The sequence below is a fragment of the Falco cherrug genome, chromosome Z (assembly GCF_023634085.1).
Source record: "Falco cherrug isolate bFalChe1 chromosome Z, bFalChe1.pri, whole genome shotgun sequence".
Lineage (NCBI taxonomy): Eukaryota > Metazoa > Chordata > Aves > Falconiformes > Falconidae > Falco > Falco cherrug.
The window spans coordinates 48,763,336-48,907,514 of record NC_073720.1 but is presented as its reverse complement, the minus strand read 5'-3'; the positions used below and the strand labels follow the sequence as shown (position 1 = coordinate 48,907,514).

General features: G+C 40.9%; 2 protein-coding genes and 1 long non-coding RNA gene across 6 annotated transcripts; 1 reads left to right on the top strand and 2 right to left on the bottom strand.

The window, feature by feature from the left end:
• Positions 1-55,369: 55,369 nt before the first annotated feature.
• Positions 55,370-66,804, bottom strand: LOC129734776 (uncharacterized). Its single transcript, XR_008730379.1, has 3 exons — positions 65,282-66,804; positions 61,678-61,877; positions 55,370-61,261 (listed from the first exon to the last, which is right to left on the bottom strand). It is a non-coding gene; the product is annotated as an uncharacterized LOC129734776 (long non-coding RNA).
• A 10,623-nt stretch (positions 66,805-77,427) lies between these two features.
• On the top strand, positions 77,428-80,077 carry LOC102058078 (tubulin polymerization-promoting protein family member 2-like). Its single transcript, XM_055699421.1, is given in 3 exon segments — positions 77,428-77,693; positions 77,695-77,811; positions 77,967-80,077. Coding segments are annotated over 3 exon segments (843 nt in total). The 5' UTR covers positions 77,428-77,472; the 3' UTR covers positions 78,472-80,077.
• A 2,874-nt stretch (positions 80,078-82,951) lies between these two features.
• On the bottom strand, positions 82,952-137,658 carry SYK (spleen associated tyrosine kinase). Of its 4 annotated transcripts, XM_055699043.1 has the most exons (15): positions 137,340-137,658; positions 130,511-130,717; positions 119,496-119,942; positions 116,521-116,681; positions 106,516-106,654; positions 105,003-105,084; positions 103,953-104,002; positions 99,232-99,300; positions 92,773-92,863; positions 91,910-92,087; positions 90,437-90,646; positions 89,769-89,958; positions 88,260-88,400; positions 87,907-88,019; positions 82,952-86,310 (listed from the first exon to the last, which is right to left on the bottom strand). In XM_055699043.1, exons 3-15 carry the CDS (start codon positions 119,907-119,909, stop codon positions 86,238-86,240), a joined length of 1,911 nt encoding a protein of 636 aa, XP_055555018.1. In that variant the 5' UTR covers positions 119,910-119,942; positions 130,511-130,717; positions 137,340-137,658; the 3' UTR covers positions 82,952-86,237. The 4 variants fall into 4 exon arrangements, with proteins under 4 accessions (XP_055555018.1, XP_055555017.1, XP_055555016.1 ...); XM_055699042.1 differs by lacking the exon at positions 130,511-130,717 and having other exon boundaries at positions 119,496-119,947; XM_055699041.1 differs by lacking the exon at positions 130,511-130,717 and having other exon boundaries at positions 137,340-137,656.
• Between the last annotated feature and the right edge of the window lie 6,521 nt (positions 137,659-144,179).

Below are 144,179 nucleotides of genomic sequence, written 5' to 3'. Positions count from 1 at the left end.
TTGTGCTGAGGCCACCAGCAGTCTGATGTTTAACTCCACTGATGGTTAACTTCTCTAGGCACAACCACATGTCCACAGTGATTTTGAGATAAACTTTTGGTTACGCAAAGTCAGCCACTGTCTTTGTTGGAATTAAAGAAAGAGGAAGATGAAGTGAGAAACTGTTTTTCATGCGAATGTTATGTCATTCTCATCACCTTAACCCAATGATGACCTTACAGGAGAAGGAATAAAGTCACTAAGCAAATAAATTCTTATGTTCTTGGCAGTAGGATTTGCTTTGCAAACACAAATATTTGGCAAGTTTCTACATTTTCCTGATCAAAACTAAATTGAAAGCTGAGGAAAAAATAAAAATCAAAGTTGAGGATATTGAGTTGCAGTGACCCAAACACACACTAGCTGAAGTCAACAGGGTTTACATGGCTTAGCAGAAGCAAAGGCAGGAGATCAGATCTGCCTCTCTAAAAAGAGGCACAGTTTTCTTTTTTAAGGTTTACAAAGGGATCTTCATTTGAAGAGAACAGGAAATGAGCAGAAATTAAACTACAGAGACCTTATTGTACCTAGTATTTTCTTGTAAAAGGGTGTAGGTAGATGACAGGCACATTGTTTTATTTGTGTATTTATGCACATGTGTATATACATGCATACAGACATGCAAGTGCTTTTCCGCAGTAACAAGTTTCCAGCCTGTGTCAGTATCTCCAGGTGCACGTAAGCCGTCAGAACCCTAAAGCCTTAATTGCATAACACAGCCATATTACAAAATATTACCACACCAAGATCGTTTATATTATTTCATAACAAAAAGAAATACTCTTACAGAACATTTTTACCCTTAAGGGAAAATTACTAATTATTTAAAACATTGTCTCTGTGTGTGTTTGTATATGGTGTATAAGGGTATATGAACCTCATTACGGAAAAATGTAGGGGTGGATTAAAGCAGGATCTGTGGGATACAGCCCCAAGGTCAGAGGAGTTTCAACAGACAAGAATGTCAGAAGCTAAGCAGAAAATACCAGCATGGTTGATTATAATGAGCTTATTGGGGTGATGTGGTCCACTTAACTAGAGGGGAAAGTGGCTTTTTTGAAGGGGAAGCAGCTGTGTGGAAGACTGTCATAGGCCTGGTATAGGAGAGGTCACATCCAGAAGATGGCTTTGGGAGGCAATAGATGTTTGGGTCTCTGAGTGACACCCAGACACTGGTGTTAAAGTTCTGCATTCTTTAGACAGCAAGTGGATTGCTGACTTCTGAGACAAATTAATTCAGTTATCTGTCTCCTCTGTTCAAATCCACATTTGTTTCTTGCTGCAAGGAAATAGTCCTATTACTGAGCTACTACCTATGCCCTTCTGCGGTAAGAATCTTTTTCAGTGTGTGAAGCTTTCTTTTGTTTTTTTGTGTTTTGTTTTTTGGGGTTTTTTTTCATGACTGGTAAGAAAAAAGACCTAGGTTTCACAGTCCTGCTCATACAGTTGCTTCCGTACTTCATCTAGTGACCAAAATGGAGATCTCCCCACCCTCGGGTGGGTGCCTCAGTTTCCTGCCCACGGAGACTCACTGTTTTCTACATGTTTTTATGCATGCCCCATGTCCCTCTCAGTAATTTGCTGGTCAGTAGTTGAATTCCAGCAGTTTTGAAGATTTACCCCTCTAGGCTGAAGCACCCAGGATGCTTTCCTGTGACATGAAGAGTTACATCTCTTCAGGAAAAGAGGTGGTGACTTCTGATTGTCCCACATCCAGGGTAAAACTCGTATCAGCTCCAGCTATGCTGAAAAAGAAAGTGGTAGCTATTACTTTTTATATCAGCCAGACTCGGTGAGTGGAGTAGATGTATGCTGATGTACATGCATTACACATAGCTCCTCCAGGGGTAGGTGAGAGGAACACCTGGTTTCTATGTTTGAAGACTGGGGCCTGGGCCTGAATGAGGTGTCTAACCAGCTAGACCAAGAAAGTTTTATGTCATTCTGGAGTGCAACATTCAACACAATCCTGTAAGGGTTCAGGTGCCTTCACGGAAAGGCAAGGGCTGAGTGGGTTTTTGTTCTGAGGACTGTAATGTGGGTGCATATTTCTTCTTCTGTCTCCGAGAGTCAGAACTCGCTTGTGTTTAGGATTTGCAAAATGCTGGTTTTGATATATACTTAGTCCTAATTCTTTTCTAGAATAGGCCTTATTTCTCAGTATCCTAAAGGGTGGTGAAATGTGACACACAAAAGGCTGTCTGCAAAGTGCATGGAACACCGCTATGACAATGAAATCTGGTGTGACAGTGGGAGATGTAGCACCTTGTGGCAATGGCACCTCAAGACTTTTAAGTTAAAACATGCATCTGGTGTGAAATACAATTTCATGAAGTGCATTTTAGGGCTTTTTATTCATCTCCAGAATTCTAGATTAATACGGTGAAACTAAAAAAAAAAAAAAAAAAAAAAAATATCTCTACAGGCAGTGCCTGGGACCACAACACCTTCTCTCCCTCCCATGGAGCACTACCAGGAGGGAGTTCTCAGATGGCAAAGCAGGTTCTGGATGATGGACAAGCAGAAACTGTCCATAGCTCTTTCTCATGGTTCCACTGTCCTAAATTCTTGCCTGCTGACCTGGAACGAGGGTATTAGCTTGGTGGAGTGGAAACTTCAGTATTAGTTGGAGGAATTCCCCTCACACGTCAGGAAATCCCTTCTTGGGCAGGTGTAGTAAGGGGGCTTGGGAGCAAATGTGTGCTCTGCTGCCATCTTTCTCCTCCAGCTGAACCATGTCTGTTGAGAAAGGGGTCTTTGTGATACGTCAGTGTGGCCTAGAGCTTAGCAAGTGACACTAGCAATCAGGGTACACAAGATGCTTCTGAGCTTGCTGTTGTATTGCATATGCAAAGAGGGCTAATACTTCACCCCAGAGGGATGACAGGACTTAATTTTTGTGTGTCATCTTGAGGCTTTCAAGCGCAAAGAAAAGCAGCAAATGCTGCTTTTGCAGGGCAGTGCTGGGAAATAGTCTGCGCTTGTGCTCATTCACCTGTTTCCTCATAACACAGGCTTCTTGTGAAATACATCAGAAGATACAAAGCGCACAACTGAAATTTGTCTGTGTTTTTGACAGATGCAACTTGTGTGGCAGCTAACACCATCCAAATATTTCCCATGTCTCTGATCCATATCCTGCAACCATTGCTAGCTAGTGAGTCCCCACGCTCCCTTTTTCTTCCTGCAGTCCCTTCCATGTGCCTCTCTGTCTCAGCTATCTGTAAGACAGTATATGACTGAACACTCAGAAGACAGGAGCTTACAGCGGTCTGACCATGCAGGACATATTTTCACTGGGCAGTGGTGGATCAAAACAGTAACTTGGTATATCATGCCTGGCCTGTTTGTTTTTCAGGCTTGGTGTACCACATCTTTCTTCTCTTCCCCTAAACACAAGCATACCTCTGCACATAGGAAAGAAGGCAGAGCTCCAAGGCTGGTCAGGCTACCCATAACTACTAGTAGAGAGTTTTTAATAAAGAACTTGCTTGCAATTGCAGCTGACAATCAGCTGAACTTAATTTGTGAGCGACTGAAGGGAGTTAAAGATGCAGCAGCTGAGAGAGGTCTTGCTTTTACAGCACATATGATGTGCTAGCATATCCCCCATTCATTACCATTTCCCTGAGTAGGCTTCTCTTACAGTGTTCTTTGAACTGACTTGTGGGGCTGCACTTGCCAATTATTTCAATAGTCAAATAGATGACACCTTCTGCTAACAACTATTTATATTATTAGGGTTTTCATCCTTGGAAATGAGAATAAAAGAGGTGTATATACTGAAAATTGTTACATAATTGCATATACCAGCTATCTGCAGAGGCAATGCACGCATGCTTATGTCTATTTAATAAGTATGTAAAATCAAAAATTGCGCTGACTGTTGATGTCCTCTTGTTCTCCAAGTCATTTTCTATTGGTAATATAATGAACTCACAGCTAAAGTTGCATCCAAAGATTACCAAATGGGTCAACATGTGCCAGGTTGTAGCTGTACGCTGCTAGATCGCTATTACCGGTTTAGGCTAGCACAGCAAAAAGTAGACCCATCTGTGCTCATGTTGTATGCTAAAATTAACAAATGCTCATTTTTGGGAGTCCAAGCAAAGCAAACACTGTTTCTTGGAAAAATTTTATTAAACTACAGATCGGTTCTCTGTTGTCATTGGTGCTCCGGTCAGCATGCAACCTCTCCCCACCAGAAGCAACTCCAGGTGGCATAGCATTGCTCAAGCTGATAGCAATACTCTGAAGAAGAGTATCCTGTGCAAAGCACTCATTTATACCTCTTCCCCATCAGACAAAAGGTCTGTTTGTACAGTAAATATTGTGTGTGACATAGTGTTTGGTAGTTTTAGCAGATGTTGCTGGCTTTAATGTCTGGAATGGCATAATTAACATTAAAAATGCAGTATACCTTAAATTTAGCACTAGTGTTTTCGAAGTAAATTTAGAAGAATTGGCAGAAGTACTTTTCAGGTGAGCAATAACTGTGTGTGTAGCTGAAGGGATGACTCCGGGGAGGAATGATGTGTAATTCTGAGAAGTATACATGAAAGTACTATATATATTTGTGTATCTTTAATATGTCTCTTATTAAATATAGACACAAATATATTCATAAATATTTAATTAATATATTCACATATATAGCAGTATGCCTATCATACCCTCATACATGAAGCATATTTTAAACACTCTTTATGAAAAGAAAACAGGCTTTGTATCTGGCTTTTCAGCAATCTCCTTGGGACCAGGAAGTGAATTTGGGCATCATGTGTGACTTGTCTGGTGCAGTCACTAAGCCTAGCATCTTCCATCAACACCAAGGCTGGCAGCACAGCAGTCATTCCAGCTTTCCTGAGCAGCTCTGCCAGTGTGGCACAGCCCTACCTCTGGGGCTGAAAGAATGGTTTAATGGCTGTTACTACTCTCTCAGGTTTGTCTGCTGGAGAAGGACACCCAGCAGTGATGGGTTTTGGTCAGGAACTGATTTGCCCTATCTGGCTGGACTAGAGCAGCACTGTGTCACGTATGGTCGGCACACATGTTCTTGGTCAAAAATCTTTATGTGCGTTACCGAGTTGCAGCTGTCTGGCTTCACTCAGTCCAACTGTCATTTTGCAGGGCTAGGGTATCTGTCTCCTGACTTTGGCCAACCAGTTAACATTTAGCACTTGTAACTACAATGTCAATCTATAAGTTACAGCCTCAGCAAAACCACAGCTCATAGTCTGGCAGCTGAACTATCATTTTCAGAGAAAGCACGCTTTTGTCCACTGTAAATACGTAAGACAAAATTTTGGGAGTCATTTCCAGTTTCCTTTTCAGTCAAAATTTCTTCTTTGCACTCACATAGTCTTGCAGTGTATAAAGTGATACTCTTGTTCTTTATCCTCCTGCTCAGAAGGAAGGAGGATCTGGAAGTTGTGGACAATTGGTGAAGAACACAGAGAAGAAACCCCTGCCTTCACCTTGAGTCAGTGGTGTAACTAGTCCATCTTGAATTAATAGATTCTTGCCTGCCCCTTAAAACAGAAACTGGGTGTGGTGGTGGTACTTTCTGAAAGTAGAGTCTGTACTTCCTAAAAATGAAGTTAATTTATCAGTGTAAGCACTATAGAGTACCAGCATGTAATCTTCTGCATCTCCAGTGGAATTCAGAGCTCCTTGTTGTTAGTCAGGATGAGGCCATGAAATCTGAGTAGGTATTTTTGACAGCTTTCAGTAAAACGGATTCTTGTAAAACTGTATTTTGCCCTGCCTGAGAGGGCATATTGTCTTTGTCCCCTGTCATGTTGTTTGAAGGACAGAATGCAGGAAATAAACTGGTTTGTTAGCTTGGAGCTCTATTGAATAACAAAAGTTGAATGGAAATCCAGACTTAGTATAATAGTATTAATGGTATACGCAGAATATACTGGTTTGTATTAGTCATTCAAAACCATTCCTCCTCTGAAAAGGCAGACAAGGAAAAGTTTGCATTACATGCAGACTTACACATTATTGGACTTTAAGTAACTTGACTAACTGTGGAAATAACTACCCATATAAAACTTGGTAGGACTGGGACGTTTTTCTGCTTTATTTTATTCTTCAGGATAAAAAAGCATCTTCAGATCTTGAAGTTCGTTTATATGACTTCTAATGGGACAGAGTTTAAAGGTTAGATCTTAGATTTGTGTCTCATGGTTTCTTTCAGCTGCTCCTATGCCTTTCTCAACCACAGTATTGTTCATACTAGTCAAACTGAATTTATCTGCAATCAGGCACTTAAGTTTCATTAATGCACAGATGTTTTTCTGTGTTTTAGCTGACAAGGTTATATAATTTCCGGATGCTGTTTATGTGGCACAGTGCAGCACAAATAACCCACACAAAGCTCTGAGCTGTGGTGCTGGATGTTTCTGGTACCTGCAGCAATTTGCTTCTAAAGCGTGGTAAAGCAGTCAGCAGTGCGAACTGACCTTCACTGCGTTTCCTAGAATGGAACATTTTGCAGTGGTTTTTTGTTACGTGAAATTTCTGTTTCATCAGTATTTTACTGATAGAACCTTAGCAAAGACACTGTCTTTGTGTTGCTGCTGTCTAGCATGGTGACAGCTCAACCCTGTCTCCTGTACTGACTCAAAGTGTCCTGAAGTGGAGAGGAGATCCACGCAGCAGCTTGCTGTGTGTCACACCTGCAGGTCTTTTCTGAAACCAAACCTAGGCTAGTTTTCACTTTTGAAGGACTTTTTACCCTAATACCAGAAGCATTTTAGGAAAAGTGGAGGCTGTTGCTTGGAGTCTGTGAATGTAGCTTTGCTTAGGGTCATGAGTGCTAACTGAGATTAACTTGAAGGTGGTGGGACAGCTGCCTTGGGCTGTCTGCCAGAGCAGAACTGGTTCCTGAATGCTGTCCCCCTTGGTGTCTGAGGCAGGACTGTAGGCAGATTGCTGGGTTACCGGTGTGCACTAAACCTATATTTCAAAGCTGACATACTGTTGCGACGGAGGGAAGACACAGTCACTCAATAGGAGTGATCAGCAGACTTCGTTTATTGTCCCTTACAGTCACCTTTTATGCCTTCTTATAATTAGCTCATACATATTACAAAAGTTAAGCTCATTATTGGTTAGTTGCCTAAATACCAAGCCCGCCCCTTGTTTCTCTTCTGTAGTTTTCTGTTCCCACCTGCAACATTCTTTTCCCACCGCGATCTTCCTGTTACTGTGTAACAAGGACAGCCAAAGACAGTGTATTTTGCTTTACTTCACATAAGCTGAGAGTGATGTGCATTTTTGTCCGGCCAGCTAGACTATGTTTATGTAAACTTTTTCAGCTAGCCACAACATACTAACAACAGTTTAAAACTGAAGTCTTGGTTATCCATGAGCTTCCTGAAAATGAGTGCCACTTTGATTGGTCTTGTGACAGAGAGCAAGAATTTGTTTTCTATCACCTGCAGCACCAATTCTGTAGCTCAAAAACAATATTTTTATTTAAATAGAAAATGGTAATCTACGGCAACATAGAAAATTATATTTTTGTAAAGATAGCTTAGAGAACCATTGAGCTGCAGCTTGTGGCCTTACAGTCTAGGCTTTTATTTCCTCTAAATATACTCTATTCTGTTTTCTGTGTGTCTGTCATGTTGAATAAGCAACAGGCAGCGGGCACAGGACCAGGACCCTGTATCACATGAAACAAAACAGGCAGCTCTGAATTATGAAGCTAGAATGCCATCAGGGGCTGCTTTTGCAGTCACAAAGTCTTGGAATCCTGAGACAGAGGTGCAGCCTCTAACTCAAAATACGCTCAGGGTTTTCTTCTTGCATATAGTATGTGGCTTTCTAGTGCCTACTTGGTGACTTCTGTAAAACAGTCTCACCTTTCAAATTTCTTTTTGCCCTGCCTCAGGTTCCTTCTGAGCGATCCCCCAGAATCCTTCTGTTCACCTCTTTGCTGTCCTTTACCAGTGCAGCTTTCTCTGCTGTTCTGATGGCCATTCATCACAGCCAGAGTCCTCCTGGCTGCCTTGGCATTACTGCTCTGCTTGGCATCAGAGACACAGGCACTGGCAGCGATATACTCAGGTCTGCCACCTTTGCTCTCACTTCAGCATCAGAGCAGTCCCCAGCACTTGACATTCAGGCTCTCGCAGGATCCAATTGCTAATCAATCACATGCCATTTGTGTGCTGTGTGCTGTGAATGAGAGAGGGAGAATAGGATCCTGTGAGAGTAAGCAAGCTGACTCATATAATTTTCTGGCCTGATATTATCTCGTCAGCAGTAGATTTGAATAATTCACCGAAGTGATGCTACTACTGCAATTAAAAAAAGGATTATTTGCAAACGCTCCCTTAAATTACTGTGTATCACACTTCTGAGAATACATTAGAAGGTTCATTTCGTGTTACACCTTCCTTAACTCAGGGCTTAATTTATCTAAATTCTGTGGCCTATCTGTTCAAAGGCATGGTTTGGCAGCTGTCAAGGTTGGTGTGCCAAATTGTTGATGTCTTTTCCAAATCCGAAGTCAAACAGATATTGCTGATGGGCTGATTGGTGATGGCTTGCGCCTGGGACAGATAACAGTTCGTGAGCCCACCAAACAGTGATGTATGGAGTTCCCCATCTGCTCGTGTCCCACCCATAGCATGCATGCTGTCAACTGCTGGCTCTGGCAGATACAAAAATACCCCTGCCCTTTAGCCAGAAAGATGGATTTTGTGTATGTCTAAAAAAACCAGCTGTATGATGTCATCTGCCAACAATTAATATGTCATGAATATAATTGCTAAGAAGAAATTCCACAAGATTTTTTAAAAAGGTTGAATTCTTTTCAGGTTGCATTGTCGTAGTTACCTGCCAGTTGAACTGAAGATGTACAGGTGATTATTTTCTTCCTAGCCTGCCCTTGCTAAGTACTTAGAGGGTACTGTTTCAGTGAGAATTAACCAAATTCTCTTTAAAACGTAGCTGTTGATCTCTCTGTTTTCAGTGTTATTTTGTCTGAAGTGAATTCCACTTCTCTGATGTTTTCTGTTTTGATTCTTAAATACTGTGATAAATGTTAGGGTCTATTAAGTTTCAACTTTCTATTTTTGTCCGTTAGTAAACACTACACCAGATGTGGGCATGAAGGTCCCTGAGAAGCTGAGGGAGTTCTGCTTTTATTCAACAATTTTAACTTTCATAACTGAGAATTTCAGCTCATTTTTTAGGGTAGTGTATGTGCTGTTTTGTTTTTTTTTTTAAGAGCTGAGCAGGCTTACGCAACTTAGTTTGCATAAGTGCAGTGAGTCATTCACATTTCTTTTTTGTGTGTGTCTCTGTATGTTGTATCACTTTATATAACCTTTTTTTTTTTTTTTGAAAAAAGACTACTGTGAATGCTAAGAATATATTTTCCCTGTAAAACAAGAAAGAAGTGTGCCTATTAGGCAGATGGCTGCTTCTCCTGTGATGTCTCCTCATAGATGCTGTTTTCCAGGAAGGCATTTTGGTAATTCTTGTTAAGGCTCTGGTTCTTCAGTGGCAAAATTTATGCTGGTATGTGAAGGTGTAAGGGGAAGGCCAGGTAGCTCTGTCCTTTCCCCTTTGTGGGCAAAGCTGTGGATAACTCCACATGATAATACTGATTATGTATATGTACATATTTATATAGGGGTTTCAAATATGTAGTCCTTTCAGCATATTGTAGCTTCTGCTTTATCGCATTGCTTTCTACCGTCTAGGGAATCATGGTGCTTTTAGAACAGAGTACTTCTGGGCATTGTTGGAAGAAATTTGGGGCTTAAATCCTTCACATAGCTATCAGACACAGGTGGCAAGCATCCCCCTTAGGCACACTTTCAAAGAAGTCCTCTGGACTTTTTTGACACACTTCATAACTTTGTGATCAAATGTGCCATGAATGTCTGGCTGCTTGGAATTTATTGTTTTGAATACAATTACACGTATTAATTGCCAGTACAGTTAAAGTGCTAAAATTGCTGTGATGTTTTATATTTACATGTTTTGGATGTGTTTTCCTTGACATGGTGCTATACAACTGTGGCAAGGAACTCACTGTTGATCTTCCCAGAAGGAGGGACTGTGGTTCCTGGTGCAGAGGTGTGTGCACAGGTCTCCTTGCCCCTGTGGCTGTTCTAGGGCTTACCACTTCATTTCTCTCCAGCTTTCTGCTGTACCATAATATTTTCTTATCTGATGTACATCCTCTCTGGCCATGCTACAAATCCTTCCCAGCATGTTCCCCACAACCGTTTCATACCAATTACTTCTGTTCACACTCAGAAATCCCTCCACTCTGCTCTACAGTTCTGTGTTTTACCAAATCAGATTCAGGGCCTCTTCCTTTCTATAACCCAATTTTTATTTCCTCTAAAATTCATTTTAGTTTTCATTTGATTTCAGTGGCATCCTACGTTTTATGCAAGAAACCATCCTCTTCCTTGTTCATTCTTGTGACAACATTTTGACAACTGTGGTAGTCACTAAAATAGAGATACTGTGTTTTCTATCTGATGCAGAGCAGATGTTTGCAGTTGCAAGATAAGGCAGTGTTCATCTATTGCCTAATTAGCAGATTAGCAGTATCTGGGGTCAGCAGAACTTCCATGAAATATTCAGGTACTGGATTTAATTATCTATGGTAGTGTCCTCAAATGGACATTAGACAGGAGTATAGGACTTTAATTCATCATTAAGAAATTGGATTCACATAGGGAATTGTAGTACCTGTCTAGCCTCAAAAACACGAGCAACTTTCGTGAATGTACTTACATGTGTAAAATGAGGCATAGACTTAAATTCCTTGCTGGATTGATGTTTGGAAGAGCAGCTTTACTGGTTTGGGCTCTAAATGCAATTAACATAGCCAGAGAAAAAAAATACTGAGTAGGAGTCACCTAGATGTAACTGTTTCTTCCAGCAGCTGTTGACCATAAGGCACCTCCTTGACTTAGCAGATAATAGTTGACATGACACCTGGAGATAAGAAAGATCCTGAACTTGTGGAACTCTGTACAAATAGGAAAATTTTCCTGCTCTCACACACAAAAACTACAATTGAGAATAACTCTTTATATCTAATTCCCTTAAAGAGACATTTTCCCATTGCACACAGTTGTGGTCAAGATCTGTATGGGCATAGTAGTTATTCTCACCAGCGTTTGATTGTGTCAAAGGACCCCTTTTGTGAGTGGGCAAATAACTAGGTTGCCTACTCTTTTATATTAATCATGACCCAAAATGTGGGATACGAGAAATGGGGGTCTCTTAACAATAAAATCATACAGCAAATTCTTTAACATTCACTCTCATGCTTTAAATACAATGAATAAATTTGCTGATTCTCAAAACAGCCCTTGAAACCCTCTGTTTCGAATCAGTCCTCTGTCCCTAAAGGGCATTCTCCTTGTGCTCATTTTTATGCCCATGCTGCATAAGGCTATTACATTACAGATGCCAATGATACAAGCCAGCCACTCAATGTACCACATATTGTAAGTGTATCAGGAATTAAAAAAGTCTCACTAGAAGGTGAATGTCCACTTGCATGAAAGGATGGCCCTTTAATGGTGCACTTCTGTGCACTCCAGACACAAAAATGGGTCTGAAGAAATGGGATGGACTGAGCACATAAGTGATTATATGGTTTATTCAGGGAAATACACCCTCTGTTCTTAAAAGTCATTGAAGCTTGAGTTGAAATGAAAGTTTCTCTTCCTGCTATTGCCATTTTGCAGATTTTTCACATAATTTAGTGCAGAATCAAAGCTTTTATTACTTACAGAAAGAAAGAAATAAGTAATTAACAGGCAGAGCATTAAAGGAAAGAACAAAAGCTTCACAAGTCTCAAATTAATCTTTCTCTGTTTTTCTGTTGCATTCTCATCTGACTGCTTGAGCACCACTCACTAGAGCTTTTCAATTTTTAACAACTGAGTTTTAGAAATTTCACAGGAGTTCAGCACAAAGCAAGTAACTTTCTATAACATGATAAAGTAGGAATAATTACACTTTAAGTGGCCCTTATGTTTCCAGCTGCCTGGAGTAGAAATCTGGGTCACTACTCCACTGAGCAATAATGTAAGACATCAGGGCACTGCTGTATTCCAGATAAATTGCCCTCTTCCTACTGAAGTCAAAGGAGTGATCCTTCTTATAGCCACAAGTTTGTTCTGAGCTTGTCTGAACTCTTATCAGTGGTATGTTTTTTATGCATAAACTAGAAGACTTGTTAAGATTTGCATTTTAATATGTTCTTTACTTACTGACTGGCCTTTGCCTCCTGTTCATTTTAATGGAACTTTTTTAAAGATTGCCTTCTATAAGGCAGGAAAACTGACTCAATCTATTTTGGGTATCAGTGACGTGAAATTTATATGAAAAACAGTATATCCTTCATCTTAACCTAGTAGCCTCACTGCTACTATTACTAAAAGCATATGGCCAACAAGTTAACTCAGTAGCAGAATAGGTAACATGGTGGGTATCAGCTCCTTTCTAAAGTTTACTTATAAAGCTTCTGAAAAACTCCAGACTGCCATGGAGAATTTCCTCTCAGAAGGAACTGAGGAGTAGAGCATTGTTTTAGATATTCTTTGGGTTGATTCTTGGCACCAATTTAGCCTGGCATGTAGAAGTCACCCCATGCTAAGCTCCTGCAAGGGTATCATTTTACATTAACAACATATTGGGAAGCAAGTATTCAACATTACCAGCCCTGGTCTGGGTCACAGGCTTGAGATAATGCGTATGAAAACCCCTTTTTAGAGGTACATGGGAGGGGAAAAATAAACTTCAGCAACCTATTATTGGAGACTTTTTCTTGAACCATTTTTTATTTGTGAGCCAAATACTGCAGTAATTAAGCTGCAAAATTAAGGGAATGTGCTTTGCTTTTAGTGGAAATTAACATTGGTTTTCTCCAGGCATTCAATCACTTAACTCAGTTGTCTTTTTATATTATTCAAATGTGATACACATTAGTCAAACATAAGTGGTTGAAGAATCATGTTGCAGAATGCCTCTTGAGAGAGAAGTATGTTATAAACATTTCTACTAATGGAATATTTATGTTAATGTAAATTAACTCCATAAGGGTGGCAAATCCTTTGAAAGGTGATTGCAAAGTTCCTGCTGCCAAGTGGATGCTTTTATTATTTCGTTACTTGTACAGCACAAGGAATGGTGTACAGACTTCTTCTGTAGCCACCAAGGACTTTGCAAATGCAGTTTGGTGACCCTCAAGAATCAAGGCCTGTCACACATTGAAAATACAATGCAGATTTATGTGACGCAGAAGACACAAAGGACATTTTGTGGAAAATATTGCAAGAACTGTGATCTAAGAAAAAATGCAAGATGAACTAAATCTGTAGGAGAGTAGAACAAAACAAAGTGCCATAGCTAGCAGGCAGCAGATACAATTATATTGCTAAGAGATAGTCATCATTTTGGGGTGGGTGATCAGTTGCCAAGAATATTGGGGATAAGGACCTAAAAATCAAAGGAAAGTCTACAGCTATTGTTGTTTCTGTTTCCTGTAATCCAGGCTGTGGACATTTGCTTAGAGGCATGAAATCTGACTAATGCTGGAGTGATGCAGGGGACTGGTGACAGACCTCGCCTGGAAAGCATTTTCATAGTTACAGTTGAATTCAAGGCCCAAGTGCTTTTCAGAGAGTGGTCTAATGCAAGCTTCACCACTGGAAGCAACTGCTTTGTAATCCCCTGCAGATAACCTGTCTGCAAACTCTGAACTTTTGTGTATGCACATGTACATATACATGTATGCGCATATATATATATATATGAAATATATATATAGTACACACTTGCATCCTGCCATGAGGAAGACGATCGGCACGACAGCTTCAGGGATGGCAAAATGAAAGACAGTTGCACCATCCTTGGGAAGACTGCAGCAGCTGACAGAGCCATTTCTGTTGTAATTGCTTCCAGCTCGCTCTCTGTGCTCTTGTGCATAAGGGGAAACAGAAGCCCTAGAGGTTAGGGACGGGCAAACACCAGTGAAGTTGTGTCCAGGGTTTCTAGGCAGGTGGGGATTTACCCAGCTGCCTGTTTTGAAGTCAGGGGTTTTGTTTGCTTGTTTGTTTTTGCAGCATGTAAATTTGTTATCAAAATTATTTATACTGCACAAAGCACTCTTTCAACTATGTTTTATTATTTCAGGAACAGCAATGATAAGATCTAGTTCTTTCCAAAGAATTTGGTATGCCACATCTCCCAGATGGGATCAGATTACAAAGACAATTCAACTCCCAGTTAGGCTTCTCAGTGAAGTGGTTAGGTTTTTGACAACACTCAGCATCCAGTGGGTCTGGTGTTCATTTTCAGGAATGGGAGCTGGTGAGCAATTCTGAAAATGTAACCTTTTGTTCTTAAATATTTGTGTGTCTTCTCCCAATCTCATTTTCCATGAAGTTATGTGATGTTTTTTTGGTTGTTATTTTCAGTTTGTTTCCTTCTTGATAAAAGAAAACTAAGAGTTCTGCAAGACTTCCACTGCATTTCTGTGCAGTGGGATTTTCATATTTTTGTGATTATTTTTTTCAGATTTTTTGTGATTTTCATTTTAAATGCAAGTGTTCATAAATACATGTGTACAAATCAAACTACAGATACCATGATGAGTTACACAGTAAAAAATACAAATACTAAATTTAAAATGTAAGTTTTTATTTGTATAGCCAATTAACATGAGTGTCTGATGAATCACAGTAAATCCACAAACACATGCTGAGCTGGGATTTTTGCACATGTAAATCCATTTGCCTTAGTGCCTTGTTTCTTGGATATATATGACAGCTTTTATGTGGCTTATATCTTTCCAAGAACTACAGGTGACTTTCTTCAAATGGAAATCAGTATCGTGGCCTAATGTGCCTTAAATATCCCTCTCTTACAGATTTTTCTTTAATTATAATTTTATCTCTTGGAAGATACTCCCATTTTCAAATGTTGTGGAAGTTGTTACGTTCTAATCTCCAATGGATATCTGTGAATACTTAAAAAAATACTCATCATCGAGACAGACTGGTATGCTGATGATGCCACATGATGAGTCCAAGACACCTCTAAATCATTGTGACCAATGTTAAATACAAACTTTTTTCCTTGCTAGCAACACCTTACTTATCAAATTATTTCTGTCACTGTCTTTCCCCAGAACTTATCTTCACCTGTCAGCTCTGCTTCCAATCTTCATGGTACACACCATGCCTTTGGCATTGACCCTGAGCATCTCTCCCAGCTTCTCTCTACATGGTGATGCCACTTGTGAGCTTCTCGTTCCAGTGCTTTGCAAAAACCTCCTTTCTTTACTGTGCCAAAAAGGCACTCATCTCTGCACGAAATGTCCTCAGCAAGAAAAGTCAGCTTTGGTCATGTTTTCTTTTGTCCCATTCTCCTTCCTCTCATCAGCTGTCTGATTCTTACCACATTACCTTTGTCCTCCCTCTCTTTGTCAAGTCGACCTCTGTAGTTTGGATGTGTTCCTGGACAGGCAGCAACTCCTTTTCATGCCACTGTAGCATGTCTGGCACATATCGGAGTATTAGCTCAGTGTATTAAGAAGTTTATTTTGATGCAGGCAGTGATTAATAGTCACAACAATTCATGAACTGTTACTGGTCTGTGTCAAATGTCTTGGTGTGGCCTCTTTCACCAAGAAGGCAGTAAGCATGGCTAACCTGCAAGTCAAAGCAAAGGCAAGCAAGGAGCTGTGACTTCTGCTTTTCACTAAATTTTCTTTAAGTGTTACCTCATCTTCCCATGCCACCCCCACACCCTTCATCTGTTCACACACTTGTTGCCTTCTTGGTCTGACTCTGAGCTCAATGAGTCAGGGACTCTTCATGCTGGTGCTTATTGCTACACCACTTAGCACAGTGATCCGTATCTTGCCTCCTCCCAGAGTTCCTGAATGCCATGTTAATGCTTTGCTATTTAGGAGGTCATAACAGCAAAGGTGGTGAAGGTGGTGTAAGATGGAGAGGTATGGAGGCATTATGCTGATCTTTGTTCCCCAGAAGTGGTCTCTGGTGCAATGGATGAAAAAGGGTGGGTGGGATGGGAGTCTTCAGTTCCACACACACACACACACACCCCGCCTCAGCTGAGCTCTGCCTGTTTTGCGGCCCTTCAAAGGGTTTCGTTCCTCAGAACAGACTGTCTGGCCCCTTTCACAAACACTCAGATCAGTTTCAGCACATGAAGAAAGAAAAGGTCTGGTTGCATGGTGCTGGAGGAGAGGTAGCATTGCATAGCTTCATCAGAAAGCTAACCTTTCCTTCCATGGTTCTGCTCTTTCCCCTCCTCCCACTGAGCCCTGCAAAGAGAGATTAGTGATCAAACTGTAAATCCCCCAAGTAAAGAAAGTAGTAAACCTCCCATCCCTTCCCCAAGAGGACATGTATGCTGACAACAGCCTCATTCAATCTGACACCTGTTTCACTTTAAAACAGGCCCCTATAAATAGAGTGAATGTAACCCTAGGTGGCATTGCAAAATATTATGGAAAATGTGGCTTACAACCCTGTGAAGAAGGGGGAGTAGAGAGAGTGGGGGTGGGCAAAAAGACACTATCTACCATAAAAACCTGGCAGCTTCATGCAAGGGCTGTTGCTTTTAATTTAAATGCTCATTTCTTACTCTATTTTCAGATCCTCTCTGGGATTTTAGGAATGTTGAGACGTGCTGGTTATAAAGCCCTAAGTACAAAATGGTCACGGATGGCTGGAATGAGGCATGTTCTAATGGAAACAAATCACTTGTCAGTAAGCAGTCTTCAAACTTTTGAACAAAAGCTCAAAAGGGTCAGGGAAAAGACATGTTTGTTGACTTAAAATGGCTGGATGCAGGTCGTCAGGAAAGCACAGGCTTCTATATTGTTGAGGTAATTCTTTAGTTCTAAAACTGGGGTTTGAAATGAGGTTAAGTACTTTGATGGCAACCACAAATGAAAGGAACAACTCACATTAAACAGAAAGCTTACACATCTATAAACTGAAGTGTGCATGCTACCAAAATGTAAAGCATGTACACCACTGCAAAGCAGCCGCAGAGTGAAGCTCAGCTGTGGGAACTGCATTTAGGCGTACAGACATGAATGTTTGTGAGGAAGATGATGCTATATGTACTGAAATTTAGAATGATGACCAGTATTCCTGGACTAGTAATGTAAAAGTAGGTGTCTGTGATTGTGTAGCTTAGCTCTGTAGTGATTTGAGGATAAATACAAATCCTGAGTTGGTTTATTCAACTTTCTGTAGGTTTTAATGTTAAATGGAATTCTGCAATGCTATTGTTAATTTTTTTTCATTTGCTTGCAAGACCCATAAAATGAGGTTCATGACCCCTGGACCAACTATAATGAGGGATCAGCCTTTCTTTTTCCTGTGAAATATTTTGTGCTGCTGTGTGAAATGAATAAAGTTGCTCTATAGTAAGTTGTATAAGGTAGATGAATTATAATCTTTGTGGAACTTCGTGTTGAATCTCGTAATTCTATTGTAGGTTGGTTTCATAAGAAAATGAGGCTTATGCAATCTTTCTTTGTAATCAGTCTGTCTGTCTGCTAGTCCCCCTCATGAGCACTTCTGAGCTTCTTCAGTCCTGAGCTGGATTTGAAGAGGGTTTACAGATAACTACGTTTTGACTAGACTTACAAAAACTGTATTCTGACTAGAGGAAGAGAAGCAGAGACAGTGCCTCGGTGGAGGGGAAGGCAGGTAAAGCGCAGGGGTCAGCTAAACAGTCAGCACAGGGGTCCTTAGCCCAGCACACTGTTTTGTGCATACAAAACATGCACAAACCAGGGATACAGCAGGGACTGAAGAGTGGTTTAGGCAGAGTTGACTGGGGAAAGAAAGCTGATGGGACAAGGACTTGACCTCTGTAAGTAACCAGGTTTAATTTCAGTGTTCACGGAGTAATTTCTTTTTCATATGGAAAACAGCAGCAGAAGAAAAGGGAATGACTGTGTGTGGTAAAATGGTATGTGTGAGCTTCAAAGCACAGGGTAGGCATTTGGTGTTTCTGAGGTTTACTCCACAAAGTAAACATTATTGGGCTTTCAAAGGGAAGAAACCGAGACACTTTCTTCACAGAGATCTGACTTGCTCAAAGGCACCAAATGACTCAGCAGCAGCCAGGTACAGCATACAGATAGGTTTACGTAGCTTAGAATCATAGAATCATTTAAGAGGGAAAAGACCCATAAGATCATCAAGTCCCACTGTAAATCTAACACTATCAAGCCCACCACAAAACCATGTCCCTAAGCGCCTCATCTTTTAAATACCTCCAGGGATGGTGACTCCACCACCTCCCTGGGCAGGCTGTTCCAATGCTTGATAACCTTTCAGTGAAGACATTCTTCTTAATATCCAGTATAAACCAGCCCTGGCGCAACTTGTGACCATCTCCTCTCATCGTATTGCTTGTTACTTGGGAAAAGAGTCTGACTTCCACCAGCCTACAGCCTCCTTTCAGGTACTTGTAGAGAGTGATAAGGTCCCCCCTGAGCCTCTTTCCTCAGGCTAAACCACTGCAGTTACCTCCGCTGCTCCTCACAGGACTTGTACTCCAGACCCTTCACCAGCTCCGTTGCCCTTCTTTAGACACACTCCAGCACCTCAGTGTCTTTCTTGTAGTGAGGGGCCCAAAACTGAACACAGAACTTGAGTTATGGTCTCACCGGTGCCGAGTACAAAGGGACAATCACGTGGTGGCTCCTGGCCAGCACCTTACACAGCTTCTCTCCGTGTAAACCTTCACCCACCACATGTCCTAGCCACCCCAAATATTCTCCTTCCTCAAGGCCTTGGGACTCAGCAGTGCTCCTCACTCCTGCCTTTTGGGTTGCTTTTTGGGTCCTTTACGTCTGCATCTGGTAGTACAGCAAGAGGAGAGCATTGCCTGTTTAAGCCCAGCAATTTCTTGACATCCACAAAGGCTGTTGTGTGTGTTGCCATGACAAGAAAAGCAGCTTCCCATTGCCACTGGTTGTTTTGCTTTTCTGCCAGAAACAAGGGGATGTTTCTGAAGGAGGATTGTGAAGTGGCAGAGTGGCCTGCAGAGAGCTCCAGGCAGCGTGGACAAAAGGGCTCTTGTTGGTACCTGAGTTGGCTAGTTTGACATTAACTTGGGTTTGTCCATAGTATCCTGCCCCACCCAGCGGCCTTAGATTTGGCAGCTGATGGTCATTGCTGTTTCATACTGCTCTTCTTTCCTGACCTGTCTGTCACATGAAGGACACTTGGAGACTGTACAGAGGAGTAATCCTGAGAGGCACTCCATCTCTTCTCTTCAGATGCTACACTGCCTGGGAGAAAGCTTATTTAGTGGACTGAGCTTCTCAGCATTGGTGCAGATGGTTTAACAAACACATTGTATTTGCAGTAGGAATTGCATTGCCCTTATGGTACAGAGCATTGCTTCAGTCCTGCTGCACCCCTGAAGTGCTGTGCTGAGGCCAGGTGCTCCGTCATACACTAATCTGGGTGCTGGGGTAGAGGAGAGAGTAGGCAAGGAGTAAGGATTGCTTCCAGTACCACAGCTAGTTTGTATATAGAAGTGCAGCAGCACTAGGAAAGCAGTACAGGTTGCACGGAAGCATGGGGGGAGGTGAGGAGGGAGCAGGGAGCGGGGGACAAGCATACTACTGCAAATTGCTGCTTTTCTGCTGCATCTTCCAGTAAGACAAGCTGATTTCTCTTTGCCCAAATGAGCATCAGATGGGGAAAAACACTTTTAGAAAACTTAAGCCTTGATAGTACATTTATTTCTGGGACAGCGTTATGCCTGCTGCTCATGAGACTTGAATGTAATGTGCTTGCATGCGCACACACAGTTTTTGATTTTTATCACATGGCTGCCAAAAATAACATTGAAACATGTTAAGTTAAGCATGCCGTTATAACACAATAGCACTTCATTAGGGTTCAGGGCAGCTCAGGTTTCCTTCTGACCCTTTCACCAGCAGGAGAAGGACCCCACTCCTCTTGTGTGGGAGGAGTGCAGAGGGCAAGAGAAAGGAACAGTGCAGCCTCATGGCGTTTTATTCTAAATGTCAGCCATGGTCAGCGTCCCCTGGTGAGCTCCCCAGCATATGGATTTAGACATGTAATTGTCTCTCACAGTGCTGAATTTAACGTAAATATGGTAATAACAAATTGAATGCTTCTGATTTGTCTCTAATCACCTGAGTCTTTCCTCTGTAACTCTTATTCTAATCTTATTTTCATAACTTGCCACTTCTCTGACTTTCAGTTAACACTTCATTTACGTTCTTCACTTAGACTCAGTAGGTGTAGCCTTTTGAAATTCTTCCCTAATGTGATTTTAGTGCTGTCACTTCAGTTAGGGGCAAGGTAATGACTAATCTCTGTTCCCGTAGCTCTGTTGCAATGTTGCATAATGACTTTTCAAAAGTTCTAGATTAATGCAGGTCAGTTCATAATTTGGGGCCACATAGCAATACAATGCCTGGAAAAAATCCATTTCTAATCTGAAGGATCTTATGGGAGTGTTGCATAACTTGAGGAACATAGCTCATTAGCTAGAAGTCTGTAGAATGAGGATGGGCAAACAAAACCTGATTAGTATCACTGAGAAAAAAGAAAAAAAAAGTTTTGCTTCTTAAGTACCCTTCTCACAATACAACTTTGTAGTCACTCCAGGTAATGGTATATGTTGCAAGCAAACACTTCTGCTCTGGAGTCCTGTTTCTGGAGTCCTGTCATTTACCTAGACTCATCCTACATGTTGGTACAACACACCCTTTTCTTTGAATTTCCTTGCTAAATGTGCCAGGTATGGCACTGCCATAGGAAATCTTGCTGTGCCATTTGCTCCATTCTGGCCCGTCCTAGCCTGTCTGCCATCTGACAGCTGTCAACAGGCAAACAAAATAAACAGAAAGTGTAAATCCTGTGGTTTTCCTAGCACAGGATTTCCTAGGCTTTTTGATGAAGTTGATGGAGGAAAACACAGCAGCTAATATCTATAAATTGTGAGCACTCTTTCTGCTTAGAATATATTTGGTTTCACCCTGATGACAAGATAGGTTTTTTCTTCAGCTCATTATATAATGAGAATTCAAGATAAGATCTTGATAGCAAGACCACAGCAGTTATCAGGGAGTCCCTGGCACGGTAGAGAGGGTTGTTATGAAATTGTTTTTAAAAATAATTCTGGAATCCTGCCCCTCTTTCTGCTTATTTTAAGGTTTGTATGCAACGTGTTGAATGTCTATGACCTGAATTATGTTGCTAGTGGATCCTCCCAGCTGGTCTGTCCAGTAACTGTTGACTAGTACGATCATGTTTCCGTGTTAAAAGTTCAAAAATAATTTAATGATAGCTATGTTTAGTGCCATCATTTTAGCACCCATATGACTTAACTCTCCCTTGCGCTTTGCCTAAGACTGTACAACAGCTGTGTTGTACCCATATATGTCCCATCACTTCAGGCACAGTCAAGTTTTTAGAAAGAGGGAATTACACTGTCACAGATCACTGCATCTTCCTCAGCTGTATAGGCTCTAGTTTCACTACAGAGATGTTTGTGCTTTCTTTAGTCTTCCTAAATCTTTGGGAGGGGAAAGTGAAAAGTTTCCTAAAGGAAAAGCTGTAGTGATTCTTTTTAATAACGTTATTCCTTTCAAGGTGAAAAACATTAATTTCAAGACAGAAGATTTCTTCTTAAAATGGTGTATTGCCTTTGTTATCACTTAAGTGATTCAGGGCAATATTGATCAGTTTATTCTAATAATAAAGAACAATGTTGTTGAATTAACAGTTGAAAGGCATACACCTTCCCATTAGAAAGCTTATGCACAGAGAACCTCAATTGTTCAGGGATAATTATTTCTGGAAAACCTCCTATCACCTGTCTTCCCTACCTAGCTGCTCTGCTATTTTAATGCAGCTGTGATTGGGTATCAGTTTGCATGTTAGCAGTTCTGTTTATAGTAATATAAAATGCACCATAGTTACTGGCCAAAGTTTGCTCTTAGCTACATTACTGACAATCAGGGTAAGTTGGCTAGTAACATCGACAGATGCAGAGCTGTGAATAGAATTTGTTTGCCTTTTTCTATCGGTCAGGTATCTCTTGTTCATTTAAGAATACATTCTTTTAATTTCCATACATAGTGAAATAGTGTTTCTTACGGCCAACATCAGAATATTTTTCTATCAAGTAAGAAATGCTCTTGATGCAGATGATGGTGTGATCTGCTGACATGAGTGGAAGGGCAGGCTGTAAAAGATGAGTATGGAGTGTGATGTCTCCTATGTGTCTCTAACTGGCATGTAATACAAAGCCCCCCCTGCTGTGCCTTGTGTTTGGATTTTACAGAACAGCTAGTTTAGGGGATTCTGTCAGACTCAATCTTTACCATGGGAGAGGCAGGAGAACCACTTTTCCCCACTCAAGTTCCAGTTCAGGTATAAAGCTGTCATATTTTAGCCTTCAAGTCTGTGTAGCAAAGATGTGTGAGCGAAGTCCACTCAGGGCCATGCATGGATTTAGCCATCCCTGGTGTCTCTGCTTTTGAAGTCCAGGCTGCAGACTGATCCTGTAGGTAAACCTGGCTGTGCTGACAATTTCACCTCAGAGAGGGTTATTTTTTTAACCTGACTCACATGACAGGCATACTTCAAAACCCATCTTGAGGTGTGTAATCGATCATCTGCTCCTCAGAGCTGTGGTCTTCATCCTCAGAGGGAGGACCAGCCACTGGACTGCTAGGAAGGGTGTGTGGTCTGCCACAGCTGGCTGCTTGGCTACTGTTCCTGTCTAGTTATAAAATTCATTCTGGTTAATAATAAATTCAGTTAAAAACTAGCTAAATAAAACAGCCTGATGTGTCTTGTCAAACACAGTATTGTGTGGGGAAGCCAAAAGATGCTTTTGCTCCCAGTTTTCTCAGTCTTGTTTTGCAACACTAGGCAAACTGCCCCTGCCCCGGCTCAAAACAAATCCATTGTCAGTCCTGCTTGTTAGACAGACAGATTGCTTTGGGAAGAGCCTGTATTTCAGGATGTGCTTGTGTGGTGTCCAGACAGGCCTCAGCTGAGACAAGAACCTCTAATACTGTATGAGCATCTGTGCTAGGTGTCACCGTTACAGCATAAAATGAGCCAGTGTGTCCTTGGATGACGAGTACCCTGCTCGCTCTGTCTAACCTGCAGTAGGTTTGGGAGGCAGCATAGGAAAACTAGTTTTCATAGAAGAAACCAGGTCTCCAGGGAAGAGATAATGAAATGAGAGGGGCAAGATGCTGTTGCCTTAGTTAAGAGGGTAAAATTCAGTAAGGCATTTGGGGTGTAGAGTAGAGCCTGGTTTGAGAGCAAAGGTGTGATGGTTGCAGCTGACACAATAGGAAACAGCAAATCAGTGAAGTGGCTCAAGTAAAGGTCCAGATTTTTCGCCTGTCCTCTACAGCCATGGCAGGTCAAAACACAATTACCCAGGCTGAGCTTGCAGGGCTGAGGGGTCATCATCATGCTCAGGGCCTTTGCACTCTGCCCAAGCTATTACCGACCACAAATGCAGAAGTGATTTCCCCTCCTGCTGGAATTGAATGCTCCCTGCCTTGAGCTCAAGCCCCATGGGAAAAAATTGGAAATCAGATAATGAATCAGTTTATCTTCTTCTTTACTCAGTTGTAACTGTGAAGTAATTCAGCTGAAACTGGAGTTGGAAGATTGCAAAACATGTTAGTGTGAAGAAAATGAGGCCAATAACTTTTCGGTCTAAAAAAGAAGAAAAGCTGGGCAACTTTGTGAGGGCATTTGCTCAATCTATTGTAAAAATTTAAAGAAGAGTCAAGAGAAGAGTGCAGAAAATGTTTTAATAGTATTAACACTTTATTGTATTTCCTAGCTGCTTTGGTCTGTTCTTGGCCCTCCAAGTAAAACATTGGGAACTGACAGAGGGAACTGACAGAGTCCAGAAAGCAGCGCTGAAAATCATTAATGGGATGCTGTCATTTGCTTTACTGGGAAAGTGCTTGTGGCTAATAGAAGTGCTGTGAAAGGGCCAGTTAGCATTATGGATGGAAGTGAAATAGAGATTAAGATTATTTAATTGCCAGACAATACAAAAATTAGGCTATGCCACATAACAGAAGGTACAGTACAGAGGTAAAGACTGAGTTACATTTACTAATCTTTTCTCTAATACAAGCACTTAAGTACATACCATGAAATTTAAAGGCAATGTTTCTAAAATGGAGGAAAAAAAAATACAGTTTATACAGTACATAAAGATATAGGGCATCACAGTTAGCATACAGCACTTCAAAAAAAGGATTAGACATGTGTCCAAACAAACTGAAGTAGGCACTTGAGTTCCATAAAGCAAATGGGCACTTGTGGGCATTTACCTGCATTTGTGATTTCCAGCCCCCTGAGGGCTGATGCTAAATGGGTGATTTCACCCAATAAGAAAAATCAGGTGCTGAAGTTATTCCACTTACTCATGTGGTTTGCCTGGGTGACTGTAGCTACATTGCCAGCTGGCTGAGCTGCAAATCTAGGTAGGGAACACTCAGAGCATTAACTCTTAAAAATGTAGCAGTGTGTGTAAAAATGAGTAAATGAAGGGGTAGAGCTGCTGTAGCTACACTAACCAAGCAAGCTTTCATACTTCTAGCTGTTCACCTCTGTCACATGTGAAGACAGATCACTTCATGAAATAGGATACTAGGGATTGCACATGTATCCAAAAGCAACATGAATCTATTACAGATTGGTTTTGCTTGCTGTTGTAGAAAGTATGGTCATGTACACAGTCTTGAAAGAAGGTAGGAGCGAAGCCAGCTTAGAATTAACCACACTGAATAACTTGCACATTTTCAATGAAGTCTTTCATGTATTCTCTGCTTTTCAAAAGTGAGCAGGGGCCAAAACCAGCCACATCACTTGTACTTACTATAATGAACTCCTGCTTCTCTGCAGTCTGAATCTGAGCCACTATCCTACACATACCACATCATAAGAAACCACTAAGCCTAACCATGACACCAGCACATTCATGTCTTTAGAATATGTTCATTACGCTCACATTAATAAATGAATATAGTGTTACAATGGCTGTGCCATTAAACAACACCTGTTTGATACAATGGAAACAAGGCACTCCATGATTAAATATATTATCTTCTTGACAAAGAACTGCACAACTGTTTGGCTAGAGCTCTGAAGCAAATGGTGTATTTACATAAGAAAAGGAATTTGTATACATTTGATGAATGACAGAATAATTGCTATATATGGCAAAGAAAAGGGATGTAAAATACTTCATATACTCATTCCTGCTACTACAAGTAAGTAGGAAGGGCCTTGACATAGTTGCAAAGGTACCTTTCTTAACTACTGCAGCTAGGCAAAGCATATACAGGCTGCTGGCAGCATTACAAGAGTAAATTTTAATCCTAGAAATTTTAGCTGGAAACGGTCTTGTACCATGTGTTCATATCACCCCCTGGGAGCACACACAAAATGAGTGTCTTGTCCCCTGGAGTTTCAAGGGTCTCAGATGTGGATCTTCTACCACTGCACTTGGTTGTTAGGTCCAGGTGTTAATAAATTCCTGACAGAGGTATCTTTTTTCCTCTTAATTCAGTGCACATTTTTCTTTTTTCTTGGTTTCATTCACATTAATCATTGTACCTTTCTAAACCACTCACAGATATGGGTCTCGGCCCTAAGTGGGCAACCCCAGCCCAAACCTCTGTGGAAGCAGTGGAGGAAAAGTTAGAGGCTGGAGCACACTGAGGTGGGCCCTGTACCTTCAGCAACAGGTTGCGGGACAGAAAAGAAGATGAGATCAGAGGGTTATAGACAAGATACCAGGTAAAGGCAAGGGGAAATGGTAATTTTCTACTTCAGTCACCACTGCTATACAGACATGCATGCACATACACAAACTGTGAGGGAGAGACTTTTCATTGCAAATTTCCCTGAAATTGCTTCCCTCAGCAGTTATCTGGAGCTGAAAACTAGACTCAAAAGTACATGCGCTGTCCCTCCCACAATCTGAATCTTGCTGCCCTGGTAGGAGGAGGGAGATGGCAGCTTTCGTGCGATACAGTCACTGAAAGGGTGAGAAATAGCAGGTGAAGAGAAGGATCCTGGATGGGTGGGGAAGCACAGCAGGTTCTTGATTTAGGAATATCCATGTTTAGAGGTGTTGATCTGATTTGCAGAAATACTAAACTCTCACAGCAGAAGCTGATGGCAGTGAGAACCATATTCAGCAAATACAGAGTGCTATCAAGTACTGAGAACTGTAGTTGGCATCTCAAACTTGCCCCCCAAATTAGCTTACAGTGTGGACAAATTTGACTTTATTCTCACTGAAACACAGCTTCTTGTGCATCTAAAAATGGTAATAATGACATCTCAGTTTTTGTAAATGTATTCAGGTTTATTGAAAGGAAAAAAACCAAACAGAAAACAATGTGAACATACTACAATGTAAAAGCCAGATAAAAGCCCAAGAAAAAGAAAATTATCTTTTGCTTGTAGGGTTGAAAGGCATGGAGCAAATGACACCTGAGATCCCGTGCTGAATGAGTCTGATAAACATAAGTGTCAGGTAACTAACTGCCCATTCACTGGAATAAGGGAAGGTTCCAGTAGAAGAATGTCTGACCATTTTTTAGATTATGTACCCGCCTGTGGGTATGAGATGTGTAACTGAACATGGCCACAGGAACCGAGCTTGGGGAGCATGGGAGAGGGGGGCTTAATTAAGAGGCAGTGGAAAACCTGAATCCTGCTGCTTAATTTGCTTATGTTCAAGGACTATTTTGTGAGTCTTGTTATTCTTTTCACACTTTTCTTCTCTGGTGCAGTTTATGGGTATGGAAAACAACAGCAGCACTTTCTGAAAGACAGCTGGCATGGCTGATTCTTCAGAGCACATGACCACAAACCAAAACTTGCACTGCCAGCCTACATTAATCTTCGCTATGTCTTGCATAGATCAGTGACCCATCAAAATGTGGCAGTGTAAAATGACTCTTCCTTCCATAAACACTTTCCCTCTCTTGTAGCTGATTTTTATATCTGGACAGTGTACTGCACTCTGCATTAGTAACAAGCTCCTCTTGGTTCATAAGCATGCCCAAGAAACAGTGATTGCCTGGTGAAGATTTTTCGGCTAGCAAGCAGGGATCTTAGTAATGAGATCTTGCACAACATTTGTTCACTGTTAGCAGATCAGAACATTCCTTCCCAAACCCTCAACCTTTAAGTGGAAAAAGGACACATCGCCCTTCCAAGAAGACACAGATAGAATGGTACAACTTTTCTGACGTAGACAAGGAGGCCTAAAAGAAGCAGGTCTTCTCATATACGAAGACAAGTAACCACAATTTTCCTCTTCTTAAAGACTTTTATCAGTAAGTTTGTGCATTTGTGTTTTGGAACATAATGCATAGCAACCATGTGTGGGCAAGCAAGATGATCTACAACTACTAGTGCTTTCATACCTGATGAATAGGACTAGAGCTCATAAAAATGTTATTTGATCTCATTTCAATTATTCCTAGCTTTATTTAGTAACTGAATATGATTTATCAAAATAACAATGATAACTACTATATTTACAAACACAGCATTTTATCAAAACTAGAAACTGTAGATATGCCAAACAAATATCCTAAATGTGGGGAGGGAAGGTTAAAGGTTATTTCCATTCCCCCTTTTAATTACTAACTGGAATAAAAGGAGAAATGAGTGCACTTAATTATTTTTCTAATATGAATTTATTTCTTTTCAGTGTTTCATTTCTTTCCTCATTTAACTTTTCAAGGATATTGACATTGATAAAGCTGGTGGCAGCACAAAAGAGAAGGGCAGATATTGTTCCTTCTTTAGATTATCCTGAAATTCTGATCATCACACAATTTCTTGCATCAAATGACCGTAAGAAAACAGAGGGGGAGAGAAAGAAATTTCTGAAACTAAAAATTTTGAGAAAAAAAAATAAAAGTAGAAAAAAGTAATTCTTCAAATTGTCAAATGATAACAGCCAACTGGATTTTTTAAAAGTGCCTCAGATCTGTTCTTGAACAACTGAGGTTTAATTTATGGTCACACATTAAAGAATGTTGCATGCTGTTGAGTTTAGTATCAAACTCGGTATAATATGTATACTATTCTCCCAGTCTCATTTGTGAGCATTTGTCACTGCCAAGAATAAGCATATCTGTAAAAAAGGAAATATTCTGTAATAGTTTTAACTTGAAATCAGTGCCACTGCCAGGAAAAGTAACCAGGATAATAGAATTTTTCCTGCAAATGTTATTTTTCTGTTCTGGGTTCTAGTGAAAATATGTGGCTTCACTCCACTGAAAAGGTTTCAGGTATTTTGTTTAACAATAGAGGGCATTGTATTTATTTCAGTGATCGATGCAGAGATGAAATGTCAGAGTAAGCAAACTTACTGTGCTCTGGTGTCTTTGGCCTGTTCTGCCTTGAGCACACAGTTGTTGGTAGATGAGGTAACTCTGTTAGTAAACAAATTAACAGAAAGAATGTTAATACTAAGATGAGCCAAGGAGGGCAACTAGAGGGCAGAAAAGGCACTTTTCTCCACTTTCTTGTTAGGCCAGTCAAAGCTGAAATCCCAAGGTTTGCATGATGTGATATCAGATATGCTCAGTGCATAGGAAAAAAGTGTGGTCATAGTACAGTAAGACAGCAGATGTTATGACAGACAGCCTTCAGCTGAGGTTGTCAGAAATTTATGTGGCATCAAAGCATTCCCATCTTACCAGATGTCCTACTCCATGAGCCAGATAGGCACCTACAAGCTGGCTCCCTGGCTGACTTTTTCTCTGAGGCCCTGAGTGAAAGAGAAAGCTGATTAGCTTGAGATCCAAGCAGACTGCAGTACTAAACACTACTGATAAATTAAACTAATTTGCATTCTGCTCATAAAGATTCTTTCTTGAAAAGAAAAAGTTTCAGATGTATTGTCTACTCCAGATATATTACATACTCTCTCCCCTGCCCCAGTTCAGGTTTTTAATTGAAAAAGAGTTACGTAGCTGGAAAAAGCTAGATCTGGACTTTAAACTACAGTGCATAATGCTGCTTTCTCAAGTAATAAAGACTGGGCACACCAAATTTGGAACAGAAACACAGAGAGTTTCCACCCCTTAGAAAACTTACCCAGCAACAGCCCACATACTAGGCTGGCACAAGGGAGCACAGCATATGACTGCTATGGAGCAGCATAGACGCATCCATCACTTGTAGGAAGTTATGTGTCTTATGTGACACTGTCATGTACTATATTTTACAGTCTTTCTCCCCTATCATTTTTAGATTTGAAAAGGCAGAAGACTGTTGACTTCATCTTTTCCATTGGGCAGATGTTCTTTCTTTTCCCCTCCCATGTTTCTCAAAATCATTTAAATTAGATTTTAGTGATTTTAACAGACATGAGAGGTGTCATATTGAAAACCCTGACAACAAAGTCCTAAATAGTTTAATTTACGCAGATGATCACACAACAGTGTCACACACTGGCTTCAGCCAGCAGACCTTGGCCATATTCTGAACATTTAAAGGGCAAGTTCTATGCATATGAAACTAATTTGGGGGTTTTAGTTTATTTCCTTTTGAGCTCTCTTCTAATGCAGCAAATGATGGCACCATTTGTATTACCCTTATACCACAAGCATGTCTTTGTAGGGCATATGTTGTACTCTGTCTAGCGGTTGTAATGTCAGTTGCTAGTGACCTAAGGTAGCCTAGTGCACTAGCAAGTACCTTTAAAAGTATGTTAATTAGATTAATCAGGTAATTTCCTAAAAAACCAAACAAAATCGTAAATACATAAAAATTTCTATAGCCCCACATATACTTATGTATGGATATGTACTTCTGTATTCATACAGTTCCTAGTGATGTGATTCTTCCAGTGGACACAGTTCTGGGATAATTGCATAGAAATTCAACTTCAGTTCCAGTAAGTGACTGTCTATCTCTTTAAGTATAGTAAGTAAACAGTTTTGCAAGATTTTTATCCATGTTTTTGAAGAATAATCTCTTAGGTTTTACAACTTAGGAATTAGAAATCTTGACTATTTTAATGTCAGTTTAAAAAGGGTTAGAAAAGCTGCAAATAGTGTGCACAGTAAATCTGTGCCATGGCAGAAACAATCAGAAGGTAAAGAGTAATGATTAAACATTTAATCAGAAGCATTATACTTTGTTGTGTTCTCATTGTAGCTGCAGGAAAAGATGCTGTAACAGATCTTTAAATAGAAAACCTGAGGCTAAATTCTACTTCATCCATCAAAAGCAGCTGCTAGGAGATGACCTAATTTTAGTGGCTTATCAATTCCTTAGTGCTTGTTAGTTGATGTAACTTTGATCCTCTGATGCTAGATGACTTTTGTGCTGAATATAGCTAGAATTTAATGTGAATCTTTTGGATGGCTGCCCAGCCAAGCTGCATAATCCAAACAAAGAGAGCGAGCAGTACATGATTCAAGCTACTCACGTGTACAATAATACAAATATATGTATCCTGATTCCTTTGGGCAATCAGCTCCATGTCACCAAGCACATATTTCAAATACAATGTCCTTGTGGATTTTTTTGGTGGATTTTTTTTTTCCTCCCAAACAATGCTTTGCTTTTCATTGGAAAAACAACACAAGATACAGTGAGACTCAGCTGCTGCCAAGAAATAATGATAGAGTCAATAATTGCAGGACGTTTTTAATGAATGTTTTCCAAGCAAATCATTGCCATTTCAAAGGGCTGTTATTTCTATTTGTGTAGAGATTAGCCTACATGTTATCAAGGAGAGGGAATGGTTCTATGTTTTTTTATTATTAGTTTTTGTAGCATTTTTAAGGGAATTTTTTTAATACTAGAAAATATCTTTGTCTCTCATTCTATCTTACTTTTTATCTGGACTGTAACTTGTTTTCCTTTTCCTTTCTCTTTTTCTCTTTTTGGCTCTTCACTAAAACCATCTGTGACACACATGCAAGTTTGCTGGGTGTGTGAGCAATGCTTCACACGTATTTACTTGCCCTACTTGGCATTATTTGCTAGTCATTAAATATTATGCAGGAGTTTTTCATGTCCCATTTTTTTTATTCCCTTAGCAAGCTAAGGTAGGAAGGAGAGAGTGGTCAGGCTGTTGTACAGTGCAGGTTTTGCCTTTTTTTTTTTTTTTTTTTTTTTTAATTCCTGGGAGAGTAGCTGTGTCTAGAGTTTAGACTGGGGAGGATTTAGACTGGGAGGATTAAACTGGAAGGATTTCTGGGTTTTCTTGCTGGCACCGACAATCACGCATTGTGTGAGCTTGGGCCAGTCACTTAGGGCTTGTTTTTCACACTCCAGTTGAAATAAATTGGAACTGCGTGTGCTCAGCACCTCTGCAAACCAGGTCATTTATCTCTTCTTCTTTCATTTGTGCACTGATAAATACAACAATCTTTTCCTTTGCTTATGCAAACTGGGTAGAAGGTTACAAATAAGGGCAGTTAAATATGCAAATCCCTCATTTTGATACACAACCGTCCATTTCATGCTATCAGGGATTTCTACATTTGTGAGCCTTGGGTTCTTTTTGGGAAAATGGGCCATAAATAACAAAATCTATACAGACTTGTCAGGGAGGCACAGCTGAAATCAATATGTTTGTGTAGCTTCTTTTTTACAGTTTCACTTCTAAGATACTATTAGCTATAACAATCATTTTAGCCTACTTTATTACTGGATTAAACCATGTTGTCAATGTGCAAATGCCTTGGGCTTTACATGCTAATTGTAGGTTATTACAAGACCCAGTGTTAGCTGTTTGACACACTTTTGGATTCTTAGGTGGACTTAATTATCCTTTCATGGTACCTGTATTTCTTCAGTGACAGGAAGTGTCCAAAGTCACTAGCCTGCAATTTGAGATTGCCCCAGTGAAATGCCTAAGCTGAGGCAGTTACAGGCATTTCACTATGCCCTATGGACACAGAGAAAGGGCCAGATCTGGTTAGAAAAGCAGGAGAAAGAAAACATTTGTAATAAGCGGTCAGATTGATGTTTGGTTTTACTTTGCCTACCTCTGCTCAAAAAAACCCAACCCAGTAATAAGAACAGATTTCTTCAATAAAAATGAGCGTGACCATTTAAATGCTACTGTTCTTGATATAAAAACGTCAGTGGCTCCTGGCTCCTGTGTCCTGCTTGTGTAGGAACTTGCTGGAAATCAAAAGCACTGAGGGTCTTGCGGTCACAAGATACTGTCCACCAGCTTCATTGCTGTTCTGCTGCTTTAAAATGATCAACTCTTGGTGAACATCCCAGTTAAAAAAAAAAAAAAAAAAAAAAAAAATTATGTTCAGTAGCTTTGTTGCGGAAAATTTTAAATGCTTGTGTTTTGCCCAAAGTCCTGCCCCCTTCTTTGCCACTGTCCCTAGGCCTGCAGAATGTCCCTTTTCTCATGGGACAGGCAAGCCCTTCACACAAATGAAATGCAGAGCGGTGTCCGTACGTGCTAGAGGAAGTCTTTATTCCCAAGACCATGTGCTTTCACATGTCTCCGGCACATGTATCAGTCATGGGCTGGGCAAATGCTTACCTTTTCCTTGCATGAGGTACACACCTCTAGTGATGCAATGGGAAGATTCACAGCGTGTGTACAACCCCTGGCTGTGTTTCAGGCTACTGGAATTTCCCTAACCAGAAGATCAGTCACTTTTGTGGCAGAACAAAGAGCTGGGGCTCTTATGCTATTGCCCCAGCTTCCCAAACTGAACCTGATAATTACAGTGTTGTGTGTAACCCTGAGCTTACCATGAGTTTTCAGTGAAACTGTACCAGATTAAACACTTATGTCCCAATTTTGTTCCCACTGGACTGGACAGTTTATTATCATCAATGGAAATAATCTTAGATGCTTTATAAGCGCCAGAGAACAAACAAACAGCTGCTGCCTCTAGAAAGGGGCAATGTATTTTGAGAATGGGGACTTCTCTTGCTGGCCCTGGGCAGATCCCATATTCTTGCTGCCTCGTAGTCCCTGTGCAGCACAGATAGCATTGTTTTGCCCTCCTTCATTGTGGCTGTGTATGAAGGTTAAATAAATCACTTGAAAATTACAAGCATTAAAGTTATTATTATTCCATAAAATCACCAGGAGCCTCTTGCTTCTACTCAATCCCCTGGCTTCTGATGTTTCAGTTAAAAATTCATACTGGTGGGATAGTTTTTGCTACATTTATGGCTCCATATTTTGAAGGTTTTGTGATTCTTTTTGCTAGTGAAGAAAGTTCCTACCTTATGTGATATTCTGAAGATTAATTTCATACTTCATGGTAGTGAGTCAATATTGCAAAATGCTAGGCCTTACTACTGTCGAGATTGTATTAAGTAGTTAGGGCTGATGGGAGTGAAAGTGCCCTGCTTGCAGGGTGAACTACTAAGCAGCATCACCAACTGGCCTAGTTGCCTGATTTACAAAGGAAGCCAGCTGAGTCAAGGATGGGCTGAGAACCCAGATGCATCTCATTGACCTGGATGTGGCAGCTGTACTCTTCTACCTGTACTTAACCCATATTCTGGATATCTCTGGATGTGGGTTAACCTAGATGCTGAATATTCCTGTGTGTTTTTCAGCTTACTTGTTATGTTTGTGAATGCAACGTAAATGAGGCTATGGTGCAGGAAAGTATGATATTACCTGCATGAAAACAGGCTTTTAAATCCAGCAGTTCCTAACAGTTACAAGAGCAAATGTGGTCAAACATGTGAAATGACCCTGAAATGTTTTTGAGGTCCTACTTGTTCTTCCAGCAGCCTTGAACTTTTCAGTGGTGTGAAAACCAGTTTAGACATGGATTACTTGTTATAGAGACATTAGCACTGAACATTGCTAAATGATCACAAATAAGCAGTTAGTAATTTGAAAGCACTCAAATTCTGAAATATTTCTTTAATGGAACCAATATCCTACCTAATGTTTGCTACAGGTCAAGTGAAAAAATGTGGATACAAAATCAGATAAAATACTTACCAAATTCTACCCTGCTTTCTGATTTGTATGCTTCTTTGCACTTTATCTATGAAGTGCCATGTATAAAAGCTTATCTTTATAAATTCTTATGCTTTGCGCCAAGTTACATGCCCCTGTAGTTACTCCGGATTGACAGGGCTAAAACTGAAAACTGAGGTTTCCCTGTCCAAAATACTACTATTTGTTCCTGCAGTCAGACATCTGTGCATGGAAGAACAGCACAAAATACCATTTTTTGCCTTTCAGTGAGTGAACAGAGACTTTTGGGCATTTTTGGGCACTTTCTGAGGAAAAGATCTCATATATGCATGGTTAAAGTACCAAACACTGATCACAAGCATGCAATCCCTTTGCTAGTAGTCCATAAAGATCCACCTGTCTAACTAGGCCTTTGGAAAATACTCTGAATAAAAAAATGTGTTTGTTAGTCGAGGAAGAGACTGAAAAATACCCTATTTTGGCATGCATCAGCATGTAAGACCCATGGTGCTGGAAACAGTGTCAGCTGTGACCTTCACTGAAACTTTAGAAGCAACCTCGTTCATGATTATTGCTGTAAAAAGTGTAACAACCACCATCAGCACTGGTTTTGGGCAAAAGTCTGGAAGCCTGTGGTCTTTCCTGGGTCAGTAGGGTAAAGTCAATGAGGGGCAGCTGTGCTCAGTAAGTGCCTACAGAGCTCTGGAGGCACCTGAGCAAGGCTGGGAGGCCTCTGGTCAGGCATATTGCAGTTTTGCCTCAGTACATTATTGGGAGTAGCTCTGTTTGACTTGTCCATGATCACATGTGATAACCATGGGTAAGCAGGGGATGAAGCCAGGTCTTCTGCATCCTTGGCTAGGACCTCAGGTAATGCACCATCTTTCTTACCTTTTTCTGATGTTTTAACTGACAGAAGAAACTGGCATTGAAGAAACAGTGAGACTGCTACAGCCAGAGTGACTCAGACAGCTATGAATTTCTTTGCTGTGTTGGTGATTTGTTATATAAAAAACATAATAAAAATTAACAGTGCTGCAATTATGAGGGTTGCAACAGAGTTAGTTGCCAGGCCTAGGTTTTCAAAAGCAGTTTCCTTAGTTTATCTTATGTTTTTTTATTTTCTTACAGCTTGAGAAAATTCAGGAAATAAGACTTGTGTTGTTTAAGAATGTTCAGTGTCTTTTTTGGAAGGAAGACCCAGGCTGTGCTACATTGCCATTAATGGAAATGAGAGTTAAGAGACTAATCCTTTTGCAGCAGGGGAGATTAGAGCATATTGTGAATATGATTTCAGTATATATACTAAGTTCCCCAAGGGTATCTCATCAACAGCAACTTCAAAAGTTACTTTTATGCCACTTCCACTCAGCTGACAAGAACACTTGACATTTTGAGAAGGTTTAGAATAGAAAACATTAGCAGTTCGTGTTGATCATGTAACTCATTGGCAAAAACACTACTGTTTAAATATCATGTTCAGTCATCGCTGGATTGCAATCTAATGAGCGTAAAAGATGAGTACTTCTCAAAAGTGACTTGTTTTGTAACTTTTACGGTTACAAACTTGCAAAATGAAAAACATGGACATTTACTTCCCCCCAAATATCATTTTCAAGGACAATGTCCTTTTGTGCTTTGGAAAGACACTCCAAACAGTTGTAAATAAATAGTCATGGTTCTGTACTTTCTGCCTGGTGAAATCTCTATAGGAAATTTTCATTGTTATGAACAGGATGAGTAATCTTGCTAATGTCATAGTTACCAAGCATGTTCTAGCTTTTCTTTGAACACTTCCAGCTTTATGGATGTATTTAGACATTATCAAGGTAGTGTTCCAGGTAATCCTCAAGTAAATGGAAATATAATGTCCTTTTCCCTCCAACTGACATAATCACTGCTTGACTTTTCCTCTAATCGAAATGACCAACTTTTAGAATTCACTTTGGCATGGGTTAAGGAGTAGGATCGCTGATGTCTTTAACTCACTTGTTTATTTAACTTCTTCCGAGTATATAAGTTGTTGAATAAAAATGACCTTCCCCTAAATATATTTGAGTGGCTATGCTATATTATACTAATGACTGCAACATGCAGAAAGCCAAAACAAGCATTTTGCCGGTATCAACAGAAATGACGAAAACACAGTTTGCAGCAATGTACAAATTATTGCTGCCAGCTTGCAGTTCCCAAGTTAACTCTTGATGAAGTTATAAATCGTGACAATGAATACTGTTTCTGTCTTGAGTCACACTGTGGGCCAATTTCTGCTGTCATAAATTAAGACTAAAACCATTACAATTAGATAGTTCTATTTCTGGCCAACTAAAATAAGGATTTGCCTTCCAAAAATCAAATGATGATGGTTAGAGATGGAAAAAGGCATACATGGTAATTTCTGTCACACGGCTTCAACAAGTTCAGGTACAGAGGTGGAAGATAACTCAATGACTCAGTCTGGGCGTTAACTTAGGCCAAGATGTGTGGTTCAGAGCCTTGTTTGCGAACAAGGAAGTAAAAGAAATCTAATTTCAAGCTCCATTGGAAATTGAGAGGAAGCAAACAATATCTGAGAGATAGAAAGCAAGGAAGGGATAGGATAAAAATTCATGAGAGATATAAGGGGGGGGGGTGGGGGAGAGGAATGGAATTTTTTATCTGAATCCTCCCTAAATGTCTTCAGAGACTTCATTCCAGACCATTCTAGTTTTAACTTTTTAAAAACAAATCCTCCCTCTTGTTTTAAATAGGGGTATGCTAGATTTAGAAGCACTTATCCAAACCACCCAGGCTTTAACTTTCAGGGTTCAGAAAAAATGGGACCTGGAACTGAAACAGCTTTGGTTTGGCTTTTGCAAAACCCAAGCCATGGTTTGGTTTTTTTTGGTTTGTTTGGTTTTTTTTTTTATTTTATTTTTCCATAGCCAGGCTAAAGCCCAACCAGAGAACTAGCAGTGAATATGTAAGAACAGCACACACTGAAAAGAACAACTGCAATTCAGCTGCCTCACTCTATGCAGTACTGACTTACGGGATACTGGAAAGATAGTAGAAATGTTTCCGCCCAGGAGTAGCTATGGAAGGAAGCTGGATCATTTTGAGAGCATGGAGCTGTATTGACGTAATAGTGAAGCTGTCTCCACAGACTTCCACTGATGTTACATCCCAAATCTATCTGTGCTAGATAGCTTGCGTCTTGGCTGAGAATAGCAGAAAGTCTGAAACCTTTTCAAGTATAGTGTGTGTACCCTGTTTCACTTCATTGCTTTGCTTCATTACTGTGGTAATCTCCTTCACTGCGAGTGTTTATAAAAAGCTTGTTCTCCAAGTTAGAAAACCAGAATTGCTTTCATTGTTGGACTTCTTCCGAGCTCCATCATTAATTAGAAACATATTTTCTTCAAATCTTTTTTCACAACCTTTTGTTTGGAAACTTCACTATGTAAAGACCTGAGTAACAACACATTTGCCAAAGGCTGTATTGTCCAAGGGAAGAGTATCTATGCTTCTCTCCTTTTTCCTTTTGTACAATAATGCCTCATTACTGTTGTTGTTTGAAATTTTCTATTATCAGCGTATCTCCTGTACTGCACTTTCAATGTTCAATAGCTGATAAAAGAAATAAATTTTAAACACGTTTTCCTAAAGATAAGGTTTTGAATTAACTCCCTCTCAACCTCTGAAATCTTGGTGATTTTTTTTTAACAGTAATTTGCCAAGACTTTTCTTAAAGTTTCCAGAGCAGAGCAAGCTTAGAAATTCTAATCATAATGTAAGCATTTTCAAATGAGAGTATTCCTTCTGAAAACATGTTCACTAACAAACAGATATGTGGAAAAAATTAAAAATATCTCAGAAAAATTCCAGACAATCTTAGTGCATTTATCATGAGATTCATCTCCATTTTATGAGCATTCCACTGATCCTTTAAATTTTTTTTCATCCTCTTTTCTGTAATGTTTTGTTAGAGAATAGTCACAAACTATTTTGTCTTTTCCAGGCAGAATACGGAAGGATTGTTGCATGTATCCCTGGAGTGTCTTGGTCAGAGTTTTTCTGGAAAGAAGCCACATGTACTTCAAATACTTCCCTGCACAGGGTCAGTGGGATGCTCTGGGACATGTTTTGAAATAAAAATGTAGCATAAAATTTTAAACCCTAACAAGGAATTTCTTACTGTGGAAAACTTCTGTACAGACTGATGATGTGTACAGAACAGTGATTCAGTATTAGTGTAATTTCCTGGAATAGAGAGCCAATTTTTAGGACACTGCATAGAAGAAAAACATCTGCTGACTCACCCTCATCTTGCTCCATCTTTGTATATTACAGTTACGTCTGGTCAGTATCAGCCTTGGGTTGATGCTGCTGCTGACACCTATGTCCTGTTTTAATTCTCTTCTATGGAAGGTTCATAGGCCCAATGTAAGTGTGATATGAGAACAGGTGAAATTCCCACGTGCTATTTTATACTCTTTTTTTTTTTTTTTCCTGTGCAGGAAAGGCTGGGGTTTGGGTTGGGTTGGGTTGTGTTGGGTTGGGTGGTTCTGGTTTTTTATAGTTTGAGCTAACATCACAGATAGACTCATGGGTGGGTGTATATCCAATACACATATTGCTCTAAGAACAGGTGGGAATAGCTGTAGAGACTCATTAGTTTTATAGTTCCACTGTTGTTGCCAGAAAATTACATGCTGCTTTTCCCCAGCCCATTTTGAACTGGAAGAGCTGCCAGAAACTTACCCACCATTTTCACATAAGCAGTATATGATCAGAGAGGTGGGAGTTTTGGAGTGGTACATCATCTACTGGCTCTTTTTGAGGGAGAACTAGAGTCATTTGATCTAACCTGGAGGGAGAGGCTGTTCAAACCACTGGCAAAGGTAAAAAACTTGAGTCCTGTTCTTTTTGGATACAGCTACGCACATTTGCTGGAGCCTGGTGGATGGGCCCATTCGTTTTTGGTGGTGGAAACAAGGACAATGCGCAAACTAATGTGATAATGCTTGGAAAATGCTGTATGAAACTACACAGCAACAGTGGTGGCAGGAGCTGGACAGTAAGTGTAAGATCACCTGGTGGCTTACCTTCTTGAGAAACCAGGGACATCCACTAGAACTGAAAACCAGTTACTCCAATCTGTGACAGAAGTGGCATAGAGAAGAATTGTGACATTTTTGATATTCCAAACAGAAGCAAAGGGAGGGACCTCAGACATCTCTGCTCTTTCTGCCTATCCTCTTCTCCTGCTGTAAGTGTAGGAGCATGCTGCCCTTCTGGCTCACAATAAAATTTCCTCTCAAGTGAAACATCTAAATCTACAGTGGTCTGAGGGGACAGAATATCTTCTGGGAGCTCAGTGTCACCCTAAGTGAAAAGAGTGGAGGTGCTGGATTTGGGGGCAGGTGTTTGATGCTTCTACAGTTGCTGATGGGTTTTGGAGACTGGAAAACAGTCAGGCCTGGCCATTCCCAAGGAATGCAACACATCATCCTGCTGGGGGTGGCACATACCATCCTCTGCTGTCCCCTGTTGCCTGCAGAGAGGCTAGGAGTACTGTCTTAGTACACCAGCCATGGACCTGGTTTGCTCCTAGAAATGGGAACACTTTGCTGAGGAAAGATACAAGAGTTTTTGGAAGGCTCCAGCATTATCCTGGGGGATGAGACTGCATATCAGAGGGTTTGGAGAGGAGAGAGGAAATGCAAGATGCTGTTGAGTGTAGCAACATTAAATGTAGTTTGTGTCTGATAATTTAGAGAATTAGAAACTGCACTTGTGAATAAACAAATCAGAGCATTGCTGTGATGTGGAGAGCACAATATAGTAAGTAGCACAATGATGTCTTCATGATATCGGGGCTACATGCTTTGCACGGAGGACTTAAACATTTACTAGCAGTAAAATCCATCAGGAAGGCAATTGTTTCCTCATATCAGCTTCCTCCAAAGCCAGCACATTGAAAATAGGCTGTTTCCTTCTTCAGACATTCTTTCTGAGATGATAGAAACTCCCCCAGCTGCAGCCTTAGCACAGGAACATGTTGACTTAATGCTTTCTGTTCACTAATGATTTTGTATTTCAGATTTCATTGATGTACTTCTGCAGATTCTAATTTGATCTTGAATTTAAGGAATAGAAGATCCTGATAAACATCTGTGCTGTCATCCGGGCTGTCATGAATGCAAAGGACAAAGCCTTTGTAGTAAAATGTCTCCGACATACACCCATGAGAAGTGTTTGATGTGTTGTAACAGGCATCTGTCTAAAAAAAATGTTTTTCCTCTTTGGCTTTGTTGAGTAGACTGTAGAAGTAAATGACACAAAGTAACCCTTCTTTCCCTGTCCTACTGCCCTTTTCTTTTCGTTTGATCTTGCAGTGATGTGATAATGGTGAGTCTGTTAACTTGAAAGCAATTTCTGTAATGACTTATAGCACGAACAGAGGGAGGTTTATTTTCTGCTGCTAAAGGGACGTCTAAGTATGAGCTAGAGGTTAGACCTGTTTTGAGAGAGAAAACTGAGCAGCCTATTTCTACCTCTGTCACTGAATTGCTCTGTCAAACTGGGCAAGTCACTTCTTTCTGCCTTGGGCCTTTGCTGTGCACTATACATTCAGCTCTTGCACTACTAGCAAACGTTTTTCATGGCTTAATCATAAATGACTGCCTGCATGCTAATCAGCCTCAGCCAGTGCAAAGTTTATTATCCTTATTTTCAACCTTTACATCATTTCAGGGGACATGATACTGATTTTGATTTAGGTTTGGTCACAGCTTGCAGAAGGGAAAGGAAGAAATTGCAGAGGTCTGCAGAGGAGGTGCAGGCAATGGCGTGGACTGTAGGCTGATGGGAATTTCTGGGCTCAGGTCTGGACTGAACCAAAGACACTGGCATCAGAGAAGCATTATTACAGCATTTTGGCTGGGCCTGGATTAGTTTAAAGAACCAGCTGAGCTACTAGCAGCAATATACACAGAGCAGGCCAGCCTTCCAAATAAGTCCTGTGTCTCACATTGGCTGCACTTGACTTCTGGTCACCAGGTTTTTACTGTGCTGCTGCTTGAACTGGTTCAAGTAACACTAGCTGAGGTGTGCTGGCCACCTCTTGCAGCTGTAGGTTGGAGGTAGTGTGTGCTTGTGAGCTCAGAGTGGCAAATGAAAAAGTTGGATCTGTCAGTCTGCCAGCGTGCTGCATCTGCACGAATGCACAATCCATTGAAAAGCAATTGACTGGCCAAGCCCTCCAAATACCAGGGCAAAGCTGTGCCAAGAGTTGTCTCCCTGACAACCACGTGAGAACTCTTATATTTGGAAAAATTTGGTCACAACCAGTCTAGAAGGGAAAAACTTGTGGAAATCCTTCTGCACTAGACAGGACTGCAGTTTTGCCATCTGTAAAGGGAGAAAGATGGCAGGAGCATCCCATTCTGTGGCAATACTGGAAATCTAATCTGTAAGTACATGCAAAGACAACAGGATGAAGTCAGAAGTAAGGGAACAATACAATGTGTGTGAAAGTAGACTCACATAATTTCTGCATTTTGTACACAGGCAGCCTAACAGAAGAGACTCCCTGCTGCAAAATGTCTGCTGTCTGCATCCCTGGAGAATCAGTAGGAGTTGAAAAAAAACTTCCAAATGTTGCATGCATCTGTGAGGGAAACAAGGAAGCTGCCTTTTCCCAAGTTATCAACAGGGAAACTTGGAAATAAAGAGATTAACAGGCTTTGTGTGTAGTGCAATGTGTTGTTTTTTTTCATTTTGATGCACCTGAAAAAGAAGTAAATCCCCCAAATTTCCCAGTATGACACGGCAAAGCAAACCCTATGAAACCCTGCAGCAGTTGAAAGAGTGTCTTCTTGCCCTCTGCCCTTTGTCCTTTTGAGGGGAAATGTTGGGTGGCACACAACATATAAAGGGCTAACGATAGGCTAGCTGCTAAAAGGTAATGCTTGTGGCTTTGAGTTTCAGGAGCAGAGGAACAGGAGGGCAGCCTGTTCATACCACATGTCTGAGGGTACCTTACTCACGGGAAGCACTGGCAGACTATAAAGTGCTCTGTTAATTACTGTTGACATTGCATAGAGAGCTTCATGCTGTTCTTTCTCTGCCTGCTTCAGTGTAATTTGTTTGAGAAAGTACTTTTTCTGTGCTGCAGATATGTAAATTCATATACTCTACTGCACTGACAGATGTGTCTTTGTTTTAGAAGAAGCCATTATTTTTTTCAGTGCTGAATGTGAATGGAGCATTTCACATTGGTAGCTTCCAAAAATATTTATAAAGCAAAGCTGAGCAGCTCAAGATATTTTGCCCTCCTACACTGACATTCACAGGCCTTTATAACAGCATTATCAAAAGCATTTGCAGTGGAACGTGCATGAGTTGGCCACAAAGACTGGGTTAGTCAACAAATGACTGAAGGCACACATTTTAGTCAACTCTACACAACGTGTAGCAGAACCCATTTAACACAGCTGTAGCTAACGGGGCAGATATGCGATATTGTGGGTCGAAGACTACCTTATAATGATCCTTAGCTCTCATAACTCCTGCTTATCTGAGGAAACAGAGGATCAAGAAGTAGAAAGGGACTAAAATTTGCCTTTCTTCCTCTTTCTGCTGGTATAGTTTCACTCTTCACTGATCTCCACAGGCAGTGTTTGCTTTGAGGCATGCCATGATGCTGGTAATCTGGCTGTGAATGGTGGTATTGTTTGCCTTCCACATTTCACTGCTGATGATTACCAAGGTGTCCTTTAGCTCACTTTCCTGTTCATTGATTCTTCCTGAACATGCTGCTAAGAAAAGAAGCATCCTGCATCCACTTGAGCAGAGAGAAAGGCTCCCTATAAACACATAAATGCATCAAACTAACTCTTAGGTTTCATTATAAATTAAAATGACCTGTCTGCCAATTGATTGTAATAATTTCCACAGTCTTCACTGCTGTATTGAAATCCAGGGCTTCCCATGTATTTCTTCCCACAAGCAGTCATCCAAATGAGCTACATCTGCAATCAGTGCCCTCCAGTTGCAAGCAGAAGAGCGTGGCTGACTGCCCTTGTTAGTATAGTGATGATAATTGACACTGATTGGGTGCTAAAACTGTATGTATCCCATGTCCATCCTCAGCTTTGTGCATTTTCATCTTTAAAGTCATAACGGGTTGTATAGTAGATAGCAGCAGCTCCAAGGAAAACTACTTATAAACTCACTAAATAACATATGTCTCCATTGGCTTTGATGAGTCCATCCCTGCCCAAAGAGATTAAGGACAGAGGGAGGGGCTTAGCACCATGCTGAAACACTCTGATTCTCCTCGATGGGCAAATTTTAAACAGTAGAAACTTCCCCCTTGCTGAATAGTACAGCAGGAATAGGCAGGGTCTGTCCTTCTACACTGTCTTGCCTTCCTAAATATGAGTTTGTGATGATGGAAAAAAGGTGGCCAGCTTTGCTCAACAATGAACAGGAACTCAGCCTAATCCCTCTTCTTCATTATTTAAGAGGAAAAAATATTACTGTAATATACACAATGCCTGCACCCTGGGTAAGATGACATTTCTCTTAAACAAGTGTAGAAGTTTCTTTCCTCATAATACTTTTGCTGTTTGGACACTGTCTTTTTCTGTATACTTGCATTTTTCTGTTACTAGATGATTTAAAAAAAAAAAAAAAATTGCTGGTGAGTGTGTGACCCTTTTGTCATCTGTATGCAGTGTTAATTATGTGGTATTGAAGCTTGTCAAAATGAAAAGTTCCTCAGCTGAAGATCGTTTTCAGTGGAGATCAGTGATTGATTTCCCTTTTTTGTAAAAAGGCACTTATTTTGATTTTGTGCATTTTGGAGGCTTGTGGTTTGAAGTTACTTTTAAAACTTTGAAACAGGTAGTAACAGCACCCTTTCAAGCATGTGTTGCAATGTATTTGCTACCCTTTTGCTTATAGCTTGCAGAAGGTGAAAAAGCAGTAACCCAAAGGTGACCCAAAATGCAATTAAAGAAATAAATATGGGTAAAAGTAACAGCAGACACATGTGGTCTTTTGTACCTTATGAAGTGCTAATTCCCTTTAATTAAAAAACAAACAAACCAACTCAATTTTCCCATTTGGTCAGTATGAAGTAAGAGAATACTAAACATTTTGATTAAAATGTTATTGAAGAAGCTACTCCTTTAGTATTTTGTGGACTGGGCTTCAACAGAAATGAGATACAGGCTTTGCCTCTAATGTAACCATGCCAAGGGAAGTGGGAATGGATATGACGGATCATCTCAGAATATCTGAAGAATCGGGTTAAAAGATGAAGGTTGACAGGGATGTTCTTCTGGCATGGGGTAGCCCCCCAGACGAAGGATGACCTGTATCTGTGTGGAAAGCATTTGTTTTTGATGGCCAAGCCATGACTGTGAAGTAAGCTTCATTTCCTCCGGGAGCTTATCTCAGATTTCACCAGCTCCTACTGCAAGTGAAGAGCACCTTTCTTTGACCTTGACATTTCTGGCATAAAGGTTTAGGGGTGTGCAAAACCCCCAGACAAACACTCCTCTCCTTGAGGAAAGGATAAGTGAACAAAGACTTGATAGGTGACAGTGATGTTACCTAATGCATGACTGATTTGCACATTTATTCTGCTCTCACTGCAGTTGGAAGTGGCCACAGAAATAAAACAGTGCACGTTGTGACACCAGTGTGCCTGGATTAGTGAGCTGGTATATAGGCGTATGCCTAGACATAGGCACAAGGCTGGAAGGTTCTTGATTTCCCAAGGAAGCCTTGAACTTGCCTGCAGAAGTCTTGCTAGATCTTTTGAACTTTGTAAAAATGCAGTTTCAAAATTAACCTCTTGCCCCAAAAGTACAAATGGGGTTTTGCAACCAGCTCATGAGATGCTCATCTTCCCATTGCAACATGGTATCTCTGCCTTAAGAAAGCTTTTTTTTTGGCAGATGTCCATGAGATACTTGGGCTTGCCTGCTTATGCTTGGTAGGTGTACAATGCAGTACCCTTATGTGAAGCACCTTCCACTGAGAACAGGATTGCCACTGTACCGGGTGGTGGCACCAGATACTGAGCAGCAGTGGAAGGCAGGTAACGCATGCTAAGATGTCCAACTGCGTGGAAAGATAGGAGAAACAAGAACTGCCCAAACTGGTTATAGAGGCCCAGTTAGGGGCTCCCTGATACTGGGTCTTGTTCAGGCAGGCTATGAAACCTGCTGTGGCAGGGTGGCTTCCTTTGGAAACAGCCCTGAACTCCCCTTTTTTCATGCTCTCCCACTCCCATTTTTGTCCTAATTCCTTCTCCCCTTTTTATAGCGTTTTGATTGAAAGAATACACTGGCAAGGCTGAGCGCTGCATTGGAGGGAGGCCCCATGTAAACTGGTTCCAGATGTGCTGGAACTGGCCCGGCTGTGTGCACTGAAGAGGAAAGTGTGCCTCTCCTGTTAGGAGAAGGCACCCATGTGCCAGGCGATGCACGTGGCTGACTGCCACAATTACTAACGTAGTATTAACTGCATTAATTGTGGACATAAACAGTGTTCGGTGCCAAGCATGTCACAAGCTGATTATAAAAGCTGTGGTGTAGGCAGTTTCGAATTATGCTTCACTTTTAATTTTAAACGCCTTTCCCTCCCCCCTCCCCCTCCGAAGTTCCTTGAATGTGTCTGTGTATTTACAAAAACACAAATCTGTGTCGAGCGGGAATGCTATCAGGTTGTAAATACTCTAAGACTACCTGATAACGGCTGGGAGCAAATTGCCATCGGACGCCTGGGGTCGAGGCCGGAGGGGCTGCAGCCCCCGGAAAGGGAGACCCCCCGCGCCGCCGCGCCCCCCCCATCCGTCTATCCGTGAACCCCCTCCCCCCCCCCGCGCTCCCCCCCCCCCCCCCCCCCCCCCCCCCCAGCACGCCGCTGGGCGCAGCTGACCTACTTTTTCTGCATTTCTCCCCATACTGCCCGGACCCCTCCCACGCACGGGGCTCAGAGGCGTTTAACCCTTGGGAGAGCAGCCGCCGCCGCCGCCACCTCATCCCGCGCCCGTCCCCCGAGGTGGGCGCCCGCTGCCCGCGCAGGGGGGAGGCGGCCGCGGAGCGGGGCGCTGGCTGGCCGCGCAGGACCACAAGCCAGCCTGTCTCCGCAGCACCATCTCTTGGAGAGTTGATAGCCGCTGCCTTCATCTGAAGCAGGCTTTCTGTTTATCTGGTTATTGCACTGCGCTTCCCCGGGATTGGTGTCCGACCTGGCCGTTCGGTGCCAGTAATTAATCTTTAACAACGCTAATGATACCCATATTAAAATGAGAAGTAAATAAAATTGCCTGTATGCAAAGAAATGGTGCTGATGGCATTTCTGTACCAAGCGGCCCCACCTTCCTGCAAGGGGACAGACAGGTCATCACAGTGATTTGGAAAGGTGCTGCCCTTCGTCACTCGTGCTCCACGCTTTGTCTGGGAAAGGCTCTGTGATTGCTGTGACAAACTGCGTCTGGCACAGCGTATGCTGAATACTGGCTTGGTGTGAAAAGCACATGTAGGTGCTTTGTGGCAGACTGTGCTTAGCATCGTGAAATAGTGCTCAGTATGATTTTTGGCTGATGAATTGTAATTCACTTATGGATCGCAGTTTGCTTTCCTCTGTTTCTGCTAAAACAGTGGGTCGTTTTTTGCTGTTTCTAGAAGAATGCTGAAGGAAAAGCCCTTTAGTTGCATAAAAGTTTGGAAAGAAGGAAGACGATGCTCTCTCATTTTTAAACATAAAACTCTTTCTACACAGGCCAGACTTAAAATGTTCTGAAATTGAAAATCTGGCTTGGGCACACACCTTTTGAAGTACAATAATCTTTGCTTGTTTTGAAAAGTGTGTGCTGGGTTTTAATAAAGATTATTGGATTATTGAAAAACTGTATGGAACTTGTCAGCAAAGCATTTTCTCAAGTATATAAACACCACTGAGTATACAAACAAAGTGCACGCAAGTACATGCAGGTAACGAAATGGGCACTTTGTCTGAAGAAGTTAAAGCGTCCCTGGTGAGCTAGTATAACATGGAACTGAGGCAAAACTGCTGGGAAAGGAGTTTCCTGGCGGCATACGTATCTTAGGTTCAGGACCAGTGGGTGCCCATGGAGTAATCAAGCTCTGTGGTGCTGTGACCCTGGAGTGGTGGCTGTGGGTCACTCTTTTGGCTGTCGTGTTGTTGAAGGGTGGTGGGGATGGGCCCTGTTTGTGTGCCAAAGGAAGGCAGGTGCTTCTGTGTTTTGAGAGGACGGTCTATCTTGTGTGCTTGGCTGTGCTCCATTGCTTTAAGACATTTCCCATGTTCTTGGCTGCTAGTGGCTGCTGACTTATTTGTAAACTGCATTTCGCAGAAGTTTTGAGTGAAGTAAGTGGAGAGTTGCAGGGACATCTGGGCTTGATCTTCCCCCTCCCGCAAAGGAGACACCTTCGGTCAAGCTTTGGGCTATCTAATGGTATTGGATTAGCCTTAGCTAATGTAATAGTGTCCTGCTGTTAAGGGTAATAAACAAATTCTCTACTGACTGTCAGATCTTTCAGCAGCTTTGATAGGAATAACATTCAGGTGTCAGTGATACAGCTGTAGTCCTTGGCAAGACTTTAGGGTACTATGCATGTGATACTGGGGTAATTCCTGGAAAACAAGGGTTCTATAGAGGGTTTATAGGTATTTGTTCATCTATATGGGTTAAGGTGCTGCTGTTTCCTATGTAAACATTTTCTTTCTCAAAACACAGCATGAATATTAGGTTGCAGATGGCAGTGACCCAGAAGTATAAATTAGAAGGACTACTGGGTACAGCCAAGTACAACTGTCTACCTCCTTTGCATTTGTCACTTTCTCAGTAGCTATTGTGATTACCAAATAATTCAGTCAGGCTTTATTTCTTTTTGTTTGTTTGTTTTCTAATAGCTGTATGCAAGTTGCAGGGAATGGTGATGTGCAGGGACAAAGAATTTGCACATTATACAGGGAGTACATTTTAGGTACCCATCCAAGCAGAAATATGAAGATTTTGCAGAATAATTGGTAGGTAAAAAATCTCAGCTCAAATTTAGTGATCAGTTTACTATCATAAACTGATCTTTAGTTTTCTTTTACACAAAGTGACATTTTTCACTTTGTTAACAATTAAGTCAAAACTGAGTAGTCGCTGCAGGAGTTGGTCTTAGTGATAGAGTTCATGGGATAATCTTATTAAAGGGAATATTTCATATGTTTAGGTTAACCCAGAGATCTGTGGTATGGGAAGCAAAAATGATGTTGAATGAGTGCCACCAAGTGTCCTCCTGCTGTATATGAAAGCCCAGGTCTTAAGTGGGAGAAACATAACATTCCTGCTCTGTTTTACTATCTCACTATAAACTAACCTGAAAGAGTCAGGTTTACCACTGGTTGAGCATGCTGGGAAAGTCGTCACTTTTGAAACAGTGTATAACTTGTCTTTGCACGATGAAGGGTGGGACTGGGAAATACAGAAAGAGGAATCAATGTATACGGCCTTGAGCTATTTGGAAGGACTTTCACTTTTTCTATGGGTGATGCATATTTTGTGGGACCTATGGTATCCAAAGGAGGTGATGCTCAAGCCATTCAGTCACAACATGTAAAATACATGCCATTGATTTGGTATTTACCAATATGCAGGGCTTTTTCCAAGCACCATTGTGTAGTGTGGTAAATAACAAGCTGCCTTCCGCATGTGGGTTGATAAGGCAAGGTGCTAGAAGTATATCATCAAGGTGAGAAGTACTTTTGTAGATTCAGATAAATGCCTAGGCTTTTGGTTTAGATAAAATTAACCTTCTACACAGAACAGTAAGGAAGTAGCTGTCCTTTTCTTCTTGTGTCTTTGCCAAGCACAATAGATACAGTTATCAGTATTCTTGCTACTAATTCACCTATTATGTCAGTTTAAAAGTGTTTTATTGTTTCAAGGATGTTTTTTAATATACTGGAGAATATTCCTATCAGGCTATGTTATCTGGGCACAATCTCACCATTCATACAAGAGGAAAAATAATAGCTTCTTCTTTGAAATGGCTAACCTTACTACAGCTTTAGAAGTGCTCTTTGGGGAGCTGAATAGAAGGAAATGGAAAACTGAAGAGGGTTGCTAAGAAACAATTTCAGATACTTCAGATTTTATGAAAAAAAGGACACACCCACAAAACCGGACTAATCATTTCCAAAAGGAAATGATCCGATAGCTATTCTTTTATTAGCCAACAATTCTAGTTTACTAAATAAGGAAATAATAAGGAAATAAGAGCTTTGGGACCCAGTATAATTAATAAACACAAATAGAGAGGCACTCCTTAGGAAAAGCCTTGCACGGGGCCTGAACTTCCAGTAAAGCTTCCACTTTAATAGCCTCAGTGGAGAATCACTTTAACAAGTTGCACAGTTGATTGGCCATGTTGCATCGGTATCAGGTGGAAAACCCACAGTAATGTTCTGTTATGATGCAAGGAGAGTTCGTGCTGTCGTGACAACTGGTGTATGATATGTACAGACACGCCCTGCAAGGCAGTCCCAGGCTCCCAGTCACTTATCCATAGCAAAAGATGTTCTCAGCTTCCACGTTTCAGCTATTAAATGAGTGCAAGAGAACAACTTCACAGCTGTAGCTGGTCCTAGATACATTTTTCCTTAATGCACACAGCTTCAGGTGTTTATTTTTCTGTTACCTAACAGCATTTCTTCATGTTTCTACTCAGCTTAGCTGGCTGTTGAATTACGGGTTTGCTGATGGTTTGGTTTTTCTTTGTTAGATTTTTAACGATGTGGGTTTACTTATCCTGTGTATGAAGGACTATGTTAATATATCTTAATATCTGGTTACAAAAGATCAGAAATGATACAAACCAGTTCATTAATAGCTGATGCCCAAGTAAACCTTTTTTTCTTTTTTTTTTTTAATATGAAATTTTGCACTTATCACAACTTGCTACAGGAAACATTACCTGTGAACACGTAAATGAACCAAAATGCAGATCAGTGGGCACAATTTAGCAGACTAGAAAGTCACAGAATACCTCTAAACATTAAATGGCTGGTATGGTTTTGGATCCAGAACAAACTGTGGTTACTTTAGATTTTATTTAATTAATCAACACAGGAATACATTGATATTGTGACTCTGTTCTCCCATGTTCTTCTTAATGCAATTATACCTTTATACATTTTTGACATATCTTTTCATTTTTACAAAACAAAGTTGTATATGTTTTTTTATTACACAGAATTATGTTAATATGTAAAAATAATCTTAAATAATTATGTGAGGCAGAGTTTCCCTCCTTCAACAAGTAAAAAATGTCAAGTTTTAACTAATAGCAACAACATAAAACTGTGTAAAATGGTTTGTTTGGCTAGGAAAGCTTTACTAACCCCTTGCTAACTGATGTTTAAAACAACTTGTCTGAAGTATTTAAGTTAAAGGCATTTAGAATGGACTCTGAAATACTAGTTCACATGTAGGAAGATAGTTGTTTTGACTTCTTTTTATTCTAAGGTTGATTCGACCTGCCTTTCACTGTAAAGTAAAAAAAAATGGCATCCTTTAAAGAGCAGTTTCTTTCTGTTAAAATTTTCTGCAGTCAGAGAAACATAGCTTTCATTGTGATGTATTCAGTCTGAGTCATCTGCTCAGTGGATGATTGATCAATGCCTAGTCAAGCCTGGATACAGTAAACTACAAAAGCAACATAATGAATGGAAGCTAAAATATGTTTCAAAATATAGTTCCTTCCTTATGATCAGTATTCCACTGGGATTTCAAATCCAGGATAGAACTACCAAGTTAAACATGACAAAGTTGAATTTAAGGTTATATTCTGACTGCTGTGGAGACATTGAAGAGAAAAGTCAAACAGAAACAAGAGATCTCCAAGTCAACAGCGTTACACTCAAGTAGCAGCTGAGCCTTTTGGATCTCAAAATTACTCAAACATCTTGGAAAATCAAAAGACAAGAGACAGTATTTGACCACATTCCTGTACTAAACTGACTCTCCTCCCACCATCTGCCTCAGTCCGAAGGGTCAGTGTCCAGAATGAAGAAGGGATTTCTGTCTCCTTGAATGACAAATTCTTGACAGCTGTGATTTCCTCCTGTCTTCAGCCTTCTGCTTTAATTACCTTTTCCTTTAATTTTTAAGAAAGCCACCAGGAGATATGGCCATATTTTTCTTCCTTTAGATGTGAGGTTTTTTCAGCTACTCACTTCATATCTCATACTCCTCCACAAGATGAGTACCTGCATTTACATGTAGAAATGGGATCAGTTTATGGTGGCCACACTTCTATAATTCATTGTCTTTCCTTTCCTTCAGTCCTATGTGTGTCCTTGTAGTTTTGGATTATAGATTCTCTGGGATAATTTCTTTCCCAGAAAGATAGACAACATGATATTGACTAGGTTGTTAAACATAATGACACAATAAATAATGAAAAATTAGTTGCTTTATCTCTATAGCAGCAAAGGTGGATTTCAGTGCTAATGATTACTTGAAGTAGGGACAACAGTATTTTATGAAGTTTCTACCAAAGAGCTATCAGTAAGCAGCTGCCTGATAGTAACACTTTGTGATCAATGTCCCCAGGAGCAGGTGGTTTCAAAGGTACCCAAGGTAGAAACTCAATGTTTTCTTTCAATGTTTTCTTTAAAATATTTTGTCTAGTTGATGAATGCTGATGGCCTAGCACTGAGATGCGTGCTTCCTAGCATCCATCATGTACGACCTGGAAGTGCTTCTTGTTCGTTTATGTGATCAATTATGTGTGACTCTTCAGCCTGACAGAAGAGCCCAGCATACTGCTGGAAGGGTGGAGACCCCCAACAACCCCATGAGATCTGAGCCCCTGCCCCGTCTCCTCTGGGCTGCTCCAGGAGCCAGCTAGTGGAAAGATCCATATCATGCATGTATATGTATATATTTGCCTCTATCAGCCAGTCTTCCTGACCCGCCAGCGAGGGTCAGGATGAGGCTGGTGGTAGGGTTTGTGTCTGCATGAGAGCTGAGCATGCCTGTATGTGTGGTTGGCCATCTAGGCATATACCTATGCTCAGCCCTGCTACTGGCTGGACTGGGGAACACAGAGTGGTGACAGCCTGACTTTTACCAGGCCACCAGGTCTGTCAATCCCTGACTGTCATAAATCCTTTACATGTCATCATGTTGCTGGTGACAGGGAAAGTGACACAATAAAGCAATTCCAAGGTATTTCAGATGTTTTTAAAACAACATGTCTGAAAGCTTAAAAAGCAAATCACATCTTTTTATACCTTTGATTAGAAATTGTATTTTAGTTTGCATGCATACAGTTTCTGGAAGTATACTCTTGTATCTTGATTAATAATAACTTTTTAAATAAGTGTGGTTTTAAATGAATGGCAATTGTTTCCCTTGGTGTTAACTCACAGGAGGCTTGTCAGAGTTTGCACAGGCTAACTTACCTTTCCTGTATCCCAAGAAGATGCATTTTCATGTAAGGAAATCCTTTGGTAGAGTTGGGAAGCACATTTTGTTTGGTGGATACTGTTGCCCCCTGGAGGCCATTTCTCAATTATCACAATATTAGATTGGAACTTAAATTAAAACTTAGAAATGTTTGCTATTATAAACAAAATATTCCCTTTAGCAATTAAAAATATTGTGATTTTAATTAAAAGGGTTTATGAGCTTATCAGAGAAATAACTGATTTCTTACTATGCTAATTATTTTTCTACAGTTGCTGTTTAGATTTGCCAATTACTAGACAGTAAAATTTAATTGCTTTTTAAGGAAGATGAATATTTAATTTGAATACAGTACTTGGGAAAAATAAGGTTTTAGTCAATGTGTGTGTGTGTGTTTTAAGCAGTGTAGATTATCAAACTAGGGAGTGCGAGTGTCTCCACATGCACTGTAGACATGGTTCTACACAGTGCTACTATTCCTCATGAAAGTGTAAGAAAAAACACAGTGCAAGGCTGAGAAAAGAGGCACCCCGGACCTCATGCATGCTTTGCAGCTGCTGTATTGCCCCTGGCTGGAAAAAATGCTAAAGTCAAAGGCAGCTCACGGAGCCAAGATGTTTGCTTGGCTATTGATAACAAAGGATAACAAAATGGCCAGGCAGGCAGTTACTCAGACCCAACATTCAGCTCCTTCTCCATTGCATGGCCTGCTGGCAAGGGAGCCCTGCTTGGGCTCTATGCAAGGGACACACAGCAAGGGTCACAACCCCAGGGTGTCCCCCAACCCTCCTGAAATGGAAGCTAGATTTCTGCATTTGTTTAAAAAAAGCGCCCTCTTTTTCTTTCATTTCTGAGTTTACTAGATACTTTGAGCTCATTACAACAATTTGATGGATGACTGTTCACAACCGACATCCAGGCTAGATAGCAATGGCTGTTGGTCCTTGGCTATTGGAGTCAAATCTGAGCTACTGGGCTGATGGCATTGGTAATAATTAATTGGGCAGCCCATGTAGGAAGACTTTTCTCTATGTGAGTAAAAGTCTGTTTCTAAATATTTCGTTCTTATAGGCGTTGCTAATCACTATCACTTGTGGTATGAATTAAGCATTAATTTATACATGTCTAATTATTTAGCTTTTGCAATTAGTCTCTTGTCTACACTTGTAATTAGACTCTTTTTTCTTCATAACTGCTGTACCTCCCAGCCTTTTTGCTTTGGTGGTGCTCTGATTTTTGCTGCCTCCCCAGCGCCATGGGGTGCTGGAGTTAGGTCCTGCTATTCTTTGCTGGGCTTCCTGTCCCAGCAAGTACCAATGTTTCAGGAGACAGCTATGCTGGCAAAGAAGCAACACTGTACTAATGAATGGAGGAACAGGGCTATCTGTGGTGGTAACAGACAAGGGAATGCTTGGTACTGCTTCTGGTATGTATTGCCTAACCCCAGTGAGGCCAATGTTGCTGGTGGTTAGTGAGTCATGCACTGTGACAGATACACTGTTCTGGACCCCTTCTTGGGATTCGGCTGTTGCTTTCCATCCTCACACCAATCCTGTGATGCAGGCAGGCCAGCAGCTTTCTGGATAGGCATACAGAGAGCATTTGTTTATTCTTGGAAACTCTTCTTTGTCTGAAGGCTGTAAGTGTCACTCCTTCTCCAGCTCTTCATTTTCTTCCTCTCCTCACTGCAGGTTCAGTACTCCCTTTCTGTGCGCAATTCACATCATGCTTTGTGACCTTTATGCAAAATGTAATCCAGACTGTTTCACATTAGTACTTCAGGTAAGTTGCAATGACAGACTTAAAACTGCTGAAAAACATAGGAAGGATGCCTCTTAAGGAGTCCAACAACTGTCTTTGGCTTGCACTAGTTATTTTCTATCAGTAATATCAGTACCACATGTGGTATGTTCAAGTATTTTAAAATAGCAGGGTAATACCAATTGAAGTTATTGATTTTTCTGGGCTTAGGCATGAATAAAGATTTCATACAAGCCAAAATGCCAAGAATTCATAGTTGAGGCTCTCTCGATATGCTCCTTAACTAATTAAAAGGATTAAGCTTTCCTCCAGTGAAAATATTCATCATGCTATCCGTGACATAGCTCAGCAGTGTTGGTATACCAAAAAATATTTAAATCTTGAGGACAAGCTGATGGTTTTAGTCTTATTATATGAGACTACATGCATATGCTTTCACCTTGTTTTCACGTATCTCCTGCATACATTAATGATAAAGTTTAAACAGTTACAAACCAACAGGAACAGGTTATTATTATTCCTTCCACAATTCTAGCTTTAGAAATAAAGACATACACAGGTGGAAAATCATTGAGGATGCCCGTAACAGCAAATGGAAAAGTCCTTACTCTTCTGACTCTCTGCAGGTTCCCTCTGTTTCTTCCTGACAACTCCCAACCTGCCATATGTAATCCTCCAGCTGGGCTCCTTTGTACATTACTTTCAGTAAAGATATGGTTTTATTTTTTTTTTCTTATTCCACTGTATCCAGCTCCTGAGTGACCATACTTGTCAAGCAAATGGGGTTATCCTCCGCAGCCATGTCTTGCACTCCCACTGCAGAGGTGCTGGCACAGCTTGGGCAGATGGTTGTCCTGGCTGAGCCCTCAGCCAGACAGAGCTGCCAGCTCTGGGCAGCTGCTTTCCAGGCAGATGCTGGGAAGGAGACTGGTGGAGTAGGAGGACATGGCAGGGAGGAAGGAAGGCACTGCAGAGACTTGCATCCTATACACAAGTCGGATCAGAGGCAGGTGGGATGTGCAGGTCATCCTTCAGGAAAGATCTGGCACAAACCTGACAAAATTGTCTGAGTAGGTCTAGTCGGTGGACTTTAGATTGGGATGAAAAGGGGCTTTCAGGGAGGCAAGTTTCACTAGGTTGAAAATGGGTGAGATATCTATATGCTATCCTTTTGGTAAGGAAACAAAACAAAACAAACAAAAATCTGTGCAACATTCAAAGGCAGGAGACTTAAAAGGGTGAGGGAAAATTTTTTTGCTTTCAAAATGTAATTTTTTCCCTTGGTATGCTTGAAACTTTGTTCATAAAAACACTTGAGAAATAAAGCATGCATATGAAATAAAGTGTCCTGTGAAAGGAAAAGGGCTCAAGCTTAGGACCGAAGCTGGAGGAGGGTACCTAAGGTCAAGGCAGATCAACAGCACTGTCTGCCAGATAAGGCTGCTCAGATCACTCTCCAGTGAACATGACTGGAGAGCCTTTTCCATAATGTTTTACACACAGAGAGCACCTTCCCATGAAAGTTTTTGAGAAAACTAAACAGCCGTTATGGGGAGACTGAGGCACAGAAGAAAAATGAGGTGTCTCTCCACAAGGCAAAGACTGTCTCAGAGATAAATAATCCAGGTGTACTTATCTCTAATATATATTACTCCTCTTGGTTAAAAAAGTGGGGGGAAAGGTAGATCTTAAAGCCATATTGCTTTGGAGAGGAGAGGAAATTAAAAGACTGTTTAAAATATACCTCTTTTTCCTGTTGGAACCTCCAGTTTTAGGAATGGGGCTTTAATGGCGACCACAGGGAGAGTTTAAGCTAACCATGGTAACACTGACAGCTAATCTCACCCTCTGTTTCTGCTCTGACCACAAAATGCAAACTCTGACAGGCCCAAAGGCAATGATGAGGTGAGAGCTGCCCAGCACACATGCTGGGTGGTATTTACAGTTACAGGAATATGAATAAAGCGTGCTCCAGAAAGGCGTTAATTGCTGTCAGTTACAAATACCACGGCAGGAAGGAGAACTAAAACTGGTGCGCAGTTTCTAGCATTGGTGATGGAGGGCAAGTATAGCCACAAATGGAAGATCTGAGAGAGAAAAAGGTATTTGTAAATAACAGCGAGGAGGAATTCTAAATTGGAGTAACCACACACCAACCACAGCATGGCCCCAGGGCCATCCACACCACCAGCAGGGCCAGAGCTTGGCTTTGTCTGGTGCTGCAAACAGGTGGATGGATGGAGGATGTCAGTGCTGTGTGTGTGCTCACAAAGCAGCTGGCCTGTTGGCAGGACTTCCAGCACTTTTCTCCAAAGTGAAAAGGAAGGGGAAAAAATTAAAAATCAAAAGGACTTGCTGAGACAAAAAGGTCATGCACTGTCATGCACCAATAATTCCACCCTTAAAATCCCTGAGAATCACTGGCTTAGTTCAGGAGTATTGCTGCTGCTGGGCCTAACTTACTCAGCCCAGTAACCCCCAGACCTCTACTAACTGGGGGAGAAAACCACACAAGACCTTTGGAAGGTCCCTTCCCATAAATTCCAATGAATTATTTACAGTTTGCATTAGAAGCCACACTCTACACAATATCATTGACCTTTATAAGGGTTTGAATGAACAGCCGCATCTCACACAGTATTTTTCATCTTTACTTATAAGACACTGGTTCTTTCAAGGCTGTTCACTAGGCAAGTAACATTTTTTTTATTCAGCCATAGGGCAAACTGCCATTAACTGCTTGAAAAATTGTACCTCTCTTTATAGTGGAGAATTAACAGTGCTTCTTAAAAGCTGGCTTACTTTGGCCTTACAGGTAAGGGTGTGTGTGTGAGGAAACTTGCTTTCACAATAATTTAGAAAATTACTTTATTTCAGAGTTATAGTTACAGCTACACTGCTAATGACTCATGGCTTAGAAATCTTTTGGGTGATAACCTGTGGTGGAGAAAGCTCCCTACCTTCATTTTCGTGTTAACATGGGGACTTCGGCTCCTATTAAGCCAAAGGCTCTAGGAGCTGCCCCTGCTTAGAGAATGGAGATGCTTTAAGCTTGGGCAAATTCAGTCTGGTGGGGATATGGTGTGGACGCCAGGTTTTGCTTACATGCAAGCTGACACAACCCAAGAAGAGTTGGTACCTGGGGTACCAGGACTTACAGGGCTTTGTGTATAGGACCTAAGGTAGGCAAGGTATTCTGCAAGGGGCTTGGAAGGAGTCCTGTATCCCATTGCCACAGCTGGGTGAATGTAAAGACCAGCAAGGACAAAAGTAACATCAGATTTTCCTGCAATACAAAGTGTGAGGATGTTAACCTGGATCCATATGCCTGGGTACCAATGACTGGATGAAGATGACATGGCAGGTGTACCTGGAGCAGCTGCGTAGCAGCCACACACGGGCATCTGCCAGGCTCTTAACCTCTCTCAACTTTCAAACCAAGAGACGGAACCTGGCAGATCCTTCATGTTTGAAACCAGCTTCACAGCAGGGGGAGATATGCCTGTGCTTCCTGTATTGGGCCCCTCCTTCTCCTTGAAGAGACCTAAGTAAGGATTTCCAGACCAGAGGCTGGATCAAAAAAAAGGCAGTGATTCATTTGGGAGTGAGCCTGATCAACAGGGAGAGACGGTGTCACAAGCCACCTACACCCAGCACTGGGGCACTGTTAGATGGCTTTTCCTAAACAGACTTGTGCATTCATTGTTTGTTTTTTTCCTGATTTATACAAAGGAGCAGCATCCAAGTGTGTTTTGTGAAGTGACAAATGACAAGAAATTAGGTGGCTGCTTTTCTGATTTTTGCTTCTTATAAGCAAGGCCTCCCCTTACCCCTGCTGCTCAGCAGAAGTAAACGATATTCCCTGGGCCAAGTCTAGTTCTTCATAGCATTTATCTCATGGCAGTTAATGCCATTAGTCAGAGATTTCCAATTTAAGTGTCATAAAATACTAATTATAATAAGGTGCTTGATGTCTCTCCCCAGGTGTACCAGCTCAGGATGCTGCTGAAGTTCTATTGGGCAGGAGTTACTGGGACAGAACAAGAACGGTGTTTTGTCATGCTACAGAGGAGGTTAATTAGAAAACTGCTCACATTATTGGTGAACCTAATTAATTTCATTACTTTCAAAGAGAGTCCTGATTACATCTGGAAAATAGCTGATAACCCCAATAGCAGATTATGGGTAATTTGATACAAGACCACTCAAGTTTATGATTACATGGCAACAGAGCATTTTGGTGACTTTTGAGTAAGAGTAATGACTAAGACCTGGGCAGAGAGAGCAGCACAGCACATCCACAGGGCAGCAAGTGCCTTGTTCTGGTTTTCTGGTGGAAGTCCTGATACTTTCAGGGAGTAAAGAGGATGTTGCCTTGGAAGGAGACTTACTGGTTGTTCCTCGTTTCCACTGAGCAAATTACATCTGAAGATCACCAAGGATACTATTTTTCAAAGCTTACTTGCTTGCCCTATGTTTAAACTCCACTGCACAGTACTAATGGCCTGCATTCTTTATTCCTCTTACAGGTTTATAAATAAATAGTTCTTGTCAGAGATGTTATGCACATAGACTTACACGAACTCTAAATTAATGTGGCTTTCAGCCACCCTTTACACCTGCCCTTTGTGAAGATGTATTTCAAAAGCCATTTTCTCACCAGCTGCTGAGCTGGTGAAAGATGTGATTTCATTAGTAAAGCAGATAGATACAAGCTGACATCCTGGTTGAGTCGGTTATTGGAGCTAAGGGTTACAGAAAATCATTGGGGATGCATGTACTATGTAAAACCACCAAGAAAAAGCAATGTAAAGAAAGTCTTTATCTTTGTAACTGCTCAGAGCTGTGACAGCTCTCCCAAAGGTTAGGCTGGCTTTGGAACTAATGGCTGAATGTAGCAGAGAAGCCCTTCTGAGCCAAATACATGCCTGTTATTTCACTGTATCTCCCTCCTTATAGCACATTTATGAAAGCTTGCATATTAACATAATAAAGACACTACTACATCTGGCTTGCTACAGCCTGTTGCTAAGAGTGACTGGGAGGCTGGCAGAGCTTTCCAGGGATTTGCCAGTGGTGGAAAGTCCCACTGAGGTTTACTGGGTGTTCCTTCCCTCAGCTGCCAAGCCTGGTCTGGGTTCTGGTAGCACAAGGTCAGGGAGCAGAGCCTCCTGGGCATGTGCTGCCCCACGTTCCTGGGGCATACAGCAGGGTGGTGGGCAGAAGAGCTGGGGTGCCCCATGTAGCTGTGAACCTCACAGCTCTGTTTATGAAATTCTAGTCATACAGTGGCCCTGTAATGAAAGGAAGGAAAAATGAAGGTGAAATCCAGCCTATACTCTACTGGGGAGAGTTTGCTAGCACAGATTTCCAAGGGACCTCTGTTAAAACAACAGGGGAATTTTTAATGTAAAGTAGTTGCTTTTGGCTGCATTGGCAATTCTGACATTTTTGCCAAATGGATCTTACATCTAGAGCTTTTGCCATTGTAAGCTTGTCAGGCAGGGAACGAAAAAGAAATCATAGCTGCGCTGACAGTACCTTTCAACGCTGATGAGGAATGACTATGATCACACACAGAGATGGGAGATGAGTAACAGACTCAAGGCCACATACTGCTCCAGCTATGCAGAGATGCTGAAGAACAATAAAGTGGAGCAGTTTGCTTAGCAAAGTCTCTCAGGGCTGTGGGATGTTGGATACGTGCCCCTATTCTTTCGAAAAGTAATAGCATTAAGTCATGGAGAAGAGAAAGGAAGACACGTACTCTTCTGAAAAATGGCCTATTACATCTTTGATTTTTCCCCTTTCATCCAGGGAAAATATTGTGCAATGCAGGTGACGGATATGTTGCATTTACAAAATCAAAAGATGAAAAGTCAGTTCTTGCAAAACTCAAACTCAGGATGGGTAGTTTAAGAGAACAGACCTGGCACTGCACAGAATCTGATCATGAATCGAAAGTTGTACATGTGCTTCCATGTTTCTATAGATCAGGGGTTTGTAGCAGATTGTGTCCTGTCCCATGGAACTTTCATGCCATTAGTAGCGTTAGGTGGTATGAGACAAGTTCTGTCAGGAAGATTCGGCAAGCAGAGTGTCTAGCTGCTCTGGGCCCTGCAGCATCAGCCTGAATGTTTGTCATAGGCAGAATTTTGACCTACAAAATAGGAAGCATTCAGGTTTGTGCACAGACCACATCTACTTGGAGTTTCTCATGCCCTTTCTCACCAAAATCTGAAAATTCTGATACTGCAATTTTGCTCATTATTACCTTGCTGATAGAAGTATTTTTGTTTGCTTTGTCAGTGCAGATACCTGAAGAAAACACTATTTTTCTTTTCAGAAGAGGCTTAGTATGTGACTTATTTTCATTTAAGCCATTGTAATCAGTTTATGTCTGGGTATGATTTTTTTTTTTCTTCCACATAAATAAACCAGCTTGCAGTCTTTATCTTTATGCCATAGTTTAGATCTTGTCAGTAGAATCTCAATGAAAGACAAATGACAAACCTTTTAATAAATATTATTACTGTTTTCTGGTTATGTAATGTACTGAAGTCTGAAAAGGTTCTTCCCACTATCCTATCAAATGCATTCCTGTGAGAGAACTTATGGCACACTGAATATCTACTTGTAATAGCTGTCCCACATAAACTGCAGTTATGCCATCTTAAATATGTTCTTTTCAATGCAGAACTAACACGATTGTAAAGCATAGTTTTTTTTAATTTAATTTCTAAAATTCTGGCTGTTCTGTACCTACTAGCAAGTACTGAATTGTTTATAATCACACTGAGCTTTCACAATCATAGTAAGTTCACAAACATATCCAGAAGGAGCTGAGATCAACCTGCATATGGAGGGTTGGCTTTCCCTTTGATGTGTAGCCAGTGGAGAGCATTTCTGTAAAGACAAAAGGGAGCCAAGCATGTAGATGTTATCGATTTATGGAAATCACTGCTACCCAGTAGAAGTCAGTGAAGCTACAACAGCTTGTTCCCTGCAGTGGGTCTGCCCTTTGGCTTCTGCAAATACATGTTTGTGTGGGTAATGTGGGATAAGCTGAATCTGGCCATCCACGCTGACTAATGTCCTTCCATGGGAATAGGACACCACTCTCAAAAACATTACTTCTGCAAACTGTGCTGTGTAGGAACTGGTTTCTTTCTGATAATACAGTCATTTCTTCCCAGTTATTAAAAGCTCTCAAATTACCTCAGTGATAAGACTGCTGTTGCCTGAAAGGAACTATCTGGCCAGATGGGAACAATTCTGAAAACTTCAGTGTATATTCTTACAGGTAAAAATATCAAAACTACTTTTCTAGGTATCAGGACTGAAGATCCAGGTCTCCAGGTCTTGCTGATTCATACCTATAACAGAGGCACTATTAAGTAGCTTCAGGAAAGATTCCAGTATTCCTGCCCATCTCCACAGCTTCGCAGGGATTTATGGTTACTGGTGGTCTTTCAGCAGCAGCCCATTTTGCCAGCAGATGCATGTGGAAATGAATTTATCCCTAAAAAAAGAAAAAGAAAATTAAAAAAATTCTGTAATTGTAAGCCAGAACAACTTATGATGAACTTGTAAAGAAAAAGCATCCTTCAAAACACAGGATAATTTCAACAAATGCTAGTCATTTTCTTGTCCCTAGTCAATACAACAAGAAGAAACAGACTCAAAGTAAGGGAAGAAAGACTCAGGGCAAGGCATTAAAAAAAGAAATAGCGAAGTACTGGGACAGGTTGCCTGGAGAGGCCATGGAATTCCCATTGCTGGTGTTTGATGCTTGTCTTATCTCATCTAATAAGACAAGCATTTGTAGGGAATGACAGAGATAGTAATTTTGCCCTAAGAAAAAGAGTGGATGGTCTCAAGAATTCTCTTCCAGATTCCTGCCATCCTCCTCTCTCCTTTCCCTATGATTTGTGTTTGCTTGAGGTTTTTGCCTGCCCGCTCCTACTTTCTTAACCCTGTATTATGGCAGACTTGCATAGATAATTACTGGGTATTTGAGTGTAATAAGCTATTTTTCATTTTCTTTGATTTTCCAACTACATTTTGTTTGTTACATATCTGAAATAGCATATGACCTTGTTAAACCACAATTCAGTAAACCGTAGTTTGGAACAAAGAAGGCAGTTTTGGATTTGGAGTTCGGCAAGGAACAAACCAATCTCATGCTAATGTTCTGCTAAAGAAAGATGTGGAATGCTTGAGCTTATGGTCCTCAGAGGCCACTGAGAGGCCAGTGAGCCATCTCCTCAACCACAAAGTGTACAGGTTAAATCACAGGGAGGGTATTAACTATCGGATCATATGGGTGGTCTTCATCCCTCAGCCTAGCTGGTTTGCAAACTATGCAAATCTCCATTTGGCAGATGAGCAAGGGAAAAGATGGAAGAGTGTTTCTTTCCACAGTATGTAAACCATACATTTCACTCTGCCCTTCAATCATGTTGCTTGAAACAAAGCTTCTGTTGGGTCATGAAACCAAAGGGACCACTGCATTCCCCTGTGATGTTAAAAATGTAAGACCCATTCTCCAAAAAAAATATTTTGAGTGGACACATTAAGATGCCTTTGCAAACCCTCCAGAGTAGAATTTGAAGGTTATTCTCTTTTTAATGCCTGCGTGCATACATATATAGGAATATGTCCATGGGTAAGTAAGCTTTACAGACCAGGGCTGTGTGCTGCGGCTCTTACACAGGTAGTCCCCTAACTTTGTATTGAATATTTGTCACAGACAAGGCAAGAAGGCCTCAGGAAGACTTATAAATCTTGACCCCGGTCTACCTTCTCATAGCTTTAAACAAAACTCTTCTGAATATAAAACATCTGCGTGTTTTATGTTGCTGCAGGTACAAGTGACTCTTCTGCAAGCAGAAGAGTGATCAGTCAGTGAGAAGGTTTTTCTTCTCTCAGAAAAGGAAGAGTGGGACAGCCTAAAATACCTTCTACTACTTGACCACCTACCCTTTGTGCCTGGAACACCCATTGATGCTGATGGATACTGGTTTAACAGTATGGGTACCAGGGTTTAAGACAGCAGATGGCCCTAAGTATTGGATTTCATATCACAAAATTGACCTTAAAAATCAGCTGTGGAAATAATACAAGGGGTAAAGTGAAAGGGTGGAAAAAAAAAGAGACTTTGGGACCATCAAATTCTATATTTATATCTTGTTGCCATGAGGGAACCAGTGCCTGAAATTAGAGGCTGAACAGTTGTATTCAATGAGAGTGAGTGTGAATGTGTGTGCGTGGGGTGTGTGTTTTTCTGTTAATACAGACCAGGACTCCCCTATAATTAGAGATGGCAGGTGGTGAGGTCCTGCCACAGCCATGCGTTCACTCTGGCTCCTCGCTCAGAAATAGGATCTGGGGAAGCGGGCAGGCATGAGGGGCGGATGTCATAGGCTCTTGGGTTTTGTACAAGGCGTACATAACATGGTAACAGCAAGCATGATGGTATCAGTTTGAAGCAAGCTTCTTTTTTTTTTTTTTTTTTTTTTTTTTCCTCCCTTTAACCAAACCTGAAAAGCAGTCCTAGGCTGTGGCTTCAGCAGCCAGTGGCATGAGGCCAGCTGAGCTGTGTAGACTCCCACAAAGGGTGTCTTGCTTCTGGCAGATGTCCCAGATACCAAGCCATTTGATCTCAGCACAAAAATAGTGGCATAAAATACTGTGCATTGGCTTTGCCCTGACAGCAGTGGGACTGTTGCTCTTCGCTGGATGGGTGGAAACGTCCTGCTGGGGCTGGAGCTTGTGTCCTGTGAGCCTTCTCCCCCCATGGGGCAGCAAGGTGCCTCTGTGCCAGGATGAGAAAGGGAAGAGATAATGGGGAGTTTTCCCTTAGCTTTAGAGTCATGCTTTTAAAAACTGACACACACTTTCCTGACAGACTGCTGGCTCCTAGCTTTGCTGCCGGGAAGGACGGAAGAGGGAAAACAGCGGGGCTTAAGGCTTCTGACACATATTGGGAGTGTTGCTGTGCCTTCAGGCGAGTAAAGCCTCAGCTGGTGTCAACTGGTGGAGATGGGTGACCAAACTGCTGAGAAACTGATGAACACCTGCTAGGGATCTGACCCAAGAGAAGAAGCACGAAGGAAGCAGAGTGTTTTTGCATGGAACAACATGAGATGGTGAGGAGCCCACAAGCTCAGGAGCATCATTAGTGTGAAGACTACTGTTGTTTGTTTCAATGCCACTTTATCTTTTCACTTTTGCATGCTTTCCCACCATGGCCTTTCCTAGCCTTGCCAGGGTAGAGCTATATTGCTACAGAATTTTAAACTGGTAACTGCTACTGACTGCTGCATACCTATTTTTTTTCAGAAAATCATACCATAAATATTGTGCCATAAATTATCCCCATTCCACAAAACAGTCCCATGTGGATTGGTCAGGGAAAAAGTGCAAGAATGCTCAGTTTGAAAACAAAATGTTCTTAGCCAGAAGAGGTGTTCTGTTTTGTTCAGTGGGTTTCAGATGTGACTGAAAGCTGGCCCTGCCCCCCTTATCCTTCCTCCTGGTTTTATGGGATGTGTACTTTTAAACTGAGCTGTGCAAATGGCTTAGGCACCACACCCAGAGAAGCAATAACCTGGTACTGTCATCAGTAAAGTGACAGCAGCCCAGCCCAGTGGCCTCAGTACTTCTCCCAGGCCACTGCGTGTGACAAAGTCTGCACTGCCTGACTTGCAGGTACAGTGAACTAAGTTAATTGCCCTTGGGAAGTTCAAATGTGTTGGAGGCACATGTGTAGCCCCAATTCTCTGCCTCCATCGCTTGCACCACTTGAGTAATGCAGAGTGTGCAAAACAGGTGTCAGGTCTTCTGAGGCAGTTCTGATGCTCTTGCTTAAGTCAAATGTAAGTTATTTTACAAGCTGTAAAACAGTGAAAAATGAGCACTTACACTCTCCTGCTTTTCGTGGACTGATGAACTGTCCTCTCAGTTTCTGGTGTCCAAGACTCTGGTAATCATCTTCAGTGTATTTGCAAGTGTGAACTTCTCTGGCTTCCATCCACAGCACACATGGTTTTTGCAACCTTCCCAGCATAAAAAAAGACAGTATTTTGTGGTGCGCTGGCAGTTTGTTGGTTTATTTGTTTTAGAAGAATCTCCAACCAAAGCAGATTTTTCCATTTTCTAGGAGAAGCACTATAGGCCAAAAGTGGAAGAATGAGAACTCAGGGAAAATATAATAGGTTAAGAGAATCATAGAATCATAGAATTGTTTAGGTTGGGAAAGACCTTTAAGATCATTGAGTCAAACTGTTAACCTAGCACTTCCAAGTCTACCACTAAACCATGTCCCTAAGCACCACATCTCCACATCTTTTAAATACCTCCAGGGGTGGTGACTCAACCACTTCTCTGGGCAGCCTGTTCCAGTGCTTGACAAAACCTTTAGTGAAGAAATTTTTCCTAATATCCAACCTAAACCTCCCCTGGTGCAACTTGAGGTCATTTCCTCTTGCCCCATCACCTGTTATCTGGGAGAAGAGACCGACCCCCACCTGCCCACAGCCTCCTGTCAGGCAGCTGCAGAGAGCAGTAAGGTCCCCCCTGAGCCTCCTCCTCTCCAGACTGAACAACCCCAGTTCCCTCAGCTGCTTCTCACAGACTTGTTCTCTAGACCCTTCACCAGCTTCGTTGCTCTTCTCTGGACACGTTCCAGCATCTCAATGTCTTTCTTGTAGTGAGTGGCCCGAAACTAAACACAGAATTTGAGGTGCAGCCTCACCAGTGCTGAGTATGGGAGGACAATCACTTCCCCAGTCCTGCTGGCCACACTGTTTTGGATACAAGCCAGGATGCTGTTGGGCTTCTTGGCCCCCTGGGCACACTGCTGGCTCATGTTCAGCTGGGTGTCGACCAGCACCCCCAGGTCCTTTCCCACCAGGCACTTTCCAGCCACTGTTCCCCGAGCCTGTAGCATTGCGTGGGTTGTTGTGACCCAAGGGCAGGACCCAGCACTGAGCCTTGTTGAACCTCATACAATTGCCCTGGGCCCATATGTCCAGCCTGCCCAGATCCCTCTGCAGAGCCTCCTGCCGTCAGTCAGATTGACCGCCACCCATCCCCACCCTGCAACTTGGTGTCATCTGCAAATTTACCAAGGATGCACTCAAACCCCTTGTCCAGATCATTGATAGAGATATTAAACAGGACTGGCCCCAATACTGAGCCCTGGGGAACTTGTGCCCGGCCACCATCTGTATGTAACTCCATTCACCACCACTCTTCAGGCTCGGCCCTCCAGCCAGCTTTTAACTCAGTGTAAAATACACCCTTTTACACCAAGTCCAAGCCATGGGCAGCCAGTTTCTCAGAATGATGTGGAAAAAGGTGTCAAAGGCTTTACCGAAGTCTAAGTAGACAACATTCACAGCTTTTCCCTCATCCCCCGAGTCAACTTGTCATAGAAGGGGTTCAAACTTGTCAGGCAGGACCTGCCTTTCATAAACCCATGCTGGTTGTTGTATTCTACATGCCATGTGATGGTACTCAAGACTTTGCTCCATAACTTTCCCTGGCACCAAGTCCAGACTGACAATGTCGCTGAAATTGGGACTAAGAAAACTCCTTAACACCAATGCAGCATTAAGAAGCAGACATTCCTTTATTGCAGCGCTGGATGCACAAGGGATTATGCCAGCTAATGTGCATGCCATATGTTACATTCAGGCAAGATTATATAGATCATACATATGTTTATGCATTACATTTATCAGAAAAATCATACGTACTCATTCAATAGGTGGTACTATATTAATTAAGCATTGCACATGCTCCTTACAGATATTTTAGAATATCTGTATTCTGGGTGTCTCAAACAGTAGTTGGACCCTCTAGTTATAGCTGACTGAGAATTGAACTTTAATTACCATTCCCTATACAGACTTGTCTTGACCACAGTTCAACTTCTTTTGGTAAGTTTGGTTTCAGATCTGGCTTTGCAAGATCTTTTGTTTTAGCTCCTTCTTGGAATTATTGATAAACTTTCCCTTTAACAATATAGTGTCGCACAACTACTCTTTGATGTTAGCTATCCATTATACTGAAGCAAACAGTACAAGGTGACAACAGGCCTCTATTTCCCCAGATTCTCCTTCTGGCCCTTCATATAGATGGGTGTCACATTTGCTAATTTCCATGCAACAGGGACCTCCCCAGTTAGCCAGGACTGCTCATAAATGATTGAAAGTGGCTGGATGAGCACTTCTGCCAGCTCCCTCAGTGCCCCTGGGAGGATACCATCCAGCTCCATAGACTCGTGCATGTCTAAGTGCTGTAGCAGGTCACTGACCATTTCCCCTTGGATTATGGGGATTTCATTCTGCTCCTTGTCCCTGTCTTCCAGCTAAGGGCCTGTGTACCTGGAGAGCAACTGCTCTTACTATTAAAGACTGAGGCAAAGAAGGCATGAAGTTCCTCAGTTCCTCAGCCTTTTTCTCATCCTTTGTCAGCATGTTTCCCCTTGCATTCAATAAAGGATGGAGATTCTCCTTGGCCCTCCGTTTGTTGCTAATGTATTTATAGAAACATTTTTTATTGTCCTTTATGGCAGCAGACAGATTAAGTTCTAGTTGGGCTTTGGCTCTTTCAGTTTTCTCCTAAAATGTTTCCCTAGGTCTAGAAAGCACGAAAACTAGGTTGACTGTCAGTATGAAAACAACCATATAAGATCTGAAGAAAAGTTCATCCACCTACATGCCCTGTCTGTGGCATGTGCTTAGACCAGAACAAGTATGTGCTCCTAGAGCATCCTCCAGTATAAAACTTCCTGGCTACCAGTCAGGTTCAGAGACTTGCCATGCTGGAGGTTGTTGCCTCTCTATCTTTAGTGGCCCTTTTAAAGACCTCCTCTCCCTGGCTTTTGCCAATTGCTTTTTGAACTTCTTTATATTTCTGTTACAGAAAGCATCTCATGGTGGTGAGTTCCACCGTTCATTTCACACTATGAGGACAGAGTGAGTGGCTGTCATTTCTCAGCCGGCTGCAAGACCACTGAAGCACAGAAAGAACAGGAAAACAGGAACCCCACTGGACTGTGTCAGCACCCAGCACTGATGTATCAGAAATGCCAGGTGGAGTGGGATTTGTCTGTGCCATGGAGCAGCAACATCTAGTACTAGATAAATGTTCTTGCTAGCCTCCATCCAGGTTAGAGTAATACAGAGTGCTGGTGCCAGGTCCTGGTCTAGCTAGGTGAGTCCCTGACTGCTAGGATATGATTGCTATTGCAGCAGTACCCAAAGATCCTAACTTGGATCTGATCTGCATTTTCAAGATGCTGTGAACATGCAGGAAAAAGACAGCTCAACTCTTGGGAGCTAGCCACTGAAATACTTCGTGAGCAGGAGTAGATGGATTCAAGTAAGCACACAAGGGTGTAGATAGACATTACCTTTCTTTTGCCATTCCTAGATTTGCTGTGTGTCTGAGCTGGTGCTAGACAGTGTAGATTTAGAGAACACCTGTCAGATCATCACTGGAAAAATAAGAAGATCCAATTGGTTTCTTGGCTCCCTATGATGCTTTCTAAGGAGCACACTCTGCCCTGAGGCAAGGTGCAGGGCTGTGTCTGACACATCCACCAAATTAATCTCTGCTTTTGATATGCCTGGAAGGTGTTAAATCAGTCAAAACTGAAACTGTTGTCTTGTCAGCACTAGCCACTCTGAAAGGCAACAGAAGTGTGTATCTGCATGTTAGCTCTTCCTTTGCAAGCTGCAGTGGGACTTCAAATAGGTTGTCAATTTCCTTAAGTAGTGACAAAAATGTAACCTCTATTTTAATTTTTTCATTGATAGACCAGAGTAGGAACAGGTCTGTAGCTTTAGAAGTCTGGTGTCCCAGACCACCCTTACTCTTGCACTTTACAACCTGCAGTAAACACAGCAATTCTATTTACTAAACAGGATGCAGGAAAACTAAGCAATCAAGCAGGAAGCCCTAAAACAAAATGTAAATCCTCTTGTGTTGTTTAAGTCTGGTTGTGTTCAGTGCTTTTAGCTGGGGTACGTTGCATATGTGATTTCTTTGGTGGAAGGCAAGGTAGAAGAGAAGATATAGGGCAAAGACAGTGTAATACTAAGAATGCAGCTTGTGAAACTGGCCATTGTATGGCTTAGTATGTCAGCAAATAAGGTAAAATATGTGTTTTTAAATATCAGTTAAACCATGGTCTTTATGGACAGATAATGAAGAAGATAGCTTTTTGATAGAATAAGGCATAGAAATAATGTTGATAATTAGTTGTTAGTATTTTTTCTTCTTTTGTTTGAAACTCATTTTTAAATGCTTGAAATAGAACTCTAGTTGAAACAGGTCTGTGCACCTGGTCAGAAAAGGACAGAAAAGTTGAGCTGTCATAGAAAAATAATGGGCCAACATCAGCTATGGTATAAATGAGAATATCTCAAGAAGCTCATTGAATTTTTTCACAAAGGTGTTAAGTGATAAATGATGAGGAAGTCTGCTTGTCCTATTTGTATTTGATGCATGCCAGCATCTGAGACTTCTGTTGGTCTGAATGACAGCACACAACTGATGGATTGCAAACACCTTTCTATAAGGATCAAAGCAGTTTTGGAGCTTGTTACAGTAGATATCTAGAGGCGTGTTTCTTACAAGCATCTAAAATTTAATCTCTGACATATATATATATATATATGTATATTTAAAAGCATATAATACACTTGCTTTTTGTATGGAAGTATATTAGCTCTAGAAAATGCTTTAACTTAATATTTCTTGTATGTCCCCCTGCTACAGAATGCTTTGACGTGCTGTGCAAAAAAATCATCAGCAACAACTCTGTACAGTATGTACACACAAATAATCTGTACCTTTTCAGATGAACTTCTAGATCAGAGTTGAGGAACTGCCAAATGACTGCTGCAGGCAGAAGGATGTTGTTGGAACGGTGTGCAAATGGATCAACTTGTTGAAACAAGACAAAACGAGATCATTTATTCCTAGATAATTGCATCAAGACAAGTTTGAGGTAAATGCAATTTTGCCTATGGAGGGAGATAATATAATGTAGTTAATATGGAATAGGAAAACAGACTTCAGGAGCAACATTAGTTTCTAACATAGCTTCAGTGGAATCAGTAGATGTTACACTGGCACTGGATGTGATCCACATTATCATATAGAAGTGATATGTATGAATATGACCTTTTCAATATGTTAGTAATAACTTTCATTAATGCAATCATTAAATGCCGTATTTCCTAATGAGTTAGCTAGAGTGTTGTAAAAGCATTTATCTAAGGCTTTTTTCTTAAGTCTTGGGAGAGGTTTAGCAAAGTGGCACACCTGCTTAGTACTCCAGCATTTTCAATGCCATGGGCCAATGTCTGCTCTCACTTATGCCAAGAAACTCCATTGTAATAGGAAAGCAGGACTTCTGGCCAACGTGAACACATATTTTTCCTAGATGAATTAATTTGAAAGAGGATGGTTATACTGTCAATATTCCTATAACAAACAATAGCTTTAAAATGCAACTGTAGTATCCCTAAAATTAAGTTTTGTGTTCTGATCATAATACATTGACTAGTCTTAACATCTGATTTTCCTCTAAGGTTAACATCTTTAACCCCACCCCCACCCCCCGCCCCCTTTTTTTTTTTGCTGTGACTGATTCTTGAAATAAACTGACGATTGTGGAAAATGCATGCTTACAAATTTTCATGAAAAGAAGTGAACAAAGTGGAAAACTGCTCAATGCTAAAGCAACAAACTTCTTTGTAGAGGTTACAGTCATGAGGTGCATCTAGAACATCAGAAGATTCCACACTGTTTTTACTGTCTAAAGAGAAAAGCAAAGGAGGGACACATGTGAAGAGGGAGGGCTGTGCCAGAGCCTTCATGTGGGAATGGTACTTGAGGAGCAAAACTTCTTCAGCTCTCTGGCTAAAATCAGTTCCAACCAACACTGATCCAAAAGGCATGCAAGGAGAGAAGAAAGCTGTGGCTGAAACTTCCTAAGAGAACTGGCTTAACCTTCAGTTTATTTGTTCATGTATTTTTTTCACTTCACATCCTCCTACACACAGCTTGAGGAAGACATTGAAGTTAAACTATATAATGACATTTGTATAATATAAGGAACTGTATGAAGCTCTGAAGGGCAGTGCTGACACAGGTTATATTTACCATATGTCTGTACCAAGCACTGACCGTGATCTTGCTTAGTGCCTCCATGAGCTGCCACACCTGCAGTATGACTACTAGACTAACTAGCAGCAGCACTGAGAGTAAATGAAAAATGTTTTAAGTACTCACAATTTGAAGGAGGGTAGTGAAAACTAGTTATTGTTTCATTTCTGCCTCAGCCCCCTTTAAACACATAAAGATAGCAGAGAGTATGTGGGGTTTCTGTTGGGGAGATAATAATAGATGTGAAGCATAGAAAAAAATGCAGTCCTATGCTGCTTCGTGCTCACTGTAATCACTCTTCCCCCCTGCAAGGCTGCTCGGCACAGCTCAGCTTTCAGGCTCAGTTTACCTCCTTGGGACAGCCAAGGGATGCTGGGGTCAGCAGCCACAGTGGCAACCTGCGCCAACTGTTTGTGTGGCAGGTATTTTCCCACATGTTTCCCGGGCATCAGTGCGGTGGGTTTTCATGCCTGCCCTCTGTCATCCATCCCGCCACTGCTGTGGGACACCTTGGCTCCTCTCACACCAGTACAGCCTGCCATGCAGAGAGCCTGGCTCAGACAGGACCAGGCATCTCCCATTGCAATGACTGCAGAGCATCACACACCATAGACAAATTCCCATGAGAAGGACTGTTCCATGGGTGTCCCCCTAAAGAAGATTCAGATTGACCACAGGTGAAAAGAGAAATCATAAACTCTTCCTGCGTTCGGTATCTGAAATGAGAAGCAGGTGATTTCCACAGACAGAGACGAAATCTGTTTTTCTGTACTTATTCATTTTTGCTAGAGGAATATGCTCAGTAAAGTCAGTGGTTCAGCACAGTGTTAAGGGTACATTATTTCTTTATTTTTTTCTGTGGGCTCACTGTGGGGTTTATGGCTCACCAGAGACACCAGGACAATACAGAAACATAGTTTTCCACATATCAGTTTTCAAGTAAAGGAGGAGACCCTTGAGTTCAGGTGGGCTAGACTGACGCATAAAGAAGATCACTTCAGTGCAGGATTATTAAACTTGCCCTAATTTAATCCTTTGAATAAGTTTGATCTACATGTCCATAAGAGGTTTCCTGATTGTGTATGTGTGTGTATGCCTGACATAAATAAAAGGTGCACTGAAGAACTGAAGGTATTAAAAAGAAATCCTACAAAATACTTTTACACAGAACAGCTGCATGTCTGGAGTCTTTAGTTTTGTGTTAATTTCTGACAAGTATCTTCACATTTTTTTCAGTTCAAGAATCTTGTTCTTTCAGCTTTTCTGTAAAACCCTTTCAAGTCCAAGCACCAACATGGTGCTCTCTTTTCTCACCTTCCCCTATACATCTGCATCAGAAAGATTATATTTGTTCAGCAAGACAGCTGAAGTCACTGCCTTTCAAACTTCTGCTATGTATTACATTCTCCTACTTGACTCTCATTTTAAATCAAACTTGGTTCTTCATCTACTCAGAGACCAGGAAAGGGACAATTTGGTTGCAAGAGGACATGCTCTGCAATCAAACTGGGGGGCTTGTGGAATAGGTACAGCTCCACATCTGAGTTTTGATTCATCTTCATCCTCCATCGTTTTGGGTTTTCTGGGTCTAGCAGTAATCCCAGCAGCTCGTTTCGACAGATTTAGAGTGTTTCATACAGTAATTGGACCCTCACTGCTTTAATGTCTTCGTTCAAACAGTTTCTCTGATCATGACACTGAAAGTGAAATCTTATGCTATACATAGCTTTATGTGAAAAAGGAGGTTTATGTGATTATGGTAATAGTTCGTAAAATCTAGCAGACAAAGAATAATTTAGAATTCATTTATTCATAACAGCAGCACTTAATATTCTTCTTGCCTACAAAAGATTTTCCAACATTAATCTTTTCTCTTGGATTTCCGCTATTCTGCAGAGCTAGTTTGGATTGCTTCAGTATTACGGTTGCCCCAACTTCTTTGTTTGTCCCTTTTAGTCTATTCAAAATACTGTTTTTCCTTAAATAAATAATTCTGATTCCATGAAGATGGTATCAAAGCTGTCTTCCAACTTTCATGCAGATTTATGTAAGTACTTAAACAGAAGAGCGAATTCTGGTCTCTGTTTTGCAGCTAAGCATCTTACTGATACATAATAAATCACTTCCCTACAACTGAAGATTTAAGCAACTTAGCATATCCTTTCATAATCTGAGAATTTCTTGTTAATGGTGCATTTGCTTCAGGAACAGGGGAATAGTATGTGTGCATGTCTGCTTATATATGTTGTTTATATTATTTCAGTAGGATACTGCTATTTCCCCCCCCCCCCCCCTTCTTTTTTCCCCTCTCTCTTTTTTCCCCTAATGATCCTTTTATATTTCTTCAGCATCTGTATTATTGAAGATGCTACAAAACTCCCTAAATGTAATTTTAAACTGAGCTCATAAAAGGCTGGAAACAGCTTCAGATATTTAACTAGTTACTTGGGAACAAATTGTGTACTCCCTTGGTCTGACTTTGTCAAAAGCCTTGCAGTTGAAAGAAGAAAAATTCTGGCATATAGTCATGAGAGAATTGAAGAGTGGAGACCATAGGCACAGTGATTCAGATTAATCTCTGTACTAACGTCACTGACACAATACATCTGGAACATATTAAAACAATTTTGCTGTGTGATCTGTCAGTCGCGTGCTATCATTCTAGAGAGCAGCTTTTTAAAGCCCTGTCCTCAAGGTTAAATGCATTTAGTGACGGCAAACTGACAGATCACAGGAGATGCTTTTCCTTAGAGGTGTCTGTGGGGGTGCTAGGCCCAATGGCTTTTCATGATTTTATCAGGGAGCTGAAAGTACAGAAACATTGCTGTTAATAAAATCTGTGGATGACAACAGGAACAGAGATGTGCTAGAGAAAGAACAATGTAAGGAAGGCAGGAAATTTCAAAAGAACAGCAATCTGGTCATTTGCCTTTTACTTAATAAGGCATGTTGGTTAACAAGAATCCCTGACCGTACATGCTTCTGAGTATTCGTGCACACAAGGATGGAAATAACATAGTGTTTTTTGTTTGTTAAACATTGATAACCTCTGGTGAGCTTATTGCATGCTCACTCTACCTGTGAGTGCACAGCTAGAGAGGGGGCTTTGCCCTTTGGGGCAGATGGAGGTTAGATAAGACCACCCATTCAGGCCATCCAGATCCACAGGTGCATGACCCACCTTTCCTGGCAATCTCTGCAGTTCTGGAGCCTTGGTTGGTTTGAGCTTTTTTTATTTACAGCTTTGTTGATTTTATGACTGGGGAGCATTGCCCTGAAAGCTTTAAGGGAAGTGACCTTTTGGTTTATTTATTGTCATATGCAGACTGTGAGGAGCAGAAACAAATAAGCTGTTGGCATCACAGAACCATTCTGAAGTGCTTTTTTGAAGTTAGAGGCAAAAACTCCCCAAGAGGTGAACTCCTGACCTTGAAATTTATGGGCATGTGGCTACTCTCTCTAAGAGAGAGTAGCCTTCTTTCTGGGTCTTTCAAGCTTCACCTAATCACCGAAAGCTAGGTAAATATTTTTCCATTTAAAAAAAAAGTCATAGGCTTTAACTAAAAGGGGAAAAAAAGTTCAGTTCCAAAAATACATCCTGCCACAGAAAAGAGACACCTTAACAGAATATAAGAAAAATCCCCACCAACATGCACATCTGCCCTGCACGTCATCATTCCTGTGATGACACCTAGTGTCTCATTTCTTCCCTGCTTTCCTTGCACAGGTAGGGAGACTGGCATTCCTGCTGGGAGAGCCCCAAAACAGGCTGCTTGCAACAAGGGAAGAGGAAATAACTCAAAGGGGTGATCGGCACTTGTCTAAAAGGCAGAAACAGCACTGCTACCAATCGTTTGTCTGAGGTTTACATTGGCATTGTCAGTCTCTGCCCCTGCCTCACCAGCGGCAAGTGGTGCTGCAGCACCGGTGTGCTGCATGGCTGTGATGCTGCAGTCACCCTGGTGGGGTTGGCCTGGCTGTGTTCCCCAGCGGTGACAGGAGGTGGCACCGGGCACATTTTTGCCATTTCACTCTCATCTGGACCACCCCAGTCTGCAGAAGCCTCTCAAGGCTGACAGCTGTCCAGTGACCTTTGCATAAGACCTGCCAAGGGGCAAATGACCTTCTCTGCGGGGCAGTGGAATTGGTGAAGAATTATGGTTAGCCCAGTGGGAAGGCTGAAGGCTGTACAGAAGTGCAAAGGCAGTGATCATGCAGCAGTATCTGCAAGGTTTTCCTCCTGGAATGGGAAGAGCTTGGCCAAGCTCACCCCACTTGCTGTGGGCTTACTGTAACCAACAGTAAGACTGGAAAGTACATTGCCTGTTAATTCGTGGTGAGAATAAAATAATTCTGAAATAAGGCTTGGTTCCATGTTGCTAAGCACAGCTCAAGGAAAATAAATAAATCAACCAATGAAGCCACATTAATTTAATTTTACATGGTCCACAAAGATGAAATGCTTTTTTTGACAGTGTGCTATCACATTGTCGCTTACAAACATGGCAAAACTGCTAGGGTGCAAGCTGGGCCTTATTGCTGGCCAAGAACATCCCAGATCCAATTTCCAGTTACTTTAAGTTGTTTAGCCTGAGTGGAAAATGGTGTTTCTCAAAGTTTTTTCACAGGTGATGTGCTTTGTGTCTCTCCCCCTTCCCACCCCACCCCACCTTTTGGAGTTATTGGTTTCCTAGTGACCTCCAAAGATGTGTGGGCACATCCTTCAGCCAAGGCATGAGCACACTGTTGGCAGATCAGCTTGTCAAGGAAGGAGGAGCAAAGACTGGCTGCATTTACTGCTTATAGGGATAAATGTCCCTTTCCTTTGGAGTACATGCCCCAGCATGGATGGCATTTCCAGTGTGTGATGCTTATGTAAGGTGAAGAGGGCGAGGCATTTGTTTATTTGTCCCACAGTGAGCTGAAGGTCTAATACCCTCCCCCTGGCTCCGCCCCCTGCCCCCAAGGGGTTTGGACCACCACATCTCTGGTGGCACAGAGTTGTGTCCCACCTTTCTCCTTCCCAGCCCCACCTCTCCCTGTGCTGGGCCTTCTGAGGATTGTGACATGCATGGGTGCTGAGGTGACAAATGTCCAGCAAGGCACAAGGGGTGGCTTCAAGTACCCACAGCCTCCAGGACAGTGGGAAACTTGCCAGCACCATCACAATCACCACCAGCTCACACAGGTTAGCTGGGTCCACACCTCCCAAGAAAGGAGGGAAGGTCCTGGGAGACCCCCAGCAAGGCCACCTGGGGCCCCCTGCTACTCCCTTCACATAGCACACAGCCTCCCTGGGACAAGCCTGCCTGATTTTTCGCTCTAGAAGTGCAGACCCATGCAGGATTTATGTTAAATTGCAGCTTGCAAACAGCCTGGAGACCAGAGTCCCTAGGTGAAGCGCAAGGCTGTAGGAAAGGCTGATTATTTCAAAAGAGTTCAAGGGTGTCTCACAAGCAGCAGGAGTCAGCTGCTGAAGTAACGATCACGAGCAATAGCTTTTATGTTCTCAGAGATCCCCGATATCTGGTTGTAGTGATCTAAGTTGATCAGTACTGGAAAATTTACTGGTGTGGGGAGGACAACCTAATTCAGGGGATGAAGTGTGATGGAGAAAGATGGGGACAACTGCATGGTGACTACTTGCAAGAAGGTCTGTGAGATTAAGGCACTTATCTAGGGCCTGGAAGACAAATCAGGACTCATCATCAAATAACAGGCAAAGCATTAATAAGCTTACAAATGCAAGCATTTGTTATTGAGACAGTCTAACTGAAGCTTGCATTTCAGAAAGGTTCAGAAGCTTTGGATGCCTCATTCTTTCACATGCAGCAGTCATTAATTCACCCTAGAGCCCCACCTCCACCCCTCCTTTGCCTTGCCTCAGGTCCCAACCCACCACTGCCCTGATCCTCCCTGGATCCCGGATGTTCTGTGTTTACCTGTGTGGTCATCATGGTTGTCCCATGGTGAAGAGATACCTGTGGGTGATGCCCCTTGCTCTGCTGGAGACGAAGTGCATGCAACGTAAGTGTGTGTCCAGCGGCTGCAGATGGTCCTCACCTCCTTCCCTGTTAACTTCTTTTCTCCACAGCAGCAAGATGTCAGAGGTAGAAACCACTTTCTGTAAATTAATAATATATGGTGACATCTGCTAGTGGCAGCAACATGACAGGGAAAAACTTCAAGCTGTGCAAAGGTTGTAGGGTGATGGATGGGAAAGCCATGACCAGCACTGACATTGACATCATATTCAACAAAGCTGAGTGTGGTAGGGAGTCATGGTGGCAGCACAGCTGGGCAGGAGTAGACAATGGCAGGAGTCAGGCAGGGTCTTGTGCAAGGGGCAGCCCTGGGGCTTTCTCATCCCACTGTCAACCAGCAATGAGGTAACTTTCCTCTCGGTCTACTGACACCACAGGACCAAAGGTGCTTGTGCCATCACCTTTGCTGAGTTCCAGCAGGCCATAAGGGAGCTTTGCAGCAAGCACTTCAAGGGAAAACCACCAGAGGAAGCTCTGCAGGTTGTTTATGGCCTCATCAAGGGAAAGGATCCCAGCAGAGTGGGTGCTACAGTGAGTATGAGTTTCCTCACCAATCCTGCATCTAGAGCTGCCCTGGAACCATTTGTCCTTGCTGTAGGGACACATGCTGTCCTCAAACATAAGGAAAAGCTTGTCTGTGAGCTGTTTCCAAACTCTTGCCTGCTGACCTCTTTTCTTGCACAAAGCCACCAAGGTTGGTGGGGTAAAAGGCTGACAGACACTAGCAACTACACTGACAGCCACAAAGAGTGTTTTGATGAGAGTGGCAAAAAGAACGGTCTTGTTGGCCACCAGGATCTGACGGACAATGGTGGCTATGCAGTTGGAGCCTACACAGGAGCTGGCTTTATGACCAGATGCAGTAGGACTGAGACTGCGTAAGGAAACAAAGGCTGTTCCTCTATAACATGGGAGGAGGGGCAAATAAACATCCCAAGCAACCAACCTTCTGTGTGCATCCCAAGTCCTACAGGGTGAAAATGCATGGAATGGACACTCAACGATGCTGAGGAGTGACTCAGGTTCCCCAGCCAACTACATTTTGACTGCTGTGTGGTGGCATTAAACCCATAGATAAGCTAGCCTTCTGGAAGAAATTCTATGGGCCAGCTAGCACTGCTATCACACTGCTTTGCATTTCCAGTCACGTGAACAGCAGGTTAGTCTGAACAGTCACTCATTATTTTGTCTCCCCTCCCAACATGCTACACTTTTTACTGTGATTTTTGACTTGGGGAGAAGCATGTGCGTTTTTTTGTACATCTACACTAGGTTACGTTTGAGGTGATGGTTTCTGGTGGCAGACAGCCTACCAGTGGTGCCTGACCACACCTGGAAGAGCACTCTTACAAGGTATAGGATGCAACACATACTACACTGTGGAAAGGGGAGGGGTATCAATCACACCGGTTCATGCTTTTTTCTTTTTCCTTCCCCTAGCTTAAACTGTTTCACCCATTCCTAGCACTTGGCATGGTCACTCATTACTATTCCCCCAGGCTTCAGGATGTGGGCTGCTGTGGAAGAGTTTGTGAGTCTGTGGCTCTATTGTCCTGTTGCTTTTGAGATCCTCTTGCAAAAAACATGGCTGAGAAGCTGCAGAACTCTATGACAGTGCCCCAGATCCAGTCACAGCTGTTTAACTGTTTTCTGTGCTTTGGTGTGTAAGTCATAGTCCCTTGGTCTTCCCAGGATGAAGGGCTGACTGATTTCTTCCCCACAATACAGTACTGCATGGGAAGCATAGCTGGTGCATGTTACAGTGTAATCAAAGAGATGGGTTTGAGGTTCTTCCAGTATTTTCCACACCCCCTCACTCCCAAAGACTTACTACCACATGATGGATAGTAGTCAGCAGGGTCCTGCTGATGCTTGGTGGCCAAGCAGAAAGGCTTACCAGCTTCATTGGCCTAGCAGTGTGCTACCACCAAATAATGCAGTTTTCAAGCAAAATATGCAGGCACCAGCAGCCTCCGCCACTGTATCATTGTCCAGGTTTGCTGTGGCATCTCATGTGTCCATTTCTTCTTGCTGCCCTTCAAACACCTTTGGACATTTTCAGTTTGGGGGCCAGGAAGAAAAGGACTGCCCTCAACAACCAAGCAAACCTTGAGTATATTTCTGTGTTCAGGCCTCATCTTCCTTGTAATTAAATGACTCAAGAAATTGCCCACATACAGTTCTGCAAACCAACACAGGAATGTGTTATTAGTTGGTTGTGTTTGGTTTTGTTTTTTGTTTAAATATGTAGCTGGCATGGAAAATGCTGTGGGAACTTTGGGAACAAACCGAGAGCTTTGTACTTGTGCTTGTGTAGTGTGAGCTCTGGTTTGCATTAACTCGGGTACAATGTGACACTGGAGGGTGAATTTCTGAGACATGATTCAATCTGTACTTTATCCTCTAATCTAACTTTTGTAGTACTCCAGCACCAACAAGAATCACTACTTGTCCTGCCTATTCCTTATAAGTAGAAACCACAAAAAGATGAGGAATGCCACGCTCACTCCCTATGGCAGCTACAGAGAGGACAGATAAAAAGGAAGTGATGGTGGACTGAAGACTTTAAAAATAGTACCTGATTACTGCATGCCCCTGGGGAAGCAGTAATACTGTCAGATGTGATTTTAAAATAGACAAAGACATGCATATGTCAATGACAGAGTCAACAACACATTTGCAAAGGAAAAATAAAAAGAAAAAAAAAGAAAAAAAAAAGAAAAAAAAAGAGTTTTTGCTCTTGTGGGTTGGGAGCCTACAAAAACTGAAGTGGCTCCTCAGTGCAAGGTGTGTGTGTGTGTCCTGTTACACCAGTGCCATCTGATACTAGATATCTGTACCATTTGCTATTTGCTTTCTTAAAGAGACCATATCATCTAGAAAATCAGCCATGCTGGGAGAAAGAGGTTAGTTAGGAGCCTTCCTCTTGGCAGTGGCTGAAGTTTATTGCGCATCATTTCTTTGTGCTGTCCTGTGACCATCAGAGGGAGCATGAGGGCTTTGGGAGAGGGCTGAGTGCGGTTGCTCCTCTTGCAACTGAAGAATGTGTTTGCATAGTAGTCAGAAGAAGGAGGCACGTGGAAGCTGCTAGAAGAGAAATGTAGTTGCACACATACAGATGGTCCAGTTTGGAGGATTTACTGGTAAAAGTGGAAGTCTTGGTGAAACAAAATTATGTTGGTAATGTAGGTGTTTATACCCAGATATGGCTAATAGGTGTCATTACTGAGGAAAACAGGAAAGATTGGCTCCAAATTACACATTTGTTGGAAAAAGAGTCATCCAACCAAGCCAAACAGTCCATTTACAACTGCTTCAAAGTAAAGTGAAAAAACACCCCCAAGTCCTGTTCTTTGGCAAGCTTGGTGAGCTTGTTTCTCTGGTGTTTCTCTTGATATATCCCTGTCCCCTGCAGCTGTTCTCTTCCATGCAGTTTCCTTGCTGTCTTCTAGAAATATGACTCAAGACCAATATCAGCAGTTCTTTTCCAGCTGGTCATTGCTTCAGGGTACTGGAAGTGGGATCTGATACACTAGTCAGCTATAGAAAAATTTTGGTAACATTGATGAAATCTGTACTTAAATTGAAACAAGATCTGAAGATACAGCTACAGTGGCTATGTATTAAGAACTGAGGCAGTAGGACAGGGTGTCATTGAACACAGGTAGGAAAGAATCACAAGAAACTATGCACACGTGCATGCGTTTGTGTGATGTTTTTAAAGCAAAGTCTTCAAACTGTGCAAAAGACAGCTATAAAAGCCTTCTGCTACCTGTTCTGCTGCATAGGCATGCAGTTACAGCCTTGGCCCTCTTGCTGTTCCCAAAACCAGCACAATTTCACTTTAACAAAGCAGGAAGAAGAAAGAACAGATGTTAAAGTCAATCCAACCACTGCCTGGTGGAAATGTGGCAGGACAGGCAAGTGAGTAGCTATGCAAAGCTGTGCTTGTGCTGCAGTGTGGGCTGATGGCTCACGCTACTTTTTGTGGTATTGAACCCTTCTTTGAGAAGTTCCTTTTTTTTTTTTTTTTTTTGTTGCATGACAAACAGCATGGGCAGCCTGGCACTCAGCCGTACTGACTCACTGTGGCTCGTGGCGTGCCAGGTGGGCAGCTGTGGCTGCCTCTGTGTGGCAGTGGGTTTCTTCCAGAAGCACTTTGTTACAAGGGTTTAGCAAGGAGAGGGCCTAAAATGCTCTTACCCTGCCAGTTTAAGGCACTTGTGATGTTAGGCAGACATGAGGAGCTGATAATTTGTGCATGTTTATATTGAACTGGTCATCCAGGTGCTATTTACATTGAGTTATGAATTTTAATGGACAGCAGTGCAATGCTTTCCCCAACTGCCTCTTGTTTCCGCTGCTTCTCTGGTTATTGAGAAATGTGCACATCTCCACTGCCCCAGGGAAGCAGTGATTCTACTTGGTGCAGAGTTAATTATATGCCAAGGAACCCAGTGGGTATTCACCTGAAATAACACATATATGACAGAAAAGAAAAAATACCTACTTGGAGATTGATACACCGTGCTAGCCTGGCTTCAGAGAGCTCTGGGTAGTTGGAAGACTGTTGTTTTCAGCTGGATTTCTGCTGCATCACTCTGGCTATTGTTTCACAGGAATCTGTGGTGTAATACAAGCCTGAAGGAAGATGTGTATGCCATTGGCTTGTCTGTTTTCCTCCATACTATTCATCAACCTAATAGGAGACAATTTCTTTCCCTACACACTTAGTCTTTCTGATAGTTGCTGCATGCTCCGCCCTCATTCCTCCCCTCCTTTCCAGCTGCAATACCTGGCTGCCCCAGTAAAAGGGTCTGCGTCTCAGCCCCCAGCTGTCCTCAGTTACAGCAGGGGTTAGTTGGCTGTTGCTCATCAGCCCTACAACCACTGCCTGCCTCCACCGGACCCGCAAGCTGCCCCAGCAGGGCCAGCCGGGGCCCAGATGTGGTTTTACATCACACGGTGGCATGTAGCACTGGGACATGCTGATGGGGAATGGTGATGCTGGCTCTTGAACTGGCTTTTTTCCATCTGAGTCTGGAATCGCTTTAAGTCTGATACTGTTTTTGTTTTCCTTCACCGCTGTTTCTCTTCACTGTCAAGAATCAGATGGTGATGGGTTTTTTTGGTTTTGTTCCCCGCCCCCCCCCCCCCCCCCCCTTTCTTTTTCTGCATGACTTACAAGCTTTCTGTCCTCACTAAACTTAGGGCTAGTAATTACAATGTCTGGCTTAATGTTCCCCTGTACTATTCAGTCCAGATGCCACACTCACTCCCTTCTATGCATGCGTGGGACATACTTTGTACCTTTCTGCCTGCAGTTCCCCGCTACTGGTATAATTTAAAAGACAAGGGGATACAGTCTCAGAATTCTTTATTAATCATCCACAGCTAACCATTCACGATAGAAATCACTGACAATTTGTTTTCACATGGACCTTTGCTTCACAGCAAGCAGCAAATGGCTGAACAAGTTCCCCTGTACTGCAGAGGCACAGCAGCTGCTGGGCAGGAGGCAGAGTGCCAGAAACACTCCGACAAGGGCATCAGTCCAGCCACGTTTGGGCATTGCCGCCTCCTGGCAGGGTCGGGCTGCACAGCCCCACAGCCCACTCTCCCAAGGGCTCTTCATCAAACCTGCCATTTCGATTGTGACTATTTCAGGTGTGACAGCTACGGCTACTTTCCATGGTCTGATTAAAAGTCTCCTTTCTGCATAGTGTTTGAAGCAGGTGGAGATTGCGCCGGTTTTCCAGAAGTTTGGGAGGGTCTTCTCCGTAAAGGTGCATGGCCTCCCATGCTCTGGAAATACTCCACGGTTTTGTAGGTTTGAATCCTAACCAAAGTTGTAGTCATGCTGTGTTTTCCTCCACTGGAAAACCCTTCATACATGTTATCATCTGCTTCTTCTCCAGGTTACTCACACCAGCCCTCCATCCTCCATGCTGCAGTTCGCTACCCCCAAACTCTGCTGTGACAATTACTTGTGGGGCTACACTGCTGAATGGCACACTTGACATGAGTCGATCTAAAAATAAAAAGACACCCAAACCCAGACTGCCAAAAGACAAAAGCCCCTTCATACCAGTTGATGGTGCAGTCCCGCAAGTGGGAAGGTAGAACAGTTAGGCCAGAGTTTCTACGCACTTGAAAAGGCTTATGTGTAATAACAACATGCATATTTTTAGGAGATTTTCCTGCTAGCCCTGAATAGCTTCAAAAGCAGCCCAGGCTTCAGCGGGCTTATCTGTTGTGTCAGGTACCTTTCAGTGTCAATAGGGGAATCTTAATTTTTCACAACAATCACAATAACTCAGTAAATATACATGCTCTGCCCAGCATCAGCATTTTTTAGAAAGCACTTAAATATTAAAGGATTCTTGTTAAAACAATGTATTTTGTAAAACAGTGTCTTTAATTTCAATTGAAAACCTAATCAATTTCTTTCACAATACTTTATCTTCTCATGTAAACTTTTATTACATAACAGTAAAGCTAAAAATAATCAAGTAACACCAGAAAATGACATTCACTCAGAAGAGAGGGGAAAAAAAAATATTCCTCCAGCCTTTTTGCATCAGATAAAACTTTTAAAGATATATATATTTTAAAGATAGATAGATAGATAGATAGACAGACAGACAGATAGATTGATTTCTCAGGGAAACTGAGCATTGCCACTCACTGACTAGCAGAGATTTGTGCAATTTGTTTATAAGTAATATCCCCATGAACATACTAATTGCACATGTAGAGCTAACAATTTCTCTGTAACAGGACTGAAGTGACAAAACACCTACATATAACTATGGCTAACTTCTTCACAAGCTATTCTTGTAGAAAAATGTTTCTTAAAAACAACAACAAAAAAATCATCTTGGTCACATTTGTGGTGGTGGTCTATTGCACTCAATATCTTTCAGTAGCATGAAGTGTCTTGTACTGGACACCCAAGATTAAATTACCAAAAGTCACCAGATTTTTTTGCAAAATAGACCAGAAATCTAGTAAAAAGAAAAAAAAAAAAACCAAAACCAAAAACACAGCAGTAACTCCTACATTTGTTTATACTGATCTCTTTCATGAAAATTATTTCACACTTTCTTACTGTAATTGCCCAACCAGTTTCCTTGCTAGAGAAAAAAATATCACTGCACCTCTAAGAATACCCTCTTCACATAATTAAACACATATGTTCTAACCAGTCATATGCAATAAATATATCTAACTCTAAATCTTATTCTTCATATTCTTCTAAAATCTCTATATCTAGTAGATACAATGCATGTAGACTCCTAAGGTAATGTAAATGCCAGTAAAGTAGCTAGCTGCTAGTGAGTAATAAATGATAGAAATTTTTGATATCTGTAATACTTAAAATGAGATTGGACAAACAAAGCATAAAGGGGAAAACAGAATCAGAAGTTGATTACATTATTTGTTATTACTATTGCTATACTTGCACATTAATGGAGATGTATGGTGCACTACAAAAGAGTGGTAAGACAAAAACCTTCTCCTGAGATGCTCACAGAAGTTAATAACAGGACAAATACTAACATTTAGGAGTGGACAAAAGTAAACTTGATGTCCACACACCTGTTTTAAAACATTTGAGCTAGGAGTGAAATTTAGCTTTAGATATGATAAGGTGTGGTGAATTGTTACAACGCTTTGCAATAAAGGTTTGAAAAAAGAAAGGAATTATTGCTGTCTAAAACACAACACAAGCAGCTTTGTTATAACCAAAGAGATATATGGAAAAGATGAAGCTATGTGGAGAAGGCTGAAACAGCACAGAGAAAGTAAGCTGCTGCTCTGTCATCTTTCACTGTACAGCTATCTTTTCAGGAATACAGTGATGGAGATTACGTTAAAACCACAATCATTGTCTTAGGTGCCAATATGTTTTGTTCCAAGGGAAGAGGAAGCCCCTGAGTTCCCAGGTTTCACCAAAAAAAAGATAAATCCTTGAGGGGCAGCTGGGCTTCCACATGAGATAAGGAACAGAACTTAGTCACATTTAAAAGAGGTGATGATGTTAGAAATTCATATCTCCCAGTTCCCCTCTGCCTACATTACTACTGAAAAGAACACAATTGGTTTTAAAGGGGCGTGGGGGTAAAATCAAATCCGCTATCAGTCAAAGCAACAGACACACTTTCACAGTAAATTTCTTGCACAGTGAGAAACATTTATGGTATTCCTCATTGGGGAGCTGGAAAGCTGGAAACAACTCTTAATGCATTTGAGGGCTAAAAATATTAATAACAAGAATCTAAATTCCTATCCACATTCAAGTACAGGAGAGGAAGAGGTCTGAAAGACATTAAATGGTTTTTACATGACAACAAAATATAATGTCAATAAAAGTGTAAATAAAATTAAATGGAACGTAGCAAAAGTATAAGCATCTGCTCTGACATCCTTGCTCCCTGCTTTGGGGCGTCTGCACTTTCAACACTATTCCAGGGCTGGATGTTGTACAGAAGGCAAGAAAAGGCAAGCCTGCAGACAGAGGGTTTAGCTCTGAGCTTTGCAGGGTGAAAGTGGCAGTACAAAAATCTAAGTCATTTGGTTCAGAAACTGAACTGCTTATCAGAGCATGTTGGCTGGAGGCAAGGAAGCTGCTGTTCTTCATGCTGTTAGTGGGAAATGTCATAATAGTAGTTACGTAATCTCAGCTCGACTGCAACAAATCCTGGTCGGTCCTCAACACTGTGGAAAGACAAAAAGCTTCACTATGTAGGAAGGAGAAAGCTGTAAAAGTGCATGGGCCTTTTGTAATGCTTGGGATGTTATCTCAGTGATAACTCATCCAAAGGTGCCCACAATATTTTAAGGCTACCAAAATGATGCTACAAAATGAACAACAAGTGGCAAATGTCACTGCAGAGCATCCAGTCAGTGGATTTACTATCATGCCTGGTACTCTGTGGTCAGTGAAGATACTACAAGAAAGAAATGGTAAATCAACTCAATTTCATTTTCTACTTTATTTACTTCAGTAATAATCTAAAGAAAAGAGTATTTACAGTGTATTACCTGCCTTATAATGGGTACTACAGTCATACAGAGTGGCTTAGCATCACTGAAAGAAGCCTAGACATACATTATATGGCTGTACTGTCTGTCTTTCCTCTATCTGCAACTCTTTGTTGATTTAGGAGAACACAATTAAACTGACAAGTCCTTACAATAATGCATTACATATTGAGATCCACCACCTGACTTGAGCTATCTTTTTAAATTTATTTCTTTTTCTTTCCAATATTAAATATATTTCAGTACAAACATTAAAAGCATCATGCTTTATGATATGGTTATTAATCACAACAAAAAATGATCCCTTTCACTCTAGAACTGTTGCAACATTCTTTGAGTCAAACTAAAATGCAGAAATTATTTTATGGCTCCATATTCTTTCTTGAGTACTAGATGCAATAAAACTAACGAATGAGCAAGGAACCTAAAAGTGAAATACTGCAGTTCCTTACATGGAATGCAGAGACCTTTACTGGACACAAATATTCTCCATATGTTGAACTGGAAGAATAAGTGACATTACAGTAGACTTTGGATGCTTTATGGAGACCTTCCCCCAGCTAAAAATAAGTTTTAAGAAAATAATTTAAAAAGATAAATAATAAAATATTTTAAATATTTTTTACAATATACTAATTAACATAATATGTAGGCTTTCTTTTTTATATCCCTCTACATTTCATAATTCTTTCTAAATTGTTATCAATCAGAAAAAGTGTTTCTGACATATTAGGTATGATCTGAAAAAATGTTTCGCCCCTCACTAATAGGAAGTCAATGTGGGATTCAATATGATTATATTCAGAAATGAAAAAAGAGAAAAATAGGTCAAAACAATTAATTATTGAGGAAGGAATGAATAATTTGGCAATACGACTTTGACATTTCAGTAAAAATAAGTCTTGGAAATGAAAATTAAACAAAATACAATCCAAAATGAAACAAAAATCTTTGCTCAATTTCAAACTTTCAAATATATCAGACTGATCATTTTGTGGATTTTCTTGTTTATGATGATACCCTATTTTTTGTATATAACTGTTTCAGCAAAACCAGCTGTGTCAGATCAGCTTCTTGTCGTACACTCAGTAACGCAAATAATTTTCACTTCAAGGTGCAACTGACATCTTAGTTTAGAGGTTGTAAGTTAAATACCAGTTGAAAGGATGTACTTTGAAATACCCTCCCCTCCCCCACCTCCTCCTGGCTGTTAACTAAGTAGATTACAATATATTTCTATTAAAGGAGAGAGTTTTACATTACACTCACTTGTATGTCCAACACAATTTCATTAGATCATAGACTTCTGTTGGACAGACTTCAGGACGTTCCATTCGTTCTCCTCTTTCAATCATCTGCGCAACGTCACCACCCTTCATTCCCTGGAACAGGGTGACCAGAACAGTCACTTGACTTGCAAAAGACTACAGTACACATGCTAGTATGAAACAGAGGCCTGGAATTGATTTTTTTGGGGCTATCCTTTGATTCATTTGTTGCAACAGATGGGGTGCTAAGGCCTGCTTTGGCCTGCAATAACCCTTTTTAGGTAGGAAAAGGCACTGGTTCAAATTTGCTCTTAATTTTTTACGGAAAAAAAATTGCCAGATAGAACTACTCACCTTATATGGCTTTTGCCCATAAGAGAAAGCTTCCCACATTAAAACCCCAAAGCTCCAGACATCACTTTTGCTAGAAAATTTGTAGAAATTCATGCATTCTGGAGCATACCACTTGACTGGCCATTTTCCATGACTCTGTGCCTAAAATAAGTCATAACAGAGAGGAAAAAAAGCAGGCTAGAGACAGTGATAATAGTAAACTACATTAGAATTCATATAAGCCAGGTTAACTTATACCTGAACACATTTATACTAAGTACCATAACATTTCTGATGCAGTTCACATTTGAGAGAATGGGTAGCAGCTTCTTCAAAACTGTTACAAAATTGTTCCTGATCTTCCATGTTCAAAATAATGTACTGAAATTAAATCTACGGCAAAGCAAAGCTTAGCTAAATGACCTGGAGTCATGTTTTTAGTGGCATTTAATTTAAAGTTGCTCTTTAAAAGTAAGATTTTTCATCTAGGCTCTCTGCAGAGGGTAGGAGATATGCACTCAGTTACACCGAGTCTCATTACTTGAAGTTGATGCTCCGTTTCAAAGCACAGTGACTGCCTTGTGGCAAACTGCAGTTTGATTAAATTATGCTGTAACACTGTGTTATGACAATACTAATGTCAAGCTATTCCAGCACAGTGCTAGAGCTAGTGAAAGAACCCCACTGCATTATGTGGAGTTGTAAAGGGAATGGGCCTTTGATACCTATTCTCAAACCTCTGACAAGCAGCTCTGGCTAGGCTAGTGGCAGTGATTTAAGATGTTACAGCCCTTTTCTGACAGCAGTTACTATTCCCATACGAAGGTCATCAGAAGAGAGTATATGCTTGCTCCTCCTCAGCACCGTTTCATGGTTGGGCCGTTAGTTTTAAACAGCTGATGAAAGGGAACAGGCAGAAGGAAGAAATAATTTGAACTGCAAAAGCAATGTATCAGAAAAAAAGATGGAGACACTTAGAGCCTTTGTCTCCCATGATGTTTTACCTTATTAAATATGGCAGTTATGTACCCTTTAGCTGTACAGAGATCCAACAAATTTAAACCCAAGTTAAACAAATTCTACTTAGATCAAATTACTATTTACCAATGGTAGTCTTCCAAAAACCTCCCCAGATTCATTTCTGTTAGACAATAATACAGTGTACTAGCCTAAATTTTCCTTGGACACGGTGACAACTGTAAGTGTACAAAAGTTCATCTCTACAACAAAGAGATTTTCCTCCTTTTATATAAGGAGGTATCTCATTTCCACCATATATTTCAACTTTCTGATGACAAGTTTACCAAAACTAAAGTAAAGGAATAAGCAAATAAAAGAAGGGACTGGCTTTTTTCGTCCCTACACATCTCTTAGTGTTGAACACACTTTGAAAGTCAGTGACCTTTTATCAGGCTATAAAATAATACACATTATTTCTGATTTTTGACTTTTAAAAAGAACTGCACTTCAACTGAAGATAACCTCATTAAGCTATGCTACTACCAGCTTTCAGGTCTGTGCAAACCTTACCTTATAATAATTTTCATCAGCACTAAGAGCTTTAGAAAGTCCAAAGTCACTAATTTTGGCATAATGTTGGGTGACTAGTAGTACATTCCTTGCAGCCAGATCCCTATGAACAAAGTTATTCTCCTCCAGGTATTTCATTCCCATGGAAACCTGATGAACCAGCTCTGTTATATTCTTCTCCGTGACATGTCTGAAAATCATAATTGATTTTTTAAGAGGTCAGGAGTTCATTTTCATAACTTTTCATGGAGTTCAAATATAAATCTTTACTATGAACTTCCCCATATCACACCAGGAACTTGATCTACTTATGTTAGCTAAGCTTTAATTAGAACAGGCAGCATAAGAATGTCCCGAGGAAGATGATGTGTGATCATATTAATAAATGAGCAATTGAAGGACATGGGAAAATGTTTTCATTTATTCAAAATGCACTATTTTACCAGAAATATTTGACAGTTAGGAGATGTGTACAAGATAATCATATCCTAGTGAAGAGTAACTGGAATCATTAATTATTACATTAACAACATACCAATTTAAAATTGCCCTTAAAAGGGGGTGGGTGGGGGTGGGGAGGTGGGGGTGGTGGTGCGGCAGGGGGAAACAGACCTGTATCTTTTTCCCCTTTGGATAAATCCTATGAAATGGAATCAAAGCTTACGTACCTATTTTTTTGCAAAAATTTGTTCAATGGCCCAAGTTCAGCCATTTCCATTACTAACATCCAGGCCTCAGCTTCACATATGCCTATCATTCGGACAATATACGGATTATCCAGTTGCTGCATAACATTTGCTTCTCTCAGTAATTCATCCTTTACGGCTGGATCATTACTCTCATTCTTAAGAATTTTTACAGCCACTGGCTTGGCACCCCTACAAAAAAGAATCCATTTCTGGGATTAGTTGCTGAAAAATCTGCCTGCAAATGCACACAATCTTCATCTGATGTGACTGTGCGCATAGTACTAACTGTGACGAAAGACAGAATTGACATTCAGAGGGGATAAGACCCAACTATAACAGGAACATCTCTCTATCAAATAGTCAGAAGACACCTAAGCATAAGAGAGGGAATGAAAAGAACCTGTGAAAATTATAGATTATCATAAAAATATCTTCACAAACCTGAAAACAAATGTACCAGACAAAAATCTTCTTGTCCATTCTGGCAAGAATGCCATAAAGCTTTTCTGGCAAGAACAGTTATAAAGGCCTTTCTAAGCACTGAGGTGTTTTGGGGGTGAGACTAGAACACGCAGCATTGCAAGGCCTCAAGGCAGTGCTCTGAAACCTGGAGAAACTAAGTCTACGTCTGCGATCCTCAGCTCATACAACTAAATGAAAGAGTAACTGATGAGATCAACAGAGCTCAAGTGTGAAACAAGATTTGCAAATGCACAAGCTGGGGCTGGAGCCCTTCAAATCCCCTCAGACTGTAGAAGGTAAAGAAAAATCCTTCCTGGCCCTGAAAACCTTGGTTAAAGAAATGCCTCCACCTTCAAGTGGTGCAAGTGTATATATAATCAGCCCATGCATAATATACTGATAACATTTTACTATGAAAATGCATAACAGTCAAGTGCTCCCACTTCTGCCAGTATAAAAAGGGTCTGTTCCTACTGCAATTACATGATAAAAGAGGTGACATATTCTGTCTTCTTTAAAATCAACATTCCAGCTTCATGAAACAGGTATTTATTACACTTATTTTAGGTGAAAATCTCTTTGCTGTCCATGGCACACTACACTGTTTCTCAAAGAGAGGTTGTGCAGATGGGAAATACTGGGTAGCATGACTGCCCATACAAACTAGGGAGGAAGGCAGCAAACTGCACACTCTTCTATCCCTGACAGGAGAGAAAATAGTCATAAGGGGCACTTCACTTTACAGACAAAAATAATGTCTAGGAGGTGAGTATGCTGCAGGCAAAGAGGTGTCTGCAGAGGAAAAGAAAATGAGTGTATAGAAAATAGGTGAACGAGTGTATGTACAAAGACAGCATCTGGTGATCTCCACCAAATTACTTAGGTACAGTCTGTCATCTCAAATGACATGCAAAGATTACTGCTGCTCTGAAAAATAAAGGCTACAGATTTTACATACTAGACTCCATGAAAATAGAAGTAAATGCTTACTTTTTCATTTTATAGAACCCTTTCTTTACAGTACCAAAGTTGCCAGAGCCAAGTTCTCCTTCCTCCAAGGTTAACAATTTCCTGTCAAGAGTGACATTTTTTGGTTTCATTTCATCTGGATCAGCATATGGACTTTCATAGACCTCAGTATCCATGGGTAAGGCCTCTCTCTGATCACCTGCAGTTCAATCAATGAAAAAGTTAGACATTATGTGAGACACTTTTGCTGCCACAGCTACTATATTCACTCTTTCTATGTTTAGGATCATCAGTGTGTTTGACTTATGAGGGCATTATAAAGAAAACATAGGCAGTCCAGATACAAGCACTTTAGAACACCCCAAAAGAGAGTGACTTCCAACTGGTGACAAGCCTTAACTACTGAGAATCTACGTAATGTGAAGCCAGGAGTCTCCTCTACAGCAGGAGTGTTAAAGGCTGACCTTTCTCCTTAGTACTTCCAATTAGTTGCCTCAGACGATTCACTCAGAATGGTGCCTTATATGTAGTCCATTCTTAGGTACCTATCTTTAATTACATTTTACAGAAAGCATGAGCACCAGCTTGGCACTGTGTATGCAACAGGGCACAATTATTTTTGTGAAGTGCAAGGATGCAGCTTTTAGAGTCAAGGAAGTAATAATATTTCACTTCAACATGGAAAAAATGATTTCTGCTAAATGATATTTGTTACAGATGGTAACATCTGGCAGTTTCAGCTACCAGGCTTCAGCTATGATAGTGGCTATAACCAATACACAACACGATGTGAAATATATGCAAGAAAAATGAAGTATGGGTTGAGGAGAGATCTCTGGCATAAAGAAGGAAATTTGATTAATGACATAAATTACTCTGCCTACCTTTTCCTGCTCCTGTAAGACCTCTCTTCCTTTGCAGCACATAAGGATTAAAAGGTGCTTCATCAGGCAGGTGACCAATAGCTGTCTGAAGCTGTAGCACACAAATAGAGGTTTTATGTTTAGCAATGAATAGGTAAGTTAAAAGCCTTTTTCTCCCCCAAGGATTATGGCATAATGATTGCAAGACACACATAGATGAGAATCAGAAAGTAAGAAAATAATCCAACAAAATTTATTTCATTCTGGAGGTTATTGCTTGAGTAAATATGCAGGCCAAATGAAACATACATTGCTAAAGCATAAAAAGTTATTGCAAATATTTCAGAGCATTTGATCTGAGAGAATTAACTGGAATGGGTCATGCACAAATCTTATTCTGCAGACATTAAAATTACGTGCTTTTTTCAAATCTGCCTTGTAACACAAGTAGTCATAAGGATTTCTCTTTAATCTGTCCTTCCTCCCTCTCCAAGTTCTGTCTTTTCATATCTAGGCCAAAGAGAATTTCCTAGCACAAACGAGAACAAATAATACTTCCCTGTTTCTCTTGTGGATGTTATAGAGTGACTCCACTTGGAAGAAACTGGGGTAAAATATAATTATTTTAATAGGCTTGTGTAACATCATGGACAAACATCATGGACCAGACAGTCTGCTCTAAGGGGGTTGAAAATGACCTAATTCTTACTGTAGCTGAACATCTGGTTCAAATATAATCCCTCTGCCTTTACTGTTTGTCAGAGGAATACTATGGACCACCCAAAGCATGTCAGCAGAAATACGGTGTGTTCTGGAGCTCCTTGGCTGAAGGACAAGTCTGGCACAATAAACTATTGACGAGGTAACCTGCTTACAATCTATAGAAATTTTACTATGTTCATGAGTGACTTCAGCCTCCTAAGACTGCATTTAAACCCAGAAACTCAAATACCAACACAAGTTTGATGAGTTCGAATAGGAAACAAACATACATTGTACTTCCAAAACACTGGATAGGGCCATTTTGCAAATATTTATTTCTTTTTAATAACTGAAGCTTGCAGTGGCATAAGTTCCTGCCTGAAACCATTGTGGTTTTCATGTAAAGAGAAATAAAAGCTTGAGTGTCCAGGAGTGAATTATTGGGTGCATCAGAAGTTCTATAACTTGGAAATTGCAGTTTGCAGGGAAAATGCCTGAGCCGGGTGGTACCTTTAATCATAAGGTTAAGACCTTTGATCATAAGGTTAAGACCTAATCATAAGACCTTTAAATCATAATGAAGTGATTCACCCAGCTGGATGAAGCAGAAAAGATTTCACTACAGCAAATCCTGAGAAGGATGCCAACACTCAGCAAGATTCTGGCCTGGTGGGACGATAAGCATGGTGGCATCAGGGATAGTAAGGGTAATGTTTCTGACTTGAATCATTCAGTCTTGTGAAACAGTGTTGAAAGGCCATTTGCTGTCAGGGCAAGCCCCAAGAGCCCTGAGATGGCTCTGAGATAGGTCAGGGACCAAAATGACCTGCCAGACTCAAGATCAAGGAGGCAATTGAATGGTATAAAACAAGATCCTCAGCTCTGGTTTTGTTTTTCTAGCCTGGTATTCCTTGCCAGGTCTGCAAGTTAAAAACTATTTCCAAGACCTGTATAATTTTATTTCACACACAGGCCATTCACTAACCCCACCTCCCCCCCCACTAATATTGGAATGCAATCCCAAACCTCTCAAGTAATGGGCTGGCAGTTTCAGTGTGAACAGTTAGGACAGTCTTTCCCTGCACTGTCAGGATGTACATAGGAAATGATTATGTTCAGTCAAAAATATTAACCATCTTTTGCAAAGCAAAACCTCATCAGAGTGAATTATACTGATTTTAGTTTGTGCATGTCATACATTCTATGTTGCTTCAGAACACATCAAGAATACTTAGGGGTTTTTATCTTATTGCTAGTTACTATGACCCATTCAGTATTACCACTAAGAAGTGATTACAGTTCCACTGGATAGCTTCCTAGATGTATTCTTGCTTCCTATGTTAACTATATATATACTTTAAAAGGGAGATAATTTTATATTTCAAAAGGTAATTGGAATCAATTAACTGAGTGGATACAGAGCAGTATGGACTGACATTAATACCTGTTGCTAAACAGATACAAGTACAAATAAAGCAGGTGCTGATTGCCACATTGCACAGATTTTATGGAAGCCTCTGGTTAACACTTCTTGGGCAAGGTGTCCAAAAGCACAGTGGGAAAAAAACAATAAAAATATGGTGACCTCTTAAGAAAGGGAGTAAGATGCTGATTCTTCAGTGGCAGTTCCCAGGATACTGGAACTGGAAGGAAAGTTCTGAAATATTTAGGAATGATAGAATCACAGTTTCAAAGGGTACGTTTTGTGTACTTTACCCTTAAAATAATCTTCCTGATAGAAACGCAAAGTGTTCAGAAAATGACATCTAGAAGAGACTGCATCACTCTAGGACTCCTTTGCTTTTTGAAAGCTTTGACAGGACTATCAATTGTCCTCTGTTCACTGTGGGGAGTACCTCAACTATGCACCAAAAAGTGTGATGGGAATATCTGAACCCAAGCCTTGATATGTTCCACAGCACACCCCTCACTTAAAACACTGGAACCTTCTCTGTAGTCACAATTACGTGAAGTCACACAGGCGTAGCTGTAGCTCTGAGCTAACCAATGAAGCATGGCAGCTCCATCATCTTTCCTTCCACGGTCAAGTGATGGATAGAGCTTGTGTAGTTGCTGTTACATAACAAGGAATATAAATTCAGTCCAAAGACATGTACAACTTCAGCAGATCTTCTTCATTTTTAGGTAAGTAAAGAGATTGTGTGCCACTTTTCCTCATCAAAAGCCAAGCTTATGAGGAATGAGACACAAGCACTTTGTGAACAGCCTTTGAAAATTATAAACTCAACATTTCAAACAGACTTGAACCTAGTGCTTGAGGAAGGGCTGCTCTTTTGATAGCAATATAACACTGCAGGCTGAATCATAATGATGGATAGTGCAAATTTCACTGCAACACCTTGTATAGGTCTGAGAAGTAAGCTTCATCTGGCTGCTGCACAGGGCAGAAACACTTAAGAAGTACTCAGCAAGTAATGGATAGCCCCACAAATTTTAAAAAACTTGGAGGGCATAAGGTCACATGTGATTGGTAATAGTTGCAGACTGGAAAGGTAGTTAAATATTCTTGACCCTAGGTCTCAGCATATGAACCAGCATACTTTGGACTACCCAAACAGAATTCGTGTATACCAAATGCATACACCTCAAGAATCCATTCACCACTGCACAACAGCCGGTAAAAATATAACTGTAGCCATGACATAGCTGACTCCTCAAAAAGGATGTACAGAGGAATTTCTGCTCTTTGCAATTCAAGAACAGGAACTGCATTAAAAAAAGATGAGTGCATCACTCCTGTGCTTGTGAATAAAACTCTGCAGCTGTGAACTGGAAATGACACAGTGACACCAAATCTAACAAAGCGGTTCTCGGAGAGTTGCTCATGTTTAAGAAGAGTGATAATGTCTTGCATATTATTAGTGCTGGCTTAGTTAACTAATGTAAGTGTGGAATTATATTCCCTATCGTTGCAATTCAATTAAACAGCTTAACAATGTCTTTTTGATTAATATTTCTGGTTGAACCTTTTCAGCTCATACTACTAACTTGGGAATATTGTGCAGCACTCAGAAAACCTCAGATATTTTTCTTTAGTTCTGCCAGTTATGTATTTGCTGCGTGTAGCAACCCACATACCTCTGAATAGGATTTTCTAGCAGGAAGGTTGGAATTTTTCTGTTGAAGTCAAGTGAGGCTGACTAGAAATGGTGCAGGAGGTATTTATCGTTGCACATGCACTGGTCTGGGTAATAGTACAGTAAAATTTCCTTTTTACTTAACTGTCACCTAAATCCAGAGTCCTTACACTGCCCTACACTTTAAAAACAGCAAGTTTAATTCTGCAAATCTTTTTCTGACAAAGGGAGCTTTGCCTTAAAACAACCAAGGTATAGAGTAGGAGACTACTCCCTGTATTCTTACAAGCACCACAAAATGACCATGGAATTGCTCATTCAGTAAAAAGGAATACAAGAAAAGAGTCCACTAGAGAAGCCTGTTAAAATTGGCACGTACTATGCGACACCTTGTGGTTTGTACACTTGTAAACTATGGGCCAGGCTGTCATTTTACGCTCTCATACTAGAAAGCTGTTTTGAGCCTGTCTTATTTTCACATAAAAATATTTTTTTTCTTCTGCTAGGGTTTAATTTTAGTTGATTAAACTTCTCAGGTACCCTCAGTTAAGCTAATCTACATGTGGCATTCTTCCCATTATTAGGGACTGGCTATACTAGAGTTGCACTTTTATAGTAATATAGCCACAACCACAATGAGAGGAAAGCAGCAGGCAGAGTTTGCATTGACCGAAAGATACCTTTCTAGCAAAAGGAATACCACCCTCTATGCATGGATAAGGCCTTCAGGTTTGATAGCATCTAGCTGATAATGTGAACAAGACCGACTTACTATTTACTTTAGCATATGAATGGACAGCTCTAATTTCTCTGATTCTTATAGTAAAGATGGTAATTTTATAGTAAAGAATATTTCTGAAGGCAATCAGTACAGCAAGTGCTATTTCTTCTCAGGTTATAATTCTGATTTGCAAAAATGAAAACGTATAGGTAGGACTAATAAAGTCGTTTTACTTTGCTAAACCAAACTGAACAGCAAAATACTGCACGACAAAGACCTTAGCCATATCCTGGGCTTTGGCAGAAACATCTAAATTTCCAGTAGGTGGCATGAGTTCATTTCAATTGTCACTAAACCGCCAATTCTACATTACTGAGTAGAAGAGCTTGAAAATTTTTGATGAGTCCTAAAATTATATACAAATGACCAGTTTGTGAAACTCAAAAGAACCCATAAGTTCCAAGACAAAATAAATACAGCAGTGTAAATTTTCCGTTTAATGTCTGAAATTTTTTGACATAAGGGAAGTGCCTAATTAATCACGTAAACTCTGCATATTGGGGTTAAGGGATGGTAAATCTTGCAAACATTCAGAGCAGGACTTTTGTTTAGAGTCCAAAATTTGGCAGTATGATGAAATACATGGGTTTGGATATTCAAGGTTAAGTACACAGAAATTATAATCAAATCAGAATTCTTAAATTATTTTCTTAAACAATTGGTCTTTCTCTGCAAATATACTTCAGTCTGTACTCTGTGCATCTTCTCCAGAAGTCAGGAAATAGGTATTTGACTGCAGAAAGAAACCAGAGAGAAGCACAGATTTTACCAGGTGAACAGACAGCAGAGTGACCAAAGCCATGTCTAGAGGATTCAGACACCACACTCACTTTTTCGAACAGACCCAAAATACTTCTTTAGTCTAATGTGTGGTAGTATGGCAATATTTTTCAGGTGGCTTTAGAACATGTCCTGAGCCTATATATGCATTTGTACAAGATGACAGCACATTAAAAATGAGACGTGGGTCCTGTAAGTGTATACAGATGACAACAGCTATTGGTACTTCAGTATAAAAGTGAAGTTATAAAAAAGGAGTAATTGTTATTTAGCAGGATTATAAAATACAGTATATGTCAAATGTAGTTTTTAACTCTGAAGAACAGCATACCTCTAGTGCCTTTTATGGCGTCTCATTTTTGTTGAGGAGCAACTGGAAATAAGTAAATAAACAAGAAAAGAGACTCATGGGTGGCACAGGGACACACATGTTATTCTCAGCATGAAAACAAAGCTCATTAACCACATGCTTTACAACTACATCAACTACTGGACAGCCATGCAACAGCATTTTCATTAGCACAGGGCTGGGTTCCCCTTGACTCCTGGACATCACCTTTCCCATTCTGCTTGGTCTTGTGACATCTCACATTTGTCCAAATGTAATTAATGTCAATGCATAACAAGATTTGTGCACACAGGTCCTGTAAGAACATATTTTGAGGTTGTTATTAACAAATTGTTCCCTAAATGTGCTTAATAGTAGCATTATTGTGTAAGCAAGCCAATTTTCTCATTAGGAATGATAGTTCAGAGTAGAAATACCATTTTGTTCTGATGTAAGTAACTGGCTTTTGAAAAACATTTTATCACATTTTATTTGCAGACATGTTGAGATCTGCACTAATATTTTGGGATGTGAGAAATAAATTAAAAATAGTTCCTCTGTTTTTAAAATTTCTTCAAAACCATTATTTAATTATAAAAACTAGGCCATAATTATGCAGATTGTTAGGAAAGAAGCAGAAAATTTACAAAATCTCACAATCTGATTGTTAGTAGCTAAGACACACATTTAGTAATTGCAAGCCAAAAGGGTGGTTGAGGGGAAAGAGTGAAATTAGTCAAGTGTAAGTCCTTTTAACTCAGTCAAAAACCTGGAAAGACTATATGAGGCACCTTTTTGCTGCCAGCCTTTGGAAAGGTGTACGATTTGAGTCTTGAGATAATTCCACCTCCTGCCCAAGTCTAGAAACCACAATGTCAAAGAGGAACAGTAAATGTGTCAGGAAAATAGCTAAAGGCATCTTACAAAACAGAAGTATATAAGAACAAAACACTCCTAACCTTTCTCTTGTGTGTGCCTGCAAGTACAGATATGATGCATCAAAAAATGTACTACAGGAAATCTTAGTACTAACTTTTCTTTCAACTATATTACTCTCAAACCATCTTGAATCTGTAGATACACCTTTTTAAAATTTAAGCACATCACCCTTTCCCCAGATCTTTTACACAGTATGTTTTCCCTACCTCTGTTCCTGAACTTTAGCCACTCCCCGCATATTTAGTCGTGTAAATCAGTTGATAACTTTAGTGTCTGGAAGTATGAGCAATGTATCAAACAAGACTTGAGACATACCGTAGCCTTAGGACAACATGGTTATTGAAGGAAAAAGCACAGAAACAGATACTAATTCCAAATGAAAATTAACAGGCTTTACATCTTACATGTGCACTTATGTTCTGTATAAAGATACTTCTAAAAGAAATGCAAATATGCTTTACAATAATACATAAATGTAATTAAATGTGACTTAACTAACATTTCTAGGGGTCACTGAGAGATCATGCCTACCTAATTAAAATTGTGATGCAGTAGTTATTGACCAAACATTTAGGCTTATGCTGAGGTTGAGATCATAATGAACCACATACACAGCCACTTGAAACAGCCCTTGAACTCTTACGTTAGATGTGCTGAAGTTTTAAATAACCCAGTTGGATTCCTCCCCCCGCCCCCGAAAAGGCAGCTTTTCTAATGGATCAGATTGGTATTTTTCCTAGTTGCTTTTTATTTTTTTAAATAAGTTTGATTTCACATTAAAAAAAGGTATATTTTGTTTCAAAAGTCGAAGGATAGCCATGCAGTCCCTACTCCTGCTTGAAAAGTAACTTTCTTGATGCTTGACAGTCCTCATAGCGACGATAGATAAAAAGTCAGTTACTGCATATTGAGAAAGCTTATTGAATCCACTATTTTCTTTTACCTCAGAAAACTCTTTCTATATTGTGAATAAATGAAACCCAAAGCACTTCTTAGCTACAGATTTGCAGCAGATAAATTCTCAAAGAAGTATGAGTGCTCTTTTGAACATGGTAAGCGTGGTTCCCTATACTCTTGTCAGAAGAGTTTAGGAAGTAGCTCCCTGTCTCCATCCATCCTGTGTTCTATATCTCTGCATATACTACCTTGATGGCAATCCTGCTTAACTCAAATGTTCGTATTAGAAATACAAATGCATGCTAAGAGAAATTACTCAGGGACAGCAACAGTACTAGTCTGAAGTTATGCTGTAGTCATAAGGTGTAGGCCTGTTCTTACTATCTGATAAACTGTGGCTAAAAATATACTGGAAGAGGTTCAACGGAGATTTGGTAACTGGCCAGCAGTTGGCAGCTTCACTGTAATGTCAACAGCTGATTTTAGGCTCATAACAAAATCTCCTCTGCAGGTTTAAATACGTATTGGGATGGTGTGCATGGAGAAAAAAGTAATTTACAAAGTCAAAAGGGATCAAAATCACCTTAAATCTAGCTATGGAGTTTCTGGTGCAAGGCAAGAAAAGTATCGGTCCATACACGTGCTGAGAGAAGTAAGAAGGAGAAAGCCTCCATATTCCGCACGGAGAAATTACATCCAATACAGACTCAGCAGAAAGTCTTTCCTTTTGCGGAGGAAGCATATTAGTATCATTAAAAAGCAGATGTCCAGATTACAGAAAAAGGGACAAGAAACAGTAACATCTTATTATTTACATTTGTTCTTGGAGCATTAGCAAGCTACACAGATCCCTTCCCTAATGTTGTAGGTTTTACTCCAAGCCCTTACACACCAACAGTCTGCAGTGAAATTAGCTGGACAGCCTGCCTTGTACATCATCCAGCAGATCTTTCTACAGTGGTCATACTCTCTCTTAGCTTCAAAGCAACTTTATATTTGGGCATGCTTTCCACTAAGGTTTTGGAATCTCATCTGTGTATTTCAGGCATTACTATATATGAAAATAAAAATATATTGAAAAAGTGGTCTGGTTGGGAACACCAGTATTAGATTGTCCCTCAGAACAGGCCATTGTCCTCCTTTCCTCAGCTGTTAATCATGTTGTGTCCCTCTACTGTCCTTCTTTTTCTTCTTTATTCTAATCAATCTTTTCTCACATGTCATGATCATTCCTATTGCCTGGCTCTGGATTATCTCCTGTTGGACAACATTCTTTGGTGCAGCACCAAAACCTGGTGAAAGTAATCAAGCTGAGACCCTACCAGTGTTGAACAAGCTGGAAACACTCTTGATGTTTCCCTTTCTTCTACCAGCATGATGGTTGCTGGTCCTTGTTCCCATTCTGACCCACTATAGGCAACCTCTGAAAAACTGTCACTGCTCCTTCATCCATCCTGTGTTCTACAGCTGACTACTAGAAGTGCAATATTTTTCATCAGTTTCTTTCACCCTGTTTCTCCAGGAAATTTCTCCAATTAATCTCAATAATGTTGAGTCCCAATTCAAACATTAACAATCCCAATTCACATATTTTGGCAATCCATTTTGTAAAATAAAAAAGATGCAGTACTTCAGAAATGTCAGAAACTCTTAATTCTTAATTAAGATGGTGGAAATAATGTGAAGATAGATTGCACATTCTCTACATAAGTCTTCATGATTGTATTTGTTCTTTTCAGTATGCATTTTTGCTTTTGCAATCCAAATTCATTGTATTTCAGGCTCTGTGTATAAAAAAAGCTACAAGTGGTCTTCAGTGAGTTACTACTTTTGCATAATGATATTAATGTATGAGAACCTGTCAATATTAACTGAAGTCTTTGAGCTCCATAAATAGTAATATTCATTTTAAATTTTCCACTTTCTATTTATATATTATAGAAAAGTAACTTAGCAGGCTTGTTTTATCTAAAGAAAACACAAAATTCATATTTCTGTTATAAGAAGTTCAGAATGTCAAACATATTGTAACTTTAAGAAATATTTTAAGACAATATTTGCAAAATGTGCACTCAACACATCTCACTCATATCTTTGGTGCTCTTCCTTCTATCCATCATGCACAAGACTTAAATGTAATTACTACCAATCAGTCCTGAAAACATTAATGGTTGTACGTAAAACATGCAAGTGACCAAGCATATTTAAGTCAGCTACTTGCAAGAAAAGCACATGTTCAAGGGTGGAATTAATCTCACCTAAAAGCAAGGCATATACTCTTGGCTAATCGCCTGGGCTCCTTCTGAGTGGAAAGACACAGGCACATATTAGTGGAAAGTAGTTCTACCACTTCTAGGCTGAAGTGACATGTGGACAGATATGTCTCTTGTTTCAAAATTCCTCAAAAGTGAGCCTTTGTTATTTGCTGAATGAACAGTTCTTCATTTGAGTTCATTAACCTCAGGACAGATTAATCACATCCTGTTAGCGTGACCGAGTCTTTTACCTGTAAAGCATCATGAACAACTGGGGTAGCATTACTGCAATGCACTCATGAAAAGTGAAGAGGTTGGCCCATTTACTTTCACTGCACGGTCTCAAACACGAGTTAGCTTAGTCAGGTATACTTTTTATTTTGTTGTTACTACTTCTTTGATAAGTTAAATAGCTAAAATACGATTTCTTGAATTTACTGTCATACACATTTAAACTGCAAAATTTTCTATGGATAATTCCCACACTGAAGGTGCTTGATCCACCTCTATAACTGTTGTACACCAGATGATATACATGTGGTCTCATGTGCTTAAACTTCATGGTCATCTTTGTAAATTGCACAGATCCAAACCTTCAGGCAACATTAAAAAAAAAAAAAAGGCACCAATTCCAGTTGCATAATTTCCAGTGAGAATGTTTGTTCACAGGGACTCAACAGTACTGAACTAAATGTAATTGCCTACATTAACAAAACTGTTTTTTTTCTATAATGCATCAAGATAATGACCTACCTGATTAGGTTCTCCGAGGAGTGGTAAAACAACTAAATTAAACTTCCTATTTCAGATGAGATCAAGTACAGTTGAATGAAATGGTGTTATGTATCACACCTCAGGTGGCTTCTCTAATCAATGGACTCTGAGAACTTAGGCAATTATAATCACAGTTGGCCTTGCTCACTATTCTTCAAGTCGATAAAACAGCTTTGCCTAATTTCACTGCACAAGGAATCAAACCCTTGTGCAAAGTCTGATCTTTACTGCACCAAATATGAAAGCAAATTGAACCTCCATTTCTGCTTCAGTCAACAGATTCTTGACATGGACAATGTAAACAAAGCAGTAACTCTCCTACTGTTGATATAGTCACTTTGATACACATTGATAAAACATGACCATCAACAAGGCATTGTGTATATGAAAAAAAAACATTTTTCCTATACATTATACGTATAAAAGAAGTTAACATAATTAAATGATGAATAGCTCGTGCAAAACACTGATGAAAGCAATAATTGTGCTAGAATATGTTACGATTATTCTTTTCAGCTTACTGCTTATATCCCTAGAAAAACAAAATTACTGCTGCAATAATATCCAAGCATTAGGATTCCTAGAGCAGTATGTGACTATAAGCCTTCTCAAATGAATACTGCTGCTATATCACCACCTACTCTTACCTTAGAAGGAGTTCCAGGAAGAGGAGGGCAAGTGTTAAAAACAATGTTATCTGTAAAAGAATCAAATGTAGAAGGATACTGAGTAAGGTGAGAAACGTACTGTAAGAACAAACAATTTTACAAAGGGGACCAACTTTGTTTTTTAAATCACATTACAGTGCTTCTCCTGGCCTATCTTTGCCTTTGTCTGAAATGTGCAGCAGACTCCAGTACTTGCTGCCACAGAGGCAAAAGTACGTGCAATGCCTCAATGATTCAAAGGAGCAGAAAAAGTACAGTCATATCCTTTCACCATGGCACTTGTATCCAGTTGGAATGACAGAAAAAGTCCTTAGAGAAAGAACATCTCTTCTGGAATAGCATGAGTTAGAAAAGGATCAGGCAGAAGCACCTTTTTTCCCTTGGCCATCAGGGCAAGAGAGAGGACAGGGTTTTATTAACACGACATTAAAGAAGAAACAGGCCAGAGAGCATACCAGACCTCAGGACACCCCCACACTCCTTCCCCTCCTTTCTGCCAAGTTATCAGGGAATGCCTCTCTGACCCTATTTTCAGCATCGGGTGCAGCGAATCCTTTGCTCTGCCTGGCTCTCACCAGCATGGGAAGCAACTCCACATCCACGAGCCGCTCGCCTGTTGCGTGAACCTCTCGCTACACCCAACCTGAATACCCATAGCAATTCTGCTGGCGTGCTGGTCTTAGCTTTGAGCAAAGACCATTGGAAGAGTGCTGGGATGACCGCCTTGTTAGTGCGTGTGGGCCAAGTAGCACACACTGCCACTTTGAGCAGCAAAGCACATTTTGGATCTGACATTAATTTAAAGCAGCAATAACTGGAGCTGGTAGCCTCCTTTAAGCTATAAGCTACAGGTCTGACAGTTCTTGACTCTTTTGAAAAATTGGAAATTTAACATTTACATTTCTTTTAATCAAACTTTAATCTACTATAATCTGCACCCACCTACATAGCAAGTGGAAAAAAATGCACACATCTTCATCATCATTAACATGGCTGTTTATGCATACCAAAATAACAGGAATAACTCACCATTTTCTGAGCCGAGCTGTGGACAGGGAATGGTAAGAACCCTTAACAATCCATCTGGTTTGTATGAATAATGCTCAACTAACTACCAGAATGAGAGGAGAAAAAAAAAAAAAAAAAGGAGAGAAAAAGATATTAAAAGATAAGGGAGCTATAATTAAATACATTGCCTCTTTAAAATTGCATGCATCTGTACAATAATTGGTATATTTTACAGCAAATGAACTGGGCCTACAGCAGATCTTTACTGCAAATGTCCCTACCCCATCTTTACTTCTGTTTAGCAGGGGTGCATGTTTCTGAAGTAACCTTGTGGATGAATCTGGAACTTGACCCAGGAACTGGATTTTTAAGAGTCAGCATTCTGCACCTGGTTCTGTTACTCACCAGCTTTGTAATTCTGAGCAAATAACTTCTTCTTATACCCCTGAGGTCCTGGCCTCTTTTTTTTAATTACTTTTTTTTTTTTTCCAGGATGGGTACAACTACAACACAGGAATTTTCCTAATATGCAAATGCTTTCTTTGGACCTTGAAGTCACAATGGGATGTAAGCAGTTAATAAATGTACAGCACGAACAGTTATAGCCACTTTTGCTCCTGGACTGTCCTCTCCATGCCATTTTATTACAGGCTCATTACTGCTACTCTGGCTTTGGTGCAATTAGGTACAAAGGAGGCCGGGGCGAGAGTGAAAAAGTTGCAGGTGTATTCAAAAAACTTGTAAGATACCATAGTTGCTTTTAAATTTCCAGTGACTCTAGGAAAGAAATACACAGGACATTTACAGGAAAGGCTAAGAATTAATATATGCAAATAAAGATTCATGGTTTAGATTTATGAGTCACTTTACTTGTTTTAATAGAATTTTAAGCAAGAGGACATAAGAGATTTCTGCAGGGGTTTCAATTCCCCTAGCATTTTCAATTTAAGTACTCATTTCCCCAGTATTCAATTTCCTTATCAACTATAGCATAATCAACTATGCTTTCCTTAATTGCCTAATCCTTACCAGGCTTCAGACATATTTTCGTGGTAACCCTTAGCAAACTATGCTTTTTCCGCATTGAAGGTAGAGAATTTCAAAGCTAGAGGATGCAGTATGTGTACAGCATCCTAAAGCATCCCTTTTGTGCTTCCTGGAATTCTGTTTATTGCTGTTGTAGAGGGCATCAGCAAGACTACACCTAGTATAGCCATTATTGAATATGGTCACTTGCAAATGTAAATTGCCTTAGATTCTAGAGAATGTTCAGCTAACAATAATAATTGCAGCAATTTTGAACTCGACCAAGCTGCAACATCACATTGAAAAATTATTAAACTCTCTACACTTACATAGCTTTCTACATTAAGATATATTTTCTTCATGTATAGAAACAATGTAAAGTTGGTAACATGACAAATAACCCGCCCAAACACGTTGCTGTTTAGCTAAAGACTATTGTCACTCAACAAAGTAAAACAAGCTGCCTTAGTCAGCTGACAGATAACCAAGTGATTCAAATCTAACAGACCTGCCAGAGGGTGTCAAATCTTTTTCCATCCGGTATGGAGAGCTTTCCTGTTTTATCTCTGTCAATACGGTAATGCAGTACTTTTCCATCATTCAGCAGGCACAGGGCATAGGAACCATTGCTGTCCCTTTCTCGGATACTGTAGGAATAAGAGAGATTCTTGAAGGTTCCACTTTACTAGGAACGAGCATCTGTGTTGAAAATTATTTTTTAAATCACCCTTTCCTTTAAGTTTTGAATTAAAAAGAAAGCAAAATCAGCACTGCAAAATCTGAAGGCATTTTGTTAAGCCTTTCATTTATTTCATAGTGTCATTTGTTTCCAGACAGAATGCTCTAAAATTCAAATTTCTTCTGCCTGCCGCAGCAACCGATGACAACAGAAAATCCACAGTGTGGAGCTCTTTGCTAGGCAGCTACAGAACACTGTGCAATGCACAAATAGCTCTCCAAGCAAGGAAGCATTTGAAGGCTTGTGTACAAGTTGTAAACCTTTTGTCGTCTGCCCTTACTGTCATCTCTTCATTTCAAAATAAAAGAGATAAGAGAGAAAACCCTTACTTTAATGAAGGCACTTATCTGCTGTTTTTAATTTTAGGTCAGCTGTAGAGGAGATTAAGGCGTAGCTGCTTGTAAGTGCTGGATCTTGGCCTCAGACTCCCATGGGCTTTGTAAACAAGCAGCTACACCTCAATCTCCTCTACAGCTGACCTAAAATTAAAAACAGCAGATAAATGCCTTCATTAAAGTAAGGGTTTTCTCTCTTATCTCTTTTATTTTGAAATAAAGAGATGACAGCAAGGGCAGAAGACAAAACAGTAAAATAATATAACATGAAATACAAATAAAGGGAAAATCTTTGTGCACTGAAACAGCTTGTCTGACTAGGGATTTAAAGAAAATCACACATTTCTGTATTCATCTATTCTTATAATTTCTTTAAAGACATTAAAGCTTTGTTGCAGATTTTACATAAAAATTCACATGAAATTTCACACGGTATATATATCTGGTCTCAACTTCACCAGGGAGACATCATGGAATGTAATATAAAAACATTATCTAAAATTCAGAGGTAACCAGGATGTTCTCCTTCTTCCAGGAGGTCTGCAAGCAACATCTAAGATGCCTGTAAAGCGTTGCAGAGCTGTTTTATGCATATTCAAGGCTAGCTCACACAGAGACCAGCATCTTCTCATGACTGGACCCAGAGTAGATAGGAATTTGCTACTAGCTCCATCATCGTTGGTTTCTGAGTTTAGAAAGTATGTTTTTTCATTTTAGTTTGAATTGCCCATGTTCACTTGCTGCTGACAGTGAGATGGCAGTAGAGATAGATTAAATTTTTCTTGAGTAATTTATTTTTGTAAGAAAATTCAGGTTCAGCAACACTGAAATGTTTCTTGTTCCAGTGTGCACAGAAATCTGCTCGCTCTCCCTTCAATTTTTCAAAAGCCCTGAAAAGAAACACAGCAGAAATACTCTCACTTAAGGTGTTGGAAAGCTTTGCTGTGCAACATGTGTGCTTGTGTCATATCTCAGAAGACTGCAGAGCATTAAATTCTCCTCATCAGCTGACTCACTCAAGGTTGAACTAAAACTGTGTTTTGCTGAACTATTCATGCAACTATTTTTTCAAGCAGAGTGATTCTTGTTGCCTAAGATGTGAACAGGATGCTGGATAAAATAAAAAGCAAGTAGGTTTAGGTTTTTTTCTGAAACCAAAGTAACTTGCCTAGTGTCTCTAAAGAAACTTGAAACACATCGTGGTTTTTCATGACATGCAGGTATTTTCTCAGTATGCTGATTTCCTCTGCGCTGACTGACCAGCGGAGAGCAACAGGTTCTGCTAAAAGAATGACTCTTACTTGCTCTTAGCAACAAAGGCTTGGAAAAATATTATCAGAAGAGAGGGCACTGTTTCTAAACCACAATGAATGGCATTTCATTGCATTCAGACTTCTGTTCAGAATACAGCACAAGTAAGATTATAAAAATGCAATGCATTGTTTCCCAGTAACAGTAAAATGTCCTTCATGTTTCACATGAGGAAACAGTGGCTCCGATACAGTTAGCTCTAGTGAAGCTGGTTCTCATTGCAAGAGTTGTTACTATGTTACTATGTTACTAACATTTCTCAAAAGCACAGGCATCAAATGCGAGTAGTGAGTCCTGACTTCTCTTGGCACAGATCCCAACAGCCCTATCAGCACTCAGTGCAGGATTTAAGTAGAGTTCAGGATTATTAGGTTGTAGTTGCATTTCTGAGCTCTTCCTTCCCCCCAAACCTAACGCTATGTTAACTCTGACAACATCTGCAGTTCATGGTCACGGCAGCTTCTGTCAGACAGCTCTATTGCTGCAACATCCAAAGAATCTCCATTCTAATGCTCTTATGATTTGAGTAGTGTCCAAAAGGAGCCTTGTTCTGTTGGGGCTATGGCCCAGGTGGTTTTTTGTATACTGTAGCCAGTCCAACACAATTTGAATCCCTACAAAAGACAACAGGAGGTACTACTATTTTCCAAAACATTTCGGAAAGCATTCTGTTCTGAAAGTTCTGAAAGTAACAAAAGCATTGAAGCTACAGCCAAACGATGGCCTAAGTCTTAATTTTGGCAAGGAAATCCTTTACTGGTCCAAAAAGTGCTCTCACAGAACTTACCATCACAGTCCAAACAAAAAATATTTTTGCCTCTGGTGACAAGGATTGTCACAGGCCATACTTCACAGTTTTATTTTGGTTTTGTAAACTGTGATAATGGCTGTCTAGGTTAGGCTAAGCCTCAAGACTTCTGGCTGGGTACACAGTACCCAGTACCTTACAGTTATGATAAAAAACAGAATCAAAAAAGCTGCTCAAACTGAAAAGTTATAAACTGACCTCTTCACATGGAAATCAAGGTTATAACATCTTTTTGATGGTGCTGCCTGTACTACTCAGGGTCATCACATCAGATTTGGAGACTCTCTTTATATATAGAACTTCCCTTCTATGAAAAGTACACAATTAGAAAGTTTAGAAAAAAATCCAAAATTCCAAATGTATTATCTGTTTTAATGTGCTCTGAAATTACACACAATATTTACCATTCTTCAATACGAACTGATAACAAAAAAATCTTCACTATAAAAAGCTATTTTTTTAAAAAAAAGCACTTTGGAAAGGAAGAAAGCCAGCAGTGAAATATCACCTGGTCTTGCATTTCATGCCATTGCAGAGAATTACAGATCTACAGAACAAAAACATAAAGATAATAAACACCTGCAAATAAACATTATTTCTCTGTCATCCACTGATATTAACCAGAAACATGAACAACTTCACTGAGAGCAAATTTGAATTCATAGATTGATAGAGAAGCATCAAGGTATCTAGCTTTTCTATGACATACATTTTAAAACAGCAATTATAGAAGGAACTGAGATACTCGAATTGCTACGTGATGCAATGCAAAGAAGGTTTCGTTATTGATTTTAATTTTCATGCAATCTATGTGTGAATATTTTTACATTATTGTGAATGTAACCTAAATAGCAACGAAAAACTATTGGAGTATCATTGCAGACTGTTTGAATAGCTATCCATTCTCTCCTTTGGTAAAGGCTCTACTTTTGCTTGGAAGCAAAAAGAACAATGTCCCAATTTTTTCTGCTTCCAAGTGAACCAAGTGAAAAGCCAAATGATCCCTTTCTTCCTAAAGAAAAAAAAATCCCTGAGGGTAAAAAAAAAATAAAAATTGCTATTACAACATGCCTCATTGACTGTGTAGAAAAAAAGAAGTCACAGCATTCTACAGTGGAAAATAATGAAGGAAATAAACTAGCAAAATGCTTGCTTTAGGAATGGTGTGAAATTATTCTCACTCCTGAATCAAGGGCATGCTAAAGTTTGTTCTCGGCCTTGCTTTGCCTTCTCAGCAATAACAGCTTCCTTGATGCCACAGTCCCGCTGCTTATCAAGCTCCAGCCATTTCCTGCTTGTCTGCCCTAATGACCCTATCTCCTGTAATGTTATTAACAACACATCTATTTATTATCACTTCAATATCTGTAGCACACTGCACATTTTCCAAGTTTGAGGGCAATAAGGAATTAACTTGATGCCTTCTGTGAAAGGATCACACACAGGAAAAAAGAATTGACTGCAGTCTTCATTTACATAATTTCTTCTCCCATATTTAGTAACACAATCAAAGCTGTTTCAGGAATGCCAGCACAGTACAGAATTTAGGGGCTAGCTCAGCCACATGCTATTGCTATCTACGATGGAACCTAAAACTTCATCTCCTGATAAGACTATTGTGGTGCACTGTGCAGTAATGAAGCACCTTTGCGAGAATGATTGCATCACTGTATTCTATTTTGCTGGCATTGCCCCACCAAAATAGCAAAATACACCATGCGCCACCAAAACCTTTACAAATAGCTCTGCTGTATAACTGCACCTGCAACAGGGGATCTTGTCAGTACAGCTGTCTCTGTCAGGGATTGCATCTGTTCTTCACACCTCTGACTGATGAAGCACACAGTGTAGAGCTGGACTTGAGAAGCCACAGTGCTGCTGCAGTGGTCTGTGAGTGGCACCTAACTATGTACCTAACTGAAAATCAGTAACAGCTGTCCCAAAGAGCTGTAGGCATCATCCGGGTGGCTGTGGGGGGGAATACAGCACCTCCAGAAACATGATTCAGTGTCTGTATTTTAACATTTACCTTGGAAATTTTTTATGGTCATCTAAGCCTAGCAACTGCTTGGCACTTTGAAGAGGAACTTAATAATTAATTAACATCCCTGAATTAAGGTCATGTTTAGTAGGATTGTTTTCACCTTGTCTGATGTCAACAATGTCCAGTTTCATTTATGGATACAAACATAATACTGATAGATTTATTTAAAGAATACAAGGTCAGGTAAATCATCTAGCTCAGTATGCACTCCAGTAGTGGTAAATTCCTAGAGAAAAACAGTAAAATTAATGTAAATATAGACAGCTATATATATTGGAAACATACATTTTTGGTTAGATAGAAGACAAGAAAACTTTTATGGACAGCTTCACTTCAAAACTCGTTATTTTGAAACGGTGTTGTTCGTGCTAACTATAGGGACATATAAGAGACAGTTTAGTCTCCAGAAGTCACGAGATGCCATGATGAGTAGTGCTGTGAGTCATTCTAATAGTCTAAACTAGTTTTGTCCTCTTTAGTATATCTCACCGCATATTGAAGACATTCTTATGATAATGAAGTTATTTTTCACTTCACATTTACACAACTGTTCACATTTTATGTGAACTACATACAGCTATGAACCCATACAAAGGGTTTATAGAGACTAAACTGCTACTTATGCAATGCCTTTACTCACAATTTCCTTAATGTCGAATTTCGAAGTTTAACAGTAGCTCTGACTATTATGTCCCTTCATCTTCAGAATTTCCTGTTCTTAACACGTATGCAAGATCACTTGTTTATATAAATGAAGTGGTCATTACCAATGACAAACCAAGATGTGCCAAAAGCTATCACACACTTACCAGAGTTTCTTATGTGAAAATGAAAAAAATACTTAACATTTCTTATACTGCTGCTTTGTCACTGTTAGCATATCGTTTACTTATTTTCCGACTGATCTACACATGCATGCACTCACATAGATAATATTAACAATATTATCAATTATATTATTATATATTATGAATGCAAATATTATTATCATGTTAACTGTACTAATAATATTGATAATATTATCTATTATACCTGTATAATATTGATCATAATATTCAGCTTTTATACCCCCTACCAGGCAAAGTCTAATGAAAAATTATGTCTGGTAAGAACCAGCGTCCTACACAGCATGCAAAGTAGCCTTAATGAAGCTCACAGTGGCTTGAAATGTAAATAAAGTTCTCTATTTTCAGATGCTCTTCAGATCATTTTAGAGATACCAGATTTTCCTTCTATTCAACCACCATAGTTTTTTCCCAAAATTTTGTGGCTAGAGTGGCAATCTTTCATGAGCATTCTTCCCAGAAAAGGTGGGCACTGCTTTACATTTCATGTCATTTCATGACATTGTTTCTATACTCTGCTTTGAAAACAACCTTTGTAGCACCCACATATACACTTGTTTCACTAACTTATCAGTCATGACAAAAACTTTAAGACGACCTTTGAAAATTCCCTAGCAAAACACCCACAGTTAGCTCAGAACTTTTCCAGCAGCATGGATGAGTCGCAGTGTTATATTTCTGATGCTATCCATGACACCTTGAACTGCGACCAGGAAGCTTTATTTCCATAATTATTATATTAAAAAAATTAGATTTTATAATCTTGTAGTGCTGCAAAGCAGCACTAAAGAAATCTAGGCTTTGGGTGTGTTCTCACAGAAGCCACTGTACTGGATTTTGTTTCAATATAGGTAGGCCAGACAGCAGATTTCTGGTGCAATTACATTTTAGAATGTAAAAGAATATATGGAAATACTCTAGCCTTCTAAAATTTATTATTATTTTCATAATAAACAAAATTATTTTTGTCATATACCAGCACTTGCTTGTGGACTTGTTGAATTATCTTGGAATACCTCATCTCATTGAAAATCTAGCTTCCCTCTATGTTCCCAGGCTCCAGTTCCTACCTCAACAAGTGGTTGCCTGAAACGTAAAACAACGCACCTCTCTAGCACTCAACAATTTTGCTGCTACTGTTCAGTTAGCTAACAAATGAGTGGTTTATTTCTCAACAGCTGCTGAGCAAGCCCATGTTAGGCAAACCACTGCAGAAAATAGAAAACTTCTCTGAAGCAGACAGTTCTTTTGTTATTTACCATAAGCCTCGATCTGAGAGCTGGAAGAGCTCTGGAATTAACTGATTTCTGATACAAATGAACACCACACTACTTGTCTTGCTGCTCTGGCTGCTGAATTATGGGGCAGATGAAGATCTCACCTTGTTCTTCCCTGGGGGCATAAGAGTAAACAGCAGCTGAGTGGTTATTGAACTCTAAACCTGCCAGATAGGCAGTCCATGCAAGAACAATTGATGCATCTGAAAGAACCCTACAGACGCAGAAGTAAACAGTGCTGTCCTCAATAAGAGGGACCCAAGCTCAACTATGACTATCAGTCATATTTTCGTATTCTTTAAGCTCCGGTGGCACCTGTCATGTTTTAAACAGAGCCTTAAAGTTAACATTTCCCCCTCTATGGGTTTATCTAACTGATGTGAAAGCAGCCACCAGAGTTCCAGCAGAACTACGTAAGAAATGCACCCACTGACATAACCAGTCCCACAGGAGAAGGTCTGTCTGCTCCCTCCGCAGCTCAAGGAGCATGTCACTGCAAACAGCACCAGAAATGCCTCCTAGACCATCTCGAAGGGAAACAGGAAAATGCTGGGGAAGTACTTTTATTTAAAGCTGTAGGAACACGTACAGAAGATTAAAAAGATACCAGGGTCTGCAACAGAGGCTGAAAATGTCAGGTGTGCTAAATCACTCCAAAGCCCATCCCTGTTAGATAAGGGGTCCATTTCTTTGAAGAAAAATTATCTTCCTTTTTTCCCCCAAAAGAGAAACCTTTGACCACATAGAAACCAAGAAGTGCTAAAGGTAAACTGCAGAAGTTGCGAGTTTTAATACATAACCAACATAATGACTCAGCAGAAAGCAGCAGTATTTTTAGAAACAAAAGTCATTAAAAGAAAGGGTTGTTACTTTGTTTCAGATTACAGCTCCACTTGCCCCTATGTTTAAAAAGTAGGAAAACTATCAAAATCACAGGGCAATGAAAAGGAAGGGTGGTGTGATAATGCTTGCTGCTGATCTACAACAGTGACTGTGTACATCAAATCGATGAAACTTCTGTGCTATAGGAAGACACATTCAGGAAAAATGATCTACGATTGTAACATTTTTTTTGGTAAAAAATGTAACAAAATTTGTAACAAATGGATAACTTTTTTTGTTACAAATGGAAACAAAAGGAACAGGGTAAATTACCCTCTAAGTGTGATTCCAAGAGTATGAGACCGAAAATGTGAAGATGCATGGCAACTTGGGTGAGGGTGACTGTGAAACACAAAAAAAATCAAGGAGGGAAGGAAAGAGGTTTCAAGATTATGAGATGTCAGTACACTCAAAGCATTTGTAGACCTGACAGAAATTAACTCAACTGTAAATAAACATTTAGAGGAATTACTGGTTCCTGATGATTAAGATTGAAACATGGAAACATTTGATGGTTGCACCCACATTAGCAATTAGTGTGGCACAATACAGTAAATTACTAAAGTGAAAGAGTTAGTGCTGCAGAAGCATGTCCATTCTGCACTCGCTCCTGGGGCTTTACTTTGGACTAGCTTTAAAAACACCAAAGGTAGTTGAGTGCTGAAGGAGCCTAGGTAGGTAGGTGATGAAATTTCTCTCAGGAATTATACAGCTCCAAGTTATCCTTCCATTTGGGGGGGGGGGGGGGGGGGGGAAGTTGGGCATAGCAAATGGCTTGGTGAAAACACTGCTTTTTTCAACTGAGAAATTTCCAAAAGAAAAACTTTTGTTAGAAGATTTCAACTGTCTAATACTCATGAGATGTTGGCTGTTAGTCACTATACCAAATGACACATTTGCACTCAGAAAATAAAAGATCATGAGGTCAAGCAAATGCAGGCAGGGCAGACCACGAATGGCAATACCAATGTAAAAGCAACTCCTTCTGTTGCTTAACTACAAAGCAAAGCACCATCACTGCCCCCTGGAACGCTGACAGTTACAGATCCCAACAGTTGTTAACTGTTAGCAGTTTCTTTGTACTGTTACCACTTTGGTAAAACAGCATATCAGTCTATCAGGTGCTGGTGGCCAGGCTTTGGCAGCAGGGCCGCAGAGGCTCTGTGAGGAGGTCAGGACCTGCCCTGGGCTAGTCACGGGTGGTTCCAGCTGGCCCAAATGGACACTCTGCAGGCCACTGCAGTGCCACTCAGCTGAGTATGTGGCATCCAGCTCTGTGAAAACATCCTTAAGAAAGGGCAGAACAGAGAGGAAAAAAGCCAAACACGAAAGAGAAGCAGCGGTGCAAACACCAAGGGCAGAGGATGGGGTGTGGAATGAGGACCTCCAGCTGCTGGTGCAGAGAGTCCCCTGCAGTCTGTGAGAGAGGCCACGGTGCAGCAGGTGTTCACAATGCAGCCCTCCAAGCAGGTGGATGCTTCCTGAAGGATATTTCCTGTGTTGAGCCCATGTTGCAGCAGGGAACAGCATGGAGGGAGTGACAGAGAGAAGCTGTTATGGGCTCACATAAGGCCCCATTCCCACTCCCAACCTCCCTCACACTGCTTGGTGGGGAGGGAAGTTGAGTGTGAAGGAGTGAAGCTGAGTCTGTGAAAATCGGGGGTGTGGGGGAATGAGCTGCAAGTGAGGGTTTTGATGTTTCTATCTTTGTTTCTTACTGTCCAACTCAATTTTAATTGACAATAAATTAAATTACTTTTCCCCAAGAGGAGTCTGTTTTGCTCATGAGGGTTAGTGGCACAGGATCTCCCCATCTTCATCTTGACCCACGAGCTTTTCCAGCCTGTTTTCTCCCCCTGTCCTGTTGACGAGGGGGAGTGTGACAGCATCGTGGTGAGCCATCATTAACCTACCACAGTCACTTAGTACTGCTTATCACACAAAATAAAGTTCAATTATTTTTTCTTGGTATTGAGTTTCTCTGATGCCCCCTTCAGAATTAAACCTAGTATTTGACTAAAACCCAATGATGCATGCCTTTGCTATAGTTTCCCACCTCCAGTTAAGTGGAAACCTAATCTTGGAGACACGTGCTTAGTACTGGAATGATTATGTCATGTGTATCATGCTGCACTGTGCTGCCTCACTGTGAATGCATGACATTTTAGGGCATATTTCATTTGAGATTCATTCAAGGGAACTGTGTAGTAACATCGGTGGCAAACAGCAATACTACAGAAAAAAGTAGTATTTTTTCTCACAGAAAACTCACAGAAATTTTCCATTGTTTCTTGACCCAATGAGGATACGGTGTTCTGATTCTTCCCGAGAGATCCTCCCATGGAACCATGGCATCTTCTCATGGGCTGTTGTGGCAATCAGCTTCTCCAGCTGAGGCTTTTGACTAATGATAGCTTGTTCAAGAGCATGCCCCTACAGAACGGTAAAAACACAGCTGGACAATCAAACTGTCTTCCGTAATAAAAACATGACAGATAGACTCCCAATATCAGCACATATTTGTTGTACGTGAAGAGAAGACCTAGTCACTATAAAGATATTAAAACAGAGACTAACTTATGATAATCCAAACACCACAAAGTTGGTATTCTTCCTTAACCTTGGAGAAACAGAAGCAAAAATAATCAATAAATAAAACCTTTAATAAATCAGTATTTCAACTGAAAATTGCATCATATTTTTATGCTAATAAGACATAGGTAAATACACTTAGTGTCACTCTTAGATGTCATAACATATGTCCATATTACATATCTCATGGCAGTTTACTGAAATAAACTGAACATGCTTTGCATTGTTGCAGCATGTCTGTGTTAAAGACTTTAATGCAAATTTCCCCAAAGCAGACAGGACAGTCCCAATTTTAGAGTAAACTATGTTAACATTCTGGTATAACCTACACACTTCTCTACCGCTTCTAAATTTGGTCCAGAATCTGTGAGCAAAACCCCCTAGTTTTGAGTTCATGAACTTCTTTCTAGATTGGGCTCAGGCTCATCAGAAAAACCTGTAAGCCTCAGCACTTGTAGCAAATGTAGTATAAGTTTCAGCCTTTTCCAATTTCAGCATTGCTCCACATATTTTACAGAGCAGAACACATTGGGTTACTTGCCAGTTCCAAAAAGGATGAAAAAACTAGCATAAATCCATGAGTTCACAATGGTAACTCATGGCTTCCCAAGGTGAAACAGCATCCCTGTTGCAGCCTGCTGCTAGTGTTTCCATGTTAAGACTGGCTTCTTCACAGTCATTCTAAGGAAAAAATGCAGCCTGTCTCCCTCATTCTTGCCTGACACATGCAGTACCAAAGGAATACAGGTAGTGCTCTGCAAGAAACCAAGTTCTGTTTTGGACATAATCTAAATAAGCATCATAGAAACAAGGCCAGCTAATAGGGGAGGAGATTAAACAAGTCACCATGTCGTCATGCCTGTCTGAACAACAATACATAAAAATTCAGAATCAGAAGCAATCACAGAATCACAGGATGTTCAGGGTTCGGAGGGGCCTCTGGAGATCATCTACTCTAACCCCCTGTTAAAGAAGTTTCACCTAGAGCAGGCTGCACAGAATTGCATCCAGACAGGTTTTGAATATGTCTAGAGGAGACTCCACAACCTCTCTGGGCAGCCTGGTCCAGTGATCTGCCACCCTCAAAATAAAATACATTTTTCCTCATATTCAGATGTAATTTCCTGTATTTCAGTTGTGCCCATTGCCCCTTGTCCTGTCAGTGGGCACTGCTGACTGATAAGTAGTATCATACTGGGCACTGTCATACCATATCATATCAATATTGGGCACTACTATTGATAAGATCCCTTCTCAGTCTTCTCCAGGCTACACAGGTCCAGCTCTCTCAGCCTTTCCTCATCAGGGAGATGCTCCAGTCCCCACATCATCTTTGTAGCCCTCCAATGGACCCTCTCCAGTACTTCCCTGTTTCTCTTGAACTGGGGAGCCCAGCACTGGTCACAGCACTCCAGATGTGGCCTCACCAGGGCAGAGTAGAGGGGCAGGATCACCTCCCTCAACCTGCTGGCCACACTATTCCTAAAATGCACCCCAGGACCCCACTGTCCTTGCCCACAGGGTCACACTGCTGGCTCATGGTCCACTTGCTGTCCACCAGGACTTCCAGGTCCTTCTCTGCAGAGCTGGCTTTCAGCAGGTCAACACCTGTACTGATGCACGGGGTTGTTCATCCCTAGGTGCAGGACTTTACATTTGCCTTTACTGAACTTCATGAGATTCCTCTCCACCCAGCTCTCTGGCCTGTCCAGGTCCTGCTGAATGGCAGCGCAGCCTGCTGGTGTATCAACCATTCCTCCCAGTTTCGTGTCATCAGCAAACTTGCTGAGGGTGTGCTCTGTCCCTTCATCCAGGTCATTCTGAACTAGACCCAGTGCTGACCCCTGTACAGCTACAGGCCTCCAGCTGGACTGTGCTGCTGGTCACAGCCCTCTGAGCTCTGCCATCCAGCCAGCTCTGAATCCACCTCACTGTCCGCTCATCCAACCCACACGGCCTGAGCTTACCTGTGAGGATGTTATGTGAGTGTCAAAAGCCTTGCTGAGGTCAAGGTAGACAACATCCACCATTCTCCCCTCATCTACTCAGCCAGTCATTCCACCACAGAAAGCTGTTAGATTGGTCAGGTATGATTTCCCCTCAATGAATCCACGTAGACTACTCCTGACAACATTCTTTTCCTCCACATGCTTAAAGATGACCTCCAGGATGAGCCTGTTCCTTCACCTTTCCAGGGATGGAGGTGAGGCTGACCGGCCTGTAGTCTCCTGGGTCCTCCTTCTTGCCCTTTTTGAAACTGGAGTGACACTGGCTTTCCTCCAGTCCTCAGGCACCTCTCCTGTTCTCCACGTGAGAACCAAACAAACCATTTCTTTACTTTCTTCTTTACCTCTATTAATTTTTGGTGCATGTGGGAATCTGATGACAAAGGTGAGTGCAGTGGCACATAAGGCTATGCTAGCCTAAGACATCATAAAAGTCCTAAGCTTTGTAAAATGCTGGGAAAACTACACTTATGGCCAATTTACTGCATGTATTTGGGGTAAAACACCCAGTGTTCAAAACTCAAACAGCTATGATTCCATTATGAAAAAATACTACATAACAGCAGCAATAGCTGGAAACAAACGCGGCAATCTCTTTTTCTCCCCAAACTCAAAAGACCACTTTATGGCAAAATCAGCCTGGATTTACCTGCAAATTCCAAGTTTGCTTGACATACTCTCTGATGAGATTCTCTTTCAAATCTTCAAAGGGTCCAGTTTTGGGTTGAACGCCTGGTGGTCTGCTGAAAGGTTTTCTCAGGAGACAGATAAGGCCATCTGCTTCCTCTGAGTGATAGTTAACGAGTTCAGCAGGACTGGCGTGTGACTTGCCTCCTGCAATAGCATATGAGCCACTCAGCTCCCTCTCAATTGTGTAATGATGAACCTTCCTTCCATGGGCCAAGGATAAGGCAAAGCCTCCCAGGTAATTTCGACTTTGGCGGAGCAAGTATAGTCCATCACTCATGCCTCCTTGCATCAGATACTCCTCGGCTTCTTCACGTGTAATGTTCCCAAAGAAGTACGGCAAATGGTTAGCAGGGTTCGTTGTGTTGGAAGCCATGTTTTCTCTTTTCCAAGTAGCAAATTTACTATCCTGTACTTGAAAAACAAAGACAGAGACATGAGCATCTGTTGAAAATAAAGGATAAACCAGTAACATGGCAGTTCACACATGGCACGTCGGTAACAGATTTTTTGAAAGGCTTTGGGAGGAAGATAACATTTTTGTTATCTTGTTAGAAGTTGTCTTCCTAAATCCCAATAGAAAGTTTTTCCCTGTTTGTATAGTAACAATGTGCAGATGGCCAAAGTGTACAACCGAGCTATATGAGCACAGGTAGAGAGGACTTCATGGAATACCATGTAAAAAGGGACGGTCCATAGTGCAAAACTGCAACTGAGGAATGAGCATCTTAACGCAGGGCCTTTTGGCACACGGTGCTTCAGGCTGACACCTTCCCTGGCCACTGCAGACAGGCAGAGCTGTGGTGTGCCCACTGCTTAGTTCAGATTTGGCCCATCAGCGGACCATAGCTGATCTGTTGTGTCTTGTGCTTGGGTCAAGAAACAGAAGAGAAATACCTGTACTGGTCTGTAATATGTGAAGAAAGGAGGTGTGGTAGGAAGGAACAGACAAGTTAAATGAACAAGGCTCACACAGTATGGAAAAGTAGTCAAGACACAGTCAGGCAGTGTTGCGCAGATCTTCTCGTCTGCTCCCTTCTCAAAGAAGGGAGATATCAAAGCTGCAGAGCTAGTGCAGCCCTACAAAATGGAGCTGTGTGCAGCATGTTATTTATTACTCATCTGGTTTGTAATAAAAGGTTTAAGATCACATACTAATCCACTAATATATCTTCTGTTTATTAATTGTAAAAGAAAGCTGTAACTGAAGAGGAAGAAGGCAGTCTTCATCAGTAAGTCACCACCAAGCACTGATTCTGCATAAACCACTATGTAAAATGACAATTTTGACTTCAACAGATGAAGACAAATGCAGCTTTCCTTAAACAAAATACATTATTTCAGTAACATAATGCAGGGTCAGAGAACTGTAATCAATAGTACAAGGTCCAGTTGGAGGCTAGTTAACTCGGGGTCAGTACTGGGGCCAATATTGTTTAAGACCTTCATTAAGGGGGTAGACAATGGCACCCTCAGCAAATTCACAGATTAGAAATATGGAGTAGTGGCTGAAACACCATAGGGTTGTGATGCCATTCAAAGGGACCTGGAAAATCTGAAGAACTGGGCTGACAGGAATTTAATGAAGTTCAGCAAGAGGAAACATCATGCGGAGCAGGCTTTCCCCCTTTGGGGCATCTGCCTTCCTGGCTTGGCAGCCATTCGGGGCAGCCCCAGACAGCCCTGTAATGTCACTGGGGAACAGCTGTGACAGCTCCTGACCTCATTGCTTTTCAGCACCTGCAGGCTCTGTCCCTGCACATTTTGCCCAGGGCTCATGTGGGCGCACACACAAGGCATGCAGGCTCCAGCAGGACTGTCAGTTTGTTCTACCTGTTTTGGCATGGGGGAAAAAGCAGCTCTGGACACTGTGCAAAGGCAGCCCCTTCCAGCACTCCTCTCCCCTCTGCCTGGCTGCACAGCGCTGTGGATGCCCTTGGCACCTGTCCCAGGACTGTGGGTGTGAGGAGGGTGCCAGGGACATCAGCAGTGGTGAAGACTCCCACTAAGTTCCTCTGTCTTCCCTGACCACCCCCTGCAGGTACCCTGTGCTACTCTGGCGGTGTCTGGGGGGGAAAGCAGGGGGGGTCAGGGTTTTGGGTATATCAGCTCTTCCCCCAGGGCTCCCCAACAGCTCAACAGGGCCCAGCCAATTCTCCCTGCCCATCCTGGCTTGAGCACTGGGGCGTGTGAAGGAGATCAATGCCTTCAGTCCTGCTCTCCATCCCAAGGGGGTGCACAAATAGAGGCACAGCCTGGCACAGCCCCGCATCTCTGTCCTGACCCAGGGCTGTGGCTACTGCTTTCCAGCCTGCAAGGAAAGCCCTTGGGAAGCTCTTCCCTCCCCTCTCCCACAGCCTTTTGGGGCTTCCTTGGGTTTTCTACTCCTAGCACCAGACACACTCCAGCACTTTGCACATCTCTCTTAGCAGGACATGGCATCAGGTGCTGAGGAAGCCATAGGGAAGAGCAGCTCTGCTATAAGGTATGGTGGCACGAGCCAGCTGCCACAGACAGGGCAGAAGTCAGTCTCTTCCCAGGTGTGATAGGATGAGAGGAAATGGCGTCAAGTTGTGCCAGGGTAGGTTTAGATCAGATAACAGGAAAAACTTCTTCACCAAAAGGTTACCAAGCACTGGAACAGGCTTGTAAACAAGTCACCATCCCTGGAGGTATTTAAAATGTACACGTGGCACTTAGGGAAGTAGTTTCATGGTGGGCGTGGCAGTGTTAGGATTATGGCTGGACTCAATGATCTCGAGGGTCTTTCCAACCTCAGTGTTTCTATCATTCTATTAATCTGAAAGTCATTACAAACATGGAGGCTTTGCCCTAGTTCCCGTTTTCTTCATTCCTGCTTACTTGTTTCCCTCAGACACCCCATGTCACCGTGTCATTCATTTTACTCCACTCTGCACCACAGATACTGCTGGTTAGGAGATGAATGTACATCTTCCCACCTCTGACAAAGTGTTCCTTGAAGGCAGGCTCCAAGTCTTCAATCTCACTGTCACAATGCATGGAGAAAAACAGATTTGCTGATAGGTTTTCCATAAGAAAAGAGCTGAAATCATGTTTCACCGTAATTAAAACAAAAGAACAATTGCTATAATTTCTATTCTATATGAATCTTTGATGTCCTCAACAGCAGAGGTAGCTGGAACACAACATCACAGCTGCCAAATGTTAATCCTAAGACTGCAGAAGGTTTCCATTGACATATTGGTAGGTAGGTTAGCCTGGACACAAACATACTGGATGCATGGATGGATGAATGATCCATGCTGGCTTTTCACTGGCACTGTACAGCTAATTTGGAGAAAAGGCCAAAATAATTTCATACAATTCTCATACCAAAAATGGTACTACACTGCAGTACCTGTTCAAAACACCTCAGTAATGCTGCAGTGAACAAAATTCCAACAGAAAAATGCCACCACACTCTATCTGTGGGAACTTATTTTCATGGAAGTTCCTTTTCTCCATACCTTTAATTTCAGCAGTCTTGAAAAAAAATATTAGGACCTTCATATCTAAAAAGGACAAAGAACTTTAGAATGAAATTAAGAGCTAATAACATAAAAGTGGGGGCGTGGGGACGTGGGAGGGGAAACTCACATTCCCTGGCTACAAAAGATCCCGAGATGGCTACTGAAATTAAAATTCATTTTGATATTGATGTATTTCATATCAGGGTACTCCTCAGAGCATTGTTTAGTCTCAGTATTCACTATACACTCTTCAGAATGAGCTGCCCAGACAGAAGTTCTCTTTGGTGGCATGCTTTTTGTATAGTCTGTAACACCAGGTTGTTCCACTGTTGTCAATTCAGCATATTAATGAGTATTAATATAAATGCTGAAAAACTCGTATCTGCTCATTAAGAAGTCACAGAACACACACAAAACAGAAGTGATAAGTATGCATAGCAATAGACTAACACCTCCGAGTAAAAATTTCTCCACTCTTTTCTAAAAGATGTTCCAAAGCACTGTCCAAAGGGGAAGCATGTACAGGCATACCAAGTTAAACTGAACTACTCATCTCATGAAAGCAGAGAAGGTGGTATGACAGGGCATTCATTGGGGTTTAAATGTTGACCTGGAAATCTGACTAAATGCTCAAAAAACTGGACAGTGCAGAGCTTCATGCTGCTGTTCTGGCAGTGCTGTTGTTATCAAACTATTAGATTTGAAAACAGTTCAAGTATAACTACACACCCTGGGGTCACCTGTGGATTGACACGGCAGTAAGGGTGAAGCTGGAATCTGTCCAGTCAGAACTGAGATACAGCATGTTGCTGGAGGCTCCTTACCTGCATGTTCATCATTCAGACTGTGTGACTGGAACCGGTCCTTGTTACTTCTTGCTGGAGCTTGAATTTTAATGACCCTCAACTGTCTGACCTGTTAAGATGTCATGGTGTTGGCCTGTACTCTCCTACTATCTACTGGCTGCACTTCTACACACAGTTCTTCAATTTCCTTTAAAGCCCATTACGACACATCTTATGCTAGAAGGAAGTAATCTGTTATCCTGGACAGTCACGTTAACTCTGCAAGTGAAAGTTTTGACAAATTTAGTCTTTATACATTCTTTTCTACCAGACAAGTTATGGATATTATGCCTAGATTCAATAGTTAGCTTTGTTAATGCAATTAGAGTTTGTGGGTTTGAATCAGAACTTAACTAAAACAAGGCACTCGGAAATGCCATCTCTGCACACAAGTATAGTGCTGCTGAAATAAAATACATAAATTTAACTGCTGCTAAAGACCTTTCTTTTAAGGGCTTTTTGCTTCTTATTGAGTGACCTAGTTTTAAGTAGTTAAAGTTGTATTTAAATGTGGCAAAGAAATAGAAATAAGAGATTTTTTAAAAGGGTTTAATTAATATTCCCCAAAGATATTGACTGCTGTGAAAGCCATTGAGATGAAATCTGTATAGTTATCTAAAGAAAGATTGAGTTCTGTCCACTTCTTCACACTCTCTGACATAAAACCAAACTCCTTCATCCTGAAAAAGTATCAGCCCTGTTGGCAAATATGCAAGGCACAGTTACTCAGCTCCATGTCAGCACAGGGGTAGACACCTTGGCCAAGTGGTTCAACCATTCTTTGCTGATAAGTTGCACTGCTCCATCAGACCCAGTTTTTGGAAGAAGGCTCTGTCTAGAATCTTGCAGAAAAAGAAAAACTATTTTTCCTTTCAATCCCCTTTTTCTTTTCATCTTGAACTCCAACTAACAAACAGTGTGCAGGGCTCTCCTTAAAACAGCAAATTGTTTCATGAACAAGGCCTGGCTTCCTATGAATTCATACACTACAGCCTTCAAGCAATAACCCAGACTCCTCCTTTTAGACTTACACTTGCTCCATCTTCCAAAATTCTCATAAGCGCCAACTCAAGTACCCTCAACTTCCTCCTTGTACATTAACTACTGGGTATCAGGGAAACACATGCTGCAGCTACATATTTAGATTGCAGGCTTAGAAAAAATGGGCACATTTTGAGCTCATGCTTTCATGCAGTGGAGGTGCTGTGCTGGCTTGTTCTCCTTTGGGCACATTTATTTATTCATTCCTGTAAATGATTGATAAGACTATCCATCAGACTGTCTCCTCCGAGAAGTTAGGCCAAACTTAAAAAGCTGTCAGGGAGAGCATGACAGGATGGTGACTGAATGAGCCCTTTTCTTTAGAAAAACAGGCAAAAATAGTTTAAATGTTATCTAGCAGTTCACAACAAATTCAGAATTCTCTCAAGCCCAAGAAATACCACAAAAGCCAAAGCAGACTCTGGTCCCCAGCAGGACAATGGCACAGATGGGCAGATAAAAACATTCTGAATGAATGATACATATGGTAGAGTCTTGAGCAGTAAGAAGTAGGTGTCTGTGACTGGTCTGTATTTAGACATCTTGGATTCCTTATTGACAGTATGACCTCTGCTAGCAGCAGCCATGGGCAATACACACCACTACCTCCAGTTTGTGAAAAGACTTCATTCCAGCAGAGATAATTACTTGGCCGCAGCAACTTGCATAGCTGCAGAATCAAATTGCCTACGATATCCCCTGAATTGCCCAGAACATTTGTTCAAGAAGTCATCATTCTTTTGTAAAATTCAGACACAACAAAGCATCAAAATACATCTCCTTTTTATGGTGCTTGATGCTCTGAGCTAAGGGAATCATAAAGACTTTTTTCTGAGATGAAGACTGTGGCCAATAATGCACTTTTGGCACAACAGACCTCTCTATAAGGAGATTAAAGTTTTCCTGGTAGAAGCTTTAACCAACACTGTGAATGAAAGAGCAGTAAAAAGGAGTTTTCCGGTGCAAGACTGATTTCTTTGATTTGGCATATCATACCTACAAACTGACCTCTCAAAAGGTAAACACATAAAAGTACAGTCACTCCAGCTCCCAGAAGCCTATCAACATGTGCTGTGTGGTTCTCAGTTGGGGCAAAATGTGGGAGAAAAAGTAACACTTTGTATGTTTAGTCATGCTTCCTGCGCCCTAAATTAGAGTTACTCACATATCATTGTAATGAGAACAACATAAACGTGGTCTCTGGATTCTGGCTGCTCTAAGCATCTATCTGATGGTAACCAAGAAGACAGTCTCTTAGGTATGCTACATGTCTATTTCCAAGACTCAGAGTACAGGCAAATGTTCTATTGTCCTAAATAATGCTCTTGAGATACAGCATTCACTCCGTTTCACTGGTATTTGTTGAAGACTCATTTGGAGCTTGAATTTATACAGATGAGAAAGTCCATGCTATAAAAAGTTTATAAAATATGGACAATGTATCTCAGTTATCACTGGAAGAACAGCAGCAGGATCCTTATGATCTCTTAGATTTCACACACAATTTATTTATAAAAGTTTCAGACAACAAAGAGTTGATTTACTTTTGAAAAACAGGTTAATGTTGATGGATTTTGGACAAGGTTTCTCCACCACATCTAATATATGAATATTCAGTACGCAGCAACATTAGGATATGGTCAGACTGATGTAGTGTCCCATCAATACACAAGGAGTTAATATACCTGTAGAACATTAGATGATGGTTAAAAACTTCTCTATTTTGGAAGAATTTCTGAGTTTGAGATGGCTGTTCTCTTTGGTTGGACTTTCAAAATCTTGCTTTCCTTTCAGGAGTTTTATACCCTTCTAAAATCAATAACAGAGTAGAAGAAAATGTATTTGGAGTCACACTTTTCTCCTCTCAATTCCTCCAGGGGACAAATAACGCTCGGCTTGTCAAGTCAGCACAGTTACAAATGTGAGGCTGTAAGATGGAGATTAGGTCCCCAAAGGGCTGAATGTAAGGCTTTACCCTTGAGATGGCTGGAGGAAGTGTGGCTGGTTACCTGAGACAGGCACTTGAGTATAACAGTAAAATAAAGTCTAAAGTGCAACTCTCCCCATAGCCATTAAATTTGACTTTTAAGGAAGCTACAAATGCAATCAAATATCATGGTTATCTTACATGAAAGGAAAAAAACCTATGCAAATGCATAGGAAAATTAGGTACACACTTCCCCTCAGGTAGCTTCCTCATCAGTGTTGCAGACAGTGAGTACTCCAGACATAATTCAAAAGTTTAGTATCTCACACATTTTATGCATGCAGGGAAGCGTAACATTCTTACAAAACAGAGGAGAAAAACTTGGGAAAAGTAACCTGGAAAGAATCTATGCTGATCATACTGCTACCCTTAGCTAGCTCCTCTTTCATCTCTTATATTTAGACAAGGATAAAGGTAGAATAATTGTTTTATTGAAAGGTTTCATATGCTCAAAAGTGAGCATAGTGTTACTGAGGTACTGATCTTGACTAACAGAAGAAATTATAAAGAGGAGTATGAATCTTCCTTCAAAGATGAAACAGGAATGTGGAAGAAGACCCAAGGGCAGCTGATTGATTAGTTTACTTGTCCAACTATTTAATAAGTAAAAGGACTGAAGTGTGGCGAAAGATCAAAACGCAGGTAGTGGTGAAACAGTGGTCAACATAAGCTCTTTATTCGAACAACTATTTTTTCCCTTTCTCTTGTTTTTCAAAGTAGTAGTCTCTGAGCAATGTATGAAAGTAAAGAAAATTTTAGAGCAAGTGTCTTTTGCATGCAAAAAGCATAAGAAAGGCTCACTGCACAGCACAGAATTCTGAAAATACACACACAACTTGTGACTTCAACACTTCTCTGGTCATAAACAGGAAAAAAAAATATTAGAACGATCTGAATATGCATTTTTTCCCTAAAATTCCTGATAATTAGAACTCTTGGAATCAAGTGTGCTAATGTGAATAGCACCACAATTTTTCATGTTAATATTATTTTCTACATATTCACCTTGTGTAACACAGCTAAAAGCTGAAAGGAGTTAAGCATGCACAGAATTAGACCTATAAATTTGACAGTGACTTCATGTAGTATTCATGTAAATATTCTGGTACTTTCCAGATTTAGTACAATCTAATTGGTATACTCTGAGCTGATGTAAAATCTGATATAATTACCATTGAGTTATTATAAAACTATAGTTATTGTCTCACATATAAAACAGATATTTAGAATTTTATAGTAATTGAACAAACAAAATGGATTTAAGCACTTGCTCTATTCTAATTTCTTCACCTTTAAAATAACCTTTAAAATCACCTGAATGGTGGTCTTAATTTGATTCATCAGATTGCCTTTAAATGTCTTCTTTAGCTTCCTGAATAAACATGAAGATTTAATTTCTATCCAGACTTTAGGAGAGGAATTTTTATGAGAAAAGTATGCAGAAATAAAGGAAGAACATAGTATACGTTTAAAAGTAAGTCATTAGGGAAGGAAATGAAGCAGAATACCATTTTCTCAAGTTGTTCCAACAAACTAGATTTTGATTGGGACACTACGGTGAACTTTCCGACCTACTGAAAGAATCTGAAATCTTACTTAATTCAATCTTACTTAATTCAACTGGTAGCACTCATGATTTTTACAACTTTTGTAGACAGTGACATCTCCAAACAGTGTCCTGTTCATTATACTGAAAGGGAAGTGTGTAGTCCTGTCTTAGAGGGAAAGGTATTACACAGGGGATCACCAACATGTCTCTTCCTCAGGGAAGTGCCCTGGCTGTATACTGATGCCTAAGGCAGAATGTCTCAGCCTTCACCTACTGCATCTCTAACCAACTTACAGCCTACCACAACCTTTCCATCACTCATGCTTGGGCCTCCTTCTCCATGTGTTTCCTCCCACTTCATGAGAAGTTTTCCTCACGCAATCATCAAATGGCCATCTCTGATCTCTGCATCCTTTTACTGATGATCCAGGCATTATGCTGCACTGTTTTTTCCCAGTACTTCACTCTAAGACATGCCTTATTTCATCTCCAAAGGCTCACCGGTTGTTCCACACACACTCCTGGCCAGTGCTGATGGATACACAAAGCATATCTGTTAGTTTTTAAGCAAATTGTTTTTTCACTATTTCTTCAACATTAACCTCTCTCTCGTTAGCACTTTTAACAGGCATACCTGTCTCGGGTGCCAGGTTCCATATTTTACTTTGCAGCAGTCCAGTTTCAGAAGCATTTTCTTTTAGATATTTCTTATTTCTTGCACTGCTTTTAGGATAACTAGAGTGTTCCTGCTAGGGTATGCTGATGAGTACTTTAACACAACTGTAGCTTAATTAAGGCCTATCTGGGTACAAATAGGGAATGTGGTAGCTTTGGGATCAGAAGATATTCTGATGGGGAGTTCACAGCCCAGACCTATTAACACTGCAACACCTGTGGAGTTGTCTAATCTCTTGCAGGTTTTGCGTGTTCTCATGATTCTGAAAGTTTGTGGCCTTGCTAGCACCTTTCTCAGCTTAAGACAAAACTATGGTTGCCCTTGTTCATGTAAATCATCAGAATTTTGGCCATGTTAGAACTAAAAAATGCCTGCTGAACAGGTAGTATTGGTGCTTCAACTACTAGATTTAGGGAACCTAAACCCTTTATTTTTTTTATCTCCCCTCTTGTATCAAAGAGTTATTCATCCAAAGAACTGGGAAAAAAACCAAAATCACAAGCACACCTGAAATTATTATTAGCTTAAAAAAAAAGTTATTTCAGAAATATTGTTCTTGGGATTTGGTTCCCAGAGTAATTTTTATCTGTTCCGAAGACAATTAGACATATGTTTTTATCTTCACTGAAATGTGCTAGAAATGCTCTTACTTAAATTGCATCTGATATTCTGATATCATCAGACTGCTGAAGGCACTCTAGCTATTGAAATATTTCCAGAGGAAATACTACTTTACCTGGCAATACTATTACTGACTATTATAAGGCAAACAGATGCTTAGAAAAAACAGCACAGTGTTCATGTTATTCAGTGGTTTCCTATATAAGTTTCTGTACTGAGATCATGGAGGAGCACTGAGCACTAAAAAAAACATTCTTCACTGATGCTAGGAATCTATTGTTTCCCACAACACCTTCCTTTTGGGACTCTCCTGCCTTTGGTAATCTTTTCACATGTCATAGTTTTCCACTAAAAAGGTTCTTCTGCTTTGAGCTTTTGAAAAGCTTAGAAGGCTACTGGGGGTAGGGGTGAAAAGAAAAAAAAAAGCCAAAAAAAAAAAAAGCCAGGCATATATGGATTAGAGTTATTCTTTCCCTGGGAGTAGCAACCCTATGACTTTCACATTTTTTAAGAAAAACGGGGAGAAAAAAAAAAGAGATTACACCAACACAGTAGTATCAACACTTCCTTCCACATTCTCACCCTCTACTAGTCCCTGCCTTGCCTTCTTTTCCAGGCAACTCTTATACTGTCACATATGCAACTATTGCCCCTGGCTAAAGATGTCTCTTGTCAAAGCAAACATTTCTGTCTTAAAACAGATGGCATTGTTTCTGTGGAAGTCTGCTGCCTTTTTGGCAAAGTGCTGCACTGCGATCAGTACCTACCGTACAAAACAGTGGAAGCACTGTGGATAGGCGAGCATCTGAAGGAAAGCACTCAAGTTATTCCAGGCAGACCCATCCCTACTCTCCCATTTTCCCACTGTGACAAGGTTGAACCAAGTTCTTTGAGCAGAGACAGACCTTCAACACCAGCTGTGGGCTCTGCAGTGACAACCGAGTACAGAGATAACTGATTCTTCCTAATGCAGACTAAAAAAAAAAAAAAAAAAAAAGTTTGGGTTGGGGTGCACATACAGAAGTCTTTCTCAAGGAGCCCACAGCTACCTCTGAATACTTCAGGAATTACTGAGCTGAGTTACATAACATTTCTTCCTGGTTTTATTCCAAGTTTAGTGCCTTTCCAGAAATACAGTAAAAAGTAAAACTCTTCTATGTACTGCAGAGACTCTACTATGAAAGTCAGTGAAAACATGTGAAGACCAAACCAAAACCACTATCAGCCTACCTGCAAGGACAATCACTAAAAATAGATGGAACTGCCTACACAGTAGCCTGGTTTTTTCAGGTTCAAAGATACAATGACTTTAAGCATATCAGTACAGCCTGTTTCCAGGTGGGATATAATCTTATTTTTACAGAAGACTTTACAGACATAGCTATAACAAAATGCTTATGGACAAGATAGCTCAGTAAAAAAAAGACACACCAAACTATCACTAAACTTTCACAAAAAAATGCCCCAAATCTTTTTCTCAAGGTTCATTACTGTCAATTGTTTTTCACACCTCAGAAAGAAGTTGACAGAAGAAGGAGATCTACCAGAATGACATACCAACACCAAAGTTGAACCAAAATGTTCTTTTCCAGGAAAGCAAAACCTGGAACATCTGCCCAATTTCCAAACACACAAAAAACAAAAAAATGCAGCCCTGACTACCACAGTTGGATACTGTGGATTTTTATTACCATGAGAACTGAGAAAGATCTAGAAAGATCGGGCCCAAAGTGTGGACAGATGCACAATCCATAACTTTGTTGTTCATTCCTTGTGAGATTTTTAGCAAAATCTCTGGTAAACAAGACATCTCTCAGAACTAAAGCACTATCAGTTCTAGAAGTCACTACTATCAAACAAAAGATGAAAGAAAAGTAATAGCTCCAGCTTGAAAATAAAAGATATCCCAGCAGAAACTGAACATTATTGCAGCAGTATCAAAGTTTGAAAGCCATCACAGGACTAAAATAAATATTTCATCAAAATTCAGGATAAACACCACTCTGGTTTTACTAGCGGGCAGACTCAAAAGACATGCTTGCCTTTTTGGTTCAAATAAGTATCTTTCTTTTAACTTTTCTTTTTATTTTAAACTAGTTGTTTAGTTGTTGCAGGATGACATTTCCAAAGCTATTACAAAGGTATGAACTTCCCTTCTTTCTGCAGCTTTGTCTGTCTCTACTTAGTTCCTGGTCTGGACACTACAACTGTAGATAACAACCTCAGGTTTTCAGCCATGAATGTCAGCAATTGCATACTGTTAAGTGAACAACAAATCAAGACTATTTGGATCCCATTAGACGTCATTAATTTCTCTGAAATGTATTGATTGCTCTGTCTCCAGGATCACTAAAACCCGTTAGTGGATGGATGCCTCAATGGACTGGCCTCATTGTGAGCTGGAGTGGCAATATTAGGCAGGTTCCCCTTTCAGACCAAGATTACCTGTCATCTCAAGTAGTCTACAGTACCCTCCTTTACATAAAGCAGAGAAGTTATTGCAGGAACAAAAATAATTTGATTTTTGTACTTCTAGAACAGGCAAGTTTCTACAAAACTGATCGAGAGTTCTCAGTGCCATTTTCTAGAGTCTATAAAAACCCTGGCATGTTACTTCTTTCTTTGAAAAGCTCCTGGTAGGAGCATATAGCAGGGTTAATGTTCTGCTACAGAGGTACTGTAACTGACAATGGCTCATCTCTTACTGGTAGTTACACTCAGAAAAAGTTCACAGCCACAGAAGTATGAAAGAAAGGACAAGCATTTTTATTTTATTTTTTTGAAAGGAAGATGTGATACTAGTTCATACAGCCAGACTGCCAACATTAAGGACTAGTTCCCTAAAATCTGCATAATAGTTTTGTTAATTAGGAGCCAGATCAAAGGAAGACTTCTCTCCAAAAATATTATCCTCCAGCAGTATAGTTAGCTCTTCCTGACTAGCTTTGGTGAGGACATGTACATCAGAAAGGCAGACTGCATAGCAAAAAACCTCCTCATACCAATTAATACATCAGTGAATCAGCAGTCCAGAAAAGATTGAGTCTGCATCCTCTCCCCATACCACCCTATACCCTCAGAACAAGCAGCACAGCTAAAGCTTACTTTTCACTGCCATAAAGAGTGAATCAAATAGTCTTAGCAAGCAGCAACCCCTTTTAGCCAGCAAATGACCACTTACACTAACTCTAACCTCACCTCTCACGTAAAGCATGAGAATGTTCAAGAAATGCTATGCAGAGAGAGGCATGACCCTTTTCCTCCCCTCCTGCAGAGGAAGCCTATTTGCAACACCTGGACCAGTGAAATATTCTTGATAAGGCCCGTTTATCACTCTGGGCAGAGAGAGGATGCACCTGGCTTCAGCACGTTCTGGGCCAATAGGCAGAATTTCCCTAGCTCTTGCATGACAAACTGCCAGGCTGGAAAAAAAAATAGCTTTTTTTGGGGTTTTTTTTTTTTTTCTTTCTCATGTTGTGCTGTTCTTTGCATAGCATCAACAGTTACATTGCTAAATTGTCCATTGGTAATTGTTGCTACAGATAGTTGCTACACCAGGATATCAACAAGCTGCCTACATTTGATGAAACTTGTGAGTCAGAGGCAACAGGATTTCACACTAGCAACATCACTCCCTCAGTACACCACTGCTTCCACGTGAATGCAGCTCTGCACCCTTTGCAGAAAACATGTCCAGTGGGTTTGAGTTCACTCGTCCCTTACTGGATTTTTTCCTGAGCTTCTATGCATAGGAGTGCCTGATCTTTGTTATATCCACTGGATGAAGACTGTCATGCAGCCATTCAGCTCACCTGGGGCAGCAGATTTCTTACCAACTGCACATAACTGAGGACAGAATAGTTACTTGGAGCCTCTGCTGATGCCCACTTTGATTCTGGGGTTTCCGGCTGCATGCATGACCAGAACGGTTCAGAGCAGCCTCTTGATACTCATTTTAAATAAGTCATCGTTCTCAGAAACTTGCAAGATGGTTCACTGGTTCAAAAGATAGCTAATCCCATTTATCTGATTTACAAAAATAATCCTTATTTAAGCATCCTGCTTGCTTTACTAACTTTTGAGCAAAATACTCTGGAATTCATATATATTCTTTGAAATGCAGTAGTGAAATTTAACACCTTATGTCAAAGATTACTACATTAATGCTACTTCCTTTACTTACATTCCCCATATTTCAGATATTGGAGATTTTCACCTTTTCAAAATCTTAGTTTTGTTTTTTTGCATAAACTGAACTTGCTTTCATGATTCAAGTTATCAAATTTGGCCTGAGTTTCCCAGAGTAGTAATTTATCCATGAACAACTGCTTAGTACACTTACTAGCTTCCTTTTCTGTGTTCTGTCTAAACAAAATGACAAAAAGGATTTTTCAGTTTAAGTTTTTCTCATTTTAAAGGAGTTTGGGAGGAAAAAACCCTTCCTTTACAGAAGGTTTCTAGCCTCAGTTTTCAAATCTAGATTAAGTAATCCACTTTTCAGGCAACCCTACCAAAAAATCAATAAAACTAGTTTTTAAAAAACAATAAGACTTTGTTGTAAACTGAGCTTTGTTCCTTTGAAATTTGTAAAGCCAATTTTGAAATGGGCACTAGAATTTGTAAAAGCAAAACTGCACACTCAGTGGTCAGCAGCAGCACGCATCTTAGCATTTTAGCTCTAGCATCCCACAGATGCTCTCAGTCACACTGGCTTTAGCTAAGAGACAGTACACTCTGGCTTCTATGTGTTCTAGACTCCACGGTCTCAGAAAGTTTTAAGTTTTTCTCCTTTTCTCACTTACATAATTACTTTATTCCAAGGCGGGGGGGGGGGGGGGGGGGGGGGGGGGGAGGGGGGTGCGGGGAAGCAAGAGAAAGACTATCCCAGATGGTAGGGGTGGGCTGTGGCTAATGTATTAGCTGATATTAACTGATGAACCCTGGTTCTTTTACTCATTTTACTGAATCTGTTGCTTACGATAAAGATTTTTAAGTACTTAAAAAAAAAAGTGCTTTTTTAAAAAAAAACTTTATGATATTAAAATATTTAGGCAAATGTATGCCCATTTCTTTAGTACACATTCTACTCTAACACTTCCTGCCTGTGTTTTCTCTGTATTTTCTCCCTTTCTTTCCTTTTTACAACAACCGTGTTTAAAGAAGTGGCCATTTAGTCATCGTATCTACAGGAAGTTTTGACCTAATTTTAACTTTGCAATGTAAAGACAAACTACAAATTTTTATTTTATTTCTTTGAGGCAGGTAATATTTTCTGTCAAACATTATGAATATTTATGAATTATTCTTACCCACAGTAAACGCTGGAATGCTGGAATCATTTCTTTTGATGCAGGAGCATACAAGCTCCTTCACACTTCTTGCACTTGCAATGCTGATGTTTTCCCATTACTCACTCTGACAAACAATGCAGAAGTCAGTGGCAAAAGGTTTTTCTTCTGCCTAGCTGTATGCCTCTACATTACCCTGTGTCATGAAATTTAATGCTATATCAACTATACAGCCTTGCTCCTGAAACCTTAAAGGAGGAAAATGCAAACACTAACCGACAACTTTGTGTTCAAATTATTTTTTACTATGCCCAAAATAAATATTAGTAATTGTGTGTTGTACTATTTTCTACTGTATACAAAAATAGGGAAAAATCTTGCAAAGCTCACAGCTTCTTTTTCTCACAGAGTGATCAAAGGGCTTAAACTAAACTACAGAAATTAATAATGTTTCTTTGTAAAGTGGTGCAAATATTAGGAAGGAAAAAAGAAGTGTAATTTGCAAAAAAGTGTTATGACTGTGAGACCATGACCTCTGAATACAATATACATTTCAGAAGTGACCTCTCCCACATCCAGTGCCTCTGGCACAACAGAACCAAAAGAAAGGATGGGAGACTGAGGAAAAGTCCCTACCTTTTTTTTTTTTTTTTTTGTCATCAGTATCTTCAGAGGTGCTCAAGTCCGGTTTATAATTTTATCATTGGTCTTCAGAAATGTTATTTTGCACTCAACATAACCCACTAGCTGCTTCTAAAAATAAATTCAGTTTTTGTCTTCCTGTGACTTCAAATTCTGCTCTTGCATCACATGCAAGTGGGTGAGCTGCACAGTTCACCTTTGCTTACACAGAGTGTTAATATTTTCTTTAACAGAAACAAAACCAGAACACTTCAACCACATTTCTCTGGGATTTTGCCGTCACCCCAACTGAATGTGAAGATGGAAGCAATTACTTACTTTTATCTATTTCCACCATTTTTGAGCATCCTAGCTGATTACAAAACCTTTAATTCAAACTATTTTGTTTTCACCACACTATAATCTTTCTCCCCCACAGGATAACTGTCAGAATATAAAGAACATTCAAACTTCCTTATTTGTCTGTTTATCACTCAATGCTCAACAGAGGGATGAAGAAAAAAAAAAAAAAAAGAAGTCGCAGTTCCTCTAAGTGGACTGCCTGAATGTATTCTACGCTGCTATACTTTATGGACTCCAAGACTGCAAAAATACACAGCACTGCAAGCCGATACTAGCTCAGTACCGGATGGCTGTGCCCATGGATTAGGCTGCAGATTCAACCCAAGGGCTCAGGGGACCAAAGCTTCTGTGGGAAAAAAACAACAGCGTGAAAGAAGCCTAACAGAAAAGAACATTAAAAAAAAATAAATTATGAACAGTGAATTCCCTTAAAAGGAATTATTTTGTTTTAAAATTGAAGTACTTTACAATGTATCATGTAATGTGGACAGACTGGGACTCTGCTTGCAGCTCTTCTACCGGAGTCAGTATCACCTAACAAAAGCATTTATTACCTTTGTCCAAAATAACATCCCTTCACACTAATCCGGCCAACTACAACACAAGGCTTGTGCAGTACAGCGCTGAAGAAGAAAACTGAATATGCTGGCAGAACACATGAAATTAAGAGCAATTGACTCTGGCTTCAGGCTCGTAGTGTTCAACTAGTCTCAGCACTTCTGGTTAACACACTACAGTTGTTTTCTTGGAAACAAAATAGGGAAGTTTGATAAGCAAGAAACATATTTTTAAAGACACTTTGACAGGCATCAAATCCTTGACAGACTATGCACCATTCAGACAGAAGCTCCACTTTCGTGTACGCTTGGCTTTGTTCAAAAGCGACCACGACAATGATGTATAAAGACATAACGAAATGTGCATTTTAGTATCTAAGTTCCAGATTTAGGTTTCTCAGACGCTGGGCCAGTGGTATTTATGTTCAGAAACACTGTAATACGGGACGGTTTCACGCTCGCTTTCAAGCGGGTGCGTTCCTAGCCAGGCGCTGCTGCCGCGACACGCGAGCCCCGCCGCGACACGCGCGCCGCCGCTCTGCCACCGCTCCGTACGGCGCTCCCGCCGCCCCGCGCCTCTCCACCCTTCCCTCCGGAGATGCCGAGCGCTCCGCAGGGCCGGTGACCCTGCGGGTTCCGCCGTCCGCCCCGCGCCGCCCGACCCCGGCCCCGCCGCCGCACGGCGCAGCGCGGCCGAGGACGGGGCGGCGGCGACGGGCCAGCGGTCGGCGGGGCCCCCGTGCCGGCGGCCGAGCGCCGCTACTCACCGCTCCCCGCGGGTCGCTCCGCACCGCGCCGCTGCCACTCGCCGCCCGGCGGCTCCTGCCGCTGCAGCCCGGAGGGAACCGGGGGGGCGTCGGCCCTCGGGCGCCCGGGCCGGGCCGGGTCAGGGTACGGCCGGGAGCGGGGCGGGACCCGCGCGTAGCGCCCGCCGGTGCCGCCGCTTCCTCGTTTTCTCTCGCAGCGGCGGCCACTTCCTCAACGGGGTGTCGGCGCGCTCCCGCCTCCGCAGCGGGCGCAGCCACCGCGCCCCCGACCCGTCCCTCGGGCGGCGGGAGAGCGCCCGGCCGCAGCCCGCGGCCCCTCCCGTGTCGCTTCTCCCGGCGGCGAGGAGGGCCCGTCTCCGCCGGGCCCCGGGGCGTGGGGGCTGCTCGGGACCGTGTGGCGCGGCCGTCCTTGGCGCCCTGCCGCGGGTCCCCCGTGCAAGCGGCGTTGCCCAGCGGGCAGCCGTGTAAGGTGGACGCTTGGGAAGGGGGGTCAAAATGTGTCGGGTGTGGGCTTCCCTTCAGGAGTATGTGCGCTCTCGGTGTCTACTGGAAGTTCTGTCTGTCGGTACTTCATACTTTGGTCAGAAAACGACCCTTTAGGGGGTTTCCTTCTGGAGCAACACAGGGGCCTACCACACCACAGTATCTCCCAGTTACTTTTCACTCGACACTCCCCCCCCCCCCCCCCCCCCCCATCTCAATCAAAAATCCTTTTGTAGCAGTTCCAGGTGTGGAGGAGACTCCACTGTGCCCAGACACTGAGCTGAAGGAAAGACCCTCTCCAAGGCCTCCTCAGCACACGGTGTGACAGGGAATTAAATCCCGCCACAGATGCCCCCAAACAGCCAAAAGGTGGCAACCACCCTTTGGCAGGTACCACACCGCAACGCGCTGCTCCTGCCAGTGGCCACGCTGTGCTCGTGGCTGATGAGTGGCACGAGGCGCCTCAGCCGAGGCAGGTCTCCTGCAGCTGTGGCTGTGCTGCATGACATGACATCGTGTCCCGTGATGGGCAGCGCTAGCTGGAGGTAAAGTCCACTTCCTTCTTCCCCGTAATAACTCAGTGTTAGCACTAATGTGCGGTACAGCTGCTGTTTTCAATGGTAAAAACCTGGTTCTCTTTCCTCATGGCAGAATGGACCGCACACCCCTTAGAGTTAATAGAGCCACCGAGGTACAAAACTCTCATTATTTCATACCAGGTAAAAAGGGCTCTGGTTCTGGTCCATTTCAGTGAGAGTTTTGGTAATTGCTGAGTTTTGGTAATTGCTGTAGTGGCCATGCATTTCTTATTGGCACTGACTACGTGTTAGGAAAAAAAAAAAAGTTAGAAAACCTAATTATTTGACGTCTTTTGATGGCACAGTTCTTTTCGTATCAATATACAAGTGTGAACAGAGCATAATCTATAGGAAATAGCTTTTGGAAAATCATTATTGGACTATGAACTGGTTTTTAAGGAGAATTCTTATCTTCAATTGGTGAAAAAATCATCAGTACTGCATGGCTTTAAATTGTACATGAGCAATTGTGCTGGACCTGCCTGGGGTGGAATTAACTTTCTTCATAGCAGACAGTGTGGTGCTGTGTCTTTGATTTTGGCTGAAACAATATTGTTAACATACTAGTAATTTGTCTATTCCTGGATACTGCTTGCACAATGTTGAGGCTTTCTCTGTCTCCCACTCTGTTCCTGTCCCCAGCACGTAAGCTAGAGGTGGACAAGAAAATGGGAAAGGACAGAGCCAGAATAGCTGCCCCCAGCTGACCGAAGGGATATCCCGTACCATCCTCAGCAGTCAAACTGGGGGTAGATGAAGCAGGACAGAGGAGTGGGGCTGTCTTCCAAGGTGGCCACTGCTCAGAGATTTGCTGGGCATCTCTATGCTTGTGGGAGGTGGTGAGTGAACATTGCTTGGTTTGGTTCGTTTTATTCCTTTTCTTCACCCATTAAACTGGTTTTATCTTGATACATGACTTTTCTGGCTTTTGATCTTCCTACTCAGTCTTCAGTCCTTGTTATGCAGGGGGACCTGAGCAACTGGCTGCATGGATGTTTGGCTGCTGGTCTGGATCAACCCATAACAGCAGCAGAAGGGAAATGCAGTAAGGGAATTAAATGTTTTTTGATGCCACCCACAGTTTACTTTTTCTTTCATTTCATGTGAGATCTAATAAAAATAATTGAGTTCTGCTATACTGATATTTGTTAAGGGACTTAAAACAGTGGAATATATTATTTAATATTTTGCATGTAATGTTATGTATTATCATATCTTAACATGTATTTTATCATTCTGAAGCTTTTCTGTGTTGTGTGGCTTACTCTATAGAAGGCTAGTAATTAGTAAAATTAACTCTTCTTTTTGTCTAGCAAAATTTGGTCAGAATATATCTGGGGTTACTGGAAGGATTCTTCGGATTTGTGGAATCTCCTGCCCAATATTAATACATACAGCAGAAACCAACAGTTTGCTCATAACCTCCGAGTAGTTGTGCTGTATTAAAACTAAAAGAATTAACTTCATACTCCTCTGTGCTTTTGGAGAACATCTGAGGGAATTTCAATACTTTCATTGTTGCAATATGATTTGGAAGATCTCTGCTTTCAGGAGCCATGACAGTTTGCTTAAGGCCAGGGTACATGTATAGTGATGGGAGGCTTTACAACTGCATGACCATGTGCCATGCCAATCAATGACTGTAGGAGAGCAGAGAGATGGAGCCTGGGTGAAATACCATGTCTCCTTCTGGTAAAATTCAGCCGTGAAGTCGGACTTACCTGTTACTGTAGACAAAGATCTCTCACAACGTAAAAAAACTGAATAATTTCTCACATACCATGGCACTGTTAAGCTGCTCTGGTGGTTCCACATGTGATCTGCCAGTTTTTTCTGCATAGTGAAAGGTGTTGTGGTTTAACCCTGGCTGGCAACCAAGCCCCACACAGCTGCTTGCTCACTCCCTCTCACCCAGAGGGATGGGAAGGAGGATTGGAAAGGAATGTAAAACTCAGGGGTTGAGATAAGAACAATTTAATAGGTAAAGCAAAAGCTGCGCATGCAAGCAAAGCAGAACAAGGAATTCATTCTCCACTTCCCATGGGCAGGCAGGTGCTCAGCCATCCCCAGGAAAGCCGGGCTCCATCACACTTAACGGTTACTCGAGAGGACAAACGCCATAATGCCAAATGTGACCTCCTTCCTTCTTCTTTCCCCAGTTTATATACTCAGCATGACGTCATATGGTATGGGATACCTCTTTGGCTAGTTTGGGTCACCTGTCCTGGCTGTGTCCCCTCCCAATGTCCCATGCCCCTCCAGCCCTCTGGCTGGCAGGGCGCAAGGAACTGAAAAGTCCTTTTCTTAGTATAAACATCACCCAGCAACAACTAAAACCATCAGTGTCCTATCAATGTTGTTCTCACATCATAGCCAAAACACAGCACTGTACTAGCTACTAAGAAGAAAATTAACTCTGTTCCAGGTGAAACCAGGACAAAAGGAATTTGGATGACCCCTTGAACTCAGAGGACCTAACAGGTGGAAACAGAGGGTTATAGCTGTTGGTAATGATGAAATTTACACCACAGGCTTGTTTCAAATCTATTTCTTATCCTATCATGAATCACAATCGATTAGATCAATTGATTTAAAAGAATATTCCCAAATCTAATTTCTTTTCTATACTGGCTCTAGTATCAATATGATTTATAAGAAGTAGTTGTGTAACTGAGCCTCTCCAAAGTTCAGAAATTCTGAGTTATGAAGCATCTGTTCTGTTGCCTTCCCACTATCTGTCTTCATTGTTGCAGGGAATAGATGCTTAACAGAAAATACAAGTAGGTACGTTGAAATAGACCTTTCTTCCACTAGGCTACCATAGTGAAGCATTATTATTTATTTCATATACCAGAGGGAGTTTTTATGTTGGTTTGTGGCTTACAGGTATAGTGGAATTTGCAGATGTACTTTTGCAGATGTATTTTACACTGGTGGAATTCTACTCCAGTGCAAAGGGTACCACTGCGGCCTACTGTCAAAGTAATTACAGGGTGAAGCTTAGCATTTTTTAAAATGCTGTCTGTGTCTATAGTAGGAAACGTTAAGTAAGCTAAGCTGATGCTTTTTTGTCTGATTGAATGTTAAATTCTCTAAATTACATAGCAATAAAATATATACCACCACAGACAGACAATCTCATTTGAGGTTCAAGTTCTTGATACTTGACTATACCTATAACTAAAATTCAAGAGTCTCTGATAGGAGCAATTAATGTCAGTAAGATGGGACTCTACATCTATACAAAGAGAAGAAAGCAGAAGTGACTCACTTTGCCTAAGGAATATAAAATTTCTGCACAGTTCATTGAATTCAGTCATGGTCGGAACAAAAATGCATGCTATTTGGGAGTTATTTATTATCTACTTCATTTTAATTTTGATGGAAGCAGTGATTCAGTGTTAGTACAATAACAGTAAACAACATTTAGAGAAAATAAAAAACCAATAGTCCGAAAGCAGTGTTGTGACACAAAAGCAAATGTCCTGTCAGCAAGTACCAAGCTGGATCAGAAACTTCAAAAAGCAAGGACTATAATCTCATTTCCTTTAGCCTCTTTCTGTTACTAAAGGAGCAGCAAAGATCCCCATTTTATACAAGAGCCAGGTATTTCATATATTGTAAATACCAGCTATTTATTTCCTTAAGGATTTCACTTATTTATAACTGAAATTAAGTGGAAAACAGTAGTACCAATCTTTAAGGAAAAAAGAGTACAGTTACACAGAAATAAACGGGGGAGGGTGTGCAGCAAATTAATTGACCTGCTAGCTTCACTGTGAGAATCTATAAATTATGACTGTTTTGGTTATGTACTAATTTATTGCTTTGACTAGAAATGCCAGTAGCAGTATTCTATGTTATATGAATGTAAGAGTAATACTCAGAAAATTCAGGGCAATCAAGGTATTTTATTTGCCAACTTACACTAAATGTAATATCTGCATTATTTTATGTCCATATAACAATTTAATTGCCAAAGTTTTGCATGTAATAGCCACATTTCTCACCTTTCCCTCTATTTTTACCTTAAACCAAAAAATAGATCACACTTATTATGTATGTCTGTTACAAAATCATTGATGGTTTTGCTCACTAGTGATTAAGGGTAGTCTCAGTGTGTATTCATAACACGTGAAAGATCACAATGCGAGGAGGTGTGATATCTACATTTTTAAATATATCTGGGACAATGCAGGTGCAGTCTAAGATTGTAGATTAACTGAGAAAAGTTGTTTCCTGAATTTATATGACTTTACAAAATATGTAGTTATGTTAAAGTGAAGATGTAGGCTTGGCAAGTCCAGTCTTTATGACTTCAAATACCAGACACCCATGGCTAGTTATGGGTACTAGCTTTTGTTTTTATAGCAATGATGTGTCTGTTTAAACCAGTATTAAAGAATGGTACATTGAGAACACTGGCTGAAAGAAGAAAAAGCATATACAATAGCAGGTTACGATAGAACAAAAAGCAGGTTTGTTTTTTGTTTTTTTATAAAGTAAATTGTTCTTTAAAATACTTGCCTAACTGTAACACAGAAAATTACCAAGGCAGTGGGTAATAAAGAGCAGATAATAACATTTTTAATAAGTCTTGAGCAAAACCCTTAAGAAGAATTTATTCACAAAAGAATGGATAAGCTCTGCTTTGGATGAGAACTAGCATAAATAAATTTTACACACACACACACACACACACATATATATATATAAAATCACCTTATACCTGTCAGAATATTGAGTAGCTATGGGGGAAGATTCTGTTTCAGCATCCTTTCCACAAGCAGTTCAGTCTGTAAAATGCTGGATCTATGCCTTCCGTGAGCCATCTTAGACTGCCTCAATCAACAAACAGGAACAGTGTTGGAAGCCAGTATGACAGAGCTGAGGATTGCATTGAGAAGTCATACTGTCTGCAGAAGCCTTTTGTTTTTCCATCATTGGTTGTGTTCTGATATGCTAGAGCATGGAGACCACATTCTCTTGGTCTTGTGCATTTGGGATTCCCATTGATTAAGCGGTAAGTTAACAGATGGGGTAATCCACCTCTTGCATATTGTAATGAATAATGCCTAGATTCCTGTGTGGACATGCTAAGAATATGAGAGCAGAGCCCTACTGGATGGAAACATACTGGTAAGGGGGACTGCCCAACGTGAGACATGGAGTATTATTAGCAGGCATGCCTCCTGGTCCTATGCGTTGGTATCTAAAACTAATATATGTTCATGAAAATAGTAGAAGCAGCTACACTTCTGCTGAACCTAGAACATCAATGAATAGAGACAAATGGACAAGAAATACAGATCCTGGAGAATATGTGGAAATGGAAATGGAATAAAATGTTCCCAGTGTAAGCCTACTGATGGCCCTCAAAATTCCTAATTTTTTATTTTCCAATGTAATGTTGGACTTAGTATAACCTGTAAATAAACAGTACAAAATACTTAAACAGTATTATTTACATATTTATATAGATAATTCAAAAGAGCGTGACGTTAATTCAGGATAAGCCAAGCTTATGTGACTTTTCTACAGTATTTCTCCCAAATTCTATGCTTCAGAGAGACTTCTATTAGTTGGGTGTCTTATGTCATGTCTTTGTTAATGAGCACTTCTCTAACCTCAAGGACTGGGAAGCAGACATGAGAGAGACACACAAAGAGAAACCGCAGGGTCAGCTTGGATCCAGCTGTGGTTTTATTCTGTATGTAACATGTCAGCTATTTCCTACAAAGCCAGCCACTATCTTTGCACTGTCTGGTCTAGAACCTCC

Bases quoted from the DNA above. Each gene is read 5' to 3' on its own strand.
- SYK (XM_055699043.1), bottom strand. From the start codon at position 119,909: ATGGCTTCCAACACAACGAACCCTGCTAACCATTTGCCGTACTTCTTT. The intron at 105,085-106,515 runs GTCTGTTAGATT...TCATTCTGGTAG, and splicing joins GATTTGACACCCTCTGGCAG to TTAGTTGAGCATTATTCATA. The intron at 88,020-88,259 runs GTGAGTAGTTCT...ACCCTGTTCCAG, and splicing joins ATGGGCAAAAGCCATATAAG to GGAATGAAGGGTGGTGACGT.